Consider the following 144,179-nt stretch of genomic DNA (forward strand, 5'->3'; position numbering starts at 1 on the left):
ACCGCGATTAGCTCCTTTCGGAGCCCTGCAAGATCTGTGAGCAAATCTCAACCCTCACATGCGAAGCAGTAAATCTGGAACTGAAACAAATACCCAAATGCAATATCACCTCTGAGCACAATCTTAACCGCGATTAGCTCCTTTCGGAGCCCTGCAAGGCCTGTGAGCAAATCTCAACCCTCACATGCGAAGCAGTAAATCTGGAACTGAAACAAATACCCAAATGCAGTATTACCTCTGAGCACAATCTTAACAGCGATTAGCTCCTTTCGGAGCCCTGCAAGGCCTGTGAGCAAATCTCAACCCTCACATGCGAAGCAGTAAATCTGGAACTGAAACAAATACCCAAATGCAATATTACCTCTGAGCACAATCTTAACCGCGATTAGCTCCTTTCGGAGCCCTGCAAGGCCTGTGAGCATACTCAACCCTCACATGCGAAGCAGTAAATCTGGAACTGAAACAAATACCCAAATGCAGTATTACCTCTGAGCACAATCTTAACCGCGATTAGCTCCTTTCGGAGCCCTGCAAGGGCTGTGAGCAAATCTCAACCCTCACATGCGAAGCAGTAAATCTGGAACTGAAACAAATACCCAAATGCAATATCACCTCTGAGCACAATCTTAACCGCGACTAGCTCCTTTCGGAGCCCTGCAAGGCCTGTGAGCATACTCAACCCTCACATGCGAAGCAGTAAATCTGGAACTGAAACAAATACCCAAATGCAGTATTACCTCTGAGCACAATCTTAACCGCGATTAGCTCCTTTCGGAGCCCTGCAAGGCCTGTGAGCAAATCTCAACCCTCACATGCGAAGCAGTAAATCTGGAACTGAAACGAATACCCAAATGCAATATCACCTCTGAGCACAATCTTAACCGCGATTAGCTCCTTTCGGAGCCCTGCAAGGCCTGTGAGCAAATCTCAACCCTCACATGCGAAGCAGTAAATCTGGAACTGAAACAAATACCCAAATGCAGTATTACCTCTGAGCACAGTCTTAACCGCGATTAGCTCCTTTCGGAGCCCTGCAAGGCCTGTGAGCAAATCTAAACCCTCACATGCGAAGCAGTAAATCTGGAACTGAAACAAATACCCAAATGCAGTATTACCTCTGAGCACAATCTTAACCGCGATAGCTCCTTTCGGAGCCCTGCATGGCCTGTGAGCAAATCTCAACCCTCACATGCGAAGCAGTAAATCTGGAACTGAAACAAATACCCAAATGCAGTATTACCTCTGAGCACAATCTTAACCGCGATTAGCTCCTTTCGGAGCCCTGCAAGGCCTGTGAGCAAATCTCAACCCTCCCATGCGAAGCAGTAAATCTGGAACTGAAACAAATACCCAAATGCAGTATTACCTCTGAGCACAATCTTAACCGCGATTAGCTCCTTTCGGAGCCCTGCAAGGCCTGTGAGCAAATCTCAACCCTCACATGCGAAGCAGTAAATCTGGAACTGAAACAAATACCCAAATGCAATATCACCTCTGAGCACAATCTTAACCGCGATTAGCTCCTTTCGGAGCCCTGCAAGGCCTGTGAGCAAATCTCAACCCTCACATGCGAAGCAGTAAATCTGGAACTGAAACAAATACCCAAATGCAGTATTACCTCTGAGCACAATCTTAACCGCGATTAGCTCCTTTCGGAGCCCTGCAAGGCCTGTGAGCAAATCTCAACCCTCACATGCGAAGCAGTAAATCTGGAACTGAAACAAATACCCAAATGCAGTATTACCTCTGAGCACAATCTTAACCGCTATCAGGTCCTTTCGTAGCCCTGCAAGGCCTGTGAGCAAATCTCAACCCTCACATGCGAAGCAGTAAATTTGGAACTGAAACAAATACCCAAATGCAATATTACCTCTGAGCACAATCTTAACCGCGATTAGCTCCTTTCGGAGCCCTGCAAGGCCTGTGAGCAAATCTCAACCCTCACATGCGAAGCAGTAAATCTGGAACTGAAACAAATACCCAAATGCAGTATTACCTCTGAGCACAATCTTAACCGTGATTAGCTCCTTTCGGAGCCCTGCAAGGCCTGTGAGCAAATCTCAATCCTCACATGCGAAGCAGTAAATCTGGAACTGAAACAAATACCCAAATGCAATATTACCTCTGAGCACAATCTTAACCGCGATTAGCTCCTTTCGGAGCCCTGCAAGTCCTGTGGGTAAATCTCAACCCTCACATGCGAAGCAGTAAATCTGGAACTGAAACAAATACCCAAATGCAATATTACATCTGAGCACAATCTTAACCGCGATTAGCTCCTTTCGGAGCCCTGCAAGGCCTGTGAGCAAACCTCAACCCTCCCATGCGAAGCAGTAAATCTGGAACTGAAACAAATACCCAAATGCAGTATTACCTCTGAGCACAATCTTAACCGCGATTAGCTCCTTTCGGAGCCCTGCAAGGCCTGTGAGCAAATCTCAACCCTCACATGCGAAGCAGTAAATCTGGAACTGAAACAAATACCCAAATGCAATATCACCTCTGAGCACAATCTTAACCGCGATTAGCTCCTTTCGGAGCCCTGCAAGGCCTGTGAGCAAATCTCAACCCTCACATGCGAAGCAGTAAATCTGGAACTGAAACAAATACCCAAATGCAGTATTACCTCTGAGCACAATCTTAACCGCGATTAGCTCCTTTCGGAGCCCTGCAAGGCCTGTGAGCAAATCTCAACCCTCACATGCGAAGCAGTAAATCTGGAACTGAAACAAATACCCAAATGCAGTATTACCTCTGAGCACAATCTTAACCGCGATTAGGTCCTTTCGTAGCCCTGCAAGGCCTGTGAGCAAATCTCAACCCTCACATGCGAAGCAGTAAATTTGGAACTGAAACAAATACCCAAATGCAATATTACCTCTGAGCACAATCCTAACCGCGATTAGCTCCTTTCGGAGCCCTGCAAGGCCTGTGAGCAAATCTCAACCCTCCCATGCGAAGCAGTAAATCTGGAACTGAAACAAATACCCAAATGCAGTATTACCTCTGAGCACAATCTTAACCGCGATTAGCTCCTTTCGGAGCCCTGCAAGATCTGTGAGCAAATCTCAACCCTCACATGCAAAGCAGTAAATCTGGAACTGAAACAAATACCCAAATGCAATATCACCTCTGAGCACAATCTTAACCGCGATTAGCGTCTTTCGGAGCCCTGCAAGGCCTGTGAGCAAATCTCAACCCTCACATGCGAAGCAGTAAATCTGGAACTGAAACAAATACCCAAATGCAGTATTACCTCTGAGCACAATCTTAACAGCGATTAGCTCCTTTCGGAGCCCTGCAAGGCCTGTGAGCAAATCTCAACCCTCACATGCGAAGCAGTAAATCTGGAACTGAAACAAATACCCAAATGCAATATTACCCCTGAGCACAATCTTAACCGCGATTAGCTCCTTTCGGAGCCCTGCAAGGCCTGTGAGCATACTCAACCCTCACATGCGAAGCAGTAAATCTGGAACTGAAACAAATACCCAAATGCAGTATTACCTCTGAGCACAATCTTAACCGCGATTAGCTCCTTTCGGAGCCCTGCAAGGCCTGTGAGCAAATCTCAACCCTCAAATGCGAAGCAGTAAATCTGGAACTGAAACAAATACCCAAATGCAATATCACCTCTGAGCACAATCTTAACCGCGACTAGCTCCTTTCGGAGCCCTGCAAGGCCTGTGAGCATACTCAACCCTCACATGCGAAGCAGTAAATCTGGAACTGAAACAAATACCCAAATGCAGTATTACCTCTGAGCACAATCTTAACCGCGATTAGCTCCTTTCGGAGCCCTGCAAGGCCTGTGAGCAAATCTCAACCCTCACATGCGAAGCAGTAAATCTGGAACTGAAAGAAATACCCAAATGCAATATCACCTCTGAGCACAATCTTAACCGCGATTAGCTCCTTTCGGAGCCCTGCAAGGCCTGTGAGCAAATCTCAACCCTCACATGCGAAGCAGTAAATCTGGAACTGAAACAAATACCCAAATGCAGTATTACCTCTGAGCACAGTCTTAACCGCGATTAGCTCCTTTCGGAGCCCTGCAAGGCCTGTGAGCAAATCTAAACCCTCACATGCGAAGCAGTAAATCTGGAACTGAAACAAATACCCAAATGCAGTATTACCTCTGAGCACAATCTTAACCGCGATAGCTCCTTTCGGAGCCCTGCATGGCCTGTGAGCAAATCTCAACCCTCACATGCGAAGCAGTAAATCTGGAACTGAAACAAATACCCAAATGCAGTATTACCTCTGAGCACAATCTTAACCGCGATTAGCTCCTTTTGGAGCCCTGCAAGGCCTGTGAGCAAATCTCAACCCTCCCATGCGAAGCAGCAAATCTGGAACTGAAACAAATACCCAAATGCAGTATTACCTCTGAGCACAATCTTAACCGCGATTAGCTCCTTTCGGAGCCCTGCAAGGCCTGTGAGCAAATCTCAACCCTCACATGCGAAGCAGTAAATCTGGAACTGAAACAAATACCCAAATGCAATATCACCTCTGAGCACAATCTTAACCGCGATTAGCTCCTTTCGGAGCCCTGCAAGGCCTGTGAGCAAATCTCAACCCTCACATGCGAAGCAGTAAATCTGGAACTGAAACAAATACCCAAATGCAGTATTACCTCTGAGCACAATCTTAACCGCGATTAGCTCCTTTCGGAGCCCTGCAAGGCCTGTGAGCAAATCTCAACCCTCACATGCGAAGCAGTAAATCTGGAACTGAAACAAATACCCAAATGCAGTATTACCTCTGAGCACAATCTTAACCGCGATTAGGTCCTTTCGTAGCCCTGCAAGGCCTGTGAGCAAATCTCAACCCTCACATGCGAAGCAGTAAATTTGGAACTGAAACAAATACCCAAATGCAATATTACCTCTGAGCACAATCTTAACCGCGATTAGCTCCTTTCGGAGCCCTGCAAGGCCTGTGAGCAAATCTCAACCCTCACATGCGAAGCAGTAAATCTGGAACTGAAACAAATACCCAAATGCAGTATTACCTCTGAGCACAATCTTAACCGTGATTAGCTCCTTTCGGAGCCCTGCAAGGCCTGTGAGCAAATCTCAACCCTCACATGCGAAGCATAAATCTGGAACTGAAACAAATACCCAAATGCAATATTACCTCTGAGCACAGTCTTAACCGCGATTAGCTCCTTTCGGAGCCCTGCAAGGCCTGTGAGCATACTCAACCCTCACATGCGAAGCAGTAAATCTGGAACTGAAACAAATACCCAAATGCAGTATTACCTCTGAGCACAATCTTAACCGCGATTAGCTCCTTTCGGAGCCCTGCAAGGCCTGTGAGCAAATCTCAACCCTCACATGCGAAGCAGTAAATCTGGAACTGAAACAAAGACCCAAATGCAATATCACCTCTGAGCACAATCTTAACCGCGATTAGCTCCTTTCGGAGCCCTGCAAGGCCTGTGAGCAAATCTCAAACCTCACATGCGAAGCAGTAAATCTGGAACTGAAACAAATACCCAAATGCACTATTACCTCTGAGCACAATCTTAACCGCGATTAGCTCCTTTCGGAGCCCTGCAAGGCCTGTGAGCAAATCTCAACCCTCACATTCGAAGCAGTAAATCTGGAACTGAAACATATACCCAAATGCAGTATTACCTCTGAGCACAATATTAACCGCGATTAGCTCCTTTCGGAGCCCTGCAAGGCCTGTGAGCAAATCTCAACCCTCACATGCGAAGCAGTAAATCTGGAACTGAAACAAATACCCAAATGCAATATTACCTCTGAGCACAATCTCAACCGCGATTAGCTCTTTTCGGAGCCCTGCAAGGCCTGTGAGCAAATCCCAACCCTCACATGCGAAGCAGTAAATCTGGAACTGAAACAAATACCCAAATGCAATATTACTTCTGAGCACAATCTTAACCGCGATTAGCTCCTTTCGGAGCCCTGCAAGGCCTGTGGGCAAATCTCAACCCTCACATGCGAAGCAGTAAATCTGGAACTGAAACAAATACCCAAATGCAATATTACCTCTGAGCACAATCTTAACAGCGATTAGCTCCTTTCGGAGCCCTGCAAGGCCTGTGGGCAAATCTCAACCCTCACATGCGAAGCAGTAAATCTGGAACTGAAACAAATACCCAAATGCAATGTTACCTCTGAGCACAATCTTAACCGCGATTAGTCCTTTCGGAGCCCTGCAAGGGCTGTTGGCAAATCTCAACCCTCACATGCGAAGCAGTAAATCTGGAACTGAAACAAATACCCAAATGCAATATTACCTCTGAGCATAATCTTAACCGCATTAGCTCCTTTCGGAGCCCTGCAAATCCTGTGGGCAAATCTCAACCCTCACATGCGAAGCAGTAAATCTGGAACTGAAACAAATACCCAAATGCAGTATTACCTCTGAGCACAATCTTAACCGCGATTAGCTCCTTTCGGAGCCCTGCAAGGCCTGTGGGAAATCTCAACCCTCACATGCGAAGCAGTAAATCTGGAACTGAAACAAATATCCAAATGCAATATCACCTCTGAGCACAATCTTAACCGCGATTAGCTCCTTTCGGAGCCCTGCAAGGCCTGTGAGCAAATCTCAACCCTCACATGCGAAGCAGTAAATCTGGAACTGAAACAAATACCCAAATGCAGTATTACCTCTGAGCACAATCTTAACCGCGATTAGCTCCTTTCGGAGCCCTGCAAGGCCTGTGGGAAATCTCAACCCTCACATGCGAAGCAGTAAATCTGGAACTGAAACAAATATCCAAATGCAATATCACCTCTGAGCACAATCTTAACCGCGATTAGCTCCTTTCGGAGCCCTGCAAGGCCTGTGAGCAAATCTCAACCCTCACATGCGAAGCAGTAAATCTGGAACTGAAACAAATACCCAAATGCAATATTACCTCTGAGCACAGTCTTAACCGCGATTAGCTCCTTTCGGAGCCCTGCAAGGCCTGTGAGCATACTCAACCCTCACATGCGAAGCAGTAAATCTGGAACTGAAACAAATACCCAAATGCAGTATTACCTCTGAGCACAATCTTAACCGCGATTAGCTCCTTTCGGAGCCCTGCAAGGCCTGTGAGCAAATCTCAACCCTCACATGCGAAGCAGTAAATCTGGAACTGAAACAAAGACCCAAATGCAATATCACCTCTGAGCACAATCTTAACCGCGATTAGCTCCTTTCGGAGCCCTGCAAGGCCTGTGAGCAAATCTCAACCCTCACATTCGAAGCAGTAAATCTGGAACTGAAACATATACCCAAATGCAGTATTACCTCTGAGCACAATATTAACCGCGATTAGCTCCTTTCGGAGCCCTGCAAGGCCTGTGAGCAAATCTCAACCCTCACATGCGAAGCAGTAAATCTGGAACTGAAACAAATACCCAAATGCAATATTACCTCTGAGCACAATCTCAACCGCGATTAGCTCTTTTCGGAGCCCTGCAAGACCTGTGAGCAAATCCCAACCCTCACATGCGAAGCAGTAAATCTGGAACTGAAACAAATACCCAAATGCAATATTACTTCTGAGCACAATCTTAACCGCGATTAGCTCCTTTCGGAGCCCTGCAAGGCCTGTGAGCATACTCAACCCTCACATGCGAAGCAGTAAATCTGGAACTGAAACAAATACCCAAATGCAGTATTACCTCTGAGCACAATCTTAACCGCGATTAGCTCCTTTCGGAGCCCTGCAAGGCCTGTGAGCAAATCTCAACCCTCACATGCGAAACAGTAAATCTGGAACTGAAACAAAGACCCAAATGCAATATCACCTCTGAGCACAATCTTAACCGCGATTAGCTCCTTTCGGAGCCCTGCAAGGCCTGTGAGCAAATCTCAACCCTCACATTCGAAGCAGTAAATCTGGAACTGAAACATATACCCAAATGCAGTATTACCTCTGAGCACAATATTAACCGCGATTAGCTCCTTTCGGAGCCCTGCAAGGCCTGTGAGCAAATCTCAACCCTCACGTGCGAAGCAGTAAATCTGGAACTGAAACAAATACCCAAATGCAATATTACCTCTGAGCACAATCTCAACCGCGATTAGCTCTTTTCGGAGCCCTGCAAGACCTGTGAGCAAATCCCAACCCTCACATGCGAAGCAGTAAATCTGGAACTGAAACAAATACCCAAATGCAATATTACTTCTGAGCACAATCTTAACCGCGATTAGCTCCTTTCGGAGCCCTGCAAGGCCTGTGGGCAAATCTCAACCCTCACATGCGAAGCAGTAAATCTGGAACTGAAACAAATACCCAAATGCAATATTACCTCTGAGCACAATCTTAACAGCGATTAGCTCCTTTCGGAGCCCTGCAAGGCCTGTGGGCAAATCTCAACCCTCACATGCGAAGCAGTAAATCTGGAACTGAAACAAATACCCAAATGCAATGTTACCTCTGAGCACAATCTTAACCGCGATTAGTCCTTTCGGAGCCCTGCAAGGGCTGTTGGCAAATCTCAACCCTCACATGCGAAGCAGTAAATCTGGAACTGAAACAAATACCCAAATGCAATATTACCTCTGAGCATAATCTTAACCGCGATTAGCTCCTTTCGGAGCCCTGCAAGGCCTGTGGGAAATCTCAACCCTCACATGCGAAGCAGTAAATCTGGAACTGAAACAAATATCCAAATGCAATATCACCTCTGAGCCCAATCTTAACCGCGATTAGCTCCTTTCGGAGCCCTGCAAGGCCTGTGAGCAAATCTCAACCCTCACATGCGAAGCAGTAAATCTGGAACTGAAACAAATACCCAAATGCAGTATTACCTCTGAGCACAATCTTAACCGCGATTAGCTCCTTTCGGAGCCCTGCAAGGCCTGTGAGCAAATCTCAACCCTCACATGCGAAGCAGTAAATCTGGAACTGAAACAAATACCCAAATGCAGTATTACCTCTGAGCACAATCTTAACCGCGATTAGGTCCTTTCGTAGCCCTGCAAGGCCTGTGAGCAAATCTCAACCCTCACATGCGAAGCAGTAAATTTGGAACTGAAACAAATACCCAAATGCAATATTACCTCTGAGCACAATCTTAACCGCGATTAGCTCCTTTCGGAGCCCTGCAAGGCCTGTGAGCAAATCTCAACCCTCACATGCGAAGCAGTAAATCTGGAACTGAAACAAATACCCAAATGCAGTATTACCTCTGAGCACAATCTTAACCGTGATTAGCTCCTTTCGGAGCCCTGCAAGGCCTGTGAGCAAATCTCAACCCTCACATGCGAAGCAGTAAATCTGGAACTGAAACAAATACCCAAATGCAATATTACCTCTGAGCACAGTCTTAACCGCGATTAGCTCCTTTCGGAGCCCTGCAAGGCCTGTGAGCATACTCAACCCTCACATGCGAAGCAGTAAATCTGGAACTGAAACAAATACCCAAATGCAGTATTACCTCTGAGCACAATCTTAACCGCGATTAGCTCCTTTCGGAGCCCTGCAAGGCCTGTGAGCAAATCTCAACCCTCACATGCGAAGCAGTAAATCTGGAACTGAAACAAAGACCCAAATGCAATATCACCTCTGAGCAAAATCTTAACCGCGATTAGCTCCTTTCGGAGCCCTGCAAGGCCTGTGAGCAAATCTCAAACCTCACATGCGAAGCAGTAAATCTGGAACTGAAACAAATACCCAAATGCACTATTACCTCTGAGCACAATCTTAACCGCGATTAGCTCCTTTCGGAGCCCTGCAAGGCCTGTGAGCAAATCTCAACCCTCACATTCGAAGCAGTAAATCTGGAACTGAAACATATACCCAAATGCAGTATTACCTCTGAGCACAATATTAACCGCGATTAGCTCCTTTCGGAGCCCTGCAAGGCCTGTGAGCAAATCTCAACCCTCACATGCGAAGCAGTAAATCTGGAACTGAAACAAATACCCAAATGCAATATTACCTCTGAGCACAATCTCAACCGCGATTAGCTCTTTTCGGAGCCCTGCAAGGCCTGTGAGCAAATCCCAACCCTCACATGCGAAGCAGTAAATCTGGAACTGAAACAAATACCCAAATGCAATATTACTTCTGAGCACAATCTTAACCGCGATTAGCTCCTTTCGGAGCCCTGCAAGGCCTGTGGGCAAATCTCAACCCTCACATGCGAAGCAGTAAATCTGGAACTGAAACAAATACCCAAATGCAATATTACCTCTGAGCACAATCTTAACAGCGATTAGCTCCTTTCGGAGCCCTGCAAGGCCTGTGGGCAAATCTCAACCCTCACATGCGAAGCAGTAAATCTGGAACTGAAACAAATACCCAAATGCAATGTTACCTCTGAGCACAATCTTAACCGCGATTAGTCCTTTCGGAGCCCTGCAAGGCCTGTGAGCAAATCTCAACCCTCACATGCGAAGCAGTAAATTTGGAACTGAAACAAATCTCCTTTCGGAGGCCTGCAAGGCCTGTGAGAAAATCTCAACCCTCACATGCGAAACAGTAAATCTGGAACTGAAACAAATACCCAAATGCAGTATTACCTCTGAGCACAATCTTAACCGCGATTAGCTCCTTTCGGAGCCCTGCAAGGCCTGTGGGAAATCTCAACCCTCACATGCGAAGCAGTAAATCTGGAACTGAAACAAATATCCAAATGCAATATCACCTCTGAGCACAATCTTAACCGCGATTAGCTCCTTTCGGAGCCCTGCAAGGCCTGTGAGCAAATCTGAACCCTCACATGCGAAGCAGTAAATTTGGAACTGAAACAAATACCCAAATGCAGTATTACCTCTGAGCACAATCTTAACCGCGATTAGCTCCTTTCGGAGCCCTGCAAGGCCTGTGGGAAATCTCAACCCTCACATGCGAAGCAGTAAATCTGGAACTGAAACAAATATCCAAATGCAATATCACCTCTGAGCACAATCTTAACCGCGATTAGCTCCTTTCGGAGCCCTGCAAGGCCTGTGAGCAAATCTCAACCCTCACATGCGAAGCAGTAAATCTGGAACTGAAACAAATACCCAAATGCAATATTACCTCTGAGCACAGTCTTAACCGCGATTAGCTCCTTTCGGAGCCCTGCAAGGCCTGTGAGCATACTCAACCCTCACATGCGAAGCAGTAAATCTGGAACTGAAACAAATACCCAAATGCAGTATTACCTCTGAGCACAATCTTAACCGCGATTAGCTCCTTTCGGAGCCCTGCAAGGCCTGTGAGCAAATCTCAACCCTCACATGCGAAGCAGTAAATCTGGAACTGAAACAAAGACCCAAATGCAATATCACCTCTGAGCACAATCTTAACCGCGATTAGCTCCTTTCGGAGCCCTGCAAGGCCTGTGAGCAAATCTCAAACCTCACATGCGAAGCAGTAAATCTGGAACTGAAACAAATACCCAAATGCACTATTACCTCTGAGCACAATCTTAACCGCGATTAGCTCCTTTCGGAGCCCTGCAAGGCCTGTGAGCAAATCTCAACCCTCACATTCGAAGCAGTAAATCTGGAACTGAAACATATACCCAAATGCAGTATTACCTCTGAGCACAATATTAACCGCGATTAGCTCCTTTCGGAGCCCTGCAAGGCCTGTGAGCAAATCTCAACCCTCACATGCGAAGCAGTAAATCTGGAACTGAAACAAATACCCAAATGCAATATTACCTCTGAGCACAATCTCAACCGCGATTAGCTCTTTTCGGAGCCCTGCAAGACCTGTGAGCAAATCCCAACCCTCACATGCGAAGCAGTAAATCTGGAACTGAAACAAATACCCAAATGCAATATTACTTCTGAGCACAATCTTAACCGCGATTAGCTCCTTTCGGAGCCCTGCAAGGCCTGTGGGCAAATCTCAACCCTCACATGCGAAGCAGTAAATCTGGAACTGAAACAAATACCCAAATGCAATATTACCTCTGAGCACAATCTTAACAGCGATTAGCTCCTTTCGGAGCCCTGCAAGGCCTGTGGGCAAATCTCAACCCTCACATGCGAAGCAGTAAATCTGGAACTGAAACAAATACCCAAATGCAATGTTACCTCTGAGCACAATCTTAACCGCGATTAGTCCTTTCGGAGCCCTGCAAGGGCTGTTGGCAAATCTCAACCCTCACATGCGAAGCAGTAAATCTGGAACTGAAACAAATACCCAAATGCAATATTACCTCTGAGCATAATCTTAACCGCATTAGCTCCTTTCGGAGCCCTGCAAATCCTGTGGGCAAATCTCAACCCTCACATGCGAAGCAGTAAATCTGGAACTGAAACAAATACCCAAATGCAGTATTACCTCTGAGCACAATCTTAACCGCGATTAGCTCCTTTCGGAGCCCTGCAAGGCCTGTGGGAAATCTCAACCCTCACATGCGAAGCAGTAAATCTGGAACTGAAACAAATATCCAAATGCAATATCACCTCTGAGCACAATCTTAACCGCGATTAGCTCCTTTCGGAGCCCTGCAAGGCCTGTGAGCAAATCTCAACCCTCACATGCGAAGCAGTAAATCTGGAACTGAAACAAATACCCAAATGCAGTATTACCTCTGAGCACAATCTTAACCGCGATTAGCTCCTTTCGGAGCCCTGCAAGGCCTGTGAGCAAATCTCAACCCTCACATGCGAAGCAGTAAATCTGGAACTGAAACAAATACCCAAATGCAGTATTACCTCTGAGCACAATCTTAACCGCGATTAGGTCCTTTCGTAGCCCTGCAAGGCCTGTGAGCAAATCTCAACCCTCACATGCGAAGCAGTAAATTTTGAACTGAAACAAATACCCAAATGCAATATTACCTCTGAGCACAATCTTGACCGCGATTAGCTCCTTTCGGAGCCCTGCAAGGCCTGTGAGCAAATCTCAACCCTCACATGCGAAGCAGTAAATCTGGAACTGAAACAAATACCCAAATGCAGTATTACCTCTGAGCACAATCTTAACCGTGATTAGCTCCTTTCGGAGCCCTGCAAGGCCTGTGAGCAAATCTCAACCCTCACATGCGAAGCAGTAAATCTGGAACTGAAACAAATACCCAAATGCAATATTACCTCTGAGCACAGTCTTAACCGCGATTAGCTCCTTTCGGAGCCCTGCAAGGCCTGTGAGCATACTCAACCCTCACATGCGAAGCAGTAAATCTGGAACTGAAACAAATACCCAAATGCAGTATTACCTCTGAGCACAATCTTAACCGCGATTAGCTCCTTTCGGAGCCCTGCAAGGCCTGTGAGCAAATCTCAACCCTCACATGCGAAGCAGTAAATCTGGAACTGAAACAAAGACCCAAATGCAATATCACCTCTGAGCACAATCTTAACCGCGATTAGCTCCTTTCGGAGCCCTGCAAGGCCTGTGAGCAAATCTCAAACCTCACATGCGAAGCAGTAAATCTGGAACTGAAACAAATACCCAAATGCACTATTACCTCTGAGCACAATCTTAACCGCGATTAGCTCCTTTCGGAGCCCTGCAAGGCCTGTGAGCAAATCTCAACCCTCACATTCGAAGCAGTAAATCTGGAACTGAAACATATACCCAAATGCAGTATTACCTCTGAGCACAATAATAACCGCGATTAGCTCCTTTCGGAGCCCTGCAAGGCCTGTGAGCAAATCTCAACCCTCACATGCGAAGCAGTAAATCTGGAACTGAAACAAATACCCAAATGCAATATTACCTCTGAGCACAATCTCAACCGCGATTAGCTCTTTTCGGAGCCCTGCAAGGCCTGTGAGCAAATCCCAACCCTCACATGCGAAGCAGTAAATCTGGAACTGAAACAAATACCCAAATGCAATATTACTTCTGAGCACAATCTTAACCGCGATTAGCTCCTTTCGGAGACCTGCAAGGCCTGTGGGCAAATCTCAACCCTCACATGCGAAGCAGTAAATCTGGAACTGAAACAAATACCCAAATGCAATATTACCTCTGAGCACAATCTTAACAGCGATTAGCTCCTTTCGGAGCCCTGCAAGGCCTGTGGGCAAATCTCAACCCTCACATGCGAAGCAGTAAATCTGGAACTGAAACAAATACCCAAATGCAATATCACCTCTGAGCACAATCTTAACCGCGATTAGCTCCTTTCGGAGCCCTGCAAGGCCTGTGAGCAAATCTCAACCCTCACATTCGAAGCAGTAAATCTGGAACTGAAACATATACCCAAATGCAGTATTACCTCTGAGCACAATATTAACCGCGATTAGCTCCTTTCGGAGCCCTGCAAGGCCTGTGAGCAAATCTCAACCCTCACATGCGAAGCAGTAAATCTGGAACTGAAACAAATACCCAAATGCAATATTACCTCTGAGCACAATCTCAACCGCGATTAGCTCTTTTCGGAGCCCTGCAAGGCCTGTGAGCAAATCCCAACCCTCACATGCGAAGCAGTAAATCTGGAACTGAAACAAATACCCAAATGCAATATTACTTCTGAGCACAATCTTAACCGCGATTAGCTCCTTTCGGAGCCCTGCAAGGCCTGTGGGCAAATCTCAACCCTCACATGCGAAGCAGTAAATCTGGAACTGAAACAAATACCCAAATGCAATATTACCTCTGAGCACAATCTTAACAGCGATTAGCTCCTTTCGGAGCCCTGCAAGGCCTGTGGGCAAATCTCAACCCTCACATGCGAAGCAGTAAATCTGGAACTGAAACAAATACCCAAATGCAATGTTACCTCTGAGCACAATCTTAACCGCGATTAGTCCTTTCGGAGCCCTGCAAGGCCTGTGAGCAAATCTCAACCCTCACATGCGAAGCAGTAAATTTGGAACTGAAACAAATCTCCTTTCGGAGGCCTGCAAGGCCTGTGAGAAAATCTCAACCCTCACATGCGAAACAGTAAATCTGGAACTGAAACAAATACCCAAATGCAGTATTACCTCTGAGCACAATCTTAACCGCGATTAGCTCCTTTCGGAGCCCTGCAAGGCCTGTGAGCAAATCTCAACCCTCACATGCGAAGCAGTAAATCTGGAACTGAAACAAAGACCCAAATGCAATATCACCTCTGAGCACAATCTTAACCGCGATTAGCTCCTTTCGGAGCCCTGCAAGGCCTGTGAGCAAATCTCAAACCTCACATGCGAAGCAGTAAATCTGGAACTGAAACAAATACCCAAATGCACTATTACCTCTGAGCACAATCTTAACCGCGATTAGCTCCTTTCGGAGCCCTGCAAGGCCTGTGAGCAAATCTCAACCCTCACATTCGAAGCAGTAAATCTGGAACTGAAACATATACCCAAATGCAGTATTACCTCTGAGCACAATATTAACCGCGATTAGCTCCTTTCGGAGCCCTGCAAGGCCTGTGAGCAAATCTCAACCCTCACATGCGAAGCAGTAAATCTGGAACTGAAACAAATACCCAAATGCAATATTACCTCTGAGCATAATCTTAACCGCATTAGCTCCTTTCGGAGCCCTGCAAATCCTGTGGGCAAATCTCAACCCTCACATGCGAAGCAGTAAATCTGGAACTGAAACAAATACCCAAATGCAATATTACTTCTGAGCACAATCTTAACCGCGATTAGCTCCTTTCGGAGCCCTGCAAGGCCTGTGGGCAAATCTCAACCCTCACATGCGAAGCAGTAAATCTGGAACTGAAACAAATACCCAAATGCAATATTACCTCTGAGCACAATCTTAACAGCGATTAGCTCCTTTCGGAGCCCTGCAAGGCCTGTGGGCAAATCTCAACCCTCACATGCGAAGCAGTAAATCTGGAACTGAAACAAATACCCAAATGCAATGTTACCTCTGAGCACAATCTTAACCGCGATTAGTCCTTTCGGAGCCCTGCAAGGGCTGTTGGCAAATCTCAACCCTCACATGCGAAGCAGTAAATCTGGAACTGAAACAAATACCCAAATGCAATATTACCTCTGAGCATAATCTTAACCGCATTAGCTCCTTTCGGAGCCCTGCAAATCCTGTGGGCAAATCTCAACCCTCACATGCGAAGCAGTAAATCTGGAACTGAAACAAATACCCAAATGCAGTATTACCTCTGAGCACAATCTTAACCGCGATTAGCTCCTTTCGGAGCCCTGCAAGGCCTGTGGGAAATCTCAACCCTCACATGCGAAGCAGTAAATCTGGAACTGAAACAAATATCCAAATGCAATATCACCTCTGAGCACAATCTTAACCGCGATTAGCTCCTTTCGGAGCCCTGCAAGGCCTGTGAGCAAATCTCAACCCTCACATGCGAAGCAGTAAATCTGGAACTGAAACAAATACCCAAATGCAGTATTACCTCTGAGCACAATCTTAACCGCGATTAGCTCCTTTCGGAGCCCTGCAAGGCCTGTGAGCAAATCTCAACCCTCACATGCGAAGCAGTAAATCTGGAACTGAAACAAATACCCAAATGCAGTATTACCTCTGAGCACAATCTTAACCGCGATTAGGTCCTTTCGTAGCCCTGCAAGGCCTGTGAGCAAATCTCAACCCTCACATGCGAAGCAGTAAATTTTGAACTGAAACAAATACCCAAATGCAATATTACCTCTGAGCACAATCTTGACCGCGATTAGCTCCTTTCGGAGCCCTGCAAGGCCTGTGAGCAAATCTCAACCCTCACATGCGAAGCAGTAAATCTGGAACTGAAACAAATACCCAAATGCAGTATTACCTCTGAGCACAATCTTAACCGTGATTAGCTCCTTTCGGAGCCCTGCAAGGCCTGTGAGCAAATCTCAACCCTCACATGCGAAGCAGTAAATCTGGAACTGAAACAAATACCCAAATGCAATATTACCTCTGAGCACAGTCTTAACCGCGATTAGCTCCTTTCGGAGCCCTGCAAGGCCTGTGAGCATACTCAACCCTCACATGCGAAGCAGTAAATCTGGAACTGAAACAAATACCCAAATGCAGTATTACCTCTGAGCACAATCTTAACCGCGATTAGCTCCTTTCGGAGCCCTGCAAGGCCTGTGAGCAAATCTCAACCCTCACATGCGAAGCAGTAAATCTGGAACTGAAACAAAGACCCAAATGCAATATCACCTCTGAGCACAATCTTAACCGCGATTAGCTCCTTTCGGAGCCCTGCAAGGCCTGTGAGCAAATCTCAAACCTCACATGCGAAGCAGTAAATCTGGAACTGAAACAAATACCCAAATGCACTATTACCTCTGAGCACAATCTTAACCGCGATTAGCTCCTTTCGGAGCCCTGCAAGGCCTGTGAGCAAATCTCAACCCTCACATTCGAAGCAGTAAATCTGGAACTGAAACATATACCCAAATGCAGTATTACCTCTGAGCACAATAATAACCGCGATTAGCTCCTTTCGGAGCCCTGCAAGGCCTGTGAGCAAATCTCAACCCTCACATGCGAAGCAGTAAATCTGGAACTGAAACAAATACCCAAATGCAATATTACCTCTGAGCACAATCTCAACCGCGATTAGCTCTTTTCGGAGCCCTGCAAGGCCTGTGAGCAAATCCCAACCCTCACATGCGAAGCAGTAAATCTGGAACTGAAACAAATACCCAAATGCAATATTACTTCTGAGCACAATCTTAACCGCGATTAGCTCCTTTCGGAGACCTGCAAGGCCTGTGGGCAAATCTCAACCCTCACATGCGAAGCAGTAAATCTGGAACTGAAACAAATACCCAAATGCAATATTACCTCTGAGCACAATCTTAACAGCGATTAGCTCCTTTCGGAGCCCTGCAAGGCCTGTGGGCAAATCTCAACCCTCACATGCGAAGCAGTAAATCTGGAACTGAAACAAATACCCAAATGCAATATCACCTCTGAGCACAATCTTAACCGCGATTAGCTCCTTTCGGAGCCCTGCAAGGCCTGTGAGCAAATCTCAACCCTCACATGCGAAGCAGTAAATCTGGAACTGAAACAAATACCCAAATGCAATGTTACCTCTGAGCACAATCTTAACCGCGATTAGTCCTTTCGGAGCCCTGCAAGGGCTGTTGGCAAATCTCAACCCTCACATGCGAAGCAGTAAATCTGGAACTGAAACAAATACCCAAATGCAATATTACCTCTGAGCATAATCTTAACCGCATTAGCTCCTTTCGGAGCCCTGCAAATCCTGTGGGCAAATCTCAACCCTCACATGCGAAGCAGTAAATCTGGAACTGAAACAAATACCCAAATGCAGTATTACCTCTGAGCACAATCTTAACCGTGATTAGCTCCTTTCGGAGCCCTGCAAGGCCTGTGAGCAAATCTCAACCCTCACATGCGAAGCAGTAAATCTGGAACTGAAACAAATACCCAAATGCAATATTACCTCTGAGCACAGTCTTAACCGCGATTAGCTCCTTTCGGAGCCCTGCAAGGCCTGTGAGCATACTCAACCCTCACATGCGAAGCAGTAAATCTGGAACTGAAACAAATACCCAAATGCAGTATTACCTCTGAGCATAATCTTAACCGCATTAGCTCCTTTCGGAGCCCTGCAAATCCTGTGGGCAAATCTCAACCCTCACATGCGAAGCAGTAAATCTGGAACTGAAACAAATACCCAAATGCAGTATTACCTCTGAGCACAATCTTAACCGCGATTAGCTCCTTTCGGAGCCCTGCAAGGCCTGTGGGAAATCTCAACCCTCACATGCGAAGCAGTAAATCTGGAACTGAAACAAATATCCAAATGCAATATCACCTCTGAGCACAATCTTAACCGCGATTAGCTCCTTTCGGAGCCCTGCAAGGCCTGTGAGCAAATCTCAACCCTCACATGCGAAGCAGTAAATCTGGAACTGAAACAAATACCCAAATGCAGTATTACCTCTAAGCACAATCTTAACCGCGATTAGCTCCTTTCGGAGCCCTGCAAGGCCTGTGAGCAAATCTCAACCCTCACATGCGAAGCAGTAAATCTGGAACTGAAACAAATACCCAAATGCAGTATTACCTCTGAGCACAATCTTAACCGCGATTAGGTCCTTTCGTAGCCCTGCAAGGCCTGTGAGCAAATCTCAACCCTCACATGCGAAGCAGTAAATTTTGAACTGAAACAAATACCCAAATGCAATATTACCTCTGAGCACAATCTTGACCGCGATTAGCTCCTTTCGGAGCCCTGCAAGGCCTGTGAGCAAATCTCAACCCTCACATGCGAAGCAGTAAATCTGGAACTGAAACAAATACCCAAATGCAGTATTACCTCTGAGCACAATCTTAACCGTGATTAGCTCCTTTCGGAGCCCTGCAAGGCCTGTGAGCAAATCTCAACCCTCACATGCGAAGCAGTAAATCTGGAACTGAAACAAATACCCAAATGCAATATTACCTCTGAGCACAGTCTTAACCGCGATTAGCTCCTTTCGGAGCCCTGCAAGGCCTGTGAGCATACTCAACCCTCACATGCGAAGCAGTAAATCTGGAACTGAAACAAATACCCAAATGCAGTATTACCTCTGAGCACAATCTTAACCGCGATTAGCTCCTTTCGGAGCCCTGCAAGGCCTGTGAGCAAATCTCAACCCTCACATGCGAAGCAGTAAATCTGGAACTGAAACAAAGACCCAAATGCAATATCACCTCTGAGCACAATCTTAACCGCGATTAGCTCCTTTCGGAGCCCTGCAAGGCCTGTGAGCAAATCTCAAACCTCACATGCGAAGCAGTAAATCTGGAACTGAAACAAATACCCAAATGCACTATTACCTCTGAGCACAATCTTAACCGCGATTAGCTCCTTTCGGAGCCCTGCAAGGCCTGTGAGCAAATCTCAACCCTCACATTCGAAGCAGTAAATCTGGAACTGAAACATATACCCAAATGCAGTATTACCTCTGAGCACAATAATAACCGCGATTAGCTCCTTTCGGAGCCCTGCAAGGCCTGTGAGCAAATCTAAACCCTCACATGCGAAGCAGTAAATCTGGAACTGAAACAAATACCCAAATGCAATATTACCTCTGAGCACAATCTCAACCGCGATTAGCTCTTTTCGGAGCCCTGCAAGGCCTGTGAGCAAATCCCAACCCTCACATGCGAAGCAGTAAATCTGGAACTGAAACAAATACCCAAATGCAATATTACTTCTGAGCACAATCTTAACCGCGATTAGCTCCTTTCGGAGACCTGCAAGGCCTGTGGGCAAATCTCAACCCTCACATGCGAAGCAGTAAATCTGGAACTGAAACAAATACCCAAATGCAATATTACCTCTGAGCACAATCTTAACAGCGATTAGCTCCTTTCGGAGCCCTGCAAGGCCTGTGGGCAAATCTCAACCCTCACATGCGAAGCAGTAAATCTGGAACTGAAACAAATACCCAAATGCAATATCACCTCTGAGCACAATCTTAACCGCGATTAGCTCCTTTCGGAGCCCTGCAAGGCCTGTGAGCAAATCTCAAACCTCACATGCGAAGCAGTAAATCTGGAACTGAAACAAATACCCAAATGCACTATTACCTCTGAGCACAATCTTAACCGCGATTAGCTCCTTTCGGAGCCCTGCAAGGCCTGTGAGCAAATCTCAACCCTCACATTCGAAGCAGTAAATCTGGAACTGAAACATATACCCAAATGCAGTATTACCTCTGAGCACAATATTAACCGCGATTAGCTCCTTTCGGAGCCCTGCAAGGCCTGTGAGCAAATCTCAACCCTCACATGCAAAGCAGTAAATCTGGAACTGAAACAAATACCCAAATGCAATATTACCTTTGAGCACAATCTCAACCGCGATTAGCTCTTTTCGGAGCCCTGCAAGGCCTGTGAGCAAATCCCAACCCTCACATGCGAAGCAGTAAATCTGGAACTGAAACAAATACCCAAATGCAATATTACTTCTGAGCACAATCTTAACCGCGATTAGCTCCTTTCGGAGCCCTGCAAGGCCTGTGGGCAAATCTCAACCCTCACATGCGAAGCAGTAAATCTGGAACTGAAACAAATACCCAAATGCAATATTACCTCTGAGCACAATCTTAAGCGCGATTAGCTCCTTTCGGAGCCCTGCAAGGCCTGTGGGCAAATCTCAACCCTCAAATGCGAAGCAGTAAATCTGGAACTGAAACAAATACCCAAATGCAATGTTACCTCTGAGCACAATCTTAACCGCGATTAGTCCTTTCGGAGCCCTGCAAGGGCTGTTGGCAAATCTCAACCCTCACATGCGAAGCAGTAAATCTGGAACTGAAACAAATACCCAAATGCAATATTACCTCTGAGCATAATCTTATCCGCATTAGCTCCTTTCGGAGCCCTGCAAATCCTGTGGGCAAATCTCAACCCTCACATGCGAAGCAGTAAATCTGGAACTGAAACAAATACCCAAATGCAGTATTACCTCTGAGCACAATCTTAACCGCGATTAGCTCCTTTCGGAGCACTGCAAGGCCTGTGGGAAATCTCAACCCTCACATGCGAAGCAGTAAATCTGGAACTGAAACAAATATCCAAATGCAGTATTACCTCTGAGCACAATCTTAACCGCGATTAGCTCCTTTCGGAGCCCTGCAAGGCCTGTGAGCAAATCTCAACCCTCACATGCGAAGCAGTAAATCTGGAACTGAAACAAATACCCAAATGCAGTATTAACTCTGAGCACAATCTTAACCGTGATTAGCTCCTTTCGGAGCCCTGCAAGGCCTGTGAGCAAATCTCAACCCTCACATGCGAAGCAGTAAATCTGGAACTGAAACAAATACCCAAATGCAATATTACCTCTGAGCACAGTCTTAACCGCGATTAGCTCCTTTCGGAGCCCTGCAAGGCCTGTGAGCATACTCAACCCTCACATGCGAAGCAGTAAATCTGGAACTGAAACAAATACCCAAATGCAGTATTACCTCTGAGCACAATCTTAACCGCGATTAGCTCCTTTCGGAGCACTGCAAGGCCTGTGGGAAATCTCAACCCTCACATGCGAAGCAGTAAATCTGGAACTGAAACAAATATCCAAATGCAGTATTACCTCTGAGCACAATCTTAACCGCGATTAGCTCCTTTCGGAGCCCTGCAAGGCCTGTGAGCAAATCTCAACCCTCACATGCGAAGCAGTAAATCTGGAACTGAAACAAATACCCAAATGCAGTATTACCTCTGAGCACAATCTTAACCGTGATTAGCTCCTTTCGGAGCCCTGCAAGGCCTGTGAGCAAATCTCAACCCTCACATGCGAAGCAGTAAATCTGGAACTGAAACAAATACCCAAATGCAATATTACCTCTGAGCACAGTCTTAACCGCGATTAGCTCCTTTCGGAGCCCTGCAAGGCCTGTGAGCATACTCAACCCTCACATGCGAAGCAGTAAATCTGGAACTGAAACAAATACCCAAATGCAGTATTACCTCTGAGCACAATCTTAACCGCGATTAGCTCCTTTCGGAGCCCTGCAAGGCCTGTGAGCAAATCTCAACCCTCACATGCGAAGCAGTAAATCTGGAACTGAAACAAAGACCCAAATGCAATATCACCTCTGAGCACAATCTTAACCGCGATTAGCTCCTTTCGGAGCCCTGCAAGGCCTGTGAGCAAATCTCAAACCTCACATGCGAAGCAGTAAATCTGGAACTGAAACAAATACCCAAATGCACTATTACCTCTGAGCACAATCTTAACCGCGATTAGCTCCTTTCGGAGCCCTGCAAGGCCTGTGAGCAAATCTCAACCCTCACATTCGAAGCAGTAAATCTGGAACTGAAACATATACCCAAATGCAGTATTACCTCTGAGCACAATATTAACCGCGATTAGCTCCTTTCGGAGCCCTGCAAGGCCTGTGAGCAAATCTCAACCCTCACATGCGAAGCAGTAAATCTGGAACTGAAACAAATACCCAAATGCAATATTACCTCTGAGCACAATCTCAACCGCGATTAGCTCCTTTCGGAGCCCTGCAAGGCCTGTGGGAAATCTCAACCCTCACATGCGAAGCAGTAAATCTGGAACTGAAACAAATATCCAAATGCAATATCACCTCTGAGCACAATCTTAACCGCGATTAGCTCCTTTCGGAGCCCTGCAAGGCCTGTGAGCAAATCTCAACCCTCACATGCGAAGCAGTAAATCTGGAACTGAAACAAATACCCAAATGCAGTATTACCTCTGAGCACAATCTTAACCGCGATTAGCTCCTTTCGGAGCCCTGCAAGGCCTGTGAGCAAATCTCAACCCTCACATGCGAAGCAGTAAATCTGGAACTGAAACAAATACCCAAATGCAGTATTACCTCTGAGCACAATCTTAACCGCGATTAGCTCCTTTCGGAGCCCTGCAAGGCCTGTGAGCAAATCTCAACCCTCACATGCGAAGCAGTAAATCTGGAACTGAAACAAAGACCCAAATGCAATATCACCTCTGAGCACAATCTTAACCGCGATTAGCTCCTTTCGGAGCCCTGCAAGGCTTGTGAGCAAATCTCAACCCTCACATGCGAAGCAGTAAATCTGGAACTGAAACAAATACCCAAATGCAGTATTACCTCTGAGCACAATCTTAACCGCGATTAGCTCCTTTCGGAGCCCTGCAAGGCCTGTGAGCAAATCTCAACCCTCACATGCGAAGCAGTAAATCTGGAACTGAAACAAAGACCCAAATGCAATATCACCTCTGAGCACAATCTTAACCGCGATTAGCTCCTTTCGGAGCCCTGCAAGGCCTGTGAGCAAATCTCAAACCTCACATGCGAAGCAGTAAATCTGGAACTGAAACAAATACCCAAATGCACTATTACCTCTGAGCACAATCTTAACCGCGATTAGCTCCTTTCGGAGCCCTGCAAGGCCTGTGAGCAAATCTCAACCCTCACATTCGAAGCAGTAAATCTGGAACTGAAACATATACCCAAATGCAGTATTACCTCTGAGCACAATATTAACCGCGATTAGCTCCTTTCGGAGCCCTGCAAGGCCTGTGAGCAAATCTCAACCCTCACATGCGAAGCAGTAAATCTGGAACTGAAACAAATACCCAAATGCAATATTACCTCTGAGCACAATCTCAACCGCGATTAGCTCTTTTCGGAGCCCTGCAAGGCCTGTGAGCAAATCCCAACCCTCACATGCGAAGCAGTAAATCTGGAACTGAAACAAATACCCAAATGCAATATTACTTCTGAGCACAATCTTAACCGCGATTAGCTCCTTTCGGAGCCCTGCAAGGCCTGTGGGCAAATCTCAACCCTCACATGCGAAGCAGTAAATCTGGAACTGAAACAAATACCCAAATGCAATATTACCTCTGAGCACAATCTTAACAGCGATTAGCTCCTTTCGGAGCCCTGCAAGGCCTGTGGGCAAATCTCAACCCTCACATGCGAAGCAGTAAATCTGGAACTGAAACAAATACCCAAATGCAATGTTACCTCTGAGCACAATCTTAACCGCGATTAGTCCTTTCGGAGCCCTGCAAGGGCTGTTGGCAAATCTCAACCCTCACATGCGAAGCAGTAAATCTGGAACTGAAACAAATACCCAAATGCAATATTACCTCTGAGCATAATCTTAACCGCATTAGCTCCTTTCGGAGCCCTGCAAATCCTGTGGGCAAATCTCAACCCTCACATGCGAAGCAGTAAATCTGGAACTGAAACAAATACCCAAATGCAGTATTACCTCTGAGCACAATCTTAACCGCGGTTAGCTCCTTTCGGAGCCCTGCAAGGCCTGTGGGAAATCTCAACCCTCACATGCGAAGCAGTAAATCTGGAACTGAAACAAATATCCAAATGCAATATCACCTCTGAGCACAATCTTAACCGCGATTAGCTCCTTTCGGAGCCCTGCAAGGCCTGTGAGCAAATCTCAACCCTCACATGCGAAGCAGTAAATCTGGAACTGAAACAAATACCCAAATGCAGTATTACCTCTGAGCACAATCTTAACCGTGATTAGCTCCTTTCGGAGCCCTGCAAGGCCTGTGAGCAAATCTCAACCCTCACATGCGAAGCAGTAAATCTGGAACTGAAACAAATACCCAAATGCAATATTACCTCTGAGCACAGTCTTAACCGCGATTAGCTCCTTTCGGAGCCCTGCAAGGCCTGTGAGCATACTCAACCCTCACATGCGAAGCAGTAAATCTGGAACTGAAACAAATACCCAAATGCAGTATTACCTCTGAGCACAATCTGAACCGCGATTAGCTCCTTTCGGAGCCCTGCAAGGCCTGTGAGCAAATCTCAACCCTCACATGCGAAGCAGTAAATCTGGAACTGAAACAAAGACCCAAATGCAATATCACCTCTGAGCACAATCTTAACCGCGATTAGCTCCTTTCGGAGCCCTGCAAGGCCTGTGAGCAAATCTCAAACCTCACATGCGAAGCAGTAAATCTGGAACTGAAACAAATACCCAAATGCACTATTACCTCTGAGCACAATCTTAACCGCGATTAGCTCCTTTCGGAGCCCTGCAAGGCCTGTGAGCAAATCTCAACCCTCACATTCGAAGCAGTAAATCTGGAACTGAAACATATACCCAAATGCAGTATTACCTCTGAGCACAATATTAACCGCGATTAGCTCCTTTCGGAGCCCTGCAAGGCCTGTGAGCAAATCTCCACCCTCACATGCGAAGCAGTAAATCTGGAACTGAAACAAATACCCAAATGCAATATTACCTCTGAGCACAATCTCAACCGCGATTAGCTCTTTTCGGAGCCCTGCAAGACCTGTGAGCAAATCCCAACCCTCACATGCGAAGCAGTAAATCTGGAACTGAAACAAATACCCAAATGCAATATTACTTCTGAGCACAATCTTAACCGCGATTAGCTCCTTTCGGAGCCCTGCAAGGCCTGTGGGCAAATCTCAACCCTCACATGCGAAGCAGTAAATCTGGAACTGAAACAAATACCCAAATGCAATATTACCTCTGAGCACAATCTTAACAGCGATTAGCTCCTTTCGGAGCCCTGCAAGGCCTGTGGGCAAATCTCAACCCTCACATGCGAAGCAGTAAATCTGGAACTGAAACAAATACCCAAATGCAATGTTACCTCTGAGCACAATCTTAACCGCGATTAGTCCTTTCGGAGCCCTGCAAGGGCTGTTGGCAAATCTCAACCCTCACATGCGAAGCAGTAAATCTGGAACTGAAACAAATACCCAAATGCAATATTACCTCTGAGCATAATCTTAACCGCATTAGCTCCTTTCGGAGCCCTGCAAATCCTGTGGGCAAATCTCAACCCTCACATGCGAAGCAGTAAATCTGGAACTGAAACAAATACCCAAATGCAGTATTACCTCTGAGCACAATCTTAACCGCGATTAGCTCCTTTCAGAGCCCTGCAAGGCCTGTGGGAAATCTCAACCCTCACATGCGAAGCAGTAAATCTGGAACTGAAACAAATATCCAAATGCAATATCACCTCTGAGCACAATCTTAACCGCGATTAGCTCCTTTCGGAGCCCTGCAAGGCCTGTGAGCAAATCTCAACCCTCACATGCGAAGCAGTAAATCTGGAACTGAAACAAATACCCAAATGCAGTATTACCTCTGAGCACAATCTTAACCGCGATTAGCTCCTTTCGGAGCCCTGCAAGGCCTGTGAGCAAATCTCAACCCTCACATGCGAAGCAGTAAATCTGGAACTGAAACAAATACCCAAATGCAGTATTACCTCTGAGCACAATCTTAACCGCGATTAGGTCCTTTCGTAGCCCTGCAAGGCCTGTGAGCAAATCTCAACCCTCACATGCGAAGCAGTAAATTTGGAACTGAAACAAATACCCAAATGCAATATTACCTCTGAGCACAATCTTAACCGCGATTAGCTCCTTTCGGAGCCCTGCAAGGCCTGTGAGCAAATCTCAACCCTCACATGCGAAGCAGTAAATCTGGAACTGAAACAAATACCCAAATGCAGTATTACCTCTGAGCACAATCTTAACCGTGATTAGCTCCTTTCGGAGCCCTGCAAGGCCTGTGAGCAAATCTCAACCCTCACATGCGAAGCAGTAAATCTGGAACTGAAACAAATACCCAAATGCAATATTACCTCTGAGCACAGTCTTAACCGCGATTAGCTCCTTTCGGAGCCCTGCAAGGCCTGTGAGCATACTCAACCCTCACATGCGAAGCAGTAAATCTGGAACTGAAACAAATACCCAAATGCAGTATTACCTCTGAGCACAATCTTAACCGCGATTAGCTCCTTTCGGAGCACTGCAAGGCCTGTGGGAAATCTCAACCCTCACATGCGAAGCAGTAAATCTGGAACTGAAACAAATATCCAAATGCAGTATTACCTCTGAGCACAATCTTAACCGCGATTAGCTCCTTTCGGAGCCCTGCAAGGCCTGTGAGCAAATCTCAACCCTCACATGCGAAGCAGTAAATCTGGAACTGAAACAAATACCCAAATGCAGTATTACCTCTGAGCACAATCTTAACCGTGATTAGCTCCTTTCGGAGCCCTGCAAGGCCTGTGAGCAAATCTCAACCCTCACATGCGAAGCAGTAAATCTGGAACTGAAACAAATACCCAAATGCAATATTACCTCTGAGCACAGTCTTAACCGCGATTAGCTCCTTTCGGAGCCCTGCAAGGCCTGTGAGCATACTCAACCCTCACATGCGAAGCAGTAAATCTGGAACTGAAACAAATACCCAAATGCAATATTACCTCTGAGCACAATCTCAACCGCGATTAGCTCCTTTCGGAGCCCTGCAAGGCCTGTGGGAAATCTCAACCCTCACATGCGAAGCAGTAAATCTGGAACTGAAACAAATATCCAAATGCAATATCACCTCTGAGCACAATCTTAACCGCGATTAGCTCCTTTCGGAGCCCTGCAAGGCCTGTGAGCAAATCTCAACCCTCACATGCGAAGCAGTAAATCTGGAACTGAAACAAATACCCAAATGCAGTATTACCTCTGAGCACAATCTTAACCGCGATTAGCTCCTTTCGGAGCCCTGCAAGGCCTGTGAGCAAATCTCAACCCTCACATGCGAAGCAGTAAATCTGGAACTGAAACAAATACCCAAATGCAGTATTACCTCTGAGCACAATCTTAACCGTGATTAGCTCCTTTCGGAGCCCTGCAAGGCCTGTGAGCAAATCTCAACCCTCACATGCGAAGCAGTAAATCTGGAACTGAAACAAATACCCAAATGCAATATTACCTCTGAGCACAGTCTTAACCGCGATTAGCTCCTTTCGGAGCCCTGCAAGGCCTGTGAGCATACTCAACCCTCACATGCGAAGCAGTAAATCTGGAACTGAAACAAATACCCAAATGCAGTATTACCTCTGAGCACAATCTTAACCGCGATTAGCTCCTTTCGGAGCCCTGCAAGGCCTGTGAGCAAATCTCAACCCTCACATGCGAAGCAGTAAATCTGGAACTGAAACAAAGACCCAAATGCAATATCACCTCTGAGCACAATCTTAACCGCGATTAGCTCCTTTCGGAGCCCTGCAAGGCTTGTGAGCAAATCTCAACCCTCACATGCGAAGCAGTAAATCTGGAACTGAAACAAATACCCAAATGCAGTATTACCTCTGAGCACAATCTTAACCGTGATTAGCTCCTTTCGGAGCCCTGCAAGGCCTGTGAGCAAATCTCAACCCTCACATGCGAAGCAGTAAATCTGGAACTGAAACAAATACCCAAATGCAATATTACCTCTGAGCACAGTCTTAACCGCGATTAGCTCCTTTCGGAGCCCTGCAAGGCCTGTGAGCATACTCAACCCTCACATGCGAAGCAGTAAATCTGGAACTGAAACAAATACCCAAATGCAGTATTACCTCTGAGCACAATCTTAACCGCGATTAGCTCCTTTCGGAGCCCTGCAAGGCCTGTGAGCAAATCTCAACCCTCACATGCGAAGCAGTAAATCTGGAACTGAAACAAAGACCCAAATGCAATATCACCTCTGAGCACAATCTTAACCGCGATTAGCTCCTTTCGGAGCCCTGCAAGGCCTGTGAGCAAATCTCAAACCTCACATGCGAAGCAGTAAATCTGGAACTGAAACAAATACCCAAATGCACTATTACCTCTGAGCACAATCTTAACCGCGATTAGCTCCTTTCGGAGCCCTGCAAGGCCTGTGAGCAAATCTCAACCCTCACATTCGAAGCAGTAAATCTGGAACTGAAACATATACCCAAATGCAGTATTACCTCTGAGCACAATATTAACCGCGATTAGCTCCTTTCGGAGCCCTGCAAGGCCTGTGAGCAAATCTCAACCCTCACATGCGAAGCAGTAAATCTGGAACTGAAACAAATACCCAAATGCAATATTACCTCTGAGCACAATCTCAACCGCGATTAGCTCTTTTCGGAGCCCTGCAAGGCCTGTGAGCAAATCCCAACCCTCACATGCGAAGCAGTAAATCTGGAACTGAAACAAATACCCAAATGCAATATTACTTCTGAGCACAATCTTAACCGCGATTAGCTCCTTTCGGAGCCCTGCAAGGCCTGTGGGCAAATCTCAACCCTCACATGCGAAGCAGTAAATCTGGAACTGAAACAAATACCCAAATGCAATATTACCTCTGAGCACAATCTTAACAGCGATTAGCTCCTTTCGGAGCCCTGCAAGGCCTGTGGGCAAATCTCAACCCTCACATGCGAAGCAGTAAATCTGGAACTGAAACAAATACCCAAATGCAATGTTACCTCTGAGCACAGTCTTAACCGCGATTAGTCCTTTCGGAGCCCTGCAAGGGCTGTTGGCAAATCTCAACCCTCACATGCGAAGCAGTAAATCTGGAACTGAAACAAATACCCAAATGCAATATTACCTCTGAGCATAATCTTAACCGCATTAGCTCCTTTCGGAGCCCTGCAAATCCTGTGGGCAAATCTCAACCCTCACATGCGAAGCAGTAAATCTGGAACTGAAACAAATACCCAAATGCAGTATTACCTCTGAGCACAATCTTAACCGCGGTTAGCTCCTTTCGGAGCCCTGCAAGGCCTGTGGGAAATCTCAACCCTCACATGCGAAGCAGTAAATCTGGAACTGAAACAAATATCCAAATGCAATATCACCTCTGAGCACAATCTTAACCGCGATTAGCTCCTTTCGGAGCCCTGCAAGGCCTGTGAGCAAATCTCAACCCTCACATGCGAAGCAGTAAATCTGGAACTGAAACAAATACCCAAATGCAGTATTACCTCTGAGCACAATCTTAACCGTGATTAGCTCCTTTCGGAGCCCTGCAAGGCCTGTGAGCAAATCTCAACCCTCACATGCGAAGCAGTAAATCTGGAACTGAAACAAATACCCAAATGCAATATTACCTCTGAGCACAGTCTTAACCGCGATTAGCTCCTTTCGGAGCCCTGCAAGGCCTGTGAGCATACTCAACCCTCACATGCGAAGCAGTAAATCTGGAACTGAAACAAATACCCAAATGCAGTATTACCTCTGAGCACAATCTGAACCGCGATTAGCTCCTTTCGGAGCCCTGCAAGGCCTGTGAGCAAATCTCAACCCTCACATGCGAAGCAGTAAATCTGGAACTGAAACAAAGACCCAAATGCAATATCACCTCTGAGCACAATCTTAACCGCGATTAGCTCCTTTCGGAGCCCTGCAAGGCCTGTGAGCAAATCTCAAACCTCACATGCGAAGCAGTAAATCTGGAACTGAAACAAATACCCAAATGCACTATTACCTCTGAGCACAATCTTAACCGCGATTAGCTCCTTTCGGAGCCCTGCAAGGCCTGTGAGCAAATCTCAACCCTCACATTCGAAGCAGTAAATCTGGAACTGAAACATATACCCAAATGCAGTATTACCTCTGAGCACAATATTAACCGCGATTAGCTCCTTTCGGAGCCCTGCAAGGCCTGTGAGCAAATCTCAACCCTCACATGCGAAGCAGTAAATCTGGAACTGAAACAAATACCCAAATGCAATATTACCTCTGAGCACAATCTCAACCGCGATTAGCTCTTTTCGGAGCCCTGCAAGACCTGTGAGCAAATCCCAACCCTCACATGCGAAGCAGTAAATCTGGAACTGAAACAAATACCCAAATGCAATATTACTTCTGAGCACAATCTTAACCGCGATTAGCTCCTTTCGGAGCCCTGCAAGGCCTGTGGGCAAATCTCAACCCTCACATGCGAAGCAGTAAATCTGGAACTGAAACAAATACCCAAATGCAATATTACCTCTGAGCACAATCTTAACAGCGATTAGCTCCTTTCGGAGCCCTGCAAGGCCTGTGGGCAAATCTCAACCCTCACATGCGAAGCAGTAAATCTGGAACTGAAACAAATACCCAAATGCAATGTTACCTCTGAGCACAATCTTAACCGCGATTAGCCCTTTCGGAGCCCTGCAAGGGCTGTTGGCAAATCTCAACCCTCACATGCGAAGCAGTAAATCTGGAACTGAAACAAATACCCAAATGCAATATTACCTCTGAGCATAATCTTAACCGCATTAGCTCCTTTCGGAGCCCTGCAAATCCTGTGGGCAAATCTCAACCCTCACATGCGAAGCAGTAAATCTGGAACTGAAACAAATACCCAAATGCAGTATTACCTCTGAGCACAATCTTAACCGCGATTAGCTCCTTTCAGAGCCCTGCAAGGCCTGTGGGAAATCTCAACCCTCACATGCGAAGCAGTAAATCTGGAACTGAAACAAATATCCAAATGCAATATCACCTCTGAGCACAATCTTAACCGCGATTAGCTCCTTTCGGAGCCCTGCAAGGCCTGTGAGCAAATCTCAACCCTCACATGCGAAGCAGTAAATCTGGAACTGAAACAAATACCCAAATGCAGTATTACCTCTGAGCACAATCTTAACCGCGATTAGCTCCTTTCGGAGCCCTGCAAGGCCTGTGAGCAAATCTCAACCCTCACATGCGAAGCAGTAAATCTGGAACTGAAACAAATACCCAAATGCAGTATTACCTCTGAGCACAATCTTAACCGCGATTAGGTCCTTTCGTAGCCCTGCAAGGCCTGTGAGCAAATCTCAACCCTCACATGCGAAGCAGTAAATTTGGAACTGAAACAAATACCCAAATGCAATATTACCTCTGAGCACAATCTTAACCGCGATTAGCTCCTTTCGGAGCCCTGCAAGGCCTGTGAGCAAATCTCAACCCTCACATGCGAAGCAGTAAATCTGGAACTGAAACAAATACCCAAATGCAGTATTACCTCTGAGCACAATCTTAACCGTGATTAGCTCCTTTCGGAGCCCTGCAAGGCCTGTGAGCAAATCTCAACCCTCACATGCGAAGCAGTAAATCTGGAACTGAAACAAATACCCAAATGCAATGTTACCTCTGAGCACAGTCTTAACCGCGATTAGCTCCTTTCGGAGCCCTGCAAGGCCTGTGAGCATACTCAACCCTCACATGCGAAGCAGTAAATCTGGAACTGAAACAAATACCCAAATGCAGTATTACCTCTGAGCACAATCTTAACCGCGATTAGCTCCTTTCGGAGCCCTGCAAGGCCTGTGAGCAAATCTCAACCCTCACATGCGAAGCAGTAAATCTGGAACTGAAACAAAGACCCAAATGCAATATCACCTCTGAGCACAATCTTAACCGCGATTAGCTCCTTTCGGAGCCCTGCAAGGCCTGTGAGCAAATCTCAAACCTCACATGCGAAGCAGTAAATCTGGAACTGAAACAAATACCCAAATGCACTATTACCTCTGAGCACAATCTTAACCGCGATTAGCTCCTTTCGGAGCCCTGCAAGGCCTGTGAGCAAATCTCAACCCTCACATTCGAAGCAGTAAATCTGGAACTGAAACATATACCCAAATGCAGTATTACCTCTGAGCACAATATTAACCGCGATTAGCTCCTTTCGGAGCCCTGCAAGGCCTGTGAGCAAATCTCAACCCTCACATGCGAAGCAGTAAATCTGGAACTGAAACAAATACCCAAATGCAATATTACCTCTGAGCACAATCTCAACCGCGATTAGCTCTTTTCGGAGCCCTGCAAGGCCTGTGAGCAAATCCCAACCCTCACATGCGAAGAAGTAAATCTGGAACTGAAACAAATACCCAAATGCAATATTACTTCTGAGCACAATCTTAACCGCGATTAGCTCCTTTCGGAGCCCTGCAAGGCCTCTGGGCAAATCTCAACCCTCACATGCGAAGCAGTAAATCTGGAACTGAAACAAATACCCAAATGCAATATTACCTCTGAGCACAATCTTAACAGCGATTAGCTCCTTTCGGAGCCCTGCAAGGCCTGTGGGCAAATCTCAACCCTCACATGCGAAGCAGTAAATCTGGAACTGAAACAAATACCCAAATGCAATGTTACCTCTGAGCACAATCTTAACCGCGATTAGTCCTTTCGGAGCCCTGCAAGGGCTGTTGGCAAATCTCAACCCTCACATGCGAAGCAGTAAATCTGGAACTGAAACAAATACCCAAATGCAATATTACCTCTGAGCATAATCTTAACCGCATTAGCTCCTTTCGGAGCCCTGCAAATCCTGTGGGCAAATCTCAACCCTCACATGCGAAGCAGTAAATCTGGAACTGAAACAAATACCCAAATGCAGTATTACCTCTGAGCACAATCTTAACCGCGATTAGCTCCTTTCGGAGCCCTGCAAGGCCTGTGGGAAATCTCAACCCTCACATGCGAAGCAGTAAATCTGGAACTGAAACAAATATCCAAATGCAGTATTACCTCTGAGCACAATCTTAACCGCGATTAGCTCCTTTCGGAGCCCTGCAAGGCCTGTGAGCAAATCTCAACCCTCACATGCGAAGCAGTAAATCTGGAACTGAAACAAATACCCAAATGCAGTATTACCTCTGAGCACAATCTTAATCGCGATTAGCTCCTTTCGTAGCCCTGCAAGGCCTGTGAGCAAATCTCAACCCTCACATGCGAAGCAGTAAATTTGGAACTGAAACAAATCTCCTTTCGGAGCCCTGCAAATCCTGTGAGCAAATCTCAACCCTCACATGCGAAGCAGTAAATCTGGAACTGAAACAAATACCCAAATGCAGTATTACATCTGAGCACAATCTTAACCGCGATTAGCTCCTTTCGGAGCCCTGCAAGGCCTGTGAGCAAATCTCAACCCTCCCATGCGAAGCAGTAAATCTGGAACTGAAACAAATGCCCAAATGCAGTATTACCTCTGAGCACAATCTTAACCGCGATTAGCTCCTTTCGGAGCCCTGCAAGGCCTGTGAGCAAATCTCAACCCTCACATGCGAAGCAGTAAATCTGGAACTGAAACAAATACCCAAATGCAATATCACCTCTGAGCACAATCTTAACCGCGATTAGCTCCTTTCGGAGCCCTGCAAGGCCTGTGAGCAAATCTCAAACCTCACATGCGAAGCAGTAAATCTGGAACTGAAACAAATACCCAAATGCACTATTACCTCTGAGCACAATCTTAACCGCGATTAGCTCCTTTCGGAGCCCTGCAAGGCCTGTGAGCAAATCTCAACCCTCACATTCGAAGCAGTAAATCTGGAACTGAAACATATACCCAAATGCAGTATTACCTCTGAGCACAATATTAACCGCGATTAGCTCCTTTCGGAGCCCTGCAAGGCCTGTGAGCAAATCTCAACCCTCACATGCAAAGCAGTAAATCTGGAACTGAAACAAATACCCAAATGCAATATTACCTTTGAGCACAATCTCAACCGCGATTAGCTCTTTTCGGAGCCCTGCAAGGCCTGTGAGCAAATCCCAACCCTCACATGCGAAGCAGTAAATCTGGAACTGAAACAAATACCCAAATGCAATATTACTTCTGAGCACAATCTTAACCGCGATTAGCTCCTTTCGGAGCCCTGCAAGGCCTGTGGGCAAATCTCAACCCTCACATGCGAAGCAGTAAATCTGGAACTGAAACAAATACCCAAATGCAATATTACCTCTGAGCACAATCTTAAGCGCGATTAGCTCCTTTCGGAGACCTGCAAGGCCTGTGGGCAAATCTCAACCCTCAAATGCGAAGCAGTAAATCTGGAACTGAAACAAATACCCAAATGCAATGTTACCTCTGAGCACAATCTTAACCGCGATTAGTCCTTTCGGAGCCCTGCAAGGGCTGTTGGCAAATCTCAACCCTCACATGCGAAGCAGTAAATCTGGAACTGAAACAAATACCCAAATGCAATATTACCTCTGAGCATAATCTTATCCGCATTAGCTCCTTTCGGAGCCCTGCAAATCCTGTGGGCAAATCTCAACCCTCACATGCGAAGCAGTAAATCTGGAACTGAAACAAATACCCAAATGCAGTATTACCTCTGAGCACAATCTTAACCGCGATTAGCTCCTTTCGGAGCACTGCAAGGCCTGTGGGAAATCTCAACCCTCACATGCGAAGCAGTAAATCTGGAACTGAAACAAATATCCAAATGCAGTATTACCTCTGAGCACAATCTTAACCGCGATTAGCTCCTTTCGGAGCCCTGCAAGGCCTGTGAGCAAATCTCAACCCTCACATGCGAAGCAGTAAATCTGGAACTGAAACAAATACCCAAATGCAGTATTACCTCTGAGCACAATCTTAAGCGCGATTAGCTCCTTTCGGAGGCCTGCAAGGCCTGTGAGCAAATCTCAACCCTCACATGCGAAGCAGTAAATCTGGAACTGAAACAAATACCCAAATGCAATATTACCTCTGAGCACAATCTTAACCGCGATTAGCTCCTTTCGGAGCCCTGCAAGGCCTGTGAGCATAGTCAACCCTCACATGCGAAGCAGTAAATCTGGAACTGAAACAAAAACCCAAATGCAGTATTACCTCTGAGCACAATCTTAACCGCGATTAGCTCCTTTCGGAGCCCTGCAAGGCCTGTGAGCAAATCTCAACCCTCACATGCGAAGCAGTAAATGTGGAACTGAAACAAATACCCAAATGCAATATCACCTCTGAGCACAATCTTAACCGTAATTAGTTCCTTTTGGAGCCCTGCAAGGCCTGTGAGCAAATCTGAACCTTCACATGCGAAGCAGTAGATCTGGAACTGAAACAAATACCCAAATGCAGTATTACCTTTGAGCACAATCTTAACCGCGATTAGCTCCTTTCGGAGCCCTGCAAGGCCTGTGAGCAAATCTCAACCCTCACATGCGAAGATAAAAATCTGGAACTGAAACAAATACCCAAATGCAGTATTACCTCTGAGCACAATCTTTACCGCGATTAGCTCCTTTCGGAGCCCTGCAAGGCCTGTGAGCAAATCTCAACCCTCACATGCAAAGCAGTAAATCTGGAACTGAAACAAATACCCAAATGCAATATTACCTCTGAGCACAATCTTAACCGCGATTAGCTCCTTTCGGAGCCCTGCAAGGCCGGTGGGCAAATCTCAACCCTCACATGCGAAGCAGTAAATCTGGAACTGAAACAAATACCCAAATGCAATATTACCTCTCAGCACAATCTTAACCGCGATTAGCTCCTTTCGGAGCCCTGCAAGGCCTGTGGACAAATCTCAACCCTCACATGCGAAGCAGTAAATCTGGAACTGAAACAAATACCCAAATGCAATATTACCTCTGAGCACAATCTTAACCGCGATTAGCTCCTTTCGGAGCCCTGCAAGGCCTGTGAGCATAGTCAACCCTCACATGCGAAGCAGTAAATCTGGAACTGAAACAAATACCCAAATGCAGTATTACCTCTGAGCACAATCTTAACCGCGATTAGCTCCTTTCGGAGCCCTGCAAGGCCTGTGAGCAAATCTCATCCCTCAAATGCGAAGCAGTAAATCTGGAACTGAAACAAATACCCAAATGCAGTATTACCTCTGAGCACAATCTTAACCGCGATTAGCTCCTTTCGTAGCCCTGCAAGGCCTGTGAGCAAATCTCAACCCTCACATGTGAAGCAGTAAATTTGGAACTGAAACAAATACCCAAATGCAATATTACCTCTGAGCACAATCTTAACCGCGATTAGCTCCTTTCGGAGCCCTGCAAGGCCTGTGAGCAAATCTCAACCCTCACATGCGAAGCAGTAAATCTGGAACTGAAACAAATACCCAAATGCAATATTACCTCTGAGCACAATCTTAACCGCGATTAGCTCCTTTCGGAGCCCTGCAAGGCCGGTGGGCAAATCTCAACCCTCACATGCGAAGCAGTAAATCTGGAACTGAAACAAATACCCAAATGCAATATTACCTCTCAGCACAATCTTAACCGCGATTAGCTCCTTTCGGAGCCCTGCAAGGCCTGTGGACAAATCTCAACCCTCACATGCGAAGCAGTAAATCTGGAACTGAAACAAATACCCAAATGCAATATTACCTCTGAGCACAATCTTAACCGCGATTAGCTCCTTTCGGAGCCCTGCAAGGCCTGTGAGCATAGTCAACCCTCACATGCGATGCAGTAAATCTGGAACTGAAACAAATACCCAAATGCAGTATTACCTCTGAGCACAATCTTAACCGCGATTAGCTCCTTTCGGAGCCCTGCAAGGCCTGTGAGCAAATCTCATCCCTCACATGCGAAGCAGTAAATCTGGAACTGAAACAAATACCCAAATGCAGTATTACCTCTGAGCACAATCTTAACCGCGATTAGCTCCTTTCGTAGCCCTGCAAGGCCTGTGAGCAAATCTCAACCCTCACATGTGAAGCAGTAAATTTGGAACTGAAACAAATACCCAAATGCAATATTACCTGTGAGCACAATCTTAACCGCGATTAGCTCCTTTCGGAGCCCTGCAAGGCCTGTGGGAAATCTCAACCCTCACATGCGAAGCAGTAAATCTGGAACTGAAACAAATATCCAAATGCAGTATTACCTCTGAGCACAATCTTAACCGCGATTAGCTCCTTTCGGAGCCCTGCAAGGCCTGTGAGCAAATCTCAACCCTCACATGCGAAGCAGTAAATCTGGAACTGAAACAAATACCCAAATGCAGTATTACCTCTGAGCACAATCTTAATCGCGATTAGCTCCTTTCGTAGCCCTGCAAGGCCTGTGAGCAAATCTCAACCCTCACATGCGAAGCAGTAAATTTGGAACTGAAACAAATCTCCTTTCGGAGCCCTGCAAGGCCTGTGAGAAAATCTCAACCCTCACATGCGAAGCAGTAAATCTGGAACTGAAACAAATACCCAAATGCAGTATTACCTCTGAGCACAATCTTAACCGCGATTAGCTCCTTTCGGAGGCCTGCAAGGCCTGTGAGCAAATCTCAACCCTCACAAGCGAAGCAGTAAAACTGGAACTGAAACAAATACCCAAATGCAATATTACCTCTGAGCACAATCTTAACCGTGATTAGCTCCTTTCGGAGCCCTGCAAGGCCTGTGAGCAAATCTCAACCCTCACATGCGAAGCAGTAAATCTGGAACTGAAACAAATACCCAAATGCAATATTACCTCTGAGCACAGTCTTAACCGCGATTAGCTCCTTTCGGAGCCCTGCAAATCCTGTGAGCAAATCTCAACCCTCACATGCGAAGCAGTAAATCTGGAACTGAAACAAATACCCAAATGCAGTATTACATCTGAGCACAATCTTAACCGCGATTAGCTCCTTTCGGAGCCCCGCAAGGCCTGTGAGCAAATCTCAACCCTCCCATGCGAAGCAGTAAATCTGGAACTGAAACAAATACCCAAATGCAGTATTACCTCTGAGCACAATCTTAACCGCGATTAGCTCCTTTCGGAGCCCTGCAAGGCCTGTGAGCAAATCTCAACCCTCACATGCGAAGCAGTAAATCTGGAACTGAAACAAATACCCAAATGCAATATCACCTCTGAGCACAATCTTAACCGCGATTAGCTCCTTTCGGAGCCCTGCAAGGCCTGTGAGCAAATCTCAAACCTCACATGCGAAGCAGTAAATCTGGAACTGAAACAAATACCCAAATGCACTATTACCTCTGAGCACAATCTTAACCGCGATTAGCTCCTTTCGGAGCCCTGCAAGGCCTGTGAGCAAATCTCAACCCTCACATTCGAAGCAGTAAATCTGGAACTGAAACATATACCCAAATGCAGTATTACCTCTGAGCACAATATTAACCGCGATTAGCTCCTTTCGGAGCCCTGCAAGGCCTGTGAGCAAATCTCAACCCTCACATGCAAAGCAGTAAATCTGGAACTGAAACAAATACCCAAATGCAATATTACCTTTGAGCACAATCTCAACCGCGATTAGCTCTTTTCGGAGCCCTGCAAGGCCTGTGAGCAAATCCCAACCCTCACATGCGAAGCAGTAAATCTGGAACTGAAACAAATACCCAAATGCAATATTACTTCTGAGCACAATCTTAACCGCGATTAGCTCCTTTCGGAGCCCTGCAAGGCCTGTGGGCAAATCTCAACCCTCACATGCGAAGCAGTAAATCTGGAACTGAAACAAATACCCAAATGCAATATTACCTCTGAGCACAATCTTAAGCGCGATTAGCTCCTTTCGGAGACCTGCAAGGCCTGTGGGCAAATCTCAACCCTCAAATGCGAAGCAGTAAATCTGGAACTGAAACAAATACCCAAATGCAATGTTACCTCTGAGCACAATCTTAACCGCGATTAGTCCTTTCGGAGCCCTGCAAGGGCTGTTGGCAAATCTCAACCCTCACATGCGAAGCAGTAAATCTGGAACTGAAACAAATACCCAAATGCAATATTACCTCTGAGCATAATCTTATCCGCATTAGCTCCTTTCGGAGCCCTGCAAATCCTGTGGGCAAATCTCAACCCTCACATGCGAAGCAGTAAATCTGGAACTGAAACAAATACCCAAATGCAGTATTACCTCTGAGCACAATCTTAACCGCGATTAGCTCCTTTCGGAGCACTGCAAGGCCTGTGGGAAATCTCAACCCTCACATGCGAAGCAGTAAATCTGGAACTGAAACAAATATCCAAATGCAGTATTACCTCTGAGCACAATCTTAACCGCGATTAGCTCCTTTCGGAGCCCTGCAAGGCCTGTGAGCAAATCTCAACCCTCACATGCGAAGCAGTAAATCTGGAACTGAAACAAATACCCAAATGCAGTATTACCTCTGAGCACAATCTTAACCGCGATTAGCTCCTTTCGTAGCCCTGCAAGGCCTGTGAGCAAATCTCAACCCTCACATGCGAAGCAGTAAATTTGGAACTGAAACAAATCTCCTTTCGGAGCCCTGCAAGGCCTGTGAGAAAATCTCAACCCTCACATGCGAAGCAGTAAATCTGGAACTGAAACAAATACCCAAATGCAGTATTACCTCTGAGCACAATCTTAAGCGCGATTAGCTCCTTTCGGAGGCCTGCAAGGCCTGTGAGCAAATCTCAACCCTCACATGCGAAGCAGTAAATCTGGAACTGAAACAAATACCCAAATGCAATATTACCTCTGAGCACAATCTTAACCGCGATTAGCTCCTTTCGGAGCCCTGCAAGGCCTGTGAGCATAGTCAACCCTCACATGCGAAGCAGTAAATCTGGAACTGAAACAAAAACCCAAATGCAGTATTACCTCTGAGCACAATCTTAACCGCGATTAGCTCCTTTCGGAGCCCTGCAAGGCCTGTGAGCAAATCTCAACCCTCACATGCGAAGCAGTAAATGTGGAACTGAAACAAATACCCAAATGCAATATCACCTCTGAGCACAATCTTAACCGTAATTAGTTCCTTTTGGAGCCCTGCAAGGCCTGTGAGCAAATCTGAACCTTCACATGCGAAGCAGTAGATCTGGAACTGAAACAAATACCCAAATGCAGTATTACCTTTGAGCACAATCTTAACCGCGATTAGCTCCTTTCGGAGCCCTGCAAGGCCTGTGAGCAAATCTCAACCCTCACATGCGAAGATAAAAATCTGGAACTGAAACAAATACCCAAATGCAGTATTACCTCTGAGCACAATCTTTACCGCGATTAGCTCCTTTCGGAGCCCTGCAAGGCCTGTGAGCAAATCTCAACCCTCACATGCAAAGCAGTAAATCTGGAACTGAAACAAATACCCAAATGCAATATTACCTCTGAGCACAATCTTAACCGCGATTAGCTCCTTTCGGAGCCCTGCAAGGCCGGTGGGCAAATCTCAACCCTCACATGCGAAGCAGTAAATCTGGAACTGAAACAAATACCCAAATGCAATATTACCTCTCAGCACAATCTTAACCGCGATTAGCTCCTTTCGGAGCCCTGCAAGGCCTGTGGACAAATCTCAACCCTCACATGCGAAGCAGTAAATCTGGAACTGAAACAAATACCCAAATGCAATATTACCTCTGAGCACAATCTTAACCGCGATTAGCTCCTTTCGGAGCCCTGCAAGGCCTGTGAGCATAGTCAACCCTCACATGCGAAGCAGTAAATCTGGAACTGAAACAAATACCCAAATGCAGTATTACCTCTGAGCACAATCTTAACCGCGATTAGCTCCTTTCGGAGCCCTGCAAGGCCTGTGAGCAAATCTCATCCCTCACATGCGAAGCAGTAAATCTGGAACTGAAACAAATACCCAAATGCAGTATTACCTCTGAGCACAATCTTAACCGCGATTAGCTCCTTTCGTAGCCCTGCAAGGCCTGTGAGCAAATCTCAACCCTCACATGTGAAGCAGTAAATTTGGAACTGAAACAAATACCCAAATGCAATATTACCTCTGAGCACAATCTTAACCGCGATTAGCTCCTTTCGGAGCCCTGCAAGGCCTGTGAGCAAATCTCAACCCTCACATGCGAAGCAGTAAATCTGGAACTGAAACAAATACCCAAATGCAGTATTACCTCTGAGCACAATCTTAACCGTGATTAGCTCCTTTCGGAGCCCTGCAAGGCCTGTGAGCAAATCTCAACCCTCACATGCGAAGCAGTAAATCTGGAACTGAAACAAATACCCAAATGCAATATTACCTCTGAGCACAATCTTAACCGCGATTAGCTCCTTTCGGAGCCCTGCAAGGCCTGTGAGCATACTCAACCCTCACATGCGAAGCAGTAAATCTGGAACTGAAACAAATACCCAAATGCAGTATTACCTCTGAGCACAATCTTAACCGCGATTAGCTCCTTTCGGAGCCCTGCAAGGCCTGTGAGCAAATCTCAACCCTCACATGCGAAGGAGTAAATCTGGAACTGAAACAAAGACTAAAATGCAATATCACCTCTCAGCACAATCTTAACCGCGATTAGCTCCTTTTGGAGCCCTGCAAGGCCTGTGAGCAAATCTCAACCCTCACATGCGAAGCAGTAAATCTGGAACTGAAACAAATACCCAAATGCAATATTACCTCTGAGCACAATCTTAACCGCGATTAGTCCTTTCGGAGCCCTGCAAGGGCTGTTGGCAAATCTCAACCCTCACATGCGAAGCAGTAAATCTGGAACTGAAACAAATACCCAAATGCAATATTACCTCTGAGCACAATCTGAACCGCATTAGCTCCTTTCGGAGCCCTGGAAATCCTGTGGGCAAATCTCAACCCTCACATGCGAAGCAGTAAATCTGGAACTGAAACAAATACCCAAATGCAGTATTACCTCTGAGCACAATCTAAACCGCGATTAGCTCATTTCGGAGCCCTGCAAGGCCTGTGGGAAATCTCAACCCTCACATGCGAAGCAGTAAATCTGGAACTGAAACAAATACCCAAATGCAATATTACCTCTGAGCACAATCTTAACCGCGATTAGCTCCTTTCGGAGCCCTGCAAGGCCTGTGAGCAAATCTCAACCCTCACATTCGAAGCAGTAAATCTGGAACTGAAACATATACCCAAATGCAGTATTACCTCTGAGCACAATATTAACCGCGATTAGCTCCTTTCGGAGCCCTGCAAGGCCTGTGAGCAAATCTCAACCCTCACATGCGAAGCAGTAAATCTGGAACTGAAACAAATACCCAAATGCAATATTACCTCTGAGCACAATCTTAACCGCGATTAGGTCCTTTCGTAGCCCTGCAAGGCCTGTGAGCAAATCTCAACCCTCACATGCGAAGCAGTAAATCTGGAACTGAAACAAATACCCAAATGCAGTATTACCTCTGAGCACAATCTTAACCGTGATTAGCTCCTTTCGGAGCCCTGCAAGGCCTGTGAGCAAATCTCAACCCTCACATGCGAAGCAGTAAATCTGGAACTGAAACAAATACCCAAATGCAATATTACCTCTGAGCACAGTCTTAACCGCGATTAGCTCCTTTCGGAGCCCTGCAAGGCCTGTGAGCATACTCAACCCTCACATGCGAAGCAGTAAATCTGGAACTGAAACAAATACCCAAATGCAGTATTACCTCTGAGCACAATCTTAACCGCGATTAGCTCCTTTCGGAGCCCTGCAAGGCCTGTGAGCAAATCTCAACCCTCACATGCGAAGCAGTAAATCTGGAACTGAAACAAAGACCCAAATGCAATATCACCTGTGAGCACAATCTTAACCGCGATTAGCTCCTTTCGGAGCCCTGCAAGGCTTGTGAGCAAATCTCAAACCTCACATGCGAAGCAGTAAATCTGGAACTGAAACAAAATACCCAAATGCAATATTACTTCTGAGCACAATCTTAACCGCGATTAGCTCCTTTCGGAGCCCTGCAAGGCCTGTGGGCAAATCTCAACCCTCACATGCGAAGCAGTAAATCTGGAACTGAAACAAATACCCAAATGCAATATTACCTCTGAGCACAATCTTAACCGCGATTAGCTCCTTTCGGAGCCCTGCAAGGCCTGTGGGCAAATCTCAACCCTCACATGCGAAGCAGTAAATCTGGAACTGAAACAAATACCCAAATGCAATGTTACCTCTGAGCACAATCTTAACCGCGATTAGTCCTTTCGGAGCCCTGCAAGGGCTGTTGGCAAATCTCAACCCTCACATGCGAAGCAGTAAATCTGGAACCGAAACAAATACCCAAATGCAATATTACCTCTGAGCACAATCTTAACCGCATTAGCTCCTTTCGGAGCCCTGCAAATCCGGTGGGCAAATCTCAACCCTCACATGCGAAGCAGTAAATCTGGAACTGAAACAAATACCCAAATCCAGTATTACCTCTGAGCACAATCTTAACCGCGATTAGCTCCTTTCGGAGCGCTGCAAGGCCTGTGGGAAATCTCAACCCTCACATGCGAAGCAGTAAATCTTGATCTGAATCAAATATCCAAATGCAGTATTACCTCTGAGCACAATCTTAACCGCGATTAGCTCCTTTCGGAGCCCTGCAAGGCCTGTGAGCAAATCTCAACCCTCACATGCGAAGCAGTAAATCTGGAACTGAAACAAATACCCAAATGCAGCATAACCTCTGAGCACAATCTTAACCGCGATTAGCTCCTTTCGTAGCCCTGCAAGGCCTGTGAGCAAATCTCAACCCTCACATGCGAAGCAGTAAATTTGGAACTGAAACAAATCTCCTTTCGGAGCCCTGCAAGGCCTGTGAGAAAATCTCAACCCTCACATGCGAAGCAGTAAATCTGGAACTGAAACAAATACCCAAATGCAGTATTACCTCTGAGCACAATCTTAACCGCGATTAGCTCCTTCGGAGGCCTGCAAGGCCAGTGAGCAAATCTCAACCCTCACATGCGAAGCAGTAAATATGGAACTGAAACAAATACCCAAATGCAATATTACCTCTGAGCACAATCTTAACCGCGATTAGCTCCTTTCGGAGCCCTGCAAGGCCTGTGAGCATAGTCAACCCTCACATGCGAAGCAGTAAATCTGGAACTGAAACAAAAACCCAAATGCAGTATTACCTCTGAGCACAATCTTAACCGCGATTAGCTCCTTTCGGAGCCCTGCAAGGCCTGTGAGCAAATCTCAACCCTCACATGCGAAGCAGTAAATGTGGAACTGAAACAAAAACCCAAATGCAATATCACCTCTGAGCACAATCTTAACCGTGATTAGCTCCTTTTGGAGCCCTGCAAGGCCTGTGAGCAAATCTGAACCTTCACATGCGAAGCAGTAGATCTGGAACTGAAACAAATACCCAAATGCAGTATTACCTCTGAGCACAATCTTAACCGCGATTAGCTCCTTTCGGAGCCCTGCAAGGCCTGTGAGCAAATCTCAACCCTCACATGCGAAGATAAAAATCTGGAACTGAAACAAATACCCAAATGCAGTATTACCTCTGAGCACAATCTTTACCGCGATTAGCTCCTTTCGGAGCCCTGCAAGGCCTGTGAGCAAATCTCAACCCTCACATGCGAAGCAGTAAATCTGGAACTGAAACAAATACCCAAATGCAGTATTACCTCTGAGCACAATCTTAACCGCGATTAGCTCCTTTCGGAGCCCTGCAAGGCCGGTGGGCAAATCTCAACCCTCACATGCGAAGCAGTAAATCTGGAACTGAAACAAATACCCAAATGCAATCTTACCTCTCAGCACAATCTTAACCGCGATTAGCTCGTTTCGGAGCCCTGCAAGGCCTGTGGACAAATCTCAACCCTCACATGCGAAGCAGTAAATCTGGAACTGAAACAAATACCCAAATGCAATATTACCTCTGAGCAATCTCTTAACCGCGATTAGCCCCTTTCGGAGCCCTGCAAGGCCTGTGAGCATAGTCAACCCTCACATGCGAAGCAGTAAATCTGGAACTGAAACAAATACCCAAATGCAGTATTACCTCTGAGCACAATCTTAACCGCGATTAGCTCCTTTCGGAGCCCTGCAAGGCCTGTGAGCAAATCTCAACCGTCACATGCGAAGCAGTAAATCTGGAACTGAAACAAATACCCAAATGCAGTATTACCTCTGAGCACAATCTTAACCGCGATTAGCTCCTTTCGTAGCCCTGCAAGGCCTGTGAGCAAATCTCAACCCTCACATGTGAAGCAGTAAATTTGGAACTGAAACAAATACCCAAATGCAATATTACCTCTGAGCACAATCTTAACCGCGATTAGCTCCTTTCGGAGCCCTGCAAGGCCTGTGAGCAAATCTCAACCCTCACATGCGAAGCAGTAAATCTGGAACTGAAACAAATACCCAAATGCAATATTACCTCTGAGCACAATCTTAACCGCGATTAGCTCCTTTCGGAGCCCTGCAAGGCCTGTGAGCATAGTCAACCCTCACATGCGAAGCAGTAAATCTGGAACTGAAACAAATACCGAAATGCAGTATTACCTCTGAGCACAATCTTAACCGCGATTAGCTCCTTTCGGAGCCCTGCAAGGCCGGTGGGCAAATCTCAACCCTCACATGCGAAGCAGTAAATCTGGAACTGAAACAAATACCCAAATGCAATATTACCTCTCAGCACAATCTTAACCGCGATTAGCTCCTTTCGGAGCCCTGCAAGGCCTGTGGACAAATCTCAACCCTCACATGCGAAGCAGTAAATCTGGAACTGAAACAAATACCCAAATGCAATATTACCTCTGAGCACAATCTTAACCGCGATTAGCTCCTTTCGGAGCCCTGCAAGGCCTGTGAGCATAGTCAACCCTCACATGCGAAGCAGTAAATCTGGAACTGAAACAAATACCCAAATGCAGTATTACCTCTGAGCACAATCTTAACCGCGATTAGCTCCTTTCGGAGCCCTGCAAGGCCTGTGAGCAAATCTCAACCCTCACATGCGAAGCAGTAAATCTGGAACTGAAACAAATACCCAAATGCAGTATTACCTCTGAGCACAATCTTAACCGCGATTAGCTCCTTTCGTAGCCCTGCAAGGCCTGTGAGCAAATCTCAACCCTCACATGTGAAGCAGTAAATTTGGAACTGAAACAAATACCCAAATGCAATATTACCTCTGAGCACAATCTTAACCGCGATTTGCTCCTTTCGGAGCCCTGCAAGGCCTGTGAGCAAATCTCAACCCTCACATGCGAAGCAGTAAATCTGGAACTGAAACAAATACCCAAATGCAATATTACCTCTGAGCACAATCTTAACCGCGATTTGCTCCTTTCGGAGCCCTGCAAGGCCTGTGAGCAAATCTCAACCCTCACATGTGAAGCAGTAAATCTGGAACTGAAACAAATACCCAAATGCAGTATTACCTCTGAGCACAATCTTAACCGTGATTAGCTCCTTTCGGAGCCCTGCAAGGCCTGTGAGCAAATCTCAACCCTCACATGCGAAGCAGTAAATCTGGAACTGAAACAAATACCCAAATGCAATATTACCTCTGAGCACAATCTTAACCGCGATTAGCTCCTTTCGGAGCCCTGCAAGGCCTGTGAGCATACTCAACCCTCACATGCGAAGCAGTAAATCTGGAACTGAAACAAATACCCAAATGCAGTATTACCTCTGAGCACAATCTTAACCGCGATTAGCTCCTTTCGGAGCCCTGCAAGGCCTGTGAGCAAATCTCAACCCTCACATGCGAAGGAGTAAATCTGGAACTGAAACAAAGACCAAAATGCAATATCACCTCTCAGCACAATCTTAACCGCGATTAGCTCCTTTTGGAGCCCTGCAAGGCCTGTGAGCAAATCTCAACCCTCACATGCGAAGCAGTAAATCTGGAACTGAAACAAATACCCAAATGCAATATTACCTCTGAGCACAATCTTAACCGCGATTAGTCCTTTCGGAGCCCTGCAAGGGCTGTTGGCAAATCTCAACCCTCACATGCGAAGCAGTAAATCTGGAACTGAAACAAATACCCAAATGCAATATTATTTGAGCACAATCTTAACCGCATTAGCTCCTTTCGGAGCCCTGGAAATCCTGTGGGCAAATCTCAACCCTCACATGCGAAGCAGTAAATCTGGAACTGAAACAAATACCCAAATGCAGTATTACCTCTGAGCACAATCTTAACCGCGATTAGCTCCTTTCGGAGCCCTGCAAGGCCTGTGGGAAATCTCAACCCTCACATGCGAAGCAGTAAATCTGGAACTGAAACAAATACCCAAATGCAATATTACCTCTGAGCACAATCTTAACCGCGATTAGCTCCTTTCGGAGCCCTGCAAGGCCTGTGGGCAAATCTCAACCCTCACATGCGAAGCAGTAAATCTGGAACTGAAACAAATACCCAAATGCAATATTACCTCTGAGCACAATCTTAACCGCGATTAGCTCCTTTCGGAGCCCTGCAAGGCCTGTGGGCAAATCTCAACCCTCACATGCGAAGCAGTAAATCTGGAACTGAAACAAATACCCAAATGCAATGTTACCTCTGAGCACAATCTTAACCGCGATTAGTCCTTTCGGAGCCCTGCAAGGGCTGTTGGCAAATCTCAACCCTCACATGCGAAGCAGTAAATCTGGAACTGAAACAAATACCCAAATGCAATATTCCCTCTGAGCACAATCTTAACCGCATTAGCTCCTTTCGGAGCCCTGCAAATCCTGTGGGCAAATCTCAACCCTCATATGCGAAGCAGTAAATCTGGAACTGAAACAAATACCCATATCCAGTATTACCTCTGAGCACAATCTTAACCGCGATTAGCTCCTTTCGGAGCCCTGCAAGGCCTGTGGGAAATCTCAACCCTCACATGCGAAGCAGTAAATCTGGAACTGAAACAAATACCCAAATGCAGTATTACCTCTGAGCACAATCTTAACCGCGATTTGCTCCTTTCGTAGCCCTGCAAGGCCTGTGAGCAAATCTCAACCCTCACATGCGAAGCAGTAAATTTGGAACTGAAACAAATCTCCTTTCGGAGCCCTGCAAGGCCTGTGAGAAAATCTCAACCCTCACATGCGAAGCAGTAAATCTGGTACTGAAACAAATACCCAAAATGCAGTATTACCTCTGAGCACAATCTTAACCGCGATTAGCTCCTTTCGGAGGCCTGCAAGGCCTGTGAGCAAATCTCAACCCTCACATGCGAAGCAGTAAATGTGGAACTGAAACAAATACCCAAATGCAATATCACCTCTGAGCACAATCTTAACCGTGATTAGCTCCTTTTGGAGCCCTGCAAGGCCTGTGAGCAAATCTGAACCTTCACATGCGAAGCAGTAGATCTGGAACTGAAACAAATACCCAAATGCAGTATTACCTCTGAGCACAATCTTAACCGCGATTAGCTCCTTTCGGAGCCCTGCAAGGCCTGTGAGCAAATCTCAACCACCCTCACATGCGAAGATAAAAATCTGGAACTGAAACAAATACCCAAATGCAGTATTACCTCTGAGCACAATCTTTACCGCGATTAGCTCCTTTCGGAGCCCTGCAAGGCCTGTGAGCAAATCTCAACCCTCACATGCGAAGCAGTAAATCTGGAACTGAAACAAATACCCAAATGCAGTATTACCTCTGAGCACAATCTTAACCGCGATTAGCTCCTTTCGTAGCCCTGCAAGGCCTGTGAGCAAATCTCAACCCTCACATGTGAAGCAGTAAATTTGGAACTGAAACAAATACCCAAATGCAATATTACCTCTGAGCACAATCTTAACCGCGATTTGCTCCTTTCGGAGCCCTGCAAGGCCTGTGAGCAAATCTCAACCCTCACATGCGAAGCAGTAAATCTGGAACTGAAACAAATACCCAAATGCAGTATTACCTCTGAGCACAATCTTAACCGTGATTAGCTCCTTTCGGAGCCCTGCAAGGCCTGTGAGCAAATCTCAACCCTCACATGCGAAGCAGTAAATCTGGAACTGAAACAAATACCCAAATGCAATATTACCTCTGAGCACAATCTTAACCGCGATTAGCTCCTTTCGGAGCCCTGCAAGGCCTGTGAGCATACTCAACCCTCACATGCGAAGCAGTAAATCTGGAACTGAAACAAATACCCAAATGCAGTATTACCTCTGAGCACAATCTTAACCGCGATTAGCTCCTTTCGGAGCCCTGCAAGGCCTGTGAGCAAATCTCAACCCTCACATGCGAAGGAGTAAATCTGGAACTGAAACAAAGACCAAAATGCAATATCACCTCTCAGCACAATCTTAACCGCGATTAGCTCCTTTTGGAGCCCTGCAAGGCCTGTGAGCAAATCTCAACCCTCACATGCGAAGCAGTAAATCTGGAACTGAAACAAATACCAAATGCAATATTACCTCTGAGCACAATCTTAACCGCGATTAGTCCTTTCGGAGCCCTGCAAGGGCTGTTGGCAAATCTCAACCCTCACATGCGAAGCAGTAAATCTGGAACTGAAACAAATACCCAAATGCAATATTACCTCTGAGCACAATCTTAACCGCATTAGCTCCTTTCGGAGCCCTGGAAATCCTGTGGGCAAATCTCAACCCTCACATGCGAAGCAGTAAATCTGGAACTGAAACAAATACCCAAATGCAGTATTACCTCTGAGCACAATCTTAACCGCGATTAGCTCCTTTCGGAGCCCTGCAAGGCCTGTGGGAAATCGCAACCCTCACATGCGAAGCAGTAAATCTGGAACTGAAACAAATACCCAAATGCAATATTACCTCTGAGCACAATCTTAACCGCGATTAGCTCCTTTCGGAGCCCTGCAAGGCCTGTGGGCAAATCTCAACCCTCACATGCGAAGCAGTAAATCTGGAACTGAAACAAATACCCAAATGCAATATTACCTCTGAGCACAATCTTAACCGCGATTAGCTCCTTTCGGAGCCCTGCAAGGCCTGTGGGCAAATCTCAACCCTCACATGCGAAGCAGTAAATCTGGAACTGAAACAAATACCCAAATGCAATGTTACCTCTGAGCACAATCTTAACCGCGATTAGTCCTTTCGGAGCCCTGCAAGGGCTGTTGGCAAATCTCAACCCTCACATGCGAAGCAGTAAATCTGGAACTGAAACAAATACCCAAATGCAATATTCCCTCTGAGCACAATCTTAACCGCATTAGCTCCTTTCGGAGCCCTGCAAATCCTGTGGGCAAATCTCAACCCTCACATGCGAAGCAGTAAATCTGGAACTGAAACAAATACCCATATCCAGTATTACCTCTGAGCACAATCTTAACCGCGATTAGCTCCTTTCGGAGCCCTGCAAGGCCTGTGGGAAATCTCAACCCTCACATGCGAAGCAGTAAATCTGGAACTGAAACAAATACCCAAATGCAGTATTACCTCTGAGCAAAATCTTAACCGCGATTTGCTCCTTTCGTAGCCCTGCAAGGCCTGTGAGCAAATCTCAACCCTCACATGCGAAGCAGTAAATTTCGAACTGAAACAAATCTCCTTTCGGAGCCCTGCAAGGCCTGTGAGAAAATCTCAACCCTCACATGCGAAGCAGTAAATCTGGTACTGAAACAAATACCCAAAATGCAGTATTACCTCTGAGCACAATCTTAACCGCGATTAGCTCCTTTCGGAGGCCTGCAAGGCCTGTGAGCAAATCTCAACCCTCACATGCGAAGCAGTAAATGTGGAACTGAAACAAATACCCAAATGCAATATCACCTCTGAGCACAATCTTAACCGTGATTAGCTCCTTTTGGAGCCCTGCAAGGCCTGTGAGCAAATCTGAACCTTCACATGCGAAGCAGTAGATCTGGAACTGAAACAAATACCCAAATGCAGTATTACCTCTGAGCACAATCTTAACCGCGATTAGCTCCTTTCGGAGCCCTGCAAGGCCTGTGAGCAAATCTCAACCACCCTCACATGCGAAGATAAAAATCTGGAACTGAAACAAATACCCAAATGCAGTATTACCTCTGAGCACAATCTTTACCGCGATTAGCTCCTTTCGGAGCCCTGCAAGGCCTGTGAGCAAATCTCAACCCTCACATGCGAAGCAGTAAATCTGGAACTGAAACAAATACCCAAATGCAATATTACCTCTGAGCACAATCTTAACCGCGATTAGCTCCTTTCGGAGCCCTCCAAGGCCGGTGGGCAAATCTCAACCCTCACATGCGAAGCAGTAAATCTGGAACTGAAACAAATACCCAAATGCAATATTACCTCTCAGCACAATCTTAACCGCGATTAGCTCCTTTCGGAGCCCTGCAAGGCCTGTGGACAAATCTCAACCCTCACATGCGAAGCAGTAAATCTGGAACTGAAACAAATACCCAAATGCAATATTACCTCTGAGCAAAATCTTAACCGCGATTAGCTCCTTTCGGAGCCCTGCAAGGCCTGTGAGCATAGTCAACCCTCACATGCGAAGCAGTAAATCTGGAACTGAAACAAATACCCAAATGCAGTATTACCTCTGAGCACAATCTTAACCGCGATTAGCTCCTTTCGGAGCCCTGCAAGGCCTGTGAGCAAATCTCAACCCTCACATGCGAAGCAGTAAATCTGGAACTGAAACAAATACCCAAATGCAGTATTACCTCTCAGCACAATGTTAACCGCGATTAGCTCCTTTCGTAGCACTGCAAGGCCTGTGAGCAAATCTCAACCCTCACATGTGAAGCAGTAAATTTGGAACTGAAACAAATACCCAAATGCAATATTACCTCTGAGCACAATCTTAACCGCGATTAGCTCCTTTCGGAGCCCTGCAAGGCCTGTGAGCAAATCTCAACCCTCACATGCGAAGCAGTAAATCTGGAACTGAAACAAATACCCAAATGCAGTATTACCTCTGAGCACAATCTTAACCGTGATTAGCTCCTTTCGGAGCCCTGCAAGGCCTGTGAGCAAATCTCAACCCTCACATGCGAAGCAGTAAATCTGGAACTGAAACAAATACCCAAATGCAATATTACCTCTGAGCACAATCTTAACCGCGATTAGCTCCTTTCGGAGCCCTGCAAGGCCTGTGAGCATACTCAACCCTCACATGCGAAGCAGTAAATCTGGAACTGAAACAAATACCCAAATGCAGTATTACCTCTGAGCACAATCTTAACCGCGATTAGCTCCTTTCGGAGCCCTGCAAGGCCTGTGAGCAAATCTCAACCCTCACATGCGAAGGAGTAAATCTGGAACTGAAACAAAGACCAAAATGCAATATCACCTCTCAGCACAATCTTAACCGCGATTAGCTCCTTTTGGAGGCCTGCAAGGCCTGTGAGCAAATCTCAACCCTCACATGCGAAGCAGTAAATCTGGAACTGAAACAAATACCCAAATGCAATATTACCTCTGAGCACAATCTTAACCGCGATTAGTCCTTTCGGAGCCCTGCAAGGCCTGTGAGCAAATATCAACCCTCACATGCGAAGCAGTAAATCTGGAACTGAAACAAATACCCAAATGCAGTATTACCTCTGAGCACAATCTTAACCGCGATTAGCTCCTTTCGGAGCCCTGCAAGGCCTGTGAGCAAATCTCAACCCTCACTTGCGAAGCAGTAAATCTGGAACTGAAACAAATACCCAAATGCAGTATTACCTCTGAGCACAATCTTAACCGCGATTAGCTCCTTTCGGAGCCCTGCAAGGCCTGTGAGCAAATATCAACCCTCACATGCGAAGCAGTAAATCTGGAACTGAAACAAATACCCAAATGCAGTATTACCTCTGAGCACAATCTTAACCGCGATTAGGTCCTTTCGTAGCCCTGCAAGGCCTGTGAGCAAATCTCAACCCTCACATGCGAAGCAGTAAATTTGGAACTGAAACAAATACCCAAATGCAATATTACCTCTGAGCACAATCTTAACCGCGATTAGCTCCTTTCGGAGCCCTGCAAGGCCTGTGAGCAAATCTCAACCCTTACATGCGAAGCAGTAAATCTGGAACTGAAACAAATACCCAAATGCAGTATTACCTCTGAGCACAATCTTAACCGTGATTAGCTCCTTTCGGAGCCCTGCAAGGCCTGTGAGCAAATCTCAACCCTCACATGCGAAGCAGTAAATCTGGAACTGAAACAAATACCCAAATGCAATATTACCTCTGAGCACAGTCTTAACCGCGATTAGCTCCTTTCGGAGCCCTGCAAGGCCTGTGAGCATACTCAACCCTCACATGCGAAGCAGTAAATCTGGAACTGAAACAAATACCCAAATGCAGTATTACCTCTGAGCACAATCTTAACCGCGATTAGCTCCTTTCGGAGCCCTGCAAGGCCTGTGAGCAAATCTCAACCCTCACATGCGAAGCAGTAAATCTGGAACTGAAACAGACCCAAATGCAATATCACCTCTGAGCACAATCTTAACCGCGATTAGCTCCTTTCGGAGCCCTGCAAGGCCTGTGAGCAAATCTCAACCCTCACATGCGAAGCAGTAAATCTGGAACTGAAACAAATACCCAAATGCAATATTACCTCTCAGCACAATCTTAACCGCGATTAGCTCCTTTCGGAGCCCTGCAAGGCCTGTGGACAAATCTCAACCCTCACATGCGAAGCAGTAAATCTGGAACTGAAACAAATACCCAAATGCAATATTACCTCTGAGCAAAATCTTAACCGCGATTAGCTCCTTTCGGAGCCCTGCAAGGCCTGTGAGCATAGTCAACCCTCACATGCGAAGCAGTAAATCTGGAACTGAAACAAATACCCAAATGCAGTATTACCTCTGAGCACAATCTTAACCGCGATTAGCTCCTTTCGGAGCCCTGCAAGGCCTGTGAGCAAATCTCAACCCTCACATGCGAAGCAGTAAATCTGGAACTGAAACAAATACCCAAATGCAGTATTACCTCTGAGCACAATGTTAACCGCGATTAGCTCCTTTCGTAGCCCTGCAAGGCCTGTGAGCAAATCTCAACCCTCACATGTGAAGCAGTAAATTTGGAACTGAAACAAATACCCAAATGCAATATTACCTCTGAGCACAATCTTAACCGCGATTAGCTCCTTTCGGAGCCCTGCAAGGCCTGTGACCAAATCTCAACCCTCACATGCGAAGCAGTAAATCTGGAACTGAAACAAATACCCAAATGCAGTATTACCTCTGAGCACAATCTTAACCGTGATTAGCTCCTTTCGGAGCCCTGCAAGGCCTGTGAGCAAATCTCAACCCTCACATGCGAAGCAGTAAATCTGGAACTGAAACAAATACCCAAATGCAATATTACCTCTGAGCACAATCTTAACCGCGATTAGCTCCTTTCGGAGCCCTGCAAGGCCTGTGAGCATACTCAACCCTCACATGCGAAGCAGTAAATCTGGAACTGAAACAAATACCCAAATGCAGTATTACCTCTGAGCACTATCTTAACCGCGATTAGCTCCTTTCGGAGCCCTGCAAGGCCTGTGAGCAAATCTCAACCCTCACATGCGAAGGAGTAAATCTGGAACTGAAACAAAGACCAAAATGCAATATCACCTCTCAGCACAATCTTAACCGCGATTAGCTCCTTTTGGAGGCCTGCAAGGCCTGTGAGCAAATCTCAACCCTCACATGCGAAGCAGTAAATCTGGAACTGAAACAAATACCCAAATGCAATATTACCTCTGAGCACAATCTTAACCGCGATTAGTCCTTTCGGAGCCCTGCAAGGGCTGTTGGCAAATCTCAACCCTCACATGCGAAGCAGTAAATCTGGAACTGAAACAAATACCCAAATGCAATATTACCTCTGAGCACAATCTTAACCGCATTAGCTCCTTTCGGAGCCCTGGAAATCCTGTGGGCAAATCTCAACCCTCACATGCGAAGAAGTAAATCTGGAACTGAAACAAATGCCCAAATGCAGTATTACCTCTGAGCACAATCTTAACCGCGATTAGCTCCTTTCGGAGCCCTGCAAGGCCTGTGGGAAATCTCAACCCTCACATGCGAAGCAGTAAATCTGGAACTGAAACAAATACCCAAGTGCAATATTACCTCTGAGCACAATCTCAACCGCGATTAGCTCCTTTCGGACCCCTGCAAGGCCTGTGAGCAAATCTCAACCCTCCCATGAGAAGCAGTAAATCTGGAACTGAAACAAATATCCAAATGCAGTATTACCTCTGAGCACAATCTTAACCGCGATTAGCTCCTTTCGGAGCCCTGCAAGGCCTGTGAGCAAATCTCAACCCTACATGCGAAGCAGTAAATCTGGAACTGAAACAAATACCCAAATGCAGTATTACCTCTGAGCACAATCTTAACCGCGATTAGCTGCTTTCGGAGCCCTGCAAGGCCTGTGAGCAAATCTCAACCCTCACATGCGAAGCAGTAAATCTGGAACTGAAACAAAGACCCAAATGCAATATCACCTCTGAGCACAATCTTAACCGCGATTAGCTCCTTTCGGAGCCCTGCAAGGCCTGTGAGCAAATCTCAAACCTCACATGCGAAGCAGTAAATCTGGAACTGAAACAAATACCCAAATGCACTATTACCTCTGAGCACAATCTTAACCGAGATTAGCTCCTTTCGGAGCCCTGCAAGGCCTGTGAGCAAATCTCAACCCTCACATGCGAAGCAGTAAATATGGAACTGAAACAAATACCAAATTGCAATATCACCTCTGAGCACAATCTTAACCGCGATTAGCTCCTTTCGGAGCCCTGCAAGATCTGTGAGCAAATCTCAACCCTCACATGCGAAGCAGTAAATCTGGAACTGAAACAAATACCCAAATGCAGTATTACCTCTGAGCACAATCTTAACCGCGATTAGCTCCTTTCGGAGCCCTGCAAGGCCTGTGAGCAAATATCAACCCTCACATGCGAAGCAGTAAATCTGGAACTGAAACAAATACCCAAATGCAGTATTACCTCTGAGCACAATCTTAACCGCGATTAGCTCCTTTCGGAGCCCTGCAAGGCCTGTGAGCAAATATCAACCCTCACATGCGAAGCAGTAAATCTGGAACTGAAACAAATACCCAAATGCAGTATTACCTCTGAGCACAATCTTAACCGCGATTAGGTCCTTTCGTAGCCCTGCAAGGCCTGTGAGCAAATCTCAACCCTCACATGCGAAGCAGTAAATTTGGAACTGAAACAAATACCCAAATGCAATATTACCTCTGAGCACAATCTTAACCGCGATTAGCTCCTTTCGGAGCCCTGCAAGGCCTGTGAGCAAATCTCAACCCTCACATGCGAAGCAGTAAATCTGGAACTGAAACAAATACCCAAATGCAGTATTACCTCTGAGCACAATCTTAACCGTGATTAGCTCCTTTCGGAGCCCTGCAAGGCCTGTGAGCAAATCTCAACCCTCACATGCGAAGCAGTAAATCTGGAACTGAAACAAATACCCAAATGCAATATTACCTCTGAGCACAGTCTTAACCGCGATTAGCTCCTTTCGGAGCCCTGCAAGGCCTGTGAGCATACTCAACCCTCACATGCGAAGCAGTAAATCTGGAACTGAAACAAATACCCAAATGCAGTATTACCTCTGAGCACAATCTTAACCGCGATTAGCTCCTTTCGGAGCCCTGCAAGGCCTGTGAGCAAATCTCAACCCTCACATGCGAAGCAGTAAATCTGGAACTGAAACAGACCCAAATGCAATATCACCTCTGAGCACAATCTTAACCGCGATTAGCTCCTTTCGGAGCCCTGCAAGGCCTGTGAGCAAATCTCAACCCTCACATGCGAAGCAGTAAATCTGGAACTGAAACAAATACCCAAATGCAATATTACCTCTGAGCACAATCTTAACCGCGATTAGCTCCTTTCGGAGCCCTGCAAGGCCGGTGGGCAAATCTCAACCCTCACATGCGAAGCAGTAAATCTGGAACTGAAACAAATACCCAAATGCAATATTACCTCTCAGCACAATCTTAACCGCGATTAGCTCCTTTCGGAGCCCTGCAAGGCCTGTGGACAAATCTCAACCCTCACATGCGAAGCAGTAAATCTGGAACTGAAACAAATACCCAAATGCAATATTACCTCTGAGCACAATCTTAACCGCGATTAGCTCCTTTCGGAGCCCTGCAAGGCCTGTGAGCATAGTCAACCCTCACATGCGAAGCAGTAAATCTGGAACTGAAACAAATACCCAAATGCAGTATTACCTCTGAGCACAATCTTAACCGCGATTAGCTCCTTTCGGAGCCCTGCAAGGCCTGTGAGCAAATCTCAACCCTCACATGCGAAGCAGTAAATCTGGAACTGAAACAAATACCCAAATGCAGTATTACCTCTGAGCACAATGTTAACCGCGATTAGCTCCTTTCGTAGCCCTGCAAGGCCTGTGAGCAAATCTCAACCCTCACATGTGAAGCAGTAAATTTGGAACTGAAACAAATACCCAAATGCAATATTACCTCTGAGCACAATCTTAACCGCGATTAGCTCCTTTCGGAGCCCTGCAAGGCCTGTGAGCAAATCTCAACCCTCACATGCGAAGCAGTGAATCTGGAACTGAAACAAATACCCAAATGCAGTATTACCTCTGAGCACAATCTTAACCGTGATTAGCTCCTTTCGGAGCCCTGCAAGGCCTGTGAGCAAATCTCAACACTCACATGCGAAGCAGTAAATCTGGAACTGAAACAAATACCCAAATGCAGTATTACCTCTGAGCACAATCTTAACCGCGATTAGCTCCTTTCGGAGCCCTGCAAGGCCTGTGAGCAAATCTCAACCCTCACATGCGAAGGAGTAAATCTGGAACTGAAACAAAGACCAAAATGCAATATCACCTCTCAGCACAATCTTAACCGCGATTAGCTCCTTTTGGAGGCCTGCAAGGCCTGTGAGCAAATCTCAACCCTCACATGCGAAGCAGTAAATCTGGAACTGAAACAAATACCCAAATGCAATATTACCTCTGAGCACAATCTTAACCGCGATTAGTCCTTTCGGAGCCCTGCAAGGGCTGTTGGCAAATCTCAACCCTCACATGCGAAGCAGTAAATCTGGAACTGAAACAAATACCCAAATGCAATATTACCTCTAAGCACAATCTTAACCGCATTAGCTCCTTTCGGAGCCCTGGAAATCCTGTGGGCAAATCTCAACCCTCACATGCGAAGCAGTAAATCTGGAACTGAAACAAATACCCAAATGCAGTATTACCTCTGAGCACAATCTTAACCGCGATTAGCTCCTTTCGGAGCCCTGCAAGGCCTGTGGGAAATCTCAACCCTCACATGCGAAGCAGTAAATCTGGAACTGAAACAAATACCCAAATGCAATATTACCTCTGAGCACAATCTTAACCGCGATTAGCTCCTTTCGGAGCCCTGCAAGGCCTGTGAGCAAATCTCAACCATCCCATGAGAAGCAGTAAATCTGGAAGTGAAACAAATATCCAAATGCAGTATTACCTCTGAGCACAATCTTAACCGAGATTAGCTCCTTTCGGAGCCCTGCAAGGCCTGTGAGCAAATCTCAACCCTACATGCGAAGCAGTAAATCTGGAACTGAAACAAATACCCAAATGCAGTATTACCTCTGAGCACAATCTTAACCGCGATTAGCTGCTTTCGGAGCCCTGCAAGGCCTGTGAGCAAATCTCAACCCTCACATGCGAAGCAGTAAATCTGGAACTGAAACAAAGACCCAAATGCAATATCACCTCTGAGCACAATCTTAACCGCGATTAGCTCCTTTCGGAGCCCTGCAAGGCCTGTGAGCAAATCTCAAACCTCACATGCGAAGCAGTAAATCTGGAACTGAAACAAATACCCAAATGCACTATTACCTCTGAGCACAATCTTAACCGAGATTAGCTCCTTTCGGAGCCCTGCAAGGCCTGTGAGCAAATCTCATCCCTCACATGCGAAGCAGTAAATCTGGAACTGAAACAAATACCAAAATGCAATATCACCTCTCAGCACAATCTTAACCGCGATTAGCTCCTTTCGGAGCCCTGCAAGATCTGTGAGCAAATCTCAATCCTCACATGCGAAGCAGTAAATCTGGAACTGAAACAAATACCCAAATGCAGTATTACCTCTGAGCACAATCTTAACCGCGATTAGGTCCTTTCGTAGCCCTGCAAGGCCTGTGAGCAAATCTCAACCCTCACATGCGAAGCAGTAAATTTGGAACTGAAACAAATACCCAAATGCAATATTACCTCTGAGCACAATCTTAACCGCGATTAGCTCCTTTCGGAGCCCTGCAAGGCCTGTGAGCAAATCTCAACCCTCACATGCGAAGCAGTAAATCTGGAACTGAAACAAATACCCAAATGCAGTATTACCTCTGAGCACAATCTTAACCGTGATTAGCTCCTTTCGGAGCCCTGCAAGGCCTGTGAGCAAATCTCAACCCTCACATGCGAAGCAGTAAATCTGGAACTGAAACAAATACCCAAATGCAATATTACCTCTGAGCACAGTCTTAACCGCGATTAGCTCCTTTCGGAGCCCTGCAAGGCCTGTGAGCATACTCAACCCTCACATGCGAAGCAGTAAATCTGGAACTGAAACAAATACCCAAATGCAGTATTACCTCTGAGCACAATCTTAACCGCGATTAGCTCCTTTCGGAGCCCTGCAAGGCCTGTGAGCAAATCTCAACCCTCACATGCGAAGCAGTAAATCTGGAACTGAAACAGACCCAAATGCAATATCACCTCTGAGCACAATCTTAACCGCGATTAGCTCCTTTCGGAGCCCTGCAAGGCCTGTGAGCAAATCTCAACCCTCACATGCGAAGCAGTAAATCTGGAACTGAAACAAATACCCAAATGCAATATTACCTCTGAGCACAATCTTAACCGCGATTAGCTCCTTTCGGAGCCCTGCAAGGCCTGTGGGCAAATCTCAACCCTCACATGCGAAGCAGTAAATCTGGAACTGAAACAAATACCCAAATGCAATGTTACCTCTGAGCACAATCTTAACCGCGATTAGTCCTTTCGGAGCCCTGCAAGGGCTGTTGGCAAATCTCAACCGCACATGCGAAGCAGTAAATCTGGAACTGAAACAAATACCCAAATGCAATATTACCTCTGAGCACAATCTTAACCGCATTAGCTCCTTTCGGAGCCCTGCAAATCCTGTGGGCAAATCTCAACCCTCACATGCGAAGCAGTAAATCTGGAACTGAAACAAATACCCAATTCCAGTATTACCTCTGAGCACAATCTTAACCGCGATTAGCTCCTTTCGGAGCCCTGCAAGGCCTGTGAGCAAATCTCAACCCTCACTTGCAAAGCAGTAAATCTGGAACTGAAACAAATACCCAAATGCAGTATTACCTCTGAGCACAATCTTAACCGCGATTAGCTCCTTTCGGAGCCCTGCAAGGCCTGTGAGCAAATATCAACCCTCACATGCGAAGCAGTAAATCTGGAACTGAAACAAATACCCAAATGCAGTATTACCTCTGAGCACAATCTTAACCGCGATTAGGTCCTTTCGTAGCCCTGCAAGGCCTGTGAGCAAATCTCAACCCTCACATGCGAAGCAGTAAATTTGGAACTGAAACAAATACCCAAATGCAATATTACCTCTGAGCACAATCTTAACCGCGATTAGCTCCTTTCGGAGCCCTGCAAGGCCTGTGAGCAAATGTCAACCCTCACATGCGAAGCAGTAAATCTGGAACTGAAACAAATACCCAAATGCAGTATTACCTCTGAGCACAATCTTAACCGTGATTAGCTCCTTTCGGAGCCCTGCAAGGCCTGTGAGCAAATCTCAACCCTCACATGCGAAGCAGTAAATCTGGAACTGAAACAAATACCCAAATGCAATATTACCTCTGAGCACAGTCTTAACCGCGATTAGCTCCTTTCGGAGCCCTGCAAGGCCTGTGAGCATACTCAACCCTCACATGCGAAGCAGTAAATCTGGAACTGAAACAAATACCCAAATGCAGTATTACCTCTGAGCACAATCTTAACCGCGATTAGCTCCTTTCGGAGCCCTGCAAGGCCTGTGAGCAAATCTCAACCCTCACATGCGAAGCAGTAAATCTGGAACTGAAACAGACCCAAATGCAATATCACCTCTGAGCACAATCTTAACCGCGATTAGCTCCTTTCGGAGCCCTGCAAGGCCTGTGAGCAAATCTCAACCCTCACATGCGAAGCAGTAAATCTGGAACTGAAACAAATACCCAAATGCAATATTACCTCTGAGCACAATCTTAACCGCGATTAGCTCCTTTCGGAGCCCTGCAAGGCCTGTGGGCAAATCTCAACCCTCACATGCGAAGCAGTAAATCTGGAACTGAAACAAATACCCAAATGCAATGTTACCTCTGAGCACAATCTTAACCGCGATTAGTCCTTTCGGAGCCCTGCAAGGGCTGTTGGCAAATCTCAACCGCACATGCGAAGCAGTAAATCTGGAACTGAAACAAATACCCAAATGCAATATTACCTCTGAGCACAATCTTAACCGCATTAGCTCCTTTCGGAGCCCTGCAAATCCTGTGGGCAAATCTCAACCCTCACATGCGAAGCAGTAAATCTGGAACTGAAACAAATACCCAATTCCAGTATTACCTCTGAGCACAATCTTAACCGCGATTAGCTCCTTTCGGAGCCCTGCAAGGCCTGTGGGAAATCTCAACCCTCACATGCGAAGCAGTAAATCTGGAACTGAAACAAATATCCAAATGCAGTATTACCTCTGAGCACAATCTTAACCGCGATTAGCTCCTTTCGTAGCCCTGCAAGGCCTGTGAGCAAATCTCAACCCTCACATGCGAAGCAGTAAATTTGGAACTGAAACAAATCTCCTTTCGGAGCCCTGCAAGGCCTGTGAGAAAATCTCAACCCTCACATGCGAAGCAGTAAATCTGGAACTGAAACAAATACCCAAATGCAGTATTACCTCTGAGCACAATCTTAACCGCGATTAGCTCCTTTCGGAGGCCTGCAAGGCCTGTGAGCAAATCTCAACCCTCACATGCGAAGCAGTAAATCTGGAACTGAAACAAATACCCAAATGCAATATTACCTCTGAGCACAATCTTAACCGCGATTAGCTCCTTTCGGAGCCCTGCAAGGCCTGTGAGCATAGTCAACCCTCACATGCGAAGCAGTAAATCTGGAACTGAAACAAAAACCCAAATGCAGTATTACCTCTGAGCACAATCTTAACCGCGATTAGCTCCTTTCGGAGCCCTGCAAGGCCTGTGAGCAAATCTCAACCCTCACATGCGAAGCAGTAAATGTGGAACTGAAACAAATACCCAAATGCAATATCACCTCTGAGCACAATCTTAACCGTGATTAGCTCCTTTTGGAGCCCTGCAAGGCCTGTGAGCAAATCTGAACCTTCACATGCGAAGCAGTAGATCTGGAACTGAAACAAATACCCAAATGCAGTATTACCTCTGAGCACAATCTTAACCGCGATTAGCTCCTTTCGGAGCCCTGCAAGGCCTGTGAGCAAATCTCAACCCTCACATGCGAAGATAAAAATCTGGAACTGAAACAAATACCCAAATGCAGTATTACCTCTGAGCACAATCTTTACCGCGATTAGCTCCTTTCGGAGCCCTGCAAAGCCTGTGAGCAAATCTCAACCCTCACATGCGAAGCAGTAAATCTGGAACTGAAACAAATACCCAAATGCAATATTACCTCTGAGCACAATCTTAACCGCGATTAGCTCCTTTCGGAGCCCTGCAAGGCCGGTGGGCAAATCTCAACCCTCACATGCGAAGCAGTAAATCTGGAACTGAAACAAATACCCAAATGCAATATTACCTCTCAGCACAATCTTAACCGCGATTAGCTCCTTTCGGAGCCCTGCAAGGCCTGTGGACAAATCTCAACCCTCACATGCGAAGCAGTAAATCTGGAACTGAAACAAATACCCAAATGCAATATTACCTCTGAGCACAATCTTAACCACGATTAGCTCCTTTCGGAGCCCTGCAAGGCCTGTGAGCATAGTCAACCCTCACATGCGAAGCAGTAAATCTGGAACTGAAACAAATACCCAAATGCAGTATTACCTCTGAGCACAATCTTAACCGCGATTAGCTCCTTTCGGAGCCCTGCAAGGCCTGTGAGCAAATCTCAACCCTCACATGCGAAGCAGTAAATCTGGAACTGAAACAAATACCCAAATGCAGTATTACCTCTGAGCACAATCTTAACCGCGATTAGCTCCTTTCGTAGCCCTGCAAGGCCTGTGAGCAAATCTCAACCCTCACATGTGAAGCAGTAAATTTGGAACTGAAACAAATACCCAAATGCAATATTACCTCTGAGCACAATCTTAACCGCGATTAGCTCCTTTCGGAGCCCTGCAAGGCCTGTGAGCAAATCTCAACCCTCACATGCGAAGCAGTAAATCTGGAACTGAAACAAATACCCAAATGCAGTATTACCTCTGAGCACAATCTTAACCGTGATTAGCTCCTTTCGGAGCCCTGCAAGGCCTGTGAGCAAATCTCAACCCTCACATGCGAAGCAGTAAATCTGGAACTGAAACAAATACCCAAATGCAATATTACCTCTGAGCACAATCTTAACCGCGATTAGCTCCTTTCGGAGCCCTGCAAGGCCTGTGAGCATACTCAACCCTCACATGCGAAGCAGTAAATCTGGAACTGAAACAAATACCCAAATGCAGTATTACCTCTGAGCACAATCTTAACCGCGATTAGCTCCTTTCGGAGCCCTGCAAGGCCTGTGAGCAAATCTCAACCCTCACATGCGAAGGAGTAAATCTGGAACTGAAACAAAGACCAAAATGCAATATCACCTCTCAGCACAATCTTAACCGCGATTAGCTCCTTTTGGAGCCCTGCAAGGCCTGTGAGCAAATCTCAACCCTCACATGCGAAGCAGTAAATCTGGAACTGAAACAAATACCCAAATGCAATATTACCTCTGAGCACAATCTTAACCGCGATTAGTCCTTTCGGAGCCCTGCAAGGGCTGTTGACAAATCTCAACCCTCACATGCGAAGCAGTAAATCTGGAACTGAAACAAATACCCAAATGCAATATTACCTCTGAGCACAATCTTAACCGCATTAGCTCCTTTCGGAGCCCTGGAAATCCTGTGGGCAAATCTCAACCCTCACATGCGAAGCAGTAAATCTGGAACTGAAACAAATACCCAAATGCAGTATTACCTCTGAGCACAATCTTAACCGCGATTAGCTCCTTTCGGAGCCCTGCAAGGCCTGTGGGAAATCTCAACCCTCACATGCGAAGCAGTAAATCTGGAACTGAAACAAATACCCAAATGCAATATTACCTCTGAGCACAATCTTAACCGCGATTAGCTCCTTTCGGAGCCCTGCAAGGCCTGTGAGCAAATCTCAACCCTCCCATGAGAAGCAGTAAATCTGGAACTGAAACAAATATCCAAATGCAGTATTACCTCTGAGCACAATCTTAACCGCGATTAGCTCCTTTCGGAGCCCTGCAAGGCCTGTGAGCAAATCTCAACCCTCACATGCGAAGCAGCAAATGTGGAACTGAAACAAATACCCAAATGCAGTATTACCTCTGAGCACAATCTTAACCGCGATTAGCTCCTTTCGTAGCCCTGCAAGGCCTGTGAGCAAATCTCAACCCTCACATGCGAAGCAGTAAATTTGGAACTGAAACAAATCTCCTTTCGGAGCCCTGCAAGGCCTGTGAGAAAATCTCAACCCTCACATGCGAAGCAGTAAATCTGGAACTGAAACAAATACCCAAATGCAATATTACCTCTGAGCACAATCTTAACCGCGATTAGTCCTTTCGGAGCCCTGCAAGGGCTGTTGGCAAATCTCAACCCTCACATGCGAAGCAGTAAATCTGGAACTGAAACAAATACCCAAATGCAATATTACCTCTGAGCACAATCTTAACCGCGATTAGCTCCTTTCGTAGCCCTGCAAGGCCTGTGAGCAAATCTCAACCCTCACATGCGAAGCAGTAAATCTGGAACTGAAACAAATACCCAAATGCAGTATTACCTCTGAGCACAATCTTAACCGCGATTAGCTCCTTTCGGAGCCCTGCAAGGCCTGTGAGCAAATATCAACCCTCACATGTGAAGCAGTAAATCTGGAACTGAAACAAATACCCAAATGCAGTATTACCTCTGAGCACAATCTTAACCGCGATTAGGTCCTTTCGTAGCCCTGCAAGGCCTGTGAGCAAATCTCAACCCTCACATGCGAAGCAGTAAATTTGGAACTGAAACAAATACCCAAATGCAATATTACCTCTGAGCACAATCTTAACCGCGATTAGCTCCTTTCGGAGCCCTGCAAGGCCTGTGAGCAAATCTCAACCCTCACATGCGAAGCAGTAAATCTGGAACTGAAACAAATACCCAAATGCAGTATTACCTCTGAGCACAATCTTAACCGTGATTAGCTCCTTTCGGAGCCCTGCAAGGCCTGTGAGCAAATCTCAACCCTCACATGCGAAGATAAAAATCTGGAACTGAAACAAATACCCAAATGCCGTATTACCTCTGAGCACAATCTTAACCGCGATTAGCTCCTTTCGGAGCCCTGCAAGGCCTGTGAGCAAATCTCAACCCTCCCATGCGAAGCAGTAAATCAGGAACTGAAACAAATACCCAAATGCAGTCTTACCTCTGAGCACAATCTTAACCGCGATTAGCTCCTTTTGGAGCCCTGCAAGGCCTGTCCGCAAATCTCAACCCTCACATGCGAACCAGTAAATCTGGAACTGAAACAAATACCCAAATGCAATATCACCTCTGAGCACAATCTTAACCGCGATTAGCTCCTTTCGGAGCCCTGCAAGGCCTGTGAGCAAATCTCAACCCTCACATGCGAAGCAGTAAATCTGGAACTGAAACAAATACCCAAATGCAATATCACCTCTGAGCACAATCTTAACCGCGATTAGCTCCTTTCGGAGCCCTGCAAGATCTGTGAGCAAATCTCAACCCTCACATGCGAAGCAGTAAATCTGGAACTGAAACAAATACCCAAATGCAGTATTACCTCTGAGCACAATCTTAACCGCGATTAGCTCCTTTCGGAGCCCTGCAAGGCCTGTGAGCAAATATCAACCCTCACATGCGAAGCAGTAAATCTGGAACTGAAACAAATACCCAAATGCAGTATTACCTCTGAGCACAATCTTAACCGCGATTAGCTCCTTTCGGAGCCCTGCAAGGCCTGTGAGCAAATCTCAACCCTCACATGCGAAGCAGTAAATCTGGAACTGAAACAAATACACAAATGCAGTATTACCTCTGAGCACAATCTTAACCGCGATTAGCTCCTTTCGGAGCCCTGCAAGGCCTGTGAGCAAATATCAACCCTCACATGCGAAGCAGTAAATGTGGAACTGAAACAAATACCCAAATGCAGTATTACCTCTGAGCACAATCTTAACCGCGATTAGGTCCTTTCGTAGCCCTGCAAGGCCTGTGAGCAAATCTCAACCCTCACATGCGAAGCAGTAAATTTGGAACTGAAACAAATACCCAAATGCAATATTACCTCTGAGCACAATCTTAACCGCGATTAGCTCCTTTCGGAGCCCTGCAAGGCCTGTGAGCAAATCTCAACCCTCACATGCGAAGCAGTAAATCTGGAACTGAAACAAATACCCAAATGCAGTATTACCTCTGAGCACAATCTTAACCGTGATTAGCTCCTTTCGGAGCCCCTCAAGGCCTGTGAGCAAATCTCAACCCTCACATGCGAAGCAGTAAATCTGGAACTGAAACAAATACCCAAATGCAATATTACCTCTGAGCACAGTCTTAACCGCGATTAGCTCCTTTCGGAGCCCTGCAAGGCCTGTGAGCATACTCAACCCTCACATGCGAAGCAGTAAATCTGGAACTGAAACAAATACCCAAATGCAGTATTACCTCTGAGCACAATCTTAACCGCGATTAGCTCCTTTCGTAGCCCTGCAAGGCCTGTGAGCAAATCTCAACCCTCACATGTGAAGCAGTAAATTTGGAACTGAAACAAATACCCAAATGCAATATTACCTCTGAGCACAATCTTAACCGCGATTAGCTCCTTTCGGAGCCCTGCAAGGCCTGTGAGCAAATCTCAACCCTCACATGCGAAGCAGTAAATCTGGAACTGAAACAAATACCCAAATGCAGTATTACCTCTGAGCACAATCTTAACCGTGATTAGCTCCTTTCGGAGCCCTGCAAGGCCTGTGAGCAAATCTCAACCCTCACATGCGAAGCAGTAAATCTGGAACTGAAACAAATACCCAAATGCAATATTACCTCTGAGCACAATCTTAACCGCGATTAGCTCCTTTCGGAGCCCTGCAAGGCCTGTGAGCATACTCAACCCTCACATGCGAAGCAGTAAATCTGGAACTGAAACAAATACCCAAATGCAGTATTACCTCTGAGCACAATCTTAACCGCGATTAGCTCCTTTCGGAGCCCTGCAAGGCCTGTGAGCAAATCTCAACCCTCACATGCGAAGGAGTAAATCTGGAACTGAAACAAAGACCAAAATGCAATATCACCTCTCAGCACAATCTTAACCGCGATTAGCTCCTTTTGGAGCCCTGCAAGGCCTGTGAGCAAATCTCAACCCTCACATGCGAAGCAGTAAATCTGGAACTGAAACAAATACCCAAATGCAATATTACCTCTGAGCACAATCTTAACCGCGATTAGTCCTTTCGGAGCCCTGCAAGGGCTGTTGACAAATCTCAACCCTCACATGCGAAGCAGTAAATCTGGAACTGAAACAAATACCCAAATGCAATATTACCTCTGAGCACAATCTTAACCGCATTAGCTCCTTTCGGAGCCCTGGAAATCCTGTGGGCAAATCTCAACCCTCACATGCGAAGCAGTAAATCTGGAACTGAAACAAATACCCAAATGCAGTATTACCTCTGAGCACAATCTTAACCGCGATTAGCTCCTTTCGGAGCCCTGCAAGGCCTGTGGGAAATCTCAACCCTCACATGCGAAGCAGTAAATCTGGAACTGAAACAAATACCCAAATGCAATATTACCTCTGAGCACAATCTTAACCGCGATTAGCTCCTTTCGGAGCCCTGCAAGGCCTGTGAGCAAATCTCAACCCTCCCATGAGAAGCAGTAAATCTGGAACTGAAACAAATATCCAAATGCAGTATTACCTCTGAGCACAATCTTAACCGCGATTAGCTCCTTTCGGAGCCCTGCAAGGCCGGTGAGCAAATCTCAACCCTCACATGCGAAGCAGTAAATGTGGAACTGAAACAAATACCCAAATGCAGTATTACCTCTGAGCACAATCTTAACCGCGATTAGCTCCTTTCGTAGCCCTGCAAAGGCTGTTGGCAAATCTCAACCCTCACATGCGAAGCAGTAAATCTGGAACTGAAACAAATACCCAAATGCAATATTACCTCTGAGCACAATCTTAACCGCGATTAGCTCCTTTCGTAGCCCTGCAAGGCCTGTGAGCAAATCTCAACCCTCACATGCGAAGCAGTAAATCTGGAACTGAAACAAATACCCAAATGCAGTATTACCTCTGAGCACAATCTTAACCGCGATTAGCTCCTTTCGGAGCCCTGCAAGGCCTGTGAGCAAATATCAACCCTCACATGTGAAGCAGTAAATCTGGAACTGAAACAAATACCCAAATGCAGTATTACCTCTGAGCACAATCTTAACCGCGATTAGGTCCTTTCGTAGCCCTGCAAGGCCTGTGAGCAAATCTCAACCCTCACATGCGAAGCAGTAAATTTGGAACTGAAACAAATCTCCTTTCGGAGCCCTGCAAGGCCTGTGAGAAAATCTCAACCCTCACATGCGAAGCAGTAAATCTGGAACTGAAACAAATACCCAAATGCAATATTACCTCTGAGCACAATCTTAACCGCGATTAGTCCTTTCGGAGCCCTGCAAGGGCTGTTGGCAAATCTCAACCCTCACATGCGAAGCAGTAAATCTGGAACTGAAACAAATACCCAAATGCAATATTACCTCTGAGCACAATCTTAACCGCGATTAGCTCCTTTCGTAGCCCTGCAAGGCCTGTGAGCAAATCTCAACCCTCACATGCGAAGCAGTAAATCTGGAACTGAAACAAATACCCAAATGCAGTATTACCTCTGAGCACAATCTTAACCGCGATTAGCTCCTTTCGGAGCCCTGCAAGGCCTGTGAGCAAATATCAACCCTCACATGTGAAGCAGTAAATCTGGAACTGAAACAAATACCCAAATGCAGTATTACCTCTGAGCACAATCTTAACCGCGATTAGGTCCTTTCGTAGCCCTGCAAGGCCTGTGAGCAAATCTCAACCCTCACATGCGAAGCAGTAAATTTGGAACTGAAACAAATACCCAAATGCAATATTACCTCTGAGCACAATCTTAACCGCGATTAGCTCCTTTCGGAGCCCTGCAAGGCCTGTGAGCAAATCTCAACCCTCACATGCGAAGCAGTAAATCTGGAACTGAAACAAATACCCAAATGCAGTATTACCTCTGAGCACAATCTTAACCGTGATTAGCTCCTTTCGGAGCCCTGCAAGGCCTGTGAGCAAATCTCAACCCTCACATGCGAAGCAGTAAATCTGGAACTGAAACAAATACCCAAATTCAGTATTACCTCTGAGCACAATCTTTACCGCGATTAGCTCCTTTCGGAGCCCTGCAAGGCCTGTGGGCAAATCTCAACCCTCCCATGCGAAGCAGTAAATCAGGAACTGAAACAAATACCCAAATGCAGTCTTACCTCTGAGCACAATCTTAACCGCGATTAGCTCCTTTCGGAGCCCTGCAAGGCCTGTCCGCAAATCTCAACCCTCACATGCGAACCAGTAAATCTGGAACTGAAACAAATACCCAAATGCAATATCACCTCTGAGCACAATCTTAACCGCGATTAGCTCCTTTCGGAGCCCTGGAAGGCCTGTGAGCAAATCTCAACCCTCACATGCGAAGCAGTAAATCTGGAACTGAAACAAATACCCAAATGCAATATCACCTCTGAGCACAATCTTAACCGCGATTAGCTCCTTTCGGAGCCCTGCAAGATCTGTGAGCAAATCTCAACCCTCACATGCGAAGCAGTAAATCTGGAACTGAAACAAATACCCAAATGCAGTATTACCTCTGAGCACAATCTTAACCGCGATTAGCTCCTTTCGGAGCCCTGCGAGGCCTGTGAGCAAATATCAACCCTCACATGCGAAGCAGTAAATCTGGAACTGAAACAAATACCCAAATGCAGTATTACCTCTGAGCACAATCTTAACCGCGATTAGCTCCTTTCGGAGCCCTGCAAGGCCTGTGAGCAAATCTCAACCCTCACATGCGAAGCAGTAAATCTGGAACTGAAACAAATACACAAATGCAGTATTACCTCTGAGCACAATCTTAACCGCGATTAGCTCCTTTCGGAGCCCTGCAAGGCCTGTGAGCAAATATCAACCCTCACATGCGAAGCAGTAAATGTGGAACTGAAACAAATACCCAAATGCAGTATTACCTCTGAGCACAATCTTAACCGCGATTAGGTCCTTTCGTAGCCCTGCAAGGCCTGTGAGCAAATCTCAACCCTCACATGCGAAGCAGTAAATTTGGAACTGAAACAAATACCCAAATGCAATATTACCTCTGAGCACAATCTTAACCGCGATTAGCTCCTTTCGGAGCCCTGCAAGGCCTGTGAGCAAATCTCAACCCTCACATGCGAAGCAGTAAATCTGGAACTGAAACAAACACCCAAATGCAGTATTACCTCTGAGCACAATCTTAACCGTGATTAGCTCCTTTCGGAGCCCCTCAAGGCCTGTGAGCAAATCTTAACCCTCACATGCGAAGCAGTAAATCTGGAACTGAAACAAATACCCAAATGCAATATTACCTCTGAGCACAGTCTTAACCGCGATTAGCTCCTTTCGGAGCCCTGCAAGGCCTGTGAGCATACTCAACCCTCACATGCGAAGCAGTAAATCTGGAACTGAAACAAATACCCAAATGCAGTATTACCTCTGAGCACAATCTTAACCGCGATTAGCTCCTTTCGGAGCCCTGCAAGGCCTGTGAGCAAATCTCAACCCTCACATGCGAAGCAGTAAATCTGGAACTGAAACAAATACCCAAATGCAATATTACCTCTGAGCACAATCTTAACCGCGATTAGCTCCTTTCGGAGCCCTGCAAGGCCTGTGAGCAAATCTCAACCCTCACATGCGAAGCAGTAAATCTGGAACTGAAACAAATACCCAAATGCAGTATTACCTCTGAGCACAATCTTAACCGTGATTAGCTCCTTTCGGAGCCCTGCAAGGCCTGTGAGCAAATCTCAACCCTCACATGCGAAGCAGTAAATCTGGAACTGAAACAAATACCCAAATGCAATATTACCTCTGAGCACAGTCTTAACCGCGATTAGCTCCTTTCGGAGCCCTGCAAGGCCTGTGAGCATACTCAACCCTCACATGCGAAGCAGTAAATCTGGAACTGAAACAAATACCCAAATGCAGTATTACCTCTGAGCACAATCTTAACCGCGATTAGCTCCTTTCGGAGCCCTGCAAGGCCTGTGAGCAAATCTCAACCCTCACATGCGAAGCAGTAAATCTGGAACTGAAACAGACCCAAATGCAATATCACCTCTGAGCACAATCTTAACCGCGATTAGCTCCTTTCGGAGCCCTGCAAGGCCTGTGAGCAAATCTCAAACCTCACATGCGAAGCAGTAAATCTGGAACTGAAACAAATACCCAAATGCACTATTACCTCTGAGCACAATCTTAACCGCGATTAGCTCGTTTCGGAGCCCTGCAAGGCCTGTGAGCAAATCTCAACCCTCACATGCGAAGCAGTAAATCTGAAACTGAAACAAATACCCAAATGCAATATCATTCTGAGCACAATCTTAACCGCGATTAGCTCCTTTCGGAGCCCTGCAAGGCCTGTGAGCAAATCTCAACCCTCACATGCGAAGCAGTAAATCTGGAACTGAAACGAATACACAAATGCAATATCACCTCTGAGCACAATCTTAACCGCGATTAGCTCCTTTCGGAGCCCTGCAAGGCCTGTGAGCAAATCTCAACCCTCACATGCGAAGCAGTAAATCTGGAACTGAAACAAATACCCAAATGCAATATCACCTCTGAGCACAATCTTAACCGCGATTAGCTCCTTTCGGAGCCCTGGAAGGCCTGTGAGCAAATCTCAACCCTCACATGCGAAGCAGTAAATCTGGAACTGAAACAAATACCCAAATGCAATATCACCTCTGAGCACAATCTTAACCGCGATTAGCTCCTTTCGGAGCCCTGCAAGATCTGTGAGCAAATCTCAACCCTCACATGCGAAGCAGTAAATCTGGAACTGAAACAAATACCCAAATGCAGTATTACCTCTGAGCACAATCTTAACCGCGATTAGCTCCTTTCGGAGCCCTGCGAGGCCTGTGAGCAAATATCAACCCTCACATGCGAAGCAGTAAATCTGGAACTGAAACAAATACCCAAATGCAGTATTACCTCTGAGCACAATCTTAACCGCGATTAGCTCCTTTCGGAGCCCTGCAAGGCCTGTGAGCAAATCTCAACCCTCACATGCGAAGCAGTAAATCTGGAACTGAAACAAATACACAAATGCAGTATTACCTCTGAGCACAATCTTAACCGCGATTAGCTCCTTTCGGAGCCCTGCAAGGCCTGTGAGCAAATATCAACCCTCACATGCGAAGCAGTAAATGTGGAACTGAAACAAATACCCAAATGCAGTATTACCTCTGAGCACAATCTTAACCGCGATTAGGTCCTTTCGTAGCCCTGCAAGGCCTGTGAGCAAATCTCAACCCTCACATGCGAAGCAGTAAATTTGGAACTGAAACAAATACCCAAATGCAATATTACCTCTGAGCACAATCTTAACCGCGATTAGCTCCTTTCGGAGCCCTGCAAGGCCTGTGAGCAAATCTCAACCCTCACATGCGAAGCAGTAAATCTGGAACTGAAACAAACACCCAAATGCAGTATTACCTCTGAGCACAATCTTAACCGTGATTAGCTCCTTTCGGAGCCCCTCAAGGCCTGTGAGCAAATCTTAACCCTCACATGCGAAGCAGTAAATCTGGAACTGAAACAAATACCCAAATGCAATATTACCTCTGAGCACAGTCTTAACCGCGATTAGCTCCTTTCGGAGCCCTGCAAGGCCTGTGAGCATACTCAACCCTCACATGCGAAGCAGTAAATCTGGAACTGAAACAAATACCCAAATGCAGTATTACCTCTGAGCACAATCTTAACCGCGATTAGCTCCTTTCGGAGCCCTGCAAGGCCTGTGAGCAAATCTCAACCCTCACATGCGAAGCAGTAAATCTGGAACTGAAACAAATACCCAAATGCAATATTACCTCTGAGCACAATCTTAACCGCGATTAGCTCCTTTCGGAGCCCTGCAAGGCCTGTGAGCAAATCTCAACCCTCACATGCGAAGCAGTAAATCTGGAACTGAAACAAATACCCAAATGCAGTATTACCTCTGAGCACAATCTTAACCGTGATTAGCTCCTTTCGGAGCCCTGCAAGGCCTGTGAGCAAATCTCAACCCTCACATGCGAAGCAGTAAATCTGGAACTGAAACAAATACCCAAATGCAATATTACCTCTGAGCACAGTCTTAACCGCGATTAGCTCCTTTCGGAGCCCTGCAAGGCCTGTGAGCATACTCAACCCTCACATGCGAAGCAGTAAATCTGGAACTGAAACAAATACCCAAATGCAGTATTACCTCTGAGCACAATCTTAACCGCGATTAGCTCCTTTCGGAGCCCTGCAAGGCCTGTGAGCAAATCTCAACCCTCACATGCGAAGCAGTAAATCTGGAACTGAAACAGACCCAAATGCAATATCACCTCTGAGCACAATCTTAACCGCGATTAGCTCCTTTCGGAGCCCTGCAAGGCCTGTGAGCAAATCTCAAACCTCACATGCGAAGCAGTAAATCTGGAACTGAAACAAATACCCAAATGCACTATTACCTCTGAGCACAATCTTAACCGCGATTAGCTCGTTTCGGAGCCCTGCAAGGCCTGTGAGCAAATCTCAACCCTCACATGCGAAGCAGTAAATCTGAAACTGAAACAAATACCCAAATGCAATATCATTCTGAGCACAATCTTAACCGCGATTAGCTCCTTTCGGAGCCCTGCAAGGCCTGTGAGCAAATCTCAACCCTCACATGCGAAGCAGTAAATCTGGAACTGAAACGAATACACAAATGCAATATCACCTCTGAGCACAATCTTAACCGCGATTAGCTCCTTTCGGAGCCCTGCAAGGCCTGTGAGCAAATCTCAACCCTCACATGCGAAGCAGTAAATCTGGAACTGAAACAAATACCCAAATGCAGTATTACCTCTGAGCACAGTCTTAACCGCGATTAGCTCCTTTCGGAGCCCTGCAAGGCCTGTGAGCAAATCTCAACCCTCACATGCGAAGCAGTAAATCTGGAACTGAAACAAATACCCAAATGCAGTATTACCTCTGAGCACAATCTTAACCGCGATAGCTCCTTTCGGAGCCCTGCATGGCCTGTGAGCAAATGTCAACCCTCACATGCGGAGCAGTAAATCTGGAACTGAAACAAATACCCAAATGCAGTATTACCTCTGAGCACAATCTTAACCGCGATTAGCTCCTTTCGGAGCCCTGCAAGGCCTGTGAGCAAATCTCAACCCTCATATGCGAAGCAGTAAATCTGGAACTGAAACAAATACCCAAATGCAATATTACCTCTGAGCACAATCTTAACCGCGATTAGCTCCTTTCGGAGCCCTGCAAGGCCTGTGAGCATACTCAACCCTCACATGCGAAGCAGTAAATCTGGAACTGAAACAAATACCCAAATGCAGTATTACCTCTGAGCACAATCTTAACCGCGATTAGCTCCTTTCGGAGCCCTGCAAGACCTGTGAGCAAATCTCAACCCTCACATGCGAAGCAGTAAATCTGGAACTGAAACAAATACCCAAATGCAATATTACCTCTGAGCACAATCCTAACCGCGATTAGCTCCTTTCGGAGCCCTGCAAGGCCTGTGAGCAAATCTCAACCCTCCCATGCGAAGCAGTAAATCTGGAACTGAAACAAATACCCAAATGCAGTATTACCTCTGAGCACAATCTTAACCGCGATTAGCTCCTTTCGGAGCCCTGCAAGATCTGTGAGCAAATCTCAACCCTCACATGCGAAGCAGTAAATCTGGAACTGAAACAAATACCCAAATGCAATATCACCTCTGAGCACAATCTTAACCGCGATTAGCTCCTTTCGGAGCCCTGCAAGGCCTGTGAGCAAATCTCAACCCTCACATGCGAAGCAGTAAATCTGGAACTGAAACAAATACCCAAATGCAGTATTACCTCTGAGCACAATCTTAACCGCGATTAGCTCCTTTCGGAGCCCTGCAAGGCCTGTGAGCAAATCTCAACCCTCACATGCGAAGCAGTAAATCTGGAACTGAAACGAATACACAAATGCAATATCACCTCTGAGCACAATCTTAACCGCGATTAGCTCCTTTCGGAGCTCTGCAAGGCCTGTGAGCAAATCTCAACCCTCACATGCGAAGCAGTAAATCTGGAACTGAAACAAATACCCAAATGCAGTATTACCTCTGAGCACAGTCTTAACCGCGATTAGCTCCTTTCGGAGCCCTGCAAGGCCTGTGAGCAAATCTCAACCCTCACATGCGAAGCAGTAAATCTGGAACTGAAACAAATACCCAAATGCAGTATTACCTCTGAGCACAATCTTAACCGCGATAGCTCCTTTCGGAGCCCTGCATGGCCTGTGAGCAAATGTCAACCCTCACATGCGGAGCAGTAAATCTGGAACTGAAACAAATACCCAAATGCAGTATTACCTCTGAGCACTATCTTAACCGCGATTAGCTCCTTTCGGAGCCCTGCAAGGCCTGTGAGCAAATCTCAACCCTCATATGCGAAGCAGTAAATCTGGAACTGAAACAAATACCCAAATGCAATATTACCTCTGAGCACAATCTTAACCGCGATTAGCTCCTTTCGGAGCCCTGCAAGGCCTGTGAGCATACTCAACCCTCACATGCGAAGCAGTAAATCTGGAACTGAAACAAATACCCAAATGCAGTATTACCTCTGAGCACAATCTTAACCGCGATTAGCTCCTTTCGGAGCCCTGCAAGACCTGTGAGCAAATCTCAACCCTCACATGCGAAGCAGTAAACCTGGAACTGAAACAAATACCCAAATGCAATATTACCTCTGAGCACAATCCTAACCGCGATTAGCTCCTTTCGGAGCCCTGCAAGGCCTGTGAGCAAATCTCAACCCTCCCATGCGAAGCAGTAAATCTGGAACTGAAACAAATACCCAAATGCAGTATTACCTCTGAGCACAATCTTAACCGCGATTAGCTCCTTTCGGAGCCCTGCAAGATCTGTGAGCAAATCTCAACCCTCACATGCGAAGCAGTAAATCTGGAACTGAAACAAATACCCAAATGCAATATCACCTCTGAGCACAATCTTAACCGCGATTAGCTCCTTTCGGAGCCCTGCAAGGCCTGTGAGCAAATCTCAACCCTCACATGCGAAGCAGTAAATCTGGAACTGAAACAAATACCCAAATGCAGTATTACCTCTGAGCACAATCTTAACCGCGATTAGCTCCTTTCGGAGCCCTGCAAGGCCTGTGAGCAAATCTCAACCCTCACATGCGAAGCAGTAAATCTAGAACTGAAACAAATACCCAAATGCAATATTACCTCTGAGCACAATCTTAACCGCGATTAGCTCCTTTCGGAGCCCTGCAAGGCCTGTGAGCATACTCAATCCTCACATGCGAAGCAGTAAATCTGGAACTGAAACAAATACCCAAATGCAGTATTACCTCTGAGCACAATCTTAACCGCGATTAGCTCCTTTCGGAGCCCTGCAAGGCCTGTGAGCAAATCTCAACCCTCACATGCGAAGCAGTAAATCTGGAACTGAAACAAATACCCAAATGCAATATCACCTCTGAGCACAATCTTAACCGCGAATAGCTCCTTTCGGAGCCCTGCAAGGCCTGTGAGCATACTCAACCCTCACATGCGAAGCAGTAAATCTGGAACTGAAACAAATACCCAAATGCAGTATTACCTCTGAGCACAATCTTAACCGCGATTAGCTCCTTTCGGAGCCATTCAAGGCCTGTGAGCAAATCTCAACCCTCACATGCGAAGCAGTAAATCTGGAACTGAAACGAATACCCAAATGCAATATCGCCTCTGAGCACAATCTTAACCGCGATTAGCTCCTTTCGGAGCCCTGCAAGGCCTGTGAGCATACTCAACCCTCACATGCGAAGCAGTAAATCTGGAACTGAAACAAATACCCAAAGCAGTATTACCTGTGAGCACAGTCTTAACCGTGATTAGCTCCTTTCGGAGCCCTGCAAGGCCTGTGAGCAAATCTCAACCCTCACATGCGAAGCAGTAAATCTGGAACTGAAACAAAGACCCAAATGCAATATCACCTCTGAGCACAATCTTAACCGCGATTAGCTCCTTTCGGAGCCCTGCAAGGCCTGTGAGCAAATCTCAACCCTCACATGCGAAGCAGTAAATCTGGAACTGAAACAAATACCCAAATGCAGTATTACCTCTGAGCACAATCTTAACCGCGATTAGCTCCTTTCGGAGCCCTGCAAGACCTGTGAGCAAATCTCAACCCTCACATGCGAAGCAGTAAATCTGGAACTGAAACAAATACCCAAATGCAATATTACCTCTGAGCACAATCCTAACCGCGATTAGCTCCTTTCGGAGCCCTGCAAGGCCTGTGAGCAAATCTCAACCCTCCCATGCGAAGCAGTAAATCTGGAACTGAAACAAATACCCAAATGCAGTATTACCTCTGAGCACAATCTTAACCGCGATTAGCTCCTTTCGGAGCCCTGCAAGATCTGTGAGCAAATCTCAACCCTCACATGCGAAGCAGTAAATCTGGAACTGAAACAAATACCCAAATGCAATATCACCTCTGAGCACAATCTTAACCGCGATTAGCTCCTTTCGGAGCCCTGCAAGGCCTGTGAGCAAATCTCAACCCTCACATGCGAAGCAGTAAATCTGGAACTTAAACAAATACCCAAATGCAGTATTACCTCTGAGCACAATCTTAACCGCGATTAGCTCCTTTCGGAGCCCTGCAAGGCCTGTGAGCAAATCTCAACCCTCACATGCGAAGCAGTAAATCTAGAACTGAAACAAATACCCAAATGCAATATTACCTCTGAGCACAATCTTAACCGCGATTAGCTCCTTTCGGAGCCCTGCAAGGCCTGTGAGCATACTCAATCCTCACATGCGAAGCAGTAAATCTGGAACTGAAACAAATACCCAAATGCAGTATTACCTCTGAGCACAATCTTAACCGCGATTAGCTCCTTTCGGAGCCCTGCTAGGCCTGTGAGCAAATCTCAACCCTCACATGCGAAGCAGTAAATCTGGAACTGAAACAAATACCCAAATGCAATATCACCTCTGAGCACAATCTTAACCGCGATTAGCTCCTTTCGGAGCCCTGCAAGGCCTGTGAGCATACTCAACCCTCACATGCGAAGCAGTAAATCTGGAACTGAAACAAATACCCAAATGCAGTATTACCTCTGAGCACAATCTTAACCGAGATTAGCTCCTTTCGGAGCCCTGCAAGGCCTGTGAGCAAATCTCAACCCTCACATGCGAAGCAGTAAATATGGAACTGAAACAAATACCAAATTGCAATATCACCTCTGAGCACAATCTTAACCGCGATTAGCTCCTTTCGGAGCCCTGCAAGATCTGTGAGCAAATCTCAACCCTCACATGCGAAGCAGTAAATCTGGAACTGAAACAAATACCCAAATGCAGTATTACCTCTGAGCACAATCTTAACCGCGATTAGCTCCTTTCGGAGCCCTGCAAGGCCTGTGAGCAAATATCAACCCTCACATGCGAAGCAGTAAATCTGGAACTGAAACAAATACCCAAATGCAGTATTACCTCTGAGCACAATCTTAACCGCGATTAGCTCCTTTCGGAGCCCTGCAAGGCCTGTGAGCAAATATCAACCCTCACATGCGAAGCAGTAAATCTGGAACTGAAACAAATACCCAAATGCAGTATTACCTCTGAGCACAATCTTAACCGCGATTAGGTCCTTTCGTAGCCCTGCAAGGCCTGTGAGCAAATCTCAACCCTCACATGCGAAGCAGTAAATTTGGAACTGAAACAAATACCCAAATGCAATATTACCTCTGAGCACAATCTTAACCGCGATTAGCTCCTTTCGGAGCCCTGCAAGGCCTGTGAGCAAATCTCAACCCTCACATGCGAAGCAGTAAATCTGGAACTGAAACAAATACCCAAATGCAGTATTACCTCTGAGCACAATCTTAACCGTGATTAGCTCCTTTCGGAGCCCTGCAAGGCCTGTGAGCAAATCTCAACCCTCACATGCGAAGCAGTAAATCTGGAACTGAAACAAATACCCAAATGCAATATTACCTCTGAGCACAGTCTTAACCGCGATTAGCTCCTTTCGGAGCCCTGCAAGGCCTGTGAGCATACTCAACCCTCACATGCGAAGCAGTAAATCTGGAACTGAAACAAATACCCAAATGCAGTATTACCTCTGAGCACAATCTTAACCGCGATTAGCTCCTTTCGGAGCCCTGCAAGGCCTGTGAGCAAATCTCAACCCTCACATGCGAAGCAGTAAATCTGGAACTGAAACAGACCCAAATGCAATATCACCTCTGAGCACAATCTTAACCGCGATTAGCTCCTTTCGGAGCCCTGCAAGGCCTGTGAGCAAATCTCAACCCTCACATGCGAAGCAGTAAATCTGGAACTGAAACAAATACCCAAATGCAATATTACCTCTGAGCACAATCTTAACCGCGATTAGCTCCTTTCGGAGCCCTGCAAGGCCGGTGGGCAAATCTCAACCCTCACATGCGAAGCAGTAAATCTGGAACTGAAACAAATACCCAAATGCAATATCACCTCTCAGCACAATCTTAACCGCGATTAGCTCCTTTTGGAGGCCTGCAAGGCCTGTGAGCAAATCTCAACCCTCACATGCGAAGCAGTAAATCTGGAACTGAAACAAATACCCAAATGCAGTATTACCTCTGAGCACAATCTTAACCGCGATTAGGTCCTTTCGTAGCCCTGCAAGGCCTGTGAGCAAATCTCAACCCTCACATGCGAAGCAGTAAATCTGGAACTGAAACAAATACCCAAATGCAGTATTACCTCTGAGCACAATCTTAACCGCGATTAGCTCCTTTCGGAGCCCTGCAAGGCCTGTGAGCAAATATCAACCCTCACATGCGAAGCAGTAAATCTGGAACTGAAACAAATACCCAAATGCAGTATTACCTCTCAGCACAATCTTAACCGCGATTAGCTCCTTTCGGAGCCCTGCAAGGCCTGTGGACAAATCTCAACCCTCACATGCGAAGCAGTAAATCTGGAACTGAAACAAATACCCAAATGCAATATTACCTCTGAGCACAATCTTAACCGCGATTAGCTCCTTTCGGAGCCCTGCAAGGCCTGTGAGCATAGTCAACCCTCACATGCGAAGCAGTAAATCTGGAACTGAAACAAATACCCAAATGCAGTATTACCTCTGAGCACAATCTTAACCGCGATTAGCTCCTTTCGGAGCCCTGCAAGGCCTGTGAGCAAATCTCAACCCTCACATGCGAAGCAGTAAATCTGGAACTGAAACAAATACCCAAATGCAGTATTACCTCTGAGCACAATGTTAACCGCGATTAGCTCCTTTCGTAGCCCTGCAAGGCCTGTGAGCAAATCTCAACCCTCACATGTGAAGCAGTAAATTTGGAACTGAAACAAATACCCAAATGCAATATTACCTCTGAGCACAATCTTAACCGCGATTAGCTCCTTTCGGAGCCCTGCAAGGCCTGTGAGCAAATCTCAACCCTCACATGCGAAGCAGTAAATCTGGAACTGAAACAAATACCCAAATGCAGTATTACCTCTGAGCACAATCTTAACCGTGATTAGCTCCTTTCGGAGCCCTGCAAGGCCTGTGAGCAAATCTCAACACTCACATGCGAAGCAGTAAATCTGGAACTGAAACAAATACCCAAATGCAGTATTACCTCTGAGCACAATCTTAACCGCGATTAGCTCCTTTCGGAGCCCTGCAAGGCCTGTGAGCAAATCTCAACCCTCACATGCGAAGGAGTAAATCTGGAACTGAAACAAAGACCAAAATGCAATATCACCTCTCAGCACAATCTTAACCGCGATTAGCTCCTTTTGGAGGCCTGCAAGGCCTGTGAGCAAATCTCAACCCTCACATGCGAAGCAGTAAATCTGGAACTGAAACAAATACCCAAATGCAATATTACCTCTGAGCACAATCTTAACCGCGATTAGTCCTTTCGGAGCCCTGCAAGGGCTGTTGGCAAATCTCAACCCTCACATGCGAAGCAGTAAATCTGGAACTGAAACAAATACCCAAATGCAATATTACCTCTAAGCACAATCTTAACCGCATTAGCTCCTTTCGGAGCCCTGGAAATCCTGTGGGCAAATCTCAACCCTCACATGCGAAGCAGTAAATCTGGAACTGAAACAAATACCCAAATGCAGTATTACCTCTGAGCACAATCTTAACCGCGATTAGCTCCTTTCGGAGCCCTGCAAGGCCTGTGGGAAATCTCAACCCTCACATGCGAAGCAGTAAATCTGGAACTGAAACAAATACCCAAATGCAATATTACCTCTGAGCACAATCTTAACCGCGATTAGCTCCTTTCGGAGCCCTGCAAGGCCTGTGAGCAAATCTCAACCATCCCATGAGAAGCAGTAAATCTGGAACTGAAACAAATATCCAAATGCAGTATTACCTCTGAGCACAATCTTAACCGAGATTAGCTCCTTTCGGAGCCCTGCAAGGCCTGTGAGCAAATCTCAACCCTACATGCGAAGCAGTAAATCTGGAACTGAAACAAATACCCAAATGCAGTATTACCTCTGAGCACAATCTTAACCGCGATTAGCTGCTTTCGGAGCCCTGCAAGGCCTGTGAGCAAATCTCAACCCTCACATGCGAAGCAGTAAATCTGGAACTGAAACAAAGACCCAAATGCAATATCACCTCTGAGCACAATCTTAACCGCGATTAGCTCCTTTCGGAGCCCTGCAAGGCCTGTGAGCAAATCTCAAACCTCACATGCGAAGCAGTAAATCTGGAACTGAAACAAATACCCAAATGCACTATTACCTCTGAGCACAATCTTAACCGAGATTAGCTCCTTTCGGAGCCCTGCAAGGCCTGTGAGCAAATCTCATCCCTCACATGCGAAGCAGTAAATCTGGAACTGAAACAAATACCAAAATGCAATATCACCTCTCAGCACAATCTTAACCGCGATTAGCTCCTTTCGGAGCCCTGCAAGATCTGTGAGCAAATCTCAACCCTCACATGCGAAGCAGTAAATCTGGAACTGAAACAAATACCCAAATGCAGTATTACCTCTGAGCACAATCTTAACCGCGATTAGCTCCTTTCGGAGCCCTGCAAGGCCTGTGAGCAAATATCAACCCTCACATGCGAAGCAGTAAATCTGGAACTGAAACAAATACCCAAATGCAGTATTACCTCTGAGCACAATCTTAACCGCGATTAGCTCCTTTCGGAGCCCTGCAAGGCCTGTGAGCAAATCTCAACCCTCACTTGCTAAGCAGTAAATCTGGAACTGAAACAAATACCCAAATGCAGTATTACCTCTGAGCACAATCTTAACCGCGATTAGCTCCTTTCGGAGCCCTGCAAGGCCTGTGAGCAAATATCAATCCTCACATGCGAAGCAGTAAATCTGGAACTGAAACAAATACCCAAATGCAGTATTACCTCTGAGCACAATCTTAACCGCGATTAGGTCCTTTCGTAGCCCTGCAAGGCCTGTGAGCAAATCTCAACCCTCACATGCGAAGCAGTAAATTTGGAACTGAAACAAATACCCAAATGCAATATTACCTCTGAGCACCATCTTAAGCGCGATTAGCTCCTTTCGGAGCCCTGCAAGGCCTGTGAGCAAATCTCAACCCTCACATGCGAAGCAGTAAATCTGGAACTGAAACAAATACCCAAATGCAGTATTACCTCTGAGCACAATCTTAACCGTGATTAGCTCCTTTCGGAGCCCTGCAAGGCCTGTGAGCAAATCTCAACCCTCACATGCGAAGCAGTAAATCTGGAACTGAAACAAATACCCAAATGCAATATTACCTCTGAGCACAGTCTTAACCGCGATTAGCTCCTTTCGGAGCCCTGCAAGGCCTGTGAGCATACTCAACCCTCACATGCGAAGCAGTAAATCTGGAACTGAAACAAATACCCAAATGCAGTATTACCTCTGAGCACAATCTTAACCGCGATTAGCTCCTTTCGGAGCCCTGCAAGGCCTGTGAGCAAATCTCAACCCTCACATGCGAAGCAGTAAATCTGGAACTGAAACAGACCCAAATGCAATATCACCTCTGAGCACAATCTTAACCGCGATTAGCTCCTTTCGGAGCCCTGCAAGGCCTGTGAGCAAATCTCAACCCTCACATGCGAAGCAGTAAATCTGGAACTGAAACAAATACCCAAATGCAATATTACCTCTGAGCACAATCTTAACCGCGATTAGCTCCTTTCGGAGCCCTGCAAGGCCTGTGGGCAAATCTCAACCCTCACATGCGAAGCAGTAAATCTGGAACTGAAACAAATACCCAAATGCAATGTTACCTCTGAGCACAATCTTAACCGCGATTAGTCCTTTCGGAGCCCTGCAAGGGCTGTTGGCAAATCTCAACCGCACATGCGAAGCAGTAAATCTGGAACTGAAACAAATACCCAAATGCAATATTACCTCTGAGCACAATCTTAACCGCATTAGCTCCTTTCGGAGCCCTGCAAATCCTGTGGGCAAATCTCAACCCTCACATGCGAAGCAGTAAATCTGGAACTGAAACAAATACCCAATTCCAGTATTACCTCTGAGCACAATCTTAACCGCGATTAGCTCCTTTCGGAGCCCTGCAAGGCCTGTGAGCAAATCTCAACCCTCACTTGCAAAGCAGTAAATCTGGAACTGAAACAAATACCCAAATGCAGTATTACCTCTGAGCACAATCTTAACCGCGATTAGCTCCTTTCGGAGCCCTGCAAGGCCTGTGAGCAAATATCAACCCTCACATGCGAAGCAGTAAATCTGGAACTGAAACAAATACCCAAATGCAGTATTACCTCTGAGCACAATCTTAACCGCGATTAGGTCCTTTCGTAGCCCTGCAAGGCCTGTGAGCAAATCTCAACCCTCACATGCGAAGCAGTAAATTTGGAACTGAAACAAATACCCAAATGCAATATTACCTCTGAGCACAATCTTAACCGCGATTAGCTCCTTTCGGAGCCCTGCAAGGCCTGTGAGCAAATGTCAACCCTCACATGCGAAGCAGTAAATCTGGAACTGAAACAAATACCCAAATGCAGTATTACCTCTGAGCACAATCTTAACCGTGATTAGCTCCTTTCGGAGCCCTGCAAGGCCTGTGAGCAAATCTCAACCCTCACATGCGAAGCAGTAAATCTGGAACTGAAACAAATACCCAAATGCAATATTACCTCTGAGCACAGTCTTAACCGCGATTAGCTCCTTTCGGAGCCCTGCAAGGCCTGTGAGCATACTCAACCCTCACATGCGAAGCAGTAAATCTGGAACTGAAACAAATACCCAAATGCAGTATTACCTCTGAGCACAATCTTAACCGCGATTAGCTCCTTTCGGAGCCCTGCAAGGCCTGTGAGCAAATCTCAACCCTCACATGCGAAGCAGTAAATCTGGAACTGAAACAGACCCAAATGCAATATCACCTCTGAGCACAATCTTAACCGCGATTAGCTCCTTTCGGAGCCCTGCAAGGCCTGTGAGCAAATCTCAACCCTCACATGCGAAGCAGTAAATCTGGAACTGAAACAAATACCCAAATGCAATATTACCTCTGAGCACAATCTTAACCGCGATTAGCTCCTTTCGGAGCCCTGCAAGGCCTGTGGGCAAATCTCAACCCTCACATGCGAAGCAGTAAATCTGGAACTGAAACAAATACCCAAATGCAATGTTACCTCTGAGCACAATCTTAACCGCGATTAGTCCTTTCGGAGCCCTGCAAGGGCTGTTGGCAAATCTCAACCGCACATGCGAAGCAGTAAATCTGGAACTGAAACAAATACCCAAATGCAATATTACCTCTGAGCACAATCTTAACCGCATTAGCTCCTTTCGGAGCCCTGCAAATCCTGTGGGCAAATCTCAACCCTCACATGCGAAGCAGTAAATCTGGAACTGAAACAAATACCCAATTCCAGTATTACCTCTGAGCACAATCTTAACCGCGATTAGCTCCTTTCGGAGCCCTGCAAGGCCTGTGGGAAATCTCAACCCTCACATGCGAAGCAGTAAATCTGGAACTGAAACAAATATCCAAATGCAGTATTACCTCTGAGCACAATCTTAACCGCGATTAGCTCCTTTCGTAGCCCTGCAAGGCCTGTGAGCAAATCTCAACCCTCACATGCGAAGCAGTAAATTTGGAACTGAAACAAATCTCCTTTCGGAGCCCTGCAAGGCCTGTGAGAAAATCTCAACCCTCACATGCGAAGCAGTAAATCTGGAACTGAAACAAATACCCAAACGCAGTATTACCTCTGAGCACAATCTTAACCGCGATTAGCTCCTTTCGGAGGCCTGCAAGGCCTGTGAGCAAATCTCAACCCTCACATGCGAAGCAGTAAATCTGGAACTGAAACAAATACCCAAATGCAATATTACCTCTGAGCACAATCTTAACCGCGATTAGCTCCTTTCGGAGCCCTGCAAGGCCTGTGAGCATAGTCAACCCTCACATGCGAAGCAGTAAATCTGGAACTGAAACAAAAACCCAAATGCAGTATTACCTCTGAGCACAATCTTAACCGCGATTAGCTCCTTTCGGAGCCCTGCAAGGCCTGTGAGCAAATCTCAACCCTCACATGCGAAGCAGTAAATGTGGAACTGAAACAAATACCCAAATGCAATATCACCTCTGAGCACAATCTTAACCGTGATTAGCTCCTTTTGGAGCCCTGCAAGGCCTGTGAGCAAATCTGAACCTTCACATGCGAAGCAGTAGATCTGGAACTGAAACAAATACCCAAATGCAGTATTACCTCTGAGCACAATCTTAACCGCGATTAGCTCCTTTCGGAGCCCTGCAAGGCCTGTGAGCAAATCTCAACCCTCACATGCGAAGATAAAAATCTGGAACTGAAACAAATACCCAAATGCAGTATTACCTCTGAGCACAATCTTTACCGCGATTAGCTCCTTTCGGAGCCCTGCAAAGCCTGTGAGCAAATCTCAACCCTCACATGCGAAGCAGTAAATCTGGAACTGAAACAAATACCCAAATGCAATATTACCTCTGAGCACAATCTTAACCGCGATTAGCTCCTTTCGGAGCCCTGCAAGGCCGGTGGGCAAATCTCAACCCTCACATGCGAAGCAGTAAATCTGGAACTGAAACAAATACCCAAATGCAATATTACCTCTCAGCACAATCTTAACCGCGATTAGCTCCTTTCGGAGCCCTGCAAGGCCTGTGGACAAATCTCAACCCTCACATGCGAAGCAGTAAATCTGGAACTGAAACAAATACCCAAATGCAATATTACCTCTGAGCACAATCTTAACCGCGATTAGCTCCTTTCGGAGCCCTGCAAGGCCTGTGAGCATAGTCAACCCTCACATGCGAAGCAGTAAATCTGGAACTGAAACAAATACCCAAATGCAGTATTACCTCTGAGCACAATCTTAACCGCGATTAGCTCCTTTCGGAGCCCTGCAAGGCCTGTGAGCAAATCTCAACCCTCACATGCGAAGCAGTAAATCTGGAACTGAAACAAATACCCAAATGCAGTATTACCTCTGAGCACAATCTTAACCGCGATTAGCTCCTTTCGTAGCCCTGCAAGGCCTGTGAGCAAATCTCAACCCTCACATGTGAAGCAGTAAATTTGGAACTGAAACAAATACCCAAATGCAATATTACCTCTGAGCACAATCTTAACCGCGATTAGCTCCTTTCGGAGCCCTGCAAGGCCTGTGAGCAAATCTCAACCCTCACATGCGAAGCAGTAAATCTGGAACTGAAACAAATACCCAAATGCAGTATTACCTCTGAGCACAATCTTAACCGTGATTAGCTCCTTTCGGAGCCCTGCAAGGCCTGTGAGCAAATCTCAACCCTCACATGCGAAGCAGTAAATCTGGAACTGAAACAAATACCCAAATGCAATATTACCTCTGAGCACAATCTTAACCGCGATTAGCTCCTTTCGGAGCCCTGCAAGGCCTGTGAGCATACTCAACCCTCTCTTGCGAAGCAGTAAATCTGGAACTGAAACAAATACCCAAATGCAGTATTACCTCTGAGCACAATCTTAACCGCGATTAGCTCCTTTCGGAGCCCTGCAAGGCCTGTGAGCAAATCTCAACCCTCACATGCGAAGGAGTAAATCTGGAACTGAAACAAAGACCAAAATGCAATATCACCTCTCAGCACAATCTTAACCGCGATTAGCTCCTTTTGGAGCCCTGCAAGGCCTGTGAGCAAATCTCAACCCTCACATGCGAAGCAGTAAATCTGGAACTGAAACAAATACCCAAATGCAATATTACCTCTGAGCACAATCTTAACCGCGATTAGTCCTTTCGGAGCCCTGCAAGGGCTGTTGACAAATCTCAACCCTCACATGCGAAGCAGTAAATCTGGAACTGAAACAAATACCCAAATGCAATATTACCTCTGAGCACAATCTTAACCGCATTAGCTCCTTTCGGAGCCCTGGAAATCCTGTGGGCAAATCTCAACCCTCACATGCGAAGCAGTAAATCTGGAACTGAAACAAATACCCAAATGCAGTATTACCTCTGAGCACAATCTTAACCGCGATTAGCTCCTTTTGGAGCCCTGCAAGGCCTGTGGGAAATCTCAACCCTCACATGCGAAGCAGTAAATCTGGAACTGAAACAAATACCCAAATGCAATATTACCTCTGAGCACAATCTTAACCGCGATTAGCTCCTTTCGGAGCCCTGCAAGGCCTGTGAGCAAATCTCAACCCTCCCATGAGAAGCAGTAAATCTGGAACTGAAACAAATATCCAAATGCAGTATTACCTCTGAGCACAATCTTAACCGCGATTAGCTCCTTTCGGAGCCCTGCAAGGCCTGTGAGCAAATCTCAACCCTCACATGCGAAGCAGCAAATGTGGAACTGAAACAAATACCCAAATGCAGTATTACCTCTGAGCACAATCTTAACCGCGATTAGCTCCTTTCGTAGCCCTGCAAGGCCTGTGAGCAAATCTCAACCCTCACATGCGAAGCAGTAAATTTGGAACTGAAACAAATCTCCTTTCGGAGCCCTGCAAGGCCTGTGAGAAAATCTCAACCCTCACATGCGAAGCAGTAAATCTGGAACTGAAACAAATACCCAAATGCAATATTACCTCTGAGCACAATCTTAACCGCGATTAGTCCTTTCGGAGCCCTGCAAGGGCTGTTGGCAAATCTCAACCCTCACATGCGAAGCAGTAAATCTGGAACTGAAACAAATACCCAAATGCAATATTACCTCTGAGCACAATCTTAACCGCGATTAGCTCCTTTCGGAGCCCTGCAAGGCCTGTGGGCAAATCTCAACCCTCACATGCGAAGCAGTAAATCTGGAACTGAAACAAATACCCAAATGCAATGTTACCTCTGAGCACAATCTTAACCGCGATTAGTCCTTTCGGAGCCCTGCAAGGGCTGTTGGCAAATCTCAACCGCACATGCGAAGCAGTAAATCTGGAACTGAAACAAATACCCAAATGCAATATTACCTCTGAGCACAATCTTAACCGCATTAGCTCCTTTCGGAGCCCTGCAAATCCTGTGGGCAAATCTCAACCCTCACATGCGAAGCAGTAAATCTGGAACTGAAACAAATACCCAATTCCAGTATTACCTCTGAGCACAATCTTAACCGCGATTAGCTCCTTTCGGAGCCCTGCAAGGCCTGTGGGAAATCTCAACCCTCACATGCGAAGCAGTAAATCTGGAACTGAAACAAATATCCAAATGCAGTATTACCTCTGAGCACAATCTTAACCGCGATTAGCTCCTTTCGTAGCCCTGCAAGGCCTGTGAGCAAATCTCAACCCTCACATGCGAAGCAGTAAATTTGGAACTGAAACAAATCTCCTTTCGGAGCCCTGCAAGGCCTGTGAGAAAATCTCAACCCTCACATGCGAAGCAGTAAATCTGGAACTGAAACAAATACCCAAATGCAGTATTACCTCTGAGCACAATCTTAACCGCGATTAGCTCCTTTCGGAGGCCTGCAAGGCCTGTGAGCAAATCTCAACCCTCACATGCGAAGCAGTAAATCTGGAACTGAAACAAATACCCAAATGCAATATTACCTCTGAGCACAATCTTAACCGCGATTAGCTCCTTTCGGAGCCCTGCAAGGCCTGTGAGCATAGTCAACCCTCACATGCGAAGCAGTAAATCTGGAACTGAAACAAAAACCCAAATGCAGTATTACCTCTGAGCACAATCTTAACCGCGATTAGCTCCTTTCGGAGCCCTGCAAGGCCTGTGAGCAAATCTCAACCCTCACATGCGAAGCAGTAAATGTGGAACTGAAACAAATACCCAAATGCAATATCACCTCTGAGCACAATCTTAACCGTGATTAGCTCCTTTTGGAGCCCTGCAAGGCCTGTGAGCAAATCTGAACCTTCACATGCGAAGCAGTAGATCTGGAACTGAAACAAATACCCAAATGCAGTATTACCTCTGAGCACAATCTTAACCGCGATTAGCTCCTTTCGGAGCCCTGCAAGGCCTGTGAGCAAATCTCAACCCTCACATGCGAAGATAAAAATCTGGAACTGAAACAAATACCCAAATGCAGTATTACCTCTGAGCACAATCTTTACCGCGATTAGCTCCTTTCGGAGCCCTGCAAAGCCTGTGAGCAAATCTCAACCCTCACATGCGAAGCAGTAAATCTGGAACTGAAACAAATACCCAAATGCAATATTACCTCTGAGCACAATCTTAACCGCGATTAGCTCCTTTCGGAGCCCTGCAAGGCCGGTGGGCAAATCTCAACCCTCACATGCGAAGCAGTAAATCTGGAACTGAAACAAATACCCAAATGCAATATTACCTCTCAGCACAATCTTAACCGCGATTAGCTCCTTTCGGAGCCCTGCAAGGCCTGTGGACAAATCTCAACCCTCACATGCGAAGCAGTAAATCTGGAACTGAAACAAATACCCAAATGCAATATTACCTCTGAGCACAATCTTAACCGCGATTAGCTCCTTTCGGAGCCCTGCAAGGCCTGTGAGCATAGTCAACCCTCACATGCGAAGCAGTAAATCTGGAACTGAAACAAATACCCAAATGCAGTATTACCTCTGAGCACAATCTTAACCGCGATTAGCTCCTTTCGGAGCCCTGCAAGGCCTGTGAGCAAATCTCAACCCTCACATGCGAAGCAGTAAATCTGGAACTGAAACAAATACCCAAATGCAGTATTACCTCTGAGCACAATCTTAACCGCGATTAGCTCCTTTCGTAGCCCTGCAAGGCCTGTGAGCAAATCTCAACCCTCACATGTGAAGCAGTAAATTTGGAACTGAAACAAATACCCAAATGCAATATTACCTCTGAGCACAATCTTAACCGCGATTAGCTCCTTTCGGAGCCCTGCAAGGCCTGTGAGCAAATCTCAACCCTCACATGCGAAGCAGTAAATCTGGAACTGAAACAAATACCCAAATGCAGTATTACCTATGAGCACAATCTTAACCGTGATTAGCTCCTTTCGGAGCCCTGCAAGGCCTGTGAGCAAATCTCAACCCTCACATGCGAAGCAGTAAATCTGGAACTGAAACAAATACCCAAATGCAATATTACCTCTGAGCACAATCTTAACCGCGATTAGCTCCTTTCGGAGCCCTGCAAGGCCTGTGAGCATACTCAACCCTCACATGCGAAGCAGTAAATCTGGAACTGAAACAAATACCCAAATGCAGTATTACCTCTGAGCACAATCTTAACCGCGATTAGCTCCTTTCGGAGCCCTGCAAGGCCTGTGAGCAAATCTCAACCCTCACATGCGAAGGAGTAAATCTGGAACTGAAACAAAGACCAAAATGCAATATCACCTCTCAGCACAATCTTAACCGCGATTAGCTCCTTTTGGAGCCCTGCAAGGCCTGTGAGCAAATCTCAACCCTCACATGCGAAGCAGTAAATCTGGAACTGAAACAAATACCCAAATGCAATATTACCTCTGAGCACAATCTTAACCGCGATTAGTCCTTTCGGAGCCCTGCAAGGGCTGTTGACAAATCTCAACCCTCACATGCGAAGCAGTAAATCTGGAACTGAAACAAATACCCAAATGCAATATTACCTCTGAGCACAATCTTAACCGCATTAGCTCCTTTCGGAGCCCTGGAAATCCTGTGGGCAAATCTCAACCCTCACATGCGAAGCAGTAAATCTGGAACTGAAACAAATACCCAAATGCAGTATTACCTCTGAGCACAATCTTAACCGCGATTAGCTCCTTTCGGAGCCCTGCAAGGCCTGTGGGAAATCTCAACCCTCACATGCGAAGCAGTAAATCTGGAACTGAAACAAATACCCAAATGCAATATTACCTCTGAGCACAATCTTAACCGCGATTAGCTCCTTTCGGAGCCCTGCAAGGCCTGTGAGCAAATCTCAACCCTCCCATGAGAAGCAGTAAATCTGGAACTGAAACAAATATCCAAATGCAGTATTACCTCTGAGCACAATCTTAACCGCGATTAGCTCCTTTCGGAGCCCTGCAAGGCCTGTGAGCAAATCTCAACCCTCACATGCGAAGCAGCAAATGTGGAACTGAAACAAATACCCAAATGCAGTATTACCTCTGAGCACAATCTTAACCGCGATTAGCTCCTTTCGTAGCCCTGCAAGGCCTGTGAGCAAATCTCAACCCTCACATGCGAAGCAGTAAATTTGGAACTGAAACAAATCTCCTTTCGGAGCCCTGCAAGGCCTGTGAGAAAATCTCAACCCTCACATGCGAAGCAGTAAATCTGGAACTGAAACAAATACCCAAATGCAATATTACCTCTGAGCACAATCTTAACCGCGATTAGTCCTTTCGGAGCCCTGCAAGGGCTGTTGGCAAATCTCAACCCTCACATGCGAAGCAGTAAATCTGGAACTGAAACAAATACCCAAATGCAATATTACCTCTGAGCACAATCTTAACCGCGATTAGCTCCTTTCGTAGCCCTGCAAGGCCTGTGAGCAAATCTCAACCCTCACATGCGAAGCAGTAAATCTGGAACTGAAACAAATACCCAAATGCAGTATTACCTCTGAGCACAATCATAACCGCGATTAGCTCCTTTCGGAGCCCTGCAAGGCCTGTGAGCAAATATCAACCCTCACATGTGAAGCAGTAAATCTGGAACTGAAACAAATACCCAAATGCAGTATTACCTCTGAGCACAATCTTAACCGCGATTAGGTCCTTTCGTAGCCCTGCAAGGCCTGTGAGCAAATCTCAACCCTCACATGCGAAGCAGTAAATTTGGAACTGAAACAAATACCCAAATGCAATATTACCTCTGAGCACAATCTTAACCGCGATTAGCTCCTTTCGGAGCCCTGCAAGGCCTGTGAGCAAATCTCAACCCTCACATGCGAAGCAGTAAATCTGGAACTGAAACAAATACCCAAATGCAGTATTACCTCTGAGCACAATCTTAACCGTGATTAGCTCCTTTCGGAGCCCTGCAAGGCCTGTGAGCAAATCTCAACCCTCACATGCGAAGATAAAAATCTGGAACTGAAACAAATACCCAAATGCCGTATTACCTCTGAGCACAATCTTAACCGCGATTAGCTCCTTTCGGAGCCCTGCAAGGCCTGTGAGCAAATCTCAACCCTCCCATGCGAAGCAGTAAATCAGGAACTGAAACAAATACCCAAATGCAGTCTTACCTCTGAGCACAATCTTAACCGCGATTAGCTCCTTTTGGAGCCCTGCAAGGCCTGTCCGCAAATCTCAACCCTCACATGCGAACCAGTAAATCTGGAACTGAAACAAATACCCAAATGCAATATCACCTCTGAGCACAATCTTAACCGCGATTAGCTCCTTTCGGAGCCCTGCAAGGCCTGTGAGCAAATCTCAACCCTCACATGCGAAGCAGTAAATCTGGAACTGAAACAAATACCCAAATGCAATATCACCTCTGAGCACAATCTTAACCGCGATTAGCTCCTTTCGGAGCCCTGCAAGATCTGTGAGCAAATCTCAACCCTCACATGCGAAGCAGTAAATCTGGAACTGAAACAAATACCCAAATGCAGTATTACCTCTGAGCACAATCTTAACCGCGATTAGCTCCTTTCGGAGCCCTGCAAGGCCTGTGAGCAAATATCAACCCTCACATGCGAAGCAGTAAATCTGGAACTGAAACAAATACCCAAATGCAGTATTACCTCTGAGCACAATCTTAACCGCGATTAGCTCCTTTCGGAGCCCTGCAAGGCCTGTGAGCAAATCTCAACCCTCACATGCGAAGCAGTAAATCTGGAACTGAAACAAATACACAAATGCAGTATTACCTCTGAGCACAATCTTAACCGCGATTAGCTCCTTTCGGAGCCCTGCAAGGCCTGTGAGCAAATATCAACCCTCACATGCGAAGCAGTAAATGTGGAACTGAAACAAATACCCAAATGCAGTATTACCTCTGAGCACAATCTTAACCGCGATTAGGTCCTTTCGTAGCCCTGCAAGGCCTGTGAGCAAATCTCAACCCTCACATGCGAAGCAGTAAATTTGGAACTGAAACAAATACCCAAATGCAATATTACCTCTGAGCACAATCTTAACCGCGATTAGCTCCTTTCGGAGCCCTGCAAGGCCTGTGAGCAAATCTCAACCCTCACATGCGAAGCAGTAAATCTGGAACTGAAACAAATACCCAAATGCAGTATTACCTCTGAGCACAATCTTAACCGTGATTAGCTCCTTTCGGAGCCCCTCAAGGCCTGTGAGCAAATCTCAACCCTCACATGCGAAGCAGTAAATCTGGAACCGAAACAAATACCCAAATGCAATATTACCTCTGAGCACAGTCTTAACCGCGATTAGCTCCTTTCGGAGCCCTGCAAGGCCTGTGAGCATACTCAACCCTCACATGCGAAGCAGTAAATCTGGAACTGAAACAAATACCCAAATGCAGTATTACCTCTGAGCACAATCTTAACCGCGATTAGCTCCTTTCGTAGCCCTGCAAGGCCTGTGAGCAAATCTCAACCCTCACATGTGAAGCAGTAAATTTGGAACTGAAACAAATACCCAAATGCAATATTACCTCTGAGCACAATCTTAACCGCGATTAGCTCCTTTCGGAGCCCTGCAAGGCCTGTGAGCAAATCTCAACCCTCACATGCGAAGCAGTAAATCTGGAACTGAAACAAATACCCAAATGCAGTATTACCTCTGAGCACAATCTTAACCGTGATTAGCTCCTTTCGGAGCCCTGCAAGGCCTGTGAGCAAATCTCAACCCTCACATGCGAAGCAGTAAATCTGGAACTGAAACAAATACCCAAATGCAATATTACCTCTGAGCACAATCTTAACCGCGATTAGCTCCTTTCGGAGCCCTGCAAGGCCTGTGAGCATACTCAACCCTCACATGCGAAGCAGTAAATCTGGAACTGAAACAAATACCCAAATGCAGTATTACCTCTGAGCACAATCTTAACCGCGATTAGCTCCTTTCGGAGCCCTGCAAGGCCTGTGAGCAAATCTCAACCCTCACATGCGAAGGAGTAAATCTGGAACTGAAACAAAGACCAAAATGCAATATCACCTCTCAGCACAATCTTAACCGCGATTAGCTCCTTTTGGAGCCCTGCAAGGCCTGTGAGCAAATCTCAACCCTCACATGCGAAGCAGTAAATCTGGAACTGAAACAAATACCCAAATGCAATATTACCTCTGAGCACAATCTTAACCGCGATTAGTCCTTTCGGAGCCCTGCAAGGGCTGTTGACAAATCTCAACCCTCACATGCGAAGCAGTAAATCTGGAACTGAAACAAATACCCAAATGCAATATTACCTCTGAGCACAATCTTAACCGCATTAGCTCCTTTCGGAGCCCTGGAAATCCTGTGGGCAAATCGCAACCCTCACATGCGAAGCAGTAAATCTGGAACTGAAACAAATACCCAAATGCAGTATTACCTCTGAGCACAATCTTAACCGCGATTAGCTCCTTTCGGAGCCCTGCAAGGCCTGTGGGAAATCTCAACCCTCACATGCGAAGCAGTAAATCTGGAACTGAAACAAATACCCAAATGCAATATTACCTCTGAGCACAATCTTAACCGCGATTAGCTCCTTTCGGAGCCCTGCAAGGCCTGTGAGCAAATCTCAACCCTCCCATGAGAAGCAGTAAATCTGGAACTGAAACAAATATCCAAATGCAGTATTACCTCTGAGCACAATCTTAACCGCGATTAGCTCCTTTCGGAGCCCTGCAAGGCCGGTGAGCAAATCTCAACCCTCACATGCGAAGCAGTAAATGTGGAACTGAAACAAATACCCAAATGCAGTATTACCTCTGAGCACAATCTTAACCGCGATTAGCTCCTTTCGTAGCCCTGCAAGGGCTGTTGGCAAATCTCAACCCTCACATGCGAAGCAGTAAATCTGGAACTGAAACAAATACCCAAATGCAATATTACCTCTGAGCACAATCTTAACCGCGATTAGCTCCTTTCGTAGCCCTGCAAGGCCTGTGAGCAAATCTCAACCCTCACATGCGAAGCAGTAAATCTGGAACTGAAACAAATACCCAAATGCAGTATTACCTCTGAGCACAATCTTAACCGCGATTAGCTCCTTTCGGAGCCCTGCAAGGCCTGTGAGCAAATATCAACCCTCACATGTGAAGCAGTAAATCTGGAACTGAAACAAATACCCAAATGCAGTATTACCTCTGAGCACAATCTTAACCGCGATTAGGTCCTTTCGTAGCCCTGCAAGGCCTGTGAGCAAATCTCAACCCTCACATGCGAAGCAGTAAATTTGGAACTGAAACAAATCTCCTTTCGGAGCCCTGCAAGGCCTGTGAGAAAATCTCAACCCTCACATGCGAAGCAGTAAATCTGGAACTGAAACAAATACCCAAATGCAATATTACCTCTGAGCACAATCTTAACCGCGATTAGTCCTTTCGGAGCCCTGCAAGGGCTGTTGGCAAATCTCAACCCTCACATGCGAAGTATTAAATCTGGAACTGAAACAAATACCCAAATGCAATATTACCTCTGAGCACAATCTTAACCGCGATTAGCTCCTTTCGTAGCCCTGCAAGGCCTGTGAGCAAATCTCAACCCTCACATGCGAAGCAGTAAATCTGGAACTGAAACAAATACCCAAATGCAGTATTACCTCTGAGCACAATCTTAACCGCGATTAGCTCCTTTCGGAGCCCTGCAAGGCCTGTGAGCAAATATCAACCCTCACATGTGAAGCAGTAAATCTGGAACTGAAACAAATACCCAAATGCAGTATTACCTCTGAGCACAATCTTAACCGCGATTAGGTCCTTTCGTAGCCCTGCAAGGCCTGTGAGCAAATCTCAACCCTCACATGCGAAGCAGTAAATTTGGAACTGAAACAAATACCCAAATGCAATATTACCTCTGAGCACAATCTTAACCGCGATTAGCTCCTTTCGGAGCCCTGCAAGGCCTGTGAGCAAATCTCAACCCTCACATGCGAAGCAGTAAATCTGGAACTGAAACAAATACCCAAATGCAGTATTACCTCTGAGCACAATCTTAACCGTGATTAGCTCCTTTCGGAGCCCTGCAAGGCCTGTGAGCAAATCTCAACCCTCACATGCGAAGCAGTAAATCTGGAACTGAAACAAATACCCAAATTCAGTATTACCGCTGAGCACAATCTTTACCGCGATTAGCTCCTTTCGGAGCCCTGCAAGGCCTGTGGGCAAATCTCAACCCTCCCATGCGAAGCAGTAAATCAGGAACTGAAACAAATACCCAAATGCAGTCTTACCTCTGAGCACAATCTTAACCGCGATTAGCTCCTTTCGGAGCCCTGCAAGGCCTGTCCGCAAATCTCAACCCTCACATGCGAACCAGTAAATCTGGAACTGAAACAAATACCCAAATGCAATATCACCTCTGAGCACAATCTTAACCGCGATTAGCTCCTTTCGGAGCCCTGCAAGGCCTGTGAGCAAATCTCAACCCTCACATGCGAAGCAGTAAATCTGGAACTGAAACAAATACCCAAATGCAATATCACCTCTGAGCACAATCTTAACCGCGATTAGCTCCTTTCGGAGCCCTGCAAGATCTGTGAGCAAATCTCAACCCTCACATGCGAAGCAGTAAATCTGGAACTGAAACAAATACCCAAATGCAGTATTACCTCTGAGCACAATCTTAACCGCGATTAGCTCCTTTCGGAGCCCTGCAAGGCCTGTGAGCAAATATCAACCCTCACATGCGAAGCAGTAAATCTGGAACTGAAACAAATACCCAAATGCAGTATTACCTCTGAGCACAATCTTAACCGCGATTAGCTCCTTTCGGAGCCCTGCAAGGCCTGTGAGCAAATCTCAACCCTCACATGCGAAGCAGTAAATCTGGAACTGAAACAAATACACAAATGCAGTATTACCTCTGAGCACAATCTTAACCGCGATTAGCTCCTTTCGGAGCCCTGCAAGGCCTGTGAGCAAATATCAACCCTCACATGCGAAGCAGTAAATGTGGAACTGAAACAAATACCCAAATGCAGTATTACCTCTGAGCACAATCTTAACCGCGATTAGGTCCTTTCGTAGCCCTGCAAGGCCTGTGAGCAAATCTCAACCCTCACATGCGAAGCAGTAAATTTGGAACTGAAACAAATACCCAAATGCAATATTACCTCTGAGCACAATCTTAACCGCGATTAGCTCCTTTCGGAGCCCTGCAAGGCCTGTGAGCAAATCTCAACCCTCACATGCGAAGCAGTAAATCTGGAACTGAAACAAATACCCAAATGCAGTATTACCTCTGAGCACAATCTTAACCGTGATTAGCTCCTTTCGGAGCCCCTCAAGGCCTGTGAGCAAATCTTAACCCTCACATGCGAAGCAGTAAATCTGGAACTGAAACAAATACCCAAATGCAATATTACCTCTGAGCACAGTCTTAACCGCGATTAGCTCCTTTCGGAGCCCTGCAAGGCCTGTGAGCATACTCAACCCTCACATGCGAAGCAGTAAATCTGGAACTGAAACAAATACCCAAATGCAGTATTACCTCTGAGCACAATCTTAACCGCGATTAGCTCCTTTCGGAGCCCTGCAAGGCCTGTGAGCAAATCTCAACCCTCACATGCGAAGCAGTAAATCTGGAACTGAAACAAATACCCAAATGCAATATTACCTCTGAGCACAATCTTAACCGCGATTAGCTCCTTTCGGAGCCCTGCAAGGCCTGTGAGCAAATCTCAACCCTCACATGCGAAGCAGTAAATCTGGAACTGAAACAAATACCCAAATGCAGTATTACCTCTGAGCACAATCTTAACCGTGATTAGCTCCTTTCGGAGCCCTGCAAGGCCTGTGAGCAAATCTCAACCCTCACATGCGAAGCAGTAAATCTGGAACTGAAACAAATACCCAAATGCAATATTACCTCTGAGCACAGTCTTAACCGCGATTAGCTCCTTTCGGAGCCCTGCAAGGCCTGTGAGCATACTCAACCCTCACATGCGAAGCAGTAAATCTGGAACTGAAACAAATACCCAAATGCAGTATTACCTCTGAGCACAATCTTAACCGCGATTAGCTCCTTTCGGAGCCCTGCAAGGCCTGTGAGCAAATCTCAACCCTCACATGCGAAGCAGTAAATCTGGAACTGAAACAGACCCAAATGCAATATCACCTCTGAGCACAATCTTAACCGCGATTAGCTCCTTTCGGAGCCCTGCAAGGCCTGTGAGCAAATCTCAAACCTCACATGCGAAGCAGTAAATCTGGAACTGAAACAAATACCCAAATGCACTATTACCTCTGAGCACAATCTTAACCGCGATTAGCTCGTTTCGGAGCCCTGCAAGGCCTGTGAGCAAATCTCAACCCTCACATGCGAAGCAGTAAATCTGAAACTGAAACAAATACCCAAATGCAATATCATTCTGAGCACAATCTTAACCGCGATTAGCTCCTTTCGGAGCCCCTCAAGGCCTGTGAGCAAATCTTAACCCTCACATGCGAAGCAGTAAATCTGGAACTGAAACAAATACCCAAATGCAATATTACCTCTGAGCACAGTCTTAACCGCGATTAGCTCCTTTCGGAGCCCTGCAAGGCCTGTGAGCATACTCAACCCTCACATGCGAAGCAGTAAATCTGGAACTGAAACAAATACCCAAATGCAGTATTACCTCTGAGCACAATCTTAACCGCGATTAGCTCCTTTCGGAGCCCTGCAAGGCCTGTGAGCAAATCTCAACCCTCACATGCGAAGCAGTAAATCTGGAACTGAAACAAATACCCAAATGCAATATTACCTCTGAGCACAATCTTAACCGCGATTAGCTCCTTTCGGAGCCCTGCAAGGCCTGTGAGCAAATCTCAACCCTCACATGCGAAGCAGTAAATCTGGAACTGAAACAAATACCCAAATGCAGTATTACCTCTGAGCACAATCTTAACCGTGATTAGCTCCTTTCGGAGCCCTGCAAGGCCTGTGAGCAAATCTCAACCCTCACATGCGAAGCAGTAAATCTGGAACTGAAACAAATACCCAAATGCAATATTACCTCTGAGCACAGTCTTAACCGCGATTAGCTCCTTTCGGAGCCCTGCAAGGCCTGTGAGCATACTCAACCCTCACATGCGAAGCAGTAAATCTGGAACTGAAACAAATACCCAAATGCAGTATTACCTCTGAGCACAATCTTAACCGCGATTAGCTCCTTTCGGAGCCCTGCAAGGCCTGTGAGCAAATCTCAACCCTCACATGCGAAGCAGTAAATCTGGAACTGAAACAGACCCAAATGCAATATCACCTCTGAGCACAATCTTAACCGCGATTAGCTCCTTTCGGAGCCCTGCAAGGCCTGTGAGCAAATCTCAAACCTCACATGCGAAGCAGTAAATCTGGAACTGAAACAAATACCCAAATGCACTATTACCTCTGAGCACAATCTTAACCGCGATTAGCTCGTTTCGGAGCCCTGCAAGGCCTGTGAGCAAATCTCAACCCTCACATGCGATGCAGTAAATCTGAAACTGAAACAAATACCCAAATGCAATATCATTCTGAGCACAATCTTAACCGCGATTAGCTCCTTTCGGAGCCCTGCAAGGCCTGTGAGCATACTCAACCCTCACATGCGAAGCAGTAAATCTGGAACTGAAACAAATACCCAAATGCAGTATTACCTCTGAGCACAATCTTAACCGCGATTAGCTCGTTTCGGAGCGCTGCAAGGCCTGTGAGCAAATCTCAACCCTCACATGCGAAGCAGTAAATCTGAAACTGAAACAAATACCCAAATGCAATATCATTCTGAGCACAATCTTAACCGCGATTAGCTCCTTTCGGAGCCCTGCAAGGCCTGTGAGCAAATCTCAACCCTCACATGCGAAGCAGTAAATCTGGAACTGAAACGAATACACAAATGCAATATCACCTCTGAGCACAATCTTAACCGCGATTAGCTCCTTTCGGAGCCCTGCAAGGCCTGTGAGCAAATCTCAACCCTCACATGCGAAGCAGTAAATCTGGAACTGAAACAAATACCCAAATGCAGTATTACCTCTGAGCACAGTCTTAACCGCGATTAGCTCCTTTCGGAGCCCTGCAAGGCCTGTGAGCAAATCTCAACCCTCACATGCGAAGCAGTAAATCTGGAACTGAAACAAATACCCAAATGCAGTATTACCTCTGAGCACAATCTTAACCGCGATAGCTCCTTTCGGAGCCCTGCATGGCCTGTGAGCAAATGTCAACCCTCACATGCGGAGCAGTAAATCTGGAACTGAAACAAATACCCAAATGCAGTATTACCTCTGAGCACAATCTTAACCGCGATTAGCTCCTTTCGGAGCCCTGCAAGGCCTGTGAGCAAATCTCAACCCTCATATGCGAAGCAGTAAATCTGGAACTGAAACAAATACCCAAATGCAATATTACCTCTGAGCACAATCTTAACCGCGATTAGCTCCTTTCGGAGCCCTGCAAGGCCTGTGAGCATACTCAACCCTCACATGCGAAGCAGTAAATCTGGAACTGAAACAAATACCCAAATGCAGTATTACCTCTGAGCACAATCTTAACCGCGATTAGCTCCTTTCGGAGCCCTGCAAGACCTGTGAGCAAATCTCAACCCTCACATGCGAAGCAGTAAATCTGGAACTGAAACAAATACCCAAATGCAATATTACCTCTGAGCACAATCCTAACCGCGATTAGCTCCTTTCGGAGCCCTGCAAGGCCTGTGAGCAAATCTCAACCCTCCCATGCGAAGCAGTAAATCTGGAACTGAAACAAATACCCAAATGCAGTATTACCTCTGAGCACAATCTTAACCGCGATTAGCTCCTTTCGGAGCCCTGCAAGATCTGTGAGCAAATCTCAACCCTCACATGCGAAGCAGTAAATCTGGAACTGAAACAAATACCCAAATGCAATATCACCTCTGAGCACAATCTTAACCGCGATTAGCTCCTTTCGGAGCCCTGCAAGGCCTGTGAGCAAATCTCAACCCTCACATGCGAAGCAGTAAATCTGGAACTGAAACAAATACCCAAATGCAGTATTACCTCTGAGCACAATCTTAACCGCGATTAGCTCCTTTCGGAGCCCTGCAAGGCCTGTGAGCAAATCTCAACCCTCACATGCGAAGCAGTAAATCTGGAACTGAAACGAATACACAAATGCAATATCACCTCTGAGCACAATCTTAACCGCGATTAGCTCCTTTCGGAGCTCTGCAAGGCCTGTGAGCAAATCTCAACCCTCACATGCGAAGCAGTAAATCTGGAACTGAAACAAATACCCAAATGCAGTATTACCTCTGAGCACAGTCTTAACCGCGATTAGCTCCTTTCGGAGCCCTGCAAGGCCTGTGAGCAAATCTCAACCCTCACATGCGAAGCAGTAAATCTGGAACTGAAACAAATACCCAAATGCAGTATTACCTCTGAGCACAATCTTAACCGCGATAGCTCCTTTCGGAGCCCTGCATGGCCTGTGAGCAAATGTCAACCCTCACATGCGGAGCAGTAAATCTGGAACTGAAACAAATACCCAAATGCAGTATTACCTCTGAGCACTATCTTAACCGCGATTAGCTCCTTTCGGAGCCCTGCAAGGCCTGTGAGCAAATCTCAACCCTCATATGCGAAGCAGTAAATCTGGAACTGAAACAAATACCCAAATGCAATATTACCTCTGAGCACAATCTTAACCGCGATTAGCTCCTTTCGGAGCCCTGCAAGGCCTGTGAGCATACTCAACCCTCACATGCGAAGCAGTAAATCTGGAACTGAAACAAATACCCAAATGCAGTATTACCTCTGAGCACAATCTTAACCGCGATTAGCTCCTTTCGGAGCCCTGCAAGACCTGTGAGCAAATCTCAACCCTCACATGCGAAGCAGTAAACCTGGAACTGAAACAAATACCCAAATGCAATATTACCTCTGAGCACAATCCTAACCGCGATTAGCTCCTTTCGGAGCCCTGCAAGGCCTGTGAGCAAATCTCAACCCTCCCATGCGAAGCAGTAAATCTGGAACTGAAACAAATACCCAAATGCAGTATTACCTCTGAGCACAATCTTAACCGCGATTAGCTCCTTTCGGAGCCCTGCAAGATCTGTGAGCAAATCTCAACCCTCACATGCGAAGCAGTAAATCTGGAACTGAAACAAATACCCAAATGCAATATCACCTCTGAGCACAATCTTAACCGCGATTAGCTCCTTTCGGAGCCCTGCAAGGCCTGTGAGCAAATCTCAACCCTCACATGCGAAGCAGTAAATCTGGAACTGAAACAAATACCCAAATGCAGTATTACCTCTGAGCACAATCTTAACCGCGATTAGCTCCTTTCGGAGCCCTGCAAGGCCTGTGAGCAAATCTCAACCCTCACATGCGAAGCAGTAAATCTAGAACTGAAACAAATACCCAAATGCAATATTACCTCTGAGCACAATCTTAACCGCGATTAGCTCCTTTCGGAGCCCTGCAAGGCCTGTGAGCATACTCAATCCTCACATGCGAAGCAGTAAATCTGGAACTGAAACAAATACCCAAATGCAGTATTACCTCTGAGCACAATCTTAACCGCGATTAGCTCCTTTCGGAGCCCTGCAAGGCCTGTGAGCAAATCTCAACCCTCACATGCGAAGCAGTAAATCTGGAACTGAAACAAATACCCAAATGCAATATCACCTCTGAGCACAATCTTAACCGCGAATAGCTCCTTTCGGAGCCCTGCAAGGCCTGTGAGCATACTCAACCCTCACATGCGAAGCAGTAAATCTGGAACTGAAACAAATACCCAAATGCAGTATTACCTCTGAGCACAATCTTAACCGCGATTAGCTCCTTTCGGAGCCATTCAAGGCCTGTGAGCAAATCTCAACCCTCACATGCGAAGCAGTAAATCTGGAACTGAAACGAATACCCAAATGCAATATCGCCTCTGAGCACAATCTTAACCGCGATTAGCTCCTTTCGGAGCCCTGCAAGGCCTGTGAGCATACTCAACCCTCACATGCGAAGCAGTAAATCTGGAACTGAAACAAATACCCAAAGCAGTATTACCTGTGAGCACAGTCTTAACCGTGATTAGCTCCTTTCGGAGCCCTGCAAGGCCTGTGAGCAAATCTCAACCCTCACATGCGAAGCAGTAAATCTGGAACTGAAACAAAGACCCAAATGCAATATCACCTCTGAGCACAATCTTAACCGCGATTAGCTCCTTTCGGAGCCCTGCAAGGCCTGTGAGCAAATCTCAACCCTCACATGCGAAGCAGTAAATCTGGAACTGAAACAAATACCCAAATGCAGTATTACCTCTGAGCACAATCTTAACCGCGATTAGCTCCTTTCGGAGCCCTGCAAGACCTGTGAGCAAATCTCAACCCTCACATGCGAAGCAGTAAATCTGGAACTGAAACAAATACCCAAATGCAATATTACCTCTGAGCACAATCCTAACCGCGATTAGCTCCTTTCGGAGCCCTGCAAGGCCTGTGAGCAAATCTCAACCCTCCCATGCGAAGCAGTAAATCTGGAACTGAAACAAATACCCAAATGCAGTATTACCTCTGAGCACAATCTTAACCGCGATTAGCTCCTTTCGGAGCCCTGCAAGATCTGTGAGCAAATCTCAACCCTCACATGCGAAGCAGTAAATCTGGAACTGAAACAAATACCCAAATGCAATATCACCTCTGAGCACAATCTTAACCGCGATTAGCTCCTTTCGGAGCCCTGCAAGGCCTGTGAGCAAATCTCAACCCTCACATGCGAAGCAGTAAATCTGGAACTGAAACAAATACCCAAATGCAGTATTACCTCTGAGCACAATCTTAACCGCGATTAGCTCCTTTCGGAGCCCTGCAAGGCCTGTGAGCAAATCTCAACCCTCACATGCGAAGCAGTAAATCTAGAACTGAAACAAATACCCAAATGCAATATTACCTCTGAGCACAATCTTAACCGCGATTAGCTCCTTTCGGAGCCCTGCAAGGCCTGTGAGCATACTCAATCCTCACATGCGAAGCAGTAAATCTGGAACTGAAACAAATACCCAAATGCAGTATTACCTCTGAGCACAATCTTAACCGCGATTAGCTCCTTTCGGAGCCCTGCTAGGCCTGTGAGCAAATCTCAACCCTCACATGCGAAGCAGTAAATCTGGAACTGAAACAAATACCCAAATGCAATATCACCTCTGAGCACAATCTTAACCGCGATTAGCTCCTTTCGGAGCCCTGCAAGGCCTGTGAGCATACTCAACCCTCACATGCGAAGCAGTAAATCTGGAACTGAAACAAATACCCAAATGCAGTATTACCTCTGAGCACAATCTTAACCGCGATTAGCTCCTTTCGGAGCCCTGCAAGGCCTGTGAGCAAATCTCAACCCTCACATGCGAAGCAGTAAATCTGGAACTGAAACGAATACCCAAATGCAATATCACCTCTGAGCACAATCTTAACCGCGATTAGCTCCTTTCGGAGCCCTGCAAGGCCTGTGAGCATACTCAACCCTCACATGCGAAGCAGTAAATCTGGAACTGAAACAAATACCCAAAGCAGTATTACCTCTGAGCACAGTCTTAACCGTGATTAGCTCCTTTCGGAGCCCTGCAAGGCCTGTGAGCAAATCTCAACCCTCACATGCGAAGCAGTAAATCTGGAACTGAAACAAATACCCAAATGCAATATTACCTCTGAGCACAGTCTTAACCGCGATTAGCTCCTTTCGGAGCCCTGCAAGGCCTGTGAGCATACTCAACCCTCACATGCGAAGCAGTAAATCTGGAACTGAAACAAATACCCAAATGCAGTATTACCTCTGAGCACAATCTTAACCGCGATTAGCTCCTTTCGGAGCCCTGCAAGGCCTGTGAGCAAATCTCAACCCTCACATGCGAAGCAGTAAATCTGGAACTGAAACAAAGACCCAAATGCAATATCACCTCTGAGCACAATCTTAACCGCGATTAGCTCCTTTCGGAGCCCTGCAAGGCCTGTGAGCAAATCTCAACCCTCACATGCGAAGCAGTAAATCTGGAACTGAAACAAATACCCAAATGCAATATTACCTCTGAGCACAGTCTTAACCGCGATTAGCTCCTTTCGGAGCCCTGCAAGGCCTGTGAGCATACTCAACCCTCACATGCGAAGCAGTAAATCTGGAACTGAAACAAATACCCAAAGCAGTATTACCTCTGAGCACAATCTTAACCGCGATTAGCTCCTTTCGGAGCCCTGCAAGGCCTGTGAGCAAATCTCAACCCTCACATGCGAAGCAGTAAATCTGGAACTGAAACAAAGACCCAAATGCAATATCACCTCTGAGCACAATCTTAACCGCGATTAGCTCCTTTCGGAGCCCTGCAAGGCCTGTGAGCAAATCTCAACCCTCACATGCGAAGCAGTAAATCTGGAACTGAAACAAATACCCAAATGCAGTATTACCTCTGAGCACAATCTTAACCGTGATTAGCTCCTTTCGGAGCCCTGCAAGGCCTGTGAGCAAATCTCAACCCTCACATGCGAAGCAGTAAATCTGGAACTGAAACAAATACCCAAATGCAATATTACCTCTGAGCACAGTCTTAACCGCGATTAGCTCCTTTCGGAGCCCTGCAAAGCCTGTGAGCATACTCAACCCTCACATGCGAAGCAGTAAATCTGGAACTGAAACAAATACCCAAATGCAGTATTACCTCTGAGCACAATCTTAACCGCGATTAGCTCCTTTCGGAGCCCTGCAAGGCCTGTGAGCAAATCTCAACCCTCACATGCGAAGCAGTAAATCTGGAACTGAAACAAAGACCCAAATGCAATATCACCTCTGAGCACAATCTTAACCGCGATTAGCTCCTTTCGGAGCCCTGCAAGGCCTGTGAGCAAATCTCAAACCTCACATGCGAAGCAGTAAATCTGGAACTGAAACAAATACCCAAATGCACTATTACCTCTGAGCACAATCTTACCCGCGATTAGCTCCTTTCGGAGCCCTGCAAGGCCTGTGAGCAAATCTCAACCCTCACATTCGAAGCAGTAAATCTGGAACTGAAACATATACCCAAATGCAGTATTACCTCTGAGCACAATATTAACCGCGATTAGCTCCTTTCGGAGCCCTGCAAGGCCTGTGAGCAAATCTCAACCCTCACATGCGAAGCAGTAAATCTGGAACTGAAACAAATACCCAAATGCAATATTACCTCTGAGCACAATCTCAACCGCGATTAGCTCTTTTCGGAGCCCTGCAAGGCCTGTGAGCACATCCCAACCCTCACATGCGAAGCAGTAAATCTGGAACTGAAACAAATACCCAAATGCAATATTACTTCTGAGCACAATCTTAACCGCGATTAGCTCCTTTCGGAGCCCTGCAAGGCCTGTGGGCAAATCTCAACCCTCACATGCGAAGCAGTAAATCTGGAACTGAAACAAATACCCAAATGCAATGTTACCTCTGAGCACAATCTTAACCGCGATTAGTCCTTTCGGAGCCCTGCAAGGGCTGTTGGCAAATCTCAACCCTCACATGCGAAGCAGTAAATCTGGAACTGAAACAAATACCCAAATGCAATATTACCTCTGAGCACAATCTTAACCGCATTAGCTCCTTTCGGAGCCCTGCAAATCCTGTGGGCAAATCTCAACCCTCACATGCGAAGCAGTAAATCTGGAACTGAAACAAATACCCAAATGCAGTATTACCTCTGAGCACAATCTTAACCGCGATTAGCTCCTTTCGGAGCCCTGCAAGGCCTGTGAGCAAATCTCAACCCTCACATGCGAAGCAGTAAATCTGGAACTGAAACAAATACCCAAATGCAGTATTACCTCTGAGCACAATCTTAACCGCGATTAGCTCCTTTCGTAGCCCTGCAAGGCCTGTGAGCAAATCTCAACCCTCACATGCGAAGCAGTAAATTTGGAACTGAAACAAATCTCCTTTCGGAGCCCTACAAGGCCTGTGAGAAAATCTCAACCCTCACATGCGAAGCAGTAAATCTGGAACTGAAACAAATACCCAAATGCAGTATTACCTCTGAGCACAATCTTAACAGCGATTAGCTCCTTTCGGAGGCCTGCAAGGCCTGTGAGCAAATCTCAACCCTCACATGCGAAGCAGTAAATCTGGAACTGAAACAAATACCCAAATGCAATATTACCTCTGAGCACAATCTTAACCGCGATTAGCTCCTTTCGGAGCCCTGCAAGGCCTGTGAGCATAGTCAACCCTCACATGCGAAGCAGTAAATCTGGAACTGAAACAAAAACCCAAATGCAGTATTACCTCTGAGCACAATCTTAACCGCGATTAGCTCCTTTCGGAGCCCTGCAAGGCCTGTGAGCAAATCTCAACCCTCACATGCGAAGCAGTAAATGTGGAACTGAAACAAATACCCAAATGCAATATCACCTCTGAGCACAATCTTAACCGCGATTAGCTCCTTTTGGAGCCCTGCAAGGCCTGTGAGCAAATCTGAACCTTCACATGCGAAGCAGTAGATCTGGAACTGAAACAAATACCCAAATGCAGTATTACCTCTGAGCACAATCTTAACCGCGATTAGCTCCTTTCGGAGCCCTGCAAGGCCTGTGAGCAAATCTCAACCCTCACATGCGAAGATAAAAATCTGGAACTGAAACAAATACCCAAATGCAGTATTACCTCTGAGCACAATCTTTACCGCGATTAGCTTCTTTCGGAGCCCTGCAAGGCCTGTGAGCAAATATCAACCCTCACATGCAAAGCAGTGAATCTGGAACTGAAACAAATACCCAAATGCAATATTACCTCTGAGCACAATCTTAACCGCGATTAGCTCCTTTCGGAGCCCTGCAAGGCCGGTGGGCAAATCTCAACTCTCACATGCGAAGCAGTAAATCTGGAACTGAAACAAATACCCAAATGCAATATTACCTCTCAGCACAATCTTAACCGCGATTAGCTCCTTTCGGAGCCCTGCAAGGCCTGTGAGCATAGTCAACCCTCACATGCGAAGCAGTAAATCTGGAACTGAAACAAATACCCAAATGCAGTATTACCTCTGAGCACAATCTTAACCACGATTAGCTCCTTTCGGAGCCCTGCAAGGCCTGTGAGCAAATCTCAACCCTCACATGCGAAGCAGTAAATCTGGAACTGAAACAAATACCCAAATGCAGTATTACCTCTGAGCACAATCTTAACCGCGATTAGCTCCTTTCGTAGCCCTGCAAGGCCTGTGAGCAAATCTCAACCCTCACATGTGAAGCAGTAAATTTGGAACTGAAACAAATACCCAAATGCAATATTACCTCTGAGCACAATCTTAACCGCGATTAGCTCCTTTCGGAGCCCTGCAAGGCCTGTGAGCAAATCTCAACCCTCACATGCGAAGCAGTAAATCTGGAACTGAAACAAATACCCAAATGCAGTATTACCTCTGAGCACAATCTTAACCGTGATTAGCTCCTTTCGGAGCCCTGCAAGGCCTGTGAGCAAATCTCAACCCTCACATGCGAAGCAGTAAATCTGGAACTGAAACAAATACCCAAATGCAATATTACCTCTGAGCACAATCTTAACCGCGATTAGCTTCTTTCGGAGCCCTGCAAGGCCTGTGAGCATACTCAACCCTCACATGCGAAGCAGTAAATCTGGAACTGAAACAAATACCCAAATGCAGTATTACCTCTGAGCACAATCTTAACCGCGATTAGCTCCTTTCGGAGCCCTGCAAGGCCTGTGAGCAAATCTCAACCCTCACATGCGAAGGAGTAAATCTGGAACTGAAACAAAGTCCCAAATGCAATATCACCTCTCAGCACAATCTTAACCGCGATTAGCTCCTTTTGGAGCCCTGCAAGGCCTGTGAGCAAATCTCAACCCTCACATGCGAAGCAGTAAATCTGGAACTGAAACAAATACACAAATGCAATATTACCTCTGAGCACAATCTTAACCGCGATTAGTCCTTTCGGAGCCCTGCAAGGGCTGTTGGCAAATCTCAACCCTCACTTGCGAAGCAGTAAATCTGGAACTGAAACAAATACCCAAATGCAATATTACCTCTGAGCACAATCTTAACCGCATTAGCTCCTTTCGGAGCCCTGGAAATCCTGTGGGCAAATCTCAACCTTCACATGCGAAGCAGTAAATCTGGAACTGAAACAAATACCCAAATGCAGTATTACCTCTGAGCACAATCTTAACCGCGATTAGCTCCTTTCAGAGCCCTGCAAGGCCTGTGGGAAATCACAACCCTCACATGCGAAGCAGTAAATCTGGAACTGAAACAAATACCCAAATGCAGTATTACCTCTGAGCACAATCTTAACCGTGATTAGCTCCTTTCGGAGCCCCTCAAGGCCTGTGAGCAAATCTCAACCCTCACATGCGAAGCAGTAAATCTGGAACTGAAACAAATACCCAAATGCAATATTACCTCTGAGCACAGTCTTAACCGCGATTAGCTCCTTTCGGAGCCCTGCAAGGCCTGTGAGCATACTCAACCCTCACATGCGAAGCAGTAAATCTGGAACTGAAACAAATACCCAAATGCAGTATTACCTCTGAGCACAATCTTAACCGCGATTAGCTCCTTTCGGAGCCCTGCAAGGCCTGTGAGCAAATCTCAACCCTCACATGCGAAGCAGTAAATCTGGAACTGAAACAAATACCCAAATGCAATATTACCTCTGAGCACAATCTTAACCGCGATTAGCTCCTTTCGGAGCCCTGCAAGGCCTGTGAGCAAATCTCAACCCTCACATGCGAAGCAGTAAATGGAACTGAAACAAATACCCAAATGCAGTATTACCTCTGAGCACAATCTTAACCGTGATTAGCTCCTTTCGGAGCCCTGCAAGGCCTGTGAGCAAATCTCAACCCTCACATGCGAAGCAGTAAATCTGGAACTGAAACAAATACCCAAATGCAATATTACCTCTGAGCACAGTCTTAACCGCGATTAGCTCCTTTCGGAGCCCTGCAAGGCCTGTGAGCATATCTCAACCCTCACATGCGAAGCAGTAAATCTGGAACTGAAACAAATACCCAAATGCAGTATTACCTCTGAGCACAATCTTAACCGCGATTAGCTCCTTTCGGAGCCCTGCAAGGCCTGTGAGCAAATCTCAACCCTCACATGCGAAGCAGTAAATCTGGAACTGAAACAAAGACCCAAATGCAATATCACCTCTGAGCACAATCTTAACCGCGATTAGCTCCTTTCGGAGCCCTGCAAGGCCTGTGAGCATACTCAACCCTCACATGCGAAGCAGTAAATCTGGAACTGAAACAAATACCCAAATGCAGTATTACCTCTGAGCACAATCTTAACCGCGATTAGCTCCTTTCGGAGCCCTGCAAGGCCTGTGAGCAAATCTCAACCCTCACATGCGAAGCAGTAAATCTGGAACTGAAACGAATACACAAATGCAATATCACCTCTGAGCACAATCTTAACCGCGATTAGCTCCTTTCGGAGCCCTGCAAGGCCTGTGAGCAAATCTCAACCCTCACATGCGAAGCAGTAAATCTGGAACTGAAACAAATACCCAAATGCAGTATTACCTCTGAGCACAGTCTTAACCGCGATTAGCTCCTTTCGGAGCCCTGCAAGGCCTGTGAGCAAATCTCAACCCTCACATGCGAAGCAGTAAATCTGGAACTGAAACAAATACCCAAATGCAGTATTACCTCTGAGCACAATATTAACCGCGATAGCTCCTTTCGGAGCCCTGCATGGCCTGTGAGCAAATGTCAACCCTCACATGCGGAGCAGTAAATCTGGAACTGAAACAAATACCCAAATGCAGTATTACCTCTGAGCACAATCTTAACCGCGATTAGCTCCTTTCGGAGCCCTGCAAGGCCTGTGAGCAAATCTCAACCCTCATATGCGAAGCAGTAAATCTGGAACTGAAACAAATACCCAAATGCAATATTACCTCTGAGCACAATCTTAACCGCGATTAGCTCCTTTCGGAGCCCTGCAAGGCCTGTGAGCATACTCAACCCTCACATGCGAAGCAGTAAATCTGAAACTGAAACAAATACCCAAATGCAATATCACCTCTGAGCACAATCTTAACCGCGATTAGCTCCTTTCGGAGCCCTGCAAGGCCTGTGAGCATATCTCAACCCTCACATGCGAAGCAGTAAATCTGGAACTGAAACAAATACCCAAATGCAGTATTACCTCTGAGCACAATCTTAACCGCGATTAGCTCCTTTCGGAGCCCTGCAAGGCCTGTGAGCAAATCTCAACCCTCACATGCGAAGCAGTAAATCTGGAACTGAAACAGACCCAAATGCAATATCACCTCTGAGCACAATCTTAACCGCGATTAGCTCCTTTCGGAGCCCTGCAAGGCCTGTGAGCAAATCTCAAACCTCACATGCGAAGCAGTAAATCTGGAACTGAAACAAATACCCAAATGCAGTATTACCTCTGAGCACAGTCTTAACCGCGATTAGCTCCTTTCGGAGCCCTGCAAGGCCTGTGAGCAAATCTCAACCCTCACATGCGAAGCAGTAAATCTGGAACTGAAACAAATACCCAAATGCAGTATTACCTCTGAGCACAATATTAACCGCGATAGTTCCTTTCGGAGCCCTGCATGGCCTGTGAGCAAATGTCAACCCTCACATGCGGAGCAGTAAATCTGGAACTGAAACAAATACCCAAATGCAGTATTACCTCTGAGCACAATCTTAACCGCGATTAGCTCCTTTCGGAGCCCTGCAAGGCCTGTGAGCAAATCTCAACCCTCATATGCGAAGCAGTAAATCTGGAACTGAAACAAATACCCAAATGCAATATTACCTCTGAGCACAATCTTAACCGCGATTAGCTCCTTTCGGAGCCCTGCAAGGCCTGTGAGCATACTCAACCCTCACATGCGAAGCAGTAAATCTGGAACTGAAACAAATACCCAAATGCAGTATTACCTCTGAGCACAATCTTAACCGCGATTAGCTCCTTTCGGAGCCCTGCAAGACCTGTGAGCAAATCTCAACCCTCACATGCGAAGCAGTAAATCTGGAACTGAAACAAATACCCAAATGCTATATTACCTCTGAGCACAATCCTAACCGCGATTAGCTCCTTTCGGAGCCCTGCAAGGCCTGTGAGCAAATCTCAACCCTCCCATGCGAAGCAGTAAATCTGGAACTGAAACAAATACCCAAATGCAGTATTACCTCTGAGCACAATCTTAACCGCGATTAGCTCCTTTCGGAGCCCTGCAAGGCCTGTGAGCAAATCTCAACCCTCACATGCGAAGGAGTAAATCTGGAACTGAAACAAAGTCCCAAATGCAATATCACCTCTCAGCACAATCTTAACCGCGATTAGCTCCTTTTGGAGCCCTGCAAGGCCTGTGAGCAAATCTCAACCCTCACATGCGAAGCAGTAAATCTGGAACTGAAACAAATACACAAATGCAATATTACCTCTGAGCACAATCTTAACCGCGATTAGTCCTTTCGGAGCCCTGCAAGGGCTGTTGGCAAATCTCAACCCTCACTTGCGAAGCAGTAAATCTGGAACTGAAACAAATACCCAAATGCAATATTACCTCTGAGCACAATCTTAACCGCATTAGCTCCTTTCGGAGCCCTGGAAATCCTGTGGGCAAATCTCAACCTTCACATGCGAAGCAGTAAATCTGGAACTGAAACAAATACCCAAATGCAGTATTACCTCTGAGCACAATCTTAACCGCGATTAGCTCCTTTCAGAGCCCTGCAAGGCCTGTGGGAAATCACAACCCTCACATGCGAAGCAGTAAATCTGGAACTGAAACAAATACCCAAATGCAGTATTACCTCTGAGCACAATCTTAACCGTGATTAGCTCCTTTCGGAGCCCCTCAAGGCCTGTGAGCAAATCTCAACCCTCACATGCGAAGCAGTAAATCTGGAACTGAAACAAATACCCAAATGCAATATTACCTCTGAGCACAGTCTTAACCGCGATTAGCTCCTTTCGGAGCCCTGCAAGGCCTGTGAGCATACTCAACCCTCACATGCGAAGCAGTAAATCTGGAACTGAAAAAAATACCCAAATGCAGTATTACCTCTGAGCACAATCTTAACCGCGATTAGCTCCTTTCGGAGCCCTGCAAGGCCTGTGAGCAAATCTCAACCCTCACATGCGAAGCAGTAAATCTGGAACTGAAACAAATACCCAAATGCAATATTACCTCTGAGCACAATCTTAACCGCGATTAGCTCCTTTCGGAGCCCTGCAAGGCCTGTGAGCAAATCTCAACCCTCACATGCGAAGCAGTAAATCTGGAACTGAAACAAATACCCAAATGCAGTATTACCTCTGAGCACAATCTTAACCGTGATTAGCTCCTTTCGGAGCCCTGCAAGGCCTGTGAGCAAATCTCAACCCTCACATGCGAAGCAGTAAATCTGGAACTGAAACAAATACCCAAATGCAATATTACCTCTGAGCACAGTCTTAACCGCGATTAGCTCCTTTCGGAGCCCTGCAAGGCCTGTGAGCATACTCAACCCTCACATGCGAAGCAGTAAATCTGGAACTGAAACAAATACCCAAATGCAGTATTACCTCTGAGCACAATCTTAACCGCGATTAGCTCCTTTCGGAGCCCTGCAAGGCCTGTGAGCAAATCTCAACCCTCACATGCGAAGCAGTAAATCTGGAACTGAAACAGACCCAAATGCAATATCACCTCTGAGCACAATCTTAACCGCGATTAGCTCCTTTCGGAGCCCTGCAAGGCCTGTGAGCAAATCTCAAACCTCACATGCGAAGCAGTAAATCTGGAACTGAAACAAATACCCAAATGCACTATTACCTCTGAGCACAATCTTAACCGCGATTAGCTCGTTTCGGAGCCCTGCAAGGCCTGTGAGCAAATCTCAACCCTCACATGCGAAGCAGTAAATCTGAAACTGAAACAAATACCCAAATGCAATATCATTCTGAGCACAATCTTAACCGCGATTAGCTCCTTTCGGAGCCCTGCAAGGCCTGTGAGCATACTCAACCCTCACATGCGAAGCAGTAAATCTGGAACTGAAACAAATACCCAAATGCAGTATTACCTCTGAGCACAATCTTAACCGCGATTAGCTCCTTTCGGAGCCCTGCAAGGCCTGTGAGCAAATCTCAACCCTCACATGCGAAGCAGTAAATCTGGAACTGAAACGAATACACAAATGCAATATCACCTCTGAGCACAATCTTAACCGCGATTAGCTCCTTTCGGAGCCCTGCAAGGCCTGTGAGCAAATCTCAACCCTCACATGCGAAGCAGTAAATCTGGAACTGAAACAAATACCCAAATGCAGTATTACCTCTGAGCACAGTCTTAACCGCGATTAGCTCCTTTCGGAGCCCTGCAAGGCCTGTGAGCAAATCTCAACCCTCACATGCGAAGCAGTAAATCTGGAACTGAAACAAATACCCAAATGCAGTATTACCTCTGAGCACAATATTAACCGCGATAGCTCCTTTCGGAGCCCTGCATGGCCTGTGAGCAAATGTCAACCCTCACATGCGGAGCAGTAAATCTGGAACTGAAACAAATACCCAAATGCAGTATTACCTCTGAGCACAATCTTAACCGCGATTAGCTCCTTTCGGAGCCCTGCAAGGCCTGTGAGCAAATCTCAACCCTCATATGCGAAGCAGTAAATCTGGAACTGAAACAAATACCCAAATGCAATATTACCTCTGAGCACAATCTTAACCGCGATTAGCTCCTTTCGGAGCCCTGCAAGGCCTGTGAGCATACTCAACCCTCACATGCGAAGCAGTAAATCTGAAACTGAAACAAATACCCAAATGCAATATCATTCTGAGCACAATCTTAACCGCGATTAGCTCCTTTCGGAGCCCTGCAAGGCCTGTGAGCATACTCAACCCTCACATGCGAAGCAGTAAATCTGGAACTGAAACAAATACCCAAATGCAGTATTACCTCTGAGCACAATCTTAACCGCGATTAGCTCCTTTCGGAGCCCTGCAAGGCCTGTGAGCAAATCTCAACCCTCACATGCGAAGCAGTAAATCTGGAACTGAAACGAATACACAAATGCAATATCACCTCTGAGCACAATCTTAACCGCGATTAGCTCCTTTCGGAGCCCTGCAAGGCCTGTGAGCAAATCTCAACCCTCACATGCGAAGCAGTAAATCTGGAACTGAAACAAATACCCAAATGCAGTATTACCTCTGAGCACAGTCTTAACCGCGATTAGCTCCTTTCGGAGCCCTGCAAGGCCTGTGAGCAAATCTCAACCCTCACATGCGAAGCTGTAAATCTGGAACTGAAACAAATACCCAAATGCAGTATTACCTCTGAGCACAATATTAACCGCGATAGCTCCTTTCGGAGCCCTGCATGGCCTGTGAGCAAATGTCAACCCTCACATGCGGAGCAGTAAATCTGGAACTGAAACAAATACCCAAATGCAGTATTACCTCTGAGCACAATCTTAACCGCGATTAGCTCCTTTCGGAGCCCTGCAAGGCCTGTGAGCAAATCTCAACCCTCATATGCGAAGCAGTAAATCTGGAACTGAAACAAATACCCAAATGCAATATTACCTCTGAGCACAATCTTAACCGCGATTAGCTCCTTTCGGAGCCCTGCAAGGCCTGTGAGCATACTCAACCCTCACATGCGAAGCAGTAAATCTGGAACTGAAACAAATACCCAAATGCAGTATTACCTCTGAGCACAATCTTAACCGCGATTAGCTCCTTTCGGAGCCCTGCAAGACCTGTGAGCAAATCTCAACCCTCACATGCGAAGCAGTAAATCTGGAACTGAAACAAATACCCAAATGCTATATTACCTCTGAGCACAATCCTAACCGCGATTAGCTCCTTTCGGAGCCCTGCAAGGCCTGTGAGCAAATCTCAACCCTCCCATGCGAAGCAGTAAATCTGGAACTGAAACAAATACCCAAATGCAGTATTACCTCTGAGCACAATCTTAACCGCGATTAGCTCCTTTCGGAGCCCTGCAAGATCTGTGAGCAAATCTCAACCCTCACATGCGAAGCAGTAAATCTGGAACTGAAACAAATACCCAAATGCAATATCACCTCTGAGCACAATCTTAACCGCGATTAGCTCCTTTCGGAGCCCTGCAAGGCCTGTGAGCAAATCTCAACCCTCACATGCGAAGCAGTAAATCTGGAACTGAAACAAATACCCAAATGCAGTATTACCTCTGAGCACAATCTTAACCGCGATTAGCTCCTTTCGGAGCCCTGCAAGGCCTGTGAGCAAATCTCAACCCTCACATGCGAAGCAGTAAATCTGGAACTGAAACGAATACACAAATGCAATATCACCTCTGAGCACAATCTTAACCGCGATTAGCTCCTTTCGGAGCTCTGCAAGGCCTGTGAGCAAATCTCAACCCTCACATGCGAAGCAGTAAATCTGGAACTGAAACAAATACCCAAATGCAGTATTACCTCTGAGCACAGTCTTAACCGCGATTAGCTCCTTTCGGAGCCCTGCAAGGCCTGTGAGCAAATCTCAACCCTCACATGCGAAGCAGTAAATCTGGAACTGAAACAAATACCCAAATGCAGTATTACCTCTGAGCACAATCTTAACCGCGATAGCTCCTTTCGGAGCCCTGCATGGCCTGTGAGCAAATGTCAACCCTCACATGCGGAGCAGTAAATCTGGAACTGAAACAAATACCCAAATGCAGTATTACCTCTGAGCACTATCTTAACCGCGATTAGCTCCTTTCGGAGCCCTGCAAGGCCTGTGAGCAAATCTCAACCCTCATATGCGAAGCAGTAAATCTGGAACTGAAACAAATACCCAAATGCAATATTACCTCTGAGCACAATCTTAACCGCGATTAGCTCCTTTCGGAGCCCTGCAAGGCCTGTGAGCATACTCAACCCTCACATGCGAAGCAGTAAATCTGGAACTGAAACAAATACCCAAATGCAGTATTACCTCTGAGCACAATCTTAACCGCGATTAGCTCCTTTCGGAGCCCTGCAAGACCTGTGAGCAAATCTCAACCCTCACATGCGAAGCAGTAAATCTGGAACTGAAACAAATACCCAAATGCAATATTACCTCTGAGCACAATCCTAACCGCGATTAGCTCCTTTCGGAGCCCTGCAAGGCCTGTGAGCAAATCTCAACCCTCCCATGCGAAGCAGTAAATCTGGAACTGAAACAAATACCCAAATGCAGTATTACCTCTGAGCACAATCCTAACCGCGATTAGCTCCTTTCGGAGCCCTGCAAGATCTGTGAGCAAATCTCAACCCTCACATGCGAAGCAGTAAATCTGGAACTGAAACAAATACCCAAATGCAATATCACCTCTGAGCACAATCTTAACCGCGATTAGCTCCTTTCGGAGCCCTGCAAGGCCTGTGAGCAAATCTCAACCCTCACATGCGAAGCAGTAAATCTGGAACTGAAACAAATACCCAAATGCAGTATTACCTCTGAGCACAATCTTAACCGCGATTAGCTCCTTTCGGAGCCCTGCAAGGCCTGTGAGCAAATCTCAACCCTCACATGCGAAGCAGTAAATCTAGAACTGAAACAAATACCCAAATGCAATATTACCTCTGAGCACAATCTTAACCGCGATTAGCTCCTTTCGGAGCCCTGCAAGGCCTGTGAGCATACTCAATCCTCACATGCGAAGCAGTAAATCTGGAACTGAAACAAATACCCAAATGCAGTATTACCTCTGAGCACAATCTTAACCGCGATTAGCTCCTTTCGGAGCCCTGCAAGGCCTGTGAGCAAATCTCAACCCTCACATGCGAAGCAGTAAATCTGGAACTGAAACAAATACCCAAATGCAATATCACCTCTGAGCACAATCTTAACCGCGAATAGCTCCTTTCGGAGCCCTGCAAGGCCTGTGAGCAAATCTCAACCCTCACATGCGAAGCAGTAAATCTGGAACTGAAACGAATACCCAAATGCAATATTACCTCTGAGCACAATCTTAACCGCGATTAGCTCCTTTCGGAGCCCTGCAAGGCCTGTGAGCATACTCAATCCTCACATGCGAAGCAGTAAATCTGGAACTGAAACAAATACCCAAATGCAGTATTACCTCTGAGCACAATCTTAAATGCGATTAGCTCCTTTCGGAGCCCTGCAAGGCCTGTGAGCAAATCTCAACCCTCACATGCGAAGCAGTAAATCTGGAACTGAAACAAATACCCAAATGCAATATCACCTCTGAGCACAATCTTAACCGCGAATAGCTCCTTTCGGAGCCCTGCAAGGCCTGTGAGCAAATCTCAACCCTCACATGCGAAGCAGTAAATCTGGAACTGAAACGAATACCCAAATGCAATATCACCTCTGAGCACAATCTTAACCGCGATTAGCTCCTTTCGGAGCCCTGCAAGGCCTGTGAGCACACTCAACCCTCACATGCGAAGCAGTAAATCTGGAACTGAAACAAATACCCAAAGCAGTATTACCTCTGAGCACAGTCTTAACCGTGATTAGCTCCTTTCGGAGCCCTGCAAGGCCTGTGAGCAAATCTCATCCCTCACATGCGAAGCAGTAAATCTGGAACTGAAACAAAGACCCAAATGCAATATCACCTCTGAGCACAATCTTAACCGCGATTAGCTCCTTTCGGAGCCCTGCAAGGCCTGTGAGCAAATCTCAACCCTCACATGCGAAGCAGTAAATCTGGAACTGAAACAAATACCCAAATGCAGTATTACCTCTGAGCACAATCTTAACCGCGATTAGCTCCTTTCGGAGCCCTGCAAGACCTGTGAGCAAATCTCAACCCTCACATGCGAAGCAGTAAATCTGGAACTGAAACAAATACCCAAATGCAATATTACCTCTGAGCACAATCCTAACCGCGATTAGCTCCTTTCGGAGCCCTGCAAGGCCTGTGAGCAAATCTCAACCCTCCCATGCGAAGCAGTAAATCTGGAACTGAAACAAATACCCAAATGCAGTATTACCTCTGAGCACAATCTTAACCGCGATTAGCTCCTTTCGGAGCCCTGCAAGATCTGTGAGCAAATCTCAACCCTCACATGCGAAGCAGTAAATCTGGAACTGAAACAAATACCCAAATGCAATATCACCTCTGAGCACAATCTTAACCGCGATTAGCTCCTTTCGGAGCCCTGCAAGGCCTGTGAGCAAATCTCAACCCTCACATGCGAAGCAGTAAATCTGGAACTGAAACAAATACCCAAATGCAGTATTACCTCTGAGCACAATCTTAACCGCGATTAGCTCCTTTCGGAGCCCTGCAAGGCCTGTGAGCAAATCTCAACCCTCACATGCGAAGCAGTAAATCTAGAACTGAAACAAATACCCAAATGCAATATTACCTCTGAGCACAATCTTAACCGCGATTAGCTCCTTTCGGAGCCCTGCAAGGCCTGTGAGCATACTCAATCCTCACATGCGAAGCAGTAAATCTGGAACTGAAACAAATACCCAAATGCAGTATTACCTCTGAGCACAATCTTAACCGCGATTAGCTCCTTTCGGAGCCCTGCTAGGCCTGTGAGCAAATCTCAACCCTCACATGCGAAGCAGTAAATCTGGAACTGAAACAAATACCCAAATGCAATATCACCTTTGAGCACAATCTTAACCGCGATTAGCTCCTTTCGGAGCCCTGCAAGGCCTGTGAGCATACTCAACCCTCACATGCGAAGCAGTAAATCTGGAACTGAAACAAATACCCAAATGCAGTATTACCTCTGAGCACAATCTTAACCGCGATTAGCTCCTTTCGGAGCCCTGCAAGGCCTGTGAGCAAATCTCAACCCTCACATGCGAAGCAGTAAATCTGGAACTGAAACGAATACCCAAATGCAATATCACCTCTGAGCACAATCTTAACCGCGATTAGCTCCTTTCGGAGCCCTGCAAGGCCTGTGAGCATACTCAACCCTCACATGCGAAGCAGTAAATCTGGAACTGAAACAAATACCCAAAGCAGTATTACCTCTGAGCACAGTCTTAACCGTGATTAGCTCCTTTCGGAGCCCTGCAAGGCCTGTGAGCAAATCTCAACCCTCACATGCGAAGCAGTAAATCTGGAACTGAAACAAATACCCAAATGCAATATTACCTCTGAGCACAGTCTTAACCGCGATTAGCTCCTTTCGGAGCCCTGCAAGGCCTGTGAGCATACTCAACCCTCACATGCGAAGCAGTAAATCTGGAACTGAAACAAATACCCAAATGCAGTATTACCTCTGAGCACAATCTTAACCGCGATTAGCTCCTTTCGGAGCCCTGCAAGGCCTGTGAGCAAATCTCAACCCTCACATGCGAAGCAGTAAATCTGGAACTGAAACAGACCCAAATGCAATATCACCTCTGAGCACAATCTTAACCGCGATTAGCTCCTTTCGGAGCCCTGCAAGGCCTGTGAGCAAATCTCAAACCTCACATGCGAAGCAGTAAATCTGGAACTGAAACAAATACCCAAATGCACTATTACCTCTGAGCACAATCTTAACCGCGATTAGCTCGTTTCGGAGCCCTGCAAGGCCTGTGAGCAAATCTCAACCCTCACATGCGAAGCAGTAAATCTGAAACTGAAACAAATACCCAAATGCAATATCATTCTGAGCACAATCTTAACCGCGATTAGCTCCTTTCGGAGCCCTGCAAGGCCTGTGAGCATACTCAACCCTCACATGCGAAGCAGTAAATCTGGAACTGAAACAAATACCCAAATGCAGTATTACCTCTGAGCACAATCTTAACCGCGATTAGCTCCTTTCGGAGCCCTGCAAGGCCTGTGAGCAAATCTCAACCCTCACATGCGAAGCAGTAAATCTGGAACTGAAACGAATACACAAATGCAATATCACCTCTGAGCACAATCTTAACCGCGATTAGCTCCTTTCGGAGCCCTGCAAGGCCTGTGAGCAAATCTCAACCCTCACATGCGAAGCAGTAAATCTGGAACTGAAACAAATACCCAAATGCAGTATTACCTCTGAGCACAGTCTTAACCGCGATTAGCTCCTTTCGGAGCCCTGCAAGGCCTGTGAGCAAATCTCAACCCTCACATGCGAAGCAGTAAATCTGGAACTGAAACAAATACCCAAATGCAGTATTACCTCTGAGCACAATATTAACCGCGATAGCTCCTTTCGGAGCCCTGCATGGCCTGTGAGCAAATGTCAACCCTCACATGCGGAGCAGTAAATCTGGAACTGAAACAAATACCCAAATGCAGTATTACCTCTGAGCACAATCTTAACCGCGATTAGCTCCTTTCGGAGCCCTGCAAGGCCTGTGAGCAAATCTCAACCCTCATATGCGAAGCAGTAAATCTGGAACTGAAACAAATACCCAAATGCAATATTACCTCTGAGCACAATCTTAACCGCGATTAGCTCCTTTCGGAGCCCTGCAAGGCCTGTGAGCATACTCAACCCTCACATGCGAAGCAGTAAATCTGGAACTGAAACAAATACCCAAATGCAGTATTACCTCTGAGCACAATCTTAACCGCGATTAGCTCCTTTCGGAGCCCTGCAAGACCTGTGAGCAAATCTCAACCCTCACATGCGAAGCAGTAAATCTGGAACTGAAACAAATACCCAAATGCTATATTACCTCTGAGCACAATCCTAACCGCGATTAGCTCCTTTCGGAGCCCTGCAAGGCCTGTGAGCAAATCTCAACCCTCCCATGCGAAGCAGTAAATCTGGAACTGAAACAAATACCCAAATGCAGTATTACCTCTGAGCACAATCTTAACCGCGATTAGCTCCTTTCGGAGCCCTGCAAGATCTGTGAGCAAATCTCAACCCTCACATGCGAAGCAGTAAATCTGGAACTGAAACAAATACCCAAATGCAATATCACCTCTGAGCACAATCTTAACCGCGATTAGCTCCTTTCGGAGCCCTGCAAGGCCTGTGAGCAAATCTCAACCCTCACATGCGAAGCAGTAAATCTGGAACTGAAACAAATACCCAAATGCAGTATTACCTCTGAGCACAATCTTAACCGCGATTAGCTCCTTTCGGAGCCCTGCAAGGCCTGTGAGCAAATCTCAACCCTCACATGCGAAGCAGTAAATCTGGAACTGAAACGAATACACAAATGCAATATCACCTCTGAGCACAATCTTAACCGCGATTAGCTCCTTTCGGAGCTCTGCAAGGCCTGTGAGCAAATCTCAACCCTCACATGCGAAGCAGTAAATCTGGAACTGAAACAAATACCCAAATGCAGTATTACCTCTGAGCACAGTCTTAACCGCGATTAGCTCCTTTCGGAGCCCTGCAAGGCCTGTGAGCAAATCTCAACCCTCACATGCGAAGCAGTAAATCTGGAACTGAAACAAATACCCAAATGCAGTATTACCTCTGAGCACAATCTTAACCGCGATAGCTCCTTTCAGAGCCCTGCATGGCCTGTGAGCAAATGTCAACCCTCACATGCGGAGCAGTAAATCTGGAACTGAAACAAATACCCAAATGCAGTATTACCTCTGAGCACTATCTTAACCGCGATTAGCTCCTTTCGGAGCCCTGCAAGGCCTGTGAGCAAATCTCAACCCTCATATGCGAAGCAGTAAATCTGGAACTGAAACAAATACCCAAATGCAATATTACCTCTGAGCACAATCTTAACCGCGATTAGCTCCTTTCGGAGCCCTGCAAGGCCTGTGAGCATACTCAACCCTCACATGCGAAGCAGTAAATCTGGAACTGAAACAAATACCCAAATGCAGTATTACCTCTGAGCACAATCTTAACCGCGATTAGCTCCTTTCGGAGCCCTGCAAGACCTGTGAGCAAATCTCAACCCTCACATGCGAAGCAGTAAATCTGGAACTGAAACAAATACCCAAATGCTATATTACCTCTGAGCACAATCCTAACCGCGATTAGCTCCTTTCGGAGCCCTGCAAGGCCTGTGAGCAAATCTCAACCCTCCCATGCGAAGCAGTAAATCTGGAACTGAAACAAATACCCAAATGCAGTATTACCTCTGAGCACAATCTTAACCGCGATTAGCTCCTTTCGGAGCCCTGCAAGATCTGTGAGCAAATCTCAACCCTCACATGCGAAGCAGTAAATCTGGAACTGAAACAAATACCCAAATGCAATATCACCTCTGAGCACAATCTTAACCGCGATTAGCTCCTTTCGGAGCCCTGCAAGATCTGTGAGCAAATCTCAACCCTCACATGCGAAGCAGTAAATCTGGAACTGAAACAAATACCCAAATGCAATATCACCTCTGAGCACAATCTTAACCGCGATTAGCTCCTTTCGGAGCCCTGCAAGGCCTGTGAGCAAATCTCAACCCTCACATGCGAAGCAGTAAATCTGGAACTGAAACAAATACCCAAATGCAGTATTACCTCTGAGCACAATCTTAACCGCGATTAGCTCCTTTCGGAGCCCTGCAAGGCCTGTGAGCAAATCTCAACCCTCACATGCGAAGCAGTAAATCTAGAACTGAAACAAATACCCAAATGCAATATTACCTCTGAGCACAATCTTAACCGCGATTAGCTCCTTTCGGAGCCCTGCAAGGCCTGTGAGCATACTCAATCCTCACATGCGAAGCAGTAAATCTGGAACTGAAACAAATACCCAAATGCAGTATTACCTCTGAGCACAATCTTAACCGCGATTAGCTCCTTTCGGAGCCCTGCTAGGCCTGTGAGCAAATCTCAACCCTCACATGCGAAGCAGTAAATCTGGAACTGAAACAAATACCCAAATGCAATATCACCTTTGAGCACAATCTTAACCGCGATTAGCTCCTTTCGGAGCCCTGCAAGGCCTGTGAGCATACTCAACCCTCACATGCGAAGCAGTAAATCTGGAACTGAAACAAATACCCAAATGCAGTATTACCTCTGAGCACAATCTTAACCGCGATTAGCTCCTTTCGGAGCCCTGCAAGGCCTGTGAGCAAATCTCAACCCTCACATGCGAAGCAGTAAATCTGGAACTGAAACGAATACCCAAATGCAATATCACCTCTGAGCACAATCTTAACCGCGATTAGCTCCTTTCGGAGCCCTGCAAGGCCTGTGAGCATACTCAACCCTCACATGCGAAGCAGTAAATCTGGAACTGAAACAAATACCCAAAGCAGTATTACCTCTGAGCACAGTCTTAACCGTGATTAGCTCCTTTCGGAGCCCTGCAAGGCCTGTGAGCAAATCTCAACCCTCACATGCGAAGCAGTAAATCTGGAACTGAAACAAATACCCAAATGCAATATTACCTCTGAGCACAGTCTTAACCGCGATTAGCTCCTTTCGGAGCCCTGCAAGGCCTGTGAGCATACTCAACCCTCACATGCGAAGCAGTAAATCTGGAACTGAAACAAATACCCAAATGCAGTATTACCTCTGAGCACAATCTTAACCGCGATTAGCTCCTTTCGGAGCCCTGCAAGGCCTGTGAGCAAATCTCAACCCTCACATGCGAAGCAGTAAATCTGGAACTGAAACAGACCCAAATGCAATATCACCTCTGAGCACAATCTTAACCGCGATTAGCTCCTTTCGGAGCCCTGCAAGGCCTGTGAGCAAATCTCAAACCTCACATGCGAAGCAGTAAATCTGGAACTGAAACAAATACCCAAATGCACTATTACCTCTGAGCACAATCTTAACCGCGATTAGCTCGTTTCGGAGCCCTGCAAGGCCTGTGAGCAAATCTCAACCCTCACATGCGAAGCAGTAAATCTGAAACTGAAACAAATACCCAAATGCAATATCATTCTGAGCACAATCTTAACCGCGATTAGCTCCTTTCGGAGCCCTGCAAGGCCTGTGAGCATACTCAACCCTCACATGCGAAGCAGTAAATCTGGAACTGAAACAAATACCCAAATGCAGTATTACCTCTGAGCACAATCTTAACCGCGATTAACTCCTTTCGGAGCCCTGCAAGGCCTGTGAGCAAATCTCAACCCTCACATGCGAAGCAGTAAATCTGGAACTGAAACGAATACACAAATGCAATATCACCTCTGAGCACAATCTTAACCGCGATTAGCTCCTTTCGGAGCCCTGCAAGGCCTGTGAGCAAATCTCAACCCTCACATGCGAAGCAGTAAATCTGGAACTGAAACAAATACCCAAATGCAGTATTACCTCTGAGCACAGTCTTAACCGCGATTAGCTCCTTTCGGAGCCCTGCAAGGCCTGTGAGCAAATCTCAACCCTCACATGCGAAGCAGTAAATCTGGAACTGAAACAAATACCCAAATGCAGTATTACCTCTGAGCACAATATTAACCGCGATAGCTCCTTTCGGAGCCCTGCATGGCCTGTGAGCAAATGTCAACCCTCACATGCGGAGCAGTAAATCTGGAACTGAAACAAATACCCAAATGCAGTATTACCTCTGAGCACAATCTTAACCGCGATTAGCTCCTTTCGGAGCCCTGCAAGGCCTGTGAGCAAATCTCAACCCTCATATGCGAAGCAGTAAATCTGGAACTGAAACAAATACCCAAATGCAATATTACCTCTGAGCACAATCTTAACCGCGATTAGCTCCTTTCGGAGCCCTGCAAGGCCTGTGAGCATACTCAACCCTCACATGCGAAGCAGTAAATCTGGAACTGAAACAAATACCCAAATGCAGTATTACCTCTGAGCACAATCTTAACCGCGATTAGCTCCTTTCGGAGCCCTGCAAGACCTGTGAGCAAATCTCAACCCTCACATGCGAAGCAGTAAATCTGGAACTGAAACAAATACCCAAATGCTATATTACCTCTGAGCACAATCCTAACCGCGATTAGCTCCTTTCGGAGCCCTGCAAGGCCTGTGAGCAAATCTCAACCCTCCCATGCGAAGCAGTAAATCTGGAACTGAAACAAATACCCAAATGCAGTATTACCTCTGAGCACAATCTTAACCGCGATTAGCTCCTTTCGGAGCCCTGCAAGATCTGTGAGCAAATCTCAACCCTCACATGCGAAGCAGTAAATCTGGAACTGAAACAAATACCCAAATGCAATATCACCTCTGAGCACAATCTTAACCGCGATTAGCTCCTTTCGGAGCCCTGCAAGGCCTGTGAGCAAATCTCAACCCTCACATGCGAAGCAGTAAATCCGGAACTGAAACAAATACCCAAATGCAGTATTACCTCTGAGCACAATCTTAACCGCGATTAGCTCCTTTCGGAGCCCTGCAAGGCCTGTGAGCAAATCTCAACCCTCACATGCGAAGCAGTAAATCTGGAACTGAAACGAATACACAAATGCAATATCACCTCTGAGCACAATCTTAACCGCGATAGCTCCTTTCGGAGCTCTGCAAGGCCTGTGAGCAAATCTCAACCCTCACATGCGAAGCAGTAAATCTGGAACTGAAACAAATACCCAAATGCAGTATTACCTCTGAGCACAGTCTTAACCGCGATTAGCTCCTTTCGGAGCCCTGCAAGGCCTGTGAGCAAATCTCAACCCTCACATGCGAAGCAGTAAATCTGGAACTGAAACAAATACCCAAATGCAGTATTACCTCTGAGCACAATCTTAACCGCGATAGCTCCTTTCGGAGCCCTGCATGGCCTGTGAGCAAATGTCAACCCTCACATGCGGAGCAGTAAATCTGGAACTGAAACAAATACCCAAATGCAATATTACCTCTGAGCACTATCTTAACCGCGATTAGCTCCTTTCGGAGCCCTGCAAGGCCTGTGAGCAAATCTCAACCCTCATATGCGAAGCAGTAAATCTGGAACTGAAACAAATACCCAAATGCAATATTACCTCTGAGCACAATCTTAACCGCGATTAGCTCCTTTCGGAGCCCTGCAAGGCCTGTGAGCATACTCAACCCTCACATGCGAAGCAGTAAATCTGGAACTGAAACAAATACCCAAATGCAGTATTACCTCTGAGCACAATCTTAACCGCGATTAGCTCCTTTCGGAGCCCTGCAAGACCTGTGAGCAAATCTCAACCCTCACATGCGAAGCAGTAAATCTGGAACTGAAACAAATACCCAAATGCTATATTACCTCTGAGCACAATCCTAACCGCGATTAGCTCCTTTCGGAGCCCTGCAAGGCCTGTGAGCAAATCTCAACCCTCCCATGCGAAGCAGTAAATCTGGAACTGAAACAAATACCCAAATGCAGTATTACCTCTGAGCACAATCTTAACCGCGATTAGCTCCTTTCGGAGCCCTGCAAGATCTGTGAGCAAATCTCAACCCTCACATGCGAAGCAGTAAATCTGGAACTGAAACAAATACCCAAATGCAATATCACCTCTGAGCACAATCTTAACCGCGATTAGCTCCTTTCGGAGCCCTGCAAGGCCTGTGAGCAAATCTCAACCCTCACATGCGAAGCAGTAAATCTGGAACTGAAACAAATACCCAAATGCAGTATTACCTCTGAGCACAATCTTAACCGCGATTAGCTCCTTTCGGAGCCCTGCAAGGCCTGTGAGCAAATCTCAACCCTCACATGCGAAGCAGTAAATCTGGAACTGAAACGAATACACAAATGCAATATCACCTCTGAGCACAATCTTAACCGCGATTAGCTCCTTTCGGAGCTCTGCAAGGCCTGTGAGCAAATCTCAACCCTCACATGCGAAGCAGTAAATCTGGAACTGAAACAAATACCCAAATGCAGTATTACCTCTGAGCACAGTCTTAACCGCGATTAGCTCCTTTCGGAGCCCTGCAAGGCCTGTGAGCAAATCTCAACCCTCACATGCGAAGCAGTAAATCTGGAACTGAAACAAATACCCAAATGCAGTATTACCTCTGAGCACAATCTTAACCGCGATAGCTCCTTTCGGAGCCCTGCATGGCCTGTGAGCAAATGTCAACCCTCACAGGCGGAGCAGTAAATCTGGAACTGAAACAAATACCCAAATGCAGTATTACCTCTGAGCACTATCTTAACCGCGATTAGCTCCTTTCGGAGCCCTGCAAGGCCTGTGAGCAAATCTCAACCCTCATATGCGAAGCAGTAAATCTGGAACTGAAACAAATACCCAAATGCAATATTACCTCTGAGCACAATCTTAACCGCGATTAGCTCCTTTCGGAGCCCTGCAAGGCCTGTGAGCATACTCAACCCTCACATGCGAAGCAGTAAATCTGGAACTGAAACAAATACCCAAATGCAGTATTACCTCTGAGCACAATCTTAACCGCGATTAGCTCCTTTCGGAGCCCTGCAAGACCTGTGAGCAAATCTCAACCCTCACATGCGAAGCAGTAAATCTGGAACTGAAACAAATACCCAAATGCAATATTACCTCTGAGCACAATCCTAACCGCGATTAGCTCCTTTCGGAGCCCTGCAAGGCCTGTGAGCAAATCTCAACCCTCCCATGCGAAGCAGTAAATCTGGAACTGAAACAAATACCCAAATGCAGTATTACCTCTGAGCACAATCTTAACCGCGATTAGCTCCTTTCGGAGCCCTGCAAGATCTGTGAGCAAATCTCAACCCTCACATGCGAAGCAGTAAATCTGGAACTGAAACAAATACCCAAATGCAATATCACCTCTGAGCACAATCTTAACCGCGATTAGCTCCTTTCGGAGCCCTGCAAGGCCTGTGAGCAAATCTCAACCCTCACATGCGAAGCAGTAAATCTGGAACTGAAACAAATACCCAAATGCAGTATTACCTCTGAGCACAATCTTAACCGCGATTAGCTTCTTTCGGAGCCCTGCAAGGCCTGTGAGCAAATCTCAACCCTCACATGCGAAGCAGTAAATCTAGAACTGAAACAAATACCCAAATGCAATATTACCTCTGAGCACAATCTTAACCGCGATTAGCTCCTTTCGGAGCCCTGCAAGGCCTGTGAGCATACTCAATCCTCACATGCGAAGCAGTAAATCTGGAACTGAAACAAATACCCAAATGCAGTATTACCTCTGAGCACAATCTTAACCGCGATTAGCTCCTTTCGGAGCCCTGCAAGGCCTGTGAGCAAATCTCAACCCTCACATGCGAAGCAGTAAATCTGGAACTGAAACAAATACCCAAATGCAATATCACCTCTGAGCACAATCTTAACCGCGAATAGCTCCTTTCGGAGCCCTGCAAGGCCTGTGAGCATACTCAACCCTCACATGCGAAGCAGTAAATCTGGAACTGAAACAAATACCCAAATGCAGTATTACCTCTGAGCACAATCTTAACCGCGATTAGCTCCTTTCGGAGCCATTCAAGGCCTGTGAGCAAATCTCAACCCTCACATGCGAAGCAGTAAATCTGGAACTGAAACGAATACCCAAATGCAATATCACCTCTGAGCACAATCTTAACCGCGATTAGCTCCTTTCGGAGCCCTGCAAGGCCTGTGAGCATACTCAACCCTCACATGCGAAGCAGTAAATCTGGAACTGAAACAAATACCCAAAGCAGTATTACCTCTGAGCACAGTCTTAACCGTGATTAGCTCCTTTCGGAGCCCTGCAAGGCCTGTGAGGAAATCTCAACCCTCACATGCGAAGCAGTAAATCTGGAACTGAAACAAAGACCCAAATGCAATATCACCTCTGAGCACAATCTTAACCGCGATTAGCTCCTTTCGGAGCCCTGCAAGGCCTGTGAGCAAATCTCAACCCTCACATGCGAAGCAGTAAATCTGGAACTGAAACAAATACCCAAATGCAGTATTACCTCTGAGCACAATCTTAACCGCGATTAGCTCCTTTCGGAGCCCTGCAAGACCTGTGAGCAAATCTCAACCCTCACATGCGAAGCAGTAAATCTGGAACTGAAACAAATACCCAAATGCAATATTACCTCTGAGCACAATCCTAACCGCGATTAGCTCCTTTCGGAGCCCTGCAAGGCCTGTGAGCAAATCTCAACCCTCCCATGCGAAGCAGTAAATCTGGAACTGAAACAAATACCCAAATGCAGTATTACCTCTGAGCACAATCTTAACCGCGATTAGCTCCTTTCGGAGCCCTGCAAGATCTGTGAGCAAATCTCAACCCTCACATGCGAAGCAGTAAATCTGGAACTGAAACAAATACCCAAATGCAATATCACCTCTGAGCACAATCTTAACCGCGATTAGCTCCTTTCGGAGCCCTGCAAGGCCTGTGAGCAAATCTCAACCCTCACATGCGAAGCAGTAAATCTGGAACTGAAACAAATACCCAAATGCAGTATTACCTCTGAGCACAATCTTAACCGCGATTAGCTCCTTTCGGAGCCCTGCAAGGCCTGTGAGCAAATCTCAACCCTCACATGCGAAGCAGTAAATCTAGAACTGAAACAAATACCCAAATGCAATATTACCTCTGAGCACAATCTTAACCGCGATTAGCTCCTTTCGGAGCCCTGCAAGGCCTGTGAGCATACTCAATCCTCACATGCGAAGCTGTAAATCTGGAACTGAAACAAATACCCAAATGCAGTATTACCTCTGAGCACAATCTTAACCGCGATTAGCTCCTTTCGGAGCCCTGCTAGGCCTGTGAGCAAATCTCAACCCTCACATGCGAAGCAGTAAATCTGGAACTGAAACAAATACCCAAATGCAATATCACCTTTGAGCACAATCTTAACCGCGATTAGCTCCTTTCGGAGCCCTGCAAGGCCTGTGAGCATACTCAACCCTCACATGCGAAGCAGTAAATCTGGAACTGAAACAAATACCCAAATGCAGTATTACCTCTGAGCACAATCTTAACCGCGATTAGCTCCTTTCGGAGCCCTGCAAGGCCGGTGAGCAAATCTCAACCCTCACATGCGAAGCAGTAAATCTGGAACTGAAACGAATACCCAAATGCAATATCACCTCTGAGCACAATCTTAACCGCGATTAGCTCCTTTCGGAGCCCTGCAAGGCCTGTGAGCATACTCAACCCTCACATGCGAAGCAGTAAATCTGGAACTGAAACAAATACCCAAAGCAGTATTACCTCTGAGCACAGTCTTAACCGTGATTAGCTCCTTTCGGAGCCCTGCAAGGCCTGTGAGCAAATCTCAACCCTCACATGCGAAGCAGTAAATCTGGAACTGAAACAAATACCCAAATGCAATATTACCTCTGAGCACAGTCTTAACCGCGATTAGCTCCTTTCGGAGCCCTGCAAGGCCTGTGAGCATACTCAACCCTCACATGCGAAGCAGTAAATCTGGAACTGAAACAAATACCCAAATGCAGTATTACCTCTGAGCACAATCTTAACCGCGATTAGCTCCTTTCGGAGCCCTGCAAGGCCTGTGAGCAAATCTCAACCCTCACATGCGAAGCAGTAAATCTGGAACTGAAACAAAGACCCAAATGCAATATCACCTCTGAGCACAATCTTAACCGCGATTAGCTCCTTTCGGAGCCCTGCAAGGCCTGTGAGCAAATCTCAACCCTCACATGCGAAGCAGTAAATCTGGAACTGAAACAAATACCCAAATGCAATATTACCTCTGAGCACAGTCTTAACCGCGATTAGCTCCTTTCGGAGCCCTGCAAGGCCTGTGAGCATACTCAACCCTCACATGCGAAGCAGTAAATCTGGAACTGAAACAAATACCCAAAGCAGTATTACCTCTGAGCACAATCTTAACCGCGATTAGCTCCTTTCGGAGCCCTGCAAGGCCTGTGAGCAAATCTCAACCCTCACATGCGAAGCAGTAAATCTGGAACTGAAACAAAGACCCAAATGCAATATCACCTCTGAGCACAATCTTAACCGCGATTAGCTCCTTTCGGAGCCCTGCAAGGCCTGTGAGCAAATCTCAACCCTCACATGCGAAGCAGTAAATCTGGAACTGAAACAAATACCCAAATGCAGTATTACCTCTGAGCACAATCTTAACCGTGATTAGCTCCTTTCGGAGCCCTGCAAGGCCTGTGAGCAAATCTCAACCCTCACATGCGAAGCAGTAAATCTGGAACTGAAACAAATACCCAAATGCAATATTACCTCTGAGCACAGTCTTAACCGCGATTAGCTCCTTTCGGAGCCCTGCAAGGCCTGTGAGCATACTCAACCCTCACATGCGAAGCAGTAAATCTGGAACTGAAACAAATACCCAAATGCAGTATTACCTCTGAGCACAATCTTAACCGCGATTAGCTCCTTTCGGAGCCCTGCAAGGCCTGTGAGCAAATCTCAACCCTCACATGCGAAGCAGTAAATCTGGAACTGAAACAAAGACCCAAATGCAATATCACCTCTGAGCACAATCTTAACCGCGATTAGCTCCTTTCGGAGCCCTGCAAGGCCTGTGAGCAAATCTCAAACCTCACATGCGAAGCAGTAAATCTGGAACTGAAACAAATACCCAAATGCACTATTACCTCTGAGCACAATCTTACCCGCGATTAGCTCCTTTCGGAGCCCTGCAAGGCCTGTGAGCAAATCTCAACCCTCACATTCGAAGCAGTAAATCTGGAACTGAAACATATACCCAAATGCAGTATTACCTCTGAGCACAATATTAACCGCGATTAGCTCCTTTCGGAGCCCTGCAAGGCCTGTGAGCAAATCTCAACCCTCACATGCGAAGCAGTAAATCTGGAACTGAAACAAATACCCAAATGCAATATTACCTCTGAGCACAATCTCAACCGCGATTAGCTCTTTTCGGAGCCCTGCAAGGCCTGTGAGCACATCCCAACCCTCACATGCGAAGCAGTAAATCTGGAACTGAAACAAATACCCAAATGCAATATTACTTCTGAGCACAATCTTAACCGCGATTAGCTCCTTTCGGAGCCCTGCAAGGCCTGTGGGCAAATCTCAACCCTCACATGCGAAGCAGTAAATCTGGAACTGAAACAAATACCCAAATGCAATGTTACCTCTGAGCACAATCTTAACCGCGATTAGTCCTTTCGGAGCCCTGCAAGGGCTGTTGGCAAATCTCAACCCTCACATGCGAAGCAGTAAATCTGGAACTGAAACAAATACCCAAATGCAATATTACCTCTGAGCACAATCTTAACCGCATTAGCTCCTTTCGGAGCCCTGCAAATCCTGTGGGCAAATCTCAACCCTCACATGCGAAGCAGTAAATCTGGAACTGAAACAAATACCCAAATGCAGTATTACCTCTGAGCACAATCTTAACCGCGATTAGCTCCTTTCGGAGCCCTGCAAGGCCTGTGAGCAAATCTCAACCCTCACATGCGAAGCAGTAAATCTGGAACTGAAACAAATACCCAAATGCAGTATTACCTCTGAGCACAATCTTAACCGCGATTAGCTCCTTTCGTAGCCCTGCAAGGCCTGTGAGCAAATCTCAACCCTCACATGCGAAGCAGTAAATTTGGAACTGAAACAAATCTCCTTTCGGAGCCCTACAAGGCCTGTGAGAAAATCTCAACCCTCACATGCGAAGCAGTAAATCTGGAACTGAAACAAATACCCAAATGCAGTATTACCTCTGAGCACAATCTTAACAGCGATTAGCTCCTTTCGGAGGCCTGCAAGGCCTGTGAGCAAATCTCAACCCTCACATGCGAAGCAGTAAATCTGGAACTGAAACAAATACCCAAATGCAATATTACCTCTGAGCACAATCTTAACCGCGATTAGCTCCTTTCGGAGCCCTGCAAGGCCTGTGAACATAGTCAACCCTCACATGCGAAGCAGTAAATCTGGAACTGAAACAAAAACCCAAATGCAGTATTACCTCTGAGCACAATCTTAACCGCGATTAGCTCCTTTCGGAGCCCTGCAAGGCCTGTGAGCAAATCTCAACCCTCACATGCGAAGCAGTAAATGTGGAACTGAAACAAATACCCAAATGCAATATCACCTCTGAGCACAATCTTAACCGCGATTAGCTCCTTTTGGAGCCCTGCAAGGCCTGTGAGCAAATCTGAACCTTCACATGCGAAGCAGTAGATCTGGAACTGAAACAAATACCCAAATGCAGTATTACCTCTGAGCACAATCTTAACCGCGATTAGCTCCTTTCGGAGCCCTGCAAGGCCTGTGAGCAAATCTCAACCCTCACATGCGAAGATAAAAATCTGGAACTGAAACAAATACCCAAATGCAGTATTACCTCTGAGCACAATCTTTACCGCGATTAGCTTCTTTCGGAGCCCTGCAAGGCCTGTGAGCGAATATCAACCCTCACATGCGAAGCAGTGAATCTGGAACTGAAACAAATACCCAAATGCAATATTACCTCTGAGCACAATCTTAACCGCGATTAGCTCCTTTCGGAGCCCTGCAAGGCCGGTGGGCAAATCTCAACTCTCACATGCGAAGCAGTAAATCTGGAACTGAAACAAATACCCAAATGCAATATTACCTCTCAGCACAATCTTAACCGCGATTAGCTCCTTTCGGAGCCCTGCAAGGCCTGTGAGCATAGTCAACCCTCACATGCGAAGCAGTAAATCTGGAACTGAAACAAATACCCAAATGCAGTATTACCTCTGAGCACAATCTTAACCGCGATTAGCTCCTTTCGGAGCCCTTCAAGGCCTGTGAGCAAATCTCAACCCTCACATGCGAAGCAGTAAATCTGAAACTGAAACAAATACCCAAATGCAGTATTACCTCTGAGCACAATCTTAACCGCGATTAGCTCCTTTCGTAGCCCTGCAAGGCCTGTGAGCAAATCTCAACCCTCACATGTGAAGCAGTAAATTTGGAACTGAAACAAATACCCAAATGCAATATTACCTCTGAGCACAATCTTAACCGCGATTAGCTCCTTTCGGAGCCCTGCAAGGCCTGTGAGCAAATCTCAACCCTCACATGCGAAGCAGTAAATCTGGAACTGAAACAAATACCCAAATGCAGTATTACCTCTGAGCACAATCTTAACCGTGATTAGCTCCTTTCGGAGCCCTGCAAGGCCTGTGAGCAAATCTCAACCCTCACATGCGAAGCAGTAAATCTGGAACTGAAACAAATACCCAAATGCAATATTACCTCTGAGCACAATCTTAACCGCGATTAGCTCCTTTCGGAGCCCTGCAAGGCCTGTGAGCATACTCAACCCTCACATGCGAAGCAGTAAATCTGGAACTGAAACAAATACCCAAATGCAGTATTACCTCTGAGCACAATCTTAACCGCGATTAGCTCCTTTCGGAGCCCTGCAAGGCCTGTGAGCAAATCTCAACCCTCACATGCGAAGGAGTAAATCTGGAACTGAAACAAAGTCCCAAATGCAATATCACCTCTCAGCACAATCTTAACCGCGATTAGCTCCTTTTGGAGCCCTGCAAGGCCTGTGAGCAAATCTCAACCCTCACATGCGAAGCAGTAAATCTGGAACTGAAACAAATACACAAATGCAATATTACCTCTGAGCACAATCTTAACCGCGATTAGTCCTTTCGGAGCCCTGCAAGGGCTGTTGGCAAATCTCAACCCTCACTTGCGAAGCAGTAAATCTGGAACTGAAACAAATACCCAAATGCAATATTACCTCTGAGCACAATCTTAACCGCATTAGCTCCTTTCGGAGCCCTGGAAATCCTGTGGGCAAATCTCAACCTTCACATGCGAAGCAGTAAATCTGGAACTGAAACAAATACCCAAATGCAGTATTACCTCTGAGCACAATCTTAACCGCGATTAGCTCCTTTCAGAGCCCTGCAAGGCCTGTGGGAAATCACAACCCTCACATGCGAAGCAGTAAATCTGGAACTGAAACAACTACCCAAATGCAATATTACCTCTGAGCACAATCTTAACCGCGATTAGCTCCTTTCGGAGCCCTGCAAGGCCTGTGAGCAAATCTCAACCCTCCCATGAGAAGCAGTAAATCTGGAACTGAAACAAACATCCAAATGCAGTATTACCTCTGAGCACAATCTTAACCGCGATTAGCTCCTTTCGGAGCCCTGCAAGGCCTGTGAGCAAATCTCAACCCTCACATGCGAAGCAGTAAATGTGGAACTGAAACAAATACCCAAATGCAGTATTACCTCTGAGCACAATCTTAACCGCGATTAGCTCCTTTCGTAGCCCTGCAAGGCCTGTGAGCAAATCTCAACACTCACATGCGAAGCAGTAAATTTGGAACTGAAACAAATCTCCTTTCGGAGCCCTGCAAGGCCTGTGAGAAAATCTCAACCCTCACATGCGAAGCAGTAAATCTGGAACTGAAACAAATACCCAAATGCAGTATTACCTCTGAGCACAATCTTAACCGCGATTAGCTCCTTTCGGAGGCCTGTAAGGCCTGTGAGCAAATCTCAACCCTACATGCGAAGCAGTAAATCTGGAACTGAAACAAATACCCAAATGCAGTATTACCTCTGAGCACAATCTTAACCGCGATTAGCTCCTTTCGGAGCCCTGCAAGGCCTGTGAGCAAATATCAACCCTCACATGCGAAGCAGTAAATCTGGAACTGAAACAAATACCCAAATGCAATATTACCTCTGAGCACAATCTTAACCGCGATTAGGTCCTTTCGTAGCCCTGCAAGGCCTGTGAGCAAATCTCAACCCTCACATGCGAAGCAGTAAATTTGGAACTGAAACAAATACCCAAATGCAATATTACCTCTGAGCACAATCTTAACCGCGATTAGCTCCTTTCGGAGCCCTGCAAGGCCTGTGAGCAAATCTCAACCCTCACATGCGAAGCAGTAAATCTGGAACTGAAACAAATACCCAAATGCAGTATTACCTCTGAGCACAATCTTAACTGTGATTAGCTCCTTTCGGAGCCCTGCAAGGCCTGTGAGCAAATCTCAACCCTCACATGCGAAGCAGTAAATCTGGAACTGAAACAAATACCCAAATGCCGTATTACCTCTGAGCACAATCTTAACCGCGATTAGCTCCTTTCGGAGCCCTGCAAGGCCTGTGAGCAAATCTCAACTCTCACATGCGAAGATAAAAATCTGGAACTGAAACAAATACCCAAATTCAGTATTACCTCTGAGCACAATCTTTACCGCGATTAGCTCCTTTCGGAGCCCTGCAAGGCCTGTGGGCAAATCTCAACCCTCCCATGCGAAGCAGTAAATCAGGAACTGAAACAAATACCCAAATGCAGTATTACCTCTGAGCACAATCTTAACCGCGATTAGCTCCTTTCGGAGCCCTGCAAGGCCTGTGCGCAAATCTCAACCCTCACATGCGAAGCAGTAAATCTGGAACTGAAACAAATACCCAAATGCAATATCACCTCTGAGCACAATCTTAACCGCGATTAGCTCCTTTCGGAGCCCTGCAAGGCCTGTGAGCAAATCTCAACCCACACATGCGAAGCAGTAAATCTGGAACTGAAACAAATACCCAAATGCAGTATTACCTCTGAGCGCAATCTTAACCGCGATTAGCTCCTTTCGGAGCCCTGCAAGGCCTGTGAGAAAATCTCAACCCTCACATGCGAAGCAGTAAATCTGGAACTGAAACAAATACCCAAATGCAGTATTACCTCTGAGCACAATCTTAACCGCGATTAGCTCCTTTCGGAGGCCTGTAAGGCCTGTGAGCAAATCTCAACCCTACATGCGAAGCAGTAAATCTGGAACTGAAACAAATACCCAAATGCAGTATTACCTCTGAGCACAATCTTAACCGCGATTAGCTCCTTTCGGAGCCCTGCAAGGCCTGTGAGCAAATATCAACCCTCACATGCGAAGCAGTAAATCTGGAACTGAAACAAATACCCAAATGCAATATTACCTCTGAGCACAATCTTAACCGCGATTAGGTCCTTTCGTAGCCCTGCAAGGCCTGTGAGCAAATCTCAACCCTCACATGCGAAGCAGTAAATTTGGAACTGAAACAAATACCCAAATGCAATATTACCTCTGAGCACAATCTTAACCGCGATTAGCTCCTTTCGGAGCCCTGCAAGGCCTGTGAGCAAATCTCAACCCTCACATGCGAAGCAGTAAATCTGGAACTGAAACAAATACCCAAATGCAGTATTACCTCTGAGCACAATCTTAACTGTGATTAGCTCCTTTCGGAGCCCTGCAAGGCCTGTGAGCAAATCTCAACCCTCACATGCGAAGCAGTAAATCTGGAACTGAAACAAATACCCAAATGCCGTATTACCTCTGAGCACAATCTTAACCGCGATTAGCTCCTTTCGGAGCCCTGCAAGGCCTGTGGGCAAATCTCAACCCTCCCATGCGAAGCAGTAAATCAGGAACTGAAACAAATACCCAAATGCAGTATTACCTCTGAGCACAATCTTAACCGCGATTAGCTCCTTTCGGAGCCCTGCAAGGCCTGTGCGCAAATCTCAACCCTCACATGCGAAGCAGTAAATCTGGAACTGAAACAAATACCCAAATGCAATATCACCTCTGAGCACAATCTTAACCGCGATTAGCTCCTTTCGGAGCCCTGCAAGGCCTGTGAGCAAATCTCAACCCTCACATGCGAAGCAGTAAATCTGGAACTGAAACAAATACCCAAATGCAGTATTACCTCTGAGCACAATCTTAACCGCGATTAGCTCCTTTCGTAGCCCTGCAAGGCCTGTGAGCAAATCTCAACCCTCACATGCGAAGCAGTAAATTTGGAACTGAAACAAATCTCCTTTCGGAGCCCTACAAGGCCTGTGAGAAAATCTCAACCCTCACATGCGAAGCAGTAAATCTGGAACTGAAACAAATACCCAAATGCAGTATTACCTCTGAGCACAATCTTAACAGCGATTAGCTCCTTTCGGAGGCCTGCAAGGCCTGTGAGCAAATCTCAACCCTCACATGCGAAGCAGTAAATCTGGAACTGAAACAAATACCCAAATGCAATATTACCTCTGAGCACAATCTTAACCGCGATTAGCTCCTTTCGGAGCCCTGCAAGGCCTGTGAGCATAGTCAACCCTCACATGCGAAGCAGTAAATCTGGAACTGAAACAAAAACCCAAATGCAGTATTACCTCTGAGCACAATCTTAACCGCGATTAGCTCCTTTCGGAGCCCTGCAAGGCCTGTGAGCAAATCTCAACCCTCACATGCGAAGCAGTAAATGTGGAACTGAAACAAATACCCAAATGCAATATCACCTCTGAGCACAATCTTAACCGCGATTAGCTCCTTTTGGAGCCCTGCAAGGCCTGTGAGCAAATCTGAACCTTCACATGCGAAGCAGTAGATCTGGAACTGAAACAAATACCCAAATGCAGTATTACCTCTGAGCACAATCTTAACCGCGATTAGCTCCTTTCGGAGCCCTGCAAGGCCTGTGAGCAAATCTCAACCCTCACATGCGAAGATAAAAATCTGGAACTGAAACAAATACCCAAATGCAGTATTACCTCTGAGCACAATCTTTACCGCGATTAGCTTCTTTCGGAGCCCTGCAAGGCCTGTGAGCGAATATCAACCCTCACATGCGAAGCAGTGAATCTGGAACTGAAACAAATACCCAAATGCAATATTACCTCTGAGCACAATCTTAACCGCGATTAGCTCCTTTCGGAGCCCTGCAAGGCCGGTGGGCAAATCTCAACTCTCACATGCGAAGCAGTAAATCTGGAACTGAAACAAATACCCAAATGCAATATTACCTCTCAGCACAATCTTAACCGCGATTAGCTCCTTTCGGAGCCCTGCAAGGCCTGTGAGCATAGTCAACCCTCACATGCGAAGCAGTAAATCTGGAACTGAAACAAATACCCAAATGCAGTATTACCTCTGAGCACAATCTTAACCGCGATTAGCTCCTTTCGGAGCCCTTCAAGGCCTGTGAGCAAATCTCAACCCTCACATGCGAAGCAGTAAATCTGAAACTGAAACAAATACCCAAATGCAGTATTACCTCTGAGCACAATCTTAACCGCGATTAGCTCCTTTCGTAGCCCTGCAAGGCCTGTGAGCAAATCTCAACCCTCACATGTGAAGCAGTAAATTTGGAACTGAAACAAATACCCAAATGCAATATTACCTCTGAGCACAATCTTAACCGCGATTAGCTCCTTTCGGAGCCCTGCAAGGCCTGTGAGCAAATCTCAACCCTCACATGCGAAGCAGTAAATCTGGAACTGAAACAAATACCCAAATGCAGTATTACCTCTGAGCACAATCTTAACCGTGATTAGCTCCTTTCGGAGCCCTGCAAGGCCTGTGAGCAAATCTCAACCCTCACATGCGAAGCAGTAAATCTGGAACTGAAACAAATACCCAAATGCAATATTACCTCTGAGCACAATCTTAACCGCGATTAGCTCCTTTCGGAGCCCTGCAAGGCCTGTGAGCATACTCAACCCTCACATGCGAAGCAGTAAATCTGGAACTGAAACAAATACCCAAATGCAGTATTACCTCTGAGCACAATCTTAACCGCGATTAGCTCCTTTCGGAGCCCTGCAAGGCCTGTGAGCAAATCTCAACCCTCACATGCGAAGGAGTAAATCTGGAACTGAAACAAAGTCCCAAATGCAATATCACCTCTCAGCACAATCTTAACCGCGATTAGCTCCTTTTGGAGCCCTGCAAGGCCTGTGAGCAAATCTCAACCCTCACATGCGAAGCAGTAAATCTGGAACTGAAACAAATACACAAATGCAATATTACCTCTGAGCACAATCTTAACCGCGATTAGTCCTTTCGGAGCCCTGCAAGGGCTGTTGGCAAATCTCAACCCTCACTTGCGAAGCAGTAAATCTGGAACTGAAACAAATACCCAAATGCAATATTACCTCTGAGCACAATCTTAACCGCATTAGCTCCTTTCGGAGCCCTGGAAATCCTGTGGGCAAATCTCAACCTTCACATGCGAAGCAGTAAATCTGGAACTGAAACAAATACCCAAATGCAGTATTACCTCTGAGCACAATCTTAACCGCGATTAGCTCCTTTCAGAGCCCTGCAAGGCCTGTGGGAAATCACAACCCTCACATGCGAAGCAGTAAATCTGGAACTGAAACAACTACCCAAATGCAATATTACCTCTGAGCACAATCTTAACCGCGATTAGCTCCTTTCGGAGCCCTGCAAGGCCTGTGAGCAAATCTCAACCCTCCCATGAGAAGCAGTAAATCTGGAACTGAAACAAACATCCAAATGCAGTATTACCTCTGAGCACAATCTTAACCGCGATTAGCTCCTTTCGGAGCCCTGCAAGGCCTGTGAGCAAATCTCAACCCTCACATGCGAAGCAGTAAATGTGGAACTGAAACAAATACCCAAATGCAGTATTACCTCTGAGCACAATCTTAACCGCGATTAGCTCCTTTCGTAGCCCTGCAAGGCCTGTGAGCAAATCTCAACACTCACATGCGAAGCAGTAAATTTGGAACTGAAACAAATCTCCTTTCGGAGCCCTGCAAGGCCTGTGAGAAAATCTCAACCCTCACATGCGAAGCAGTAAATCTGGAACTGAAACAAATACCCAAATGCAGTATTACCTCTGAGCACAATCTTAACCGCGATTAGCTCCTTTCGGAGGCCTGTAAGGCCTGTGAGCAAATCTCAACCCTACATGCGAAGCAGTAAATCTGGAACTGAAACAAATACCCAAATGCAGTATTACCTCTGAGCACAATCTTAACCGCGATTAGCTCCTTTCGGAGCCCTGCAAGGCCTGTGAGCAAATATCAACCCTCACATGCGAAGCAGTAAATCTGGAACTGAAACAAATACCCAAATGCAATATTACCTCTGAGCACAATCTTAACCGCGATTAGGTCCTTTCGTAGCCCTGCAAGGCCTGTGAGCAAATCTCAACCCTCACATGCGAAGCAGTAAATTTGGAACTGAAACAAATACCCAAATGCAATATTACCTCTGAGCACAATCTTAACCGCGATTAGCTCCTTTCGGAGCCCTGCAAGGCCTGTGAGCAAATGTCAACCCTCACATGCGAAGCAGTAAATCTGGAACTGAAACAAATACCCAAATGCAGTATTACCTCTGAGCACAATCTTAACTGTGATTAGCTCCTTTCGGAGCCCTGCAAGGCCTGTGAGCAAATCTCAACCCTCACATGCGAAGCAGTAAATCTGGAACTGAAACAAATACCCAAATGCCGTATTACCTCTGAGCACAATCTTAACCGCGATTAGCTCCTTTCGGAGCCCTGCAAGGCCTGTGAGCAAATCTCAACTCTCACATGCGAAGATAAAAATCTGGAACTGAAACAAATACCCAAATTCAGTATTACCTCTGAGCACAATCTTTACCGCGATTAGCTCCTTTCGGAGCCCTGCAAGGCCTGTGGGCAAATCTCAACCCTCCCATGCGAAGCAGTAAATCAGGAACTGAAACAAATACCCAAATGCAGTATTACCTCTGAGCACAATCTTAACCGCGATTAGCTCCTTTCGGAGCCCTGCAAGGCCTGTGCGCAAATCTCAACCCTCACATGCGAAGCAGTAAATCTGGAACTGAAACAAATACCCAAATGCAATATCACCTCTGAGCACAATCTTAACCGCGATTAGCTCCTTTCGGAGCCCTGCAAGGCCTGTGAGCAAATCTCAACCCACACATGCGAAGCAGTAAATCTGGAACTGAAACAAATACCCAAATGCAGTATTACCTCTGAGCGCAATCTTAACCGCGATTAGCTCCTTTCGGAGCCCTGCAAGGCCTGTGAGAAAATCTCAACCCTCACATGCGAAGCAGTAAATCTGGAACTGAAACAAATACCCAAATGCAGTATTACCTCTGAGCACAATCTTAACCGCGATTAGCTCCTTTCGGAGGCCTGTAAGGCCTGTGAGCAAATCTCAACCCTACATGCGAAGCAGTAAATCTGGAAGTGAAACAAATACCCAAATGCAGTATTACCTCTGAGCACAATCTTAACCGCGATTAGCTCCTTTCGGAGCCCTGCAAGGCCTGTGAGCAAATATCAACCCTCACATGCGAAGCAGTAAATCTGGA

Source organism: Amblyomma mixtum, chromosome 2 (genome assembly GCF_055824585.1).
Source record: "Amblyomma mixtum isolate Tamu chromosome 2, ASM5582458v1, whole genome shotgun sequence".
NCBI classification, from domain to species: Eukaryota; Metazoa; Arthropoda; class Arachnida; order Ixodida; family Ixodidae; genus Amblyomma; species Amblyomma mixtum.